General features: G+C 42.2%; 5 protein-coding genes across 17 annotated transcripts; 3 read left to right on the top strand and 2 right to left on the bottom strand.

Moving 5' to 3' along the window:
* Nucleotides 1-662: 662 nt before the first annotated feature.
* Nucleotides 663-9,919, bottom strand: BCL2L15 (BCL2 like 15). Of its 2 annotated transcripts, none has more exons than XM_049710631.1 (4): nucleotides 8,748-9,919; nucleotides 7,957-8,113; nucleotides 7,515-7,636; nucleotides 663-3,360 (listed from the first exon to the last, which is right to left on the bottom strand). In XM_049710631.1, the coding sequence occupies exons 2-4, from the start codon at nucleotides 8,081-8,083 to the stop codon at nucleotides 2,911-2,913; spliced, it is 699 nt and encodes a 232-aa protein (XP_049566588.1). In that variant the 5' UTR covers nucleotides 8,084-8,113; nucleotides 8,748-9,919; the 3' UTR covers nucleotides 663-2,910. The 2 variants fall into 2 exon arrangements, with proteins under 2 accessions (XP_049566588.1, XP_004263252.1); XM_004263204.4 differs by lacking the exon at nucleotides 8,748-9,919 and having other exon boundaries at nucleotides 663-2,496; nucleotides 3,136-3,360; nucleotides 7,957-8,717.
* A 2,982-nt stretch (nucleotides 9,920-12,901) lies between these two features.
* Nucleotides 12,902-24,048, bottom strand: AP4B1 (adaptor related protein complex 4 subunit beta 1). 7 transcript variants are annotated; one of them, XM_033435834.2, is made up of 11 exons: nucleotides 23,511-24,048; nucleotides 22,332-22,521; nucleotides 19,853-20,077; nucleotides 19,066-19,196; nucleotides 18,321-18,468; nucleotides 17,282-17,778; nucleotides 16,172-16,255; nucleotides 15,180-15,283; nucleotides 14,231-14,438; nucleotides 13,601-13,882; nucleotides 12,902-13,339 (listed from the first exon to the last, which is right to left on the bottom strand). In XM_033435834.2, exons 2-11 carry the CDS (start codon nucleotides 22,442-22,444, stop codon nucleotides 12,912-12,914), a joined length of 2,220 nt encoding a protein of 739 aa, XP_033291725.1. In that variant the 5' UTR covers nucleotides 22,445-22,521; nucleotides 23,511-24,048; the 3' UTR covers nucleotides 12,902-12,911. The 7 variants fall into 7 exon arrangements, with proteins under 7 accessions (XP_033291725.1, XP_049566183.1, XP_033291729.1 ...); XM_049710226.1 differs by lacking the exon at nucleotides 23,511-24,048 and adding an exon at nucleotides 22,967-22,989; XM_033435838.2 differs by lacking the exon at nucleotides 23,511-24,048 and adding an exon at nucleotides 22,842-22,970.
* DCLRE1B (DNA cross-link repair 1B) lies at nucleotides 23,024-31,814 on the top strand. The gene is made up of 4 exons (XM_004263207.3): nucleotides 23,024-23,531; nucleotides 24,150-24,315; nucleotides 24,801-24,983; nucleotides 27,336-31,814. Exons 1-4 carry the CDS (start codon nucleotides 23,343-23,345, stop codon nucleotides 28,415-28,417), a joined length of 1,620 nt encoding a protein of 539 aa, XP_004263255.1. The 5' UTR covers nucleotides 23,024-23,342; the 3' UTR covers nucleotides 28,418-31,814.
* Nucleotides 31,815-38,926: 7,112 nt separating this feature from the next.
* Nucleotides 38,927-87,495, top strand: HIPK1 (homeodomain interacting protein kinase 1). 6 transcript variants are annotated; one of them, XM_033435883.2, is made up of 17 exons: nucleotides 39,242-39,540; nucleotides 49,720-50,797; nucleotides 58,261-58,384; nucleotides 64,558-64,677; nucleotides 65,458-65,544; nucleotides 66,275-66,459; nucleotides 66,802-66,964; nucleotides 67,830-68,055; nucleotides 71,866-71,987; nucleotides 72,933-73,067; nucleotides 75,697-75,839; nucleotides 76,248-76,430; nucleotides 76,922-77,128; nucleotides 78,709-78,950; nucleotides 80,675-80,805; nucleotides 81,890-82,381; nucleotides 86,716-87,495. In XM_033435883.2, the coding sequence occupies exons 2-16, from the start codon at nucleotides 49,722-49,724 to the stop codon at nucleotides 82,376-82,378; spliced, it is 3,633 nt and encodes a 1,210-aa protein (XP_033291774.1). In that variant the 5' UTR covers nucleotides 39,242-39,540; nucleotides 49,720-49,721; the 3' UTR covers nucleotides 82,379-82,381; nucleotides 86,716-87,495. The 6 variants fall into 6 exon arrangements, with proteins under 6 accessions (XP_033291764.1, XP_033291783.1, XP_033291792.1 ...); XM_033435873.2 differs by lacking the exons at nucleotides 39,242-39,540; nucleotides 86,716-87,495 and adding an exon at nucleotides 38,927-39,138 and having other exon boundaries at nucleotides 81,890-86,684; XM_033435892.2 differs by lacking the exon at nucleotides 86,716-87,495 and having other exon boundaries at nucleotides 39,241-39,540; nucleotides 75,700-75,839; nucleotides 81,890-86,684.
* Nucleotides 87,496-87,626: 131 nt separating this feature from the next.
* OLFML3 (olfactomedin like 3) lies at nucleotides 87,627-91,421 on the top strand. The gene is made up of 3 exons (XM_004263210.4): nucleotides 87,627-88,831; nucleotides 89,538-89,823; nucleotides 90,136-91,421. Exons 1-3 carry the CDS (start codon nucleotides 88,718-88,720, stop codon nucleotides 90,954-90,956), a joined length of 1,221 nt encoding a protein of 406 aa, XP_004263258.1. The 5' UTR covers nucleotides 87,627-88,717; the 3' UTR covers nucleotides 90,957-91,421.
* Nucleotides 91,422-121,896: the final 30,475 nt, after the last annotated feature.

Genomic DNA, 121,896 nt, shown 5'->3' with positions numbered 1-121,896 from the left:
GGGCACCATATCCTCTATCTCAAGATACTACAGTATAGGGGAGTTCCCTGGTGGTCCAGTGGTTAGACTCTGTGCTTTCACTGCTGTGGCCTGGGTTCAATCCCTGACTGGGGAACTAAGATCCCGCAAGCTGTGTGGCATGGCCAGAAAAAAAAAATACTACAATTTATTTTTTTCCAGTTTTATTGAGCTATAACATTGTGTAAGTTTAAAGTATACAGTGTAATGATTTGATATACATATATAGTAAAATGATCACCATAACAAAGTTAACATATCCATCACCTCACATAGTTACAATTTGTGTGTACGGTGAGAACTTTAAAAATCTACTCTCTAAGCGACTTTTAAATATATATTACAGTATTGTTAACTATAGTCACCATGCTGTACGTTACATCCCCAGAACTTTTCATCTCATAGGAAGTTTGTATCCTTTGACGACCTTCACCTGTTTCCTCTACCCCACCCCGCCCCCACCCCCTGCCCCTGGCAACCACCGATCTGCTCCTTATTTCTATACCATTCAATTTAGATTACACTTGCTGAGAATTAGTTCAAATGCATAGAGAGAAGAATTTTATTTCAGGAACAGAACAGCATTAGTCAAAGTGAAAATAACGATTTCACTTAAGAGGTCAAATACCACAAAACTCACCATGCTGAGTTTACAGTAATGTAAGGGACAAAGGAATACATCAAGTGTCTTAAATTGGTAGCAAAAACAGATAATTTCTACTAAAGAGAAACATGAAATCTCATTTCTGGATTACTAACCTAATTGTGATTTATCGAAGAATAGAGGAAATAGTATAACTTGAAAAAGTCAGAATACATTAACAGCACTACAGCTTTATTTCTGTGTATCTAGGGGAGCCAGATGGCTGGCTGGGTGAAGGGAGGGGATGTGGTTAACTTTGTTAAACTTTAGCCAAAGCCATTAACGCCTCTCTTAGAAAAATAGGTATAGTAATGCTTTAGTAGTGATTTTCTTCTTGATGTTCAGGTAAATCGTCTGGTTTGGGGACTTAGAGATGAAGAAGTCTCTATTTGATGACTGCTTACTAATCTATGAGATTATTAAGAACTGCTATGAGATACACAGACCATAGAAACCATATGTTTTACCTCCAATCACTTGTGGCAGGGCCAGGGAAATGTATACCTTCTATCGAATTCTCAGGAGTCACAGAGCTCCTTTTGCCAAAGGTTCTAAAGAAAGTGTGGACTATGCAAAAACTAACAAACACTCAGACTATATTCTGAAAAAGGAGTTATCCTATCTACAGCTCTGTTTGGAATTACCATGATTGCAACAGAGTTTAAATTACACAAGGAGAAATGTTCATTTAGCTTTAGAGCAGGGGTCTGCAAACTTGAAGGGCCAGATAGTAAATATTTTAAGCTTTACAGGACAGGCTATATGGTGTCTGCTATAACTACTCAACTCTGCTGCTGCGATGCTAAAACAGCCATAAATAATATGTAAACAAGTGAGTGTAGCTGCATTCCAATAAAACTTTCTTTACAAAAAAAAATTTTAAAAGCGGTGGGCTGATTGGGCCTGTGGGCTCTAATTTCCCAACCCTTGCTCTAAAGTGACAGTTCTCAAAATTTATGTGTATATTAGAATCACCAGTGGATCTGATTAAAAAGTTAGGAACCTGGGCCCCAGCCCTCCCCTACAGAATCAGAATCTCTAGCGGATGGGGCCTGGAAATCAGCAACATATAAGGTCACATGCAAGTGGTATGTAAACTGTACTTTGAAAAACACTGTGGTATGTAGCTAGCCTCATCTAAGCTCGGATGGCCCTACTGTCCCAGAAGTGGGCCAGCACTTCCTGCATCCTGTGGCAATAAAAATGCAGCAACTGTTTTATTGCTCTTTGGCCTTCCTAGTAGAAGAGCAGATGAACAAAGTGCTATTTTTTTTGCTTCCAGCCTTGAAAATACATAAAATAAGTTGGCTCAGGTGAAATTAATATGAGATTTAGGTTATGAATTTAAAAGAAAATCCTCAACTTAAAATAACAAGGTTTTCTAACCAAAGATCTCCCTGAAACCCTTTAGACTGCAAAATTAGTAGACAAGATCCTTACCAGAGGACAGGACTAAATCTGAAGGAATGGTTTACTGTGTGTTCCCTTTTCCCCACAGTATCTCCAGCAAATGCCTGCCCTGTTGCCTGGAATTCCACTACTGATGAGTCACTACTTTAAGTCTGGAGGTCTTTGCTTCAACAAAACCTCATTAAAACTCATGTAAAAACAGAAAGTATAAAATCTCTACAGACCTCTGGGAGCTGCTCCTAACTTTAACAATCAGTAGAAAACAGGTTATTCAGCTAAGTTCAGTTCTGTCCAAGAGAAAGAAGGTTTTGATTTGGTTGTTTCTGTTTTAATTGCCAGAGATCTATCACCCGATCAGTCAAAGAAGATCAAAGTTTTTCAGGCTGGAAAACAGCTCCACCTCTTCTTCAGCTCTCCAGATTTTCCTAGGAAGGACAATGAATATCCTACAGTCAAAGGAATGGTCTTCAGGAACTCCCTAAAGAAGCCAGAATGACCCACAGATAACTCCAGGGAAGAGAGCTCTTACTAAGGCTTCTGCTGATCTTGGAAATGAAGGGGAGTGCTCTAAGAGAGCAGATGTTCTAATGATTACTAAGACATGGACTTAGAATGCCTCCTACTGTTACCACTACAGCAGATGTCACTAACTGTTTTTTTGTTAGATAATAGTAAGATGATTCTGAACTTCCTCAACACACACCCAAAAGATGTTAGGGAAAAAAGACCCAGAAATTTACCAGTAGAGCAAAGTCACACTGAGATTAGAACTCCATCACTAATATACTTCATAGATGATTATGTACAGGAAGTGGAAATTAGCTTGACAAAGTAAGCAGTCAACATTTTAGGCAGCCTGGCTCTGGGGTCCAAGACCCACTGGCTGAGCTTCTGACTCCTCCCCTTTTCCATGGCAAAAAAATCCCAGCATTTTCAGCAAAGTTGGAAGGCCAGTTTCCCTGCATGGTTTCCAACTGATGGAAAGAACCACGAATTGGAGTCCCAGAGATTAGTACAAAAACAATGCAAATGTCTAGCAAAGCCAGGGGCCCCAAAATACTTACCCAACCTCCCTGGCCCTGGATATACTCTCGGATGGCAGTGTTCCCAATGATCATATTTGTCATGGGCGTAGCCACCTGTCTTGCCATCTCAGGAGTCATACGGACCACACATTCAAGAAGTTTCACTGACACTGCCAGAAAGGCTCTCTCATAAGCCAAGCTGGAATCCTGGGCACACCAGGCCTTGCTGAGAGAATTAACTGTGTCCTGAAGTATAGCTCCTGCCTGGGGTAAGATATGAGATCTATCAGTGGAGTATCACTGAAAAAGTACAGTAGGCTGCAGGTGTAGGAATCCAATAAAACAAGTGTTTCTCAAAGAGTGGCAAGTGCACATTGGTTGTATCTAAGGTAATCTTAAGAAGTAGATGGATATAATTCAAAAAGAGTCATGTACCACAATGTTCATTGCAGCTCTATTTACAATAGCCAGGACATGGAAGCAACCTAAGCGTCCATCCACAGATGAAAGGATAAAGATGTGGCACATATATACAATGGAATATTACTCAGCCATAAAAAGAAACGAAATTGAGTTATTTGTAGTGAGGTGGACGGACCTAGAGTCTGTCATACAGAGTAAAGTAAGTCAGAAAGAGAAAAACAAATACCATATGGTAACACATATATATGGAATCTAAAGAGAAAAAAATGGTCATGAAGAACCTAGGGGCAGGACAGGAATAAAGACACAGACCTACTAGAGAATGGACTTGAGGACATGGGGAGGGGGAAGGGTAAGCTGGGACAAAGTGAGAGAGTGGCATGGACATATATACACTACCAAATGTAAAACTGATAGCTAGTGGGAAGCAGCCTCATAGCACAGGGAGATCAGCTCGGTGCTTTGTGACCACCTAGAGGGGTGGGAGCGAGACGCAAGAGGGAGGAGATATGGGGATGTATGTATATGTATAGCTGATTCACTTTGTTATAAAGCAGAAACTAACACACCATTGTAAAGCAATTATACTCCAATGAAGATGTTAAAAAAAAAAGAACAGAAGAAAAAAAGAAGTAGATGGATAAACTTTTCCTACTTTAGTATTTTTAATTGATTGTAATGGGTATTAGAAAAAACCTAAGCAGCCAATCAAACCCATGATTTACTCAGGATGAACAAAATGATTAAAGGAAAAACAAAATGATTTGAAAGAAAAATACCAAGTACATCATAGCAGAGTTGGTCAAATTCTAAAGGTATGGCTTGAATGACTGAAGTCTGGGAAACTCTAAAGTAAAAAATAGATTAGCTTTTCCTCTTTCTCTTTCCTTCCCCAAAAGTTCGATCCAAGAGTCATTAGATGGGGCTGAGTAAGGTCTATTGTGGTGTAGTGTAGGGGACCCATGGTGGTCAAAGCAGGGTGTCAGAATCTAAACAAGCCGAGAAGGGCATCCACGGTGAGAGTACCTAGATCCTGGTTTCCAAATAGCATTCTCCATTAAAAGAAACTAGAGCTCCCTGGCGAATGGCTAATTTCAGGCTGGGGCTTGGAAAATACAAGATCTTCTGTCAGAAATTAAAGAAGTGCTCAGAGAATGATAGGGACATGCCAAAAAGACACAGTCCAGGTTGAAAGGTGGAAGCTAGGGCAATTTGAGCATACAGATAAATAATAATAGTAACAGATTACAACCCACTGAATAAAGTAGGAATTCATGGGTCCACGTTGATATAAAAAATAAATAAATGAATAGATTAAAATTTTAGTGAGAAATGGGGCATTTACATGGTTTCAAAGGACTTCCCTACAAGACACTTACTAATTAAAGGTGAAAAGATTAACTTGACAGTGAAGAAGCCTTGCAGACACTATTTTAAGTGATTAAAGTTAACACCAGTACTGGGACAAATTGAAATCTGCACCACTTGATAGGATGCAGTGAAATGAACACAGCAACACTTCTGTGCAATTCCTACCAAAGGTACATATCCTGTATCGATTCAAGAGGAAATATCAAACAAACCCAAGTTAAGGGACATTCTTCAAAATAATTGGCCCATAATCGTCAAGGGTCAAGGTCATGAAAATCAAGGAAAGACTGAGGAACTATTCCAAATTGAAGGAGACGAAAGAGACATGACAACTAAGTGCAATATCTGATTCTGACCTAGATCCTTCTGCTATGCAGGTGACCCTTGAACAACTCAGAGGTTAGGGGAAACAATCCCCTGCATAGTTGAAAACCTACATATAACTTTATGGTTGGCCCTCCGTATCTGCGGTTCCACATCTGCAGATTCAACCAAGTGCAGATCGTGTAGTACTGTGCTATTTATTGAAAAAAAATGCATATAAGTGGACCCATGCAGTTCAAACCTGTGTTGTTCAAGGGCCAGCTGTAAGTGAAAGTCTGAGAAAATCTGAGTGGGATCTGAGGATGAGATGATAATGTATCAATGCTAAATTCCTGGTTTTGATGGTTAGACTGTGGTTATATAAGAGAATGTCCTTGTTTGAAGGGGGTGATGGAACAACATGTTGGCTACTTACTCTCAAACGATTCAACTTTTCTGTGAGTTTGAAGCTGTTTCCAAAATAATTTGTTTGTTTGTTTGGGGTTTTTTTTTTTTGTGTGTGGTACGCGGGCCTCTCACTGTTGTGGCCTCTCCCGTTGCGGAGCACAGGCTCCGGACGCACAGGCCCGGTGGCCACGGCTCATGGGCCCAGCCGCTCCGCGGCATGTGGGACCTTCCCAGACCGGGGCATGAACCCGTGTCCCCTGCATCGGCAGGCGGACTCTCAACCACTGTGCCACCAGGGAAGCCCCAAAATAATTTTTTTTAATTAAAAAGTAAAAGTAGATCCAGCTACCAGCTACCTAGGAAAGCTTCAGTGCAAGCAATTAGGTGTGATAAGTCCAGTTCTGCCTGAGCTGCATTCAGTAGGAAGATAAAGCATAATGGTTAAGGGTGTGGTTCAGCACAGAGATACAGAGAATAGATTGGTGGTGACCAGGAGATAGGGCGAGGTCAAAATGGGTAAAGGGGGGACTTCCCTGGTGGCACAGTGATTAAGAATCCACCTGCCAACGCAGGGGACATGGGTTCGAGCCCTGGTCCAGGAAGGTCCCACATGCCACGGAGCAACAAAGCCTGTGGGCCACAACTACTGAAGCCCGCACGCCTAGAGCCCATGCTCCACACCAAAGAGAAGCCACTGCAATGAGAAGCCTGCGCACCACCACGAAGGGTAGCCCCCACTCACCACAACTAGAGAAAGCCCACGTACAGCAACGAAGAACCCAACGCAACCAAAAATAAAATATTAATTAATTAATTTAGAAAACCAAAAAGAACCAAAATGGGTAAAGGGGGTCAATTTTATGGTGACAGAGAGAAACTAGACTTTTGGTGGCAAGCATGCTGTGGTGTATACAAAAGTGGAATTATAATGTTGTACACATGAAACTTATGTAAAGTTATAAAGCAATGCTACCTCAATTTAAAAAAAAAGTGTGATTCTGGAATCAGTCTGGGTTCAAATCCTAACTTCAACACTTACTAAATAATCTAATTACTTATTTCCCTATTCTTCAGTTTCCTTATCAGCTTAAATGGATACTAAGTCAGAAAATACTTTTTGAGGGCCTATTGTATATCATGTTCTGTTCTAGGTTGTGTGAATATAGCAGTGGACAAAATGGGTTAAATGTTTGCTCTCACAGTGTTACACACAGATGAGAGAGGTTGCACTGTGGATAACAGTTTCTATAATGCCTCATAGAGTGGTGTAAGGATTAAATGAGATAATAAATGTAAAGCATTTAGAATACTGTCTGGCAAATGGTAAGTGATGAGTTAATATTAGCTGTCATTATTGATATTAATCAGCAACCTCTTCTAGAACATTGCCTATGGTATTTATATCCCATACAAAGTCCAGGAATCAGGACACTGATGAAAAGCCAGATACGCCCTAGTGGCTGCTGTACTTATCCTTCGTTGCGTCGGATTTGTCAAATGCCTATCCTTCCTGTATATAATTTTATTGCTGGACCTTGAGGAAAAAAAGATGTCCACTACCAGCAAAATAAATACTAAAACAGGTGCATAAAAGAATAAAATGCTTTACCAAGAATAAAATGCTATATATATGCTCTATGCCATTAAGCACAGCTCTGATGAAAAACAAATAGAAACAATCTGAAGGCTGATCAGCCTATGCCAAAAGCTCTCCACCTCAATACCACCTAGGCTTTGATTAACTGCTAAAGAATCGGCAGTTGAAGAATTCCTGCTGTATCTCCTTGGATGCATTAAGCCCCCAAATCTTTCACAGAACATTTCTGGTCACAGTCATATAGGAGTAGTAAGAGAAGGATATCTGAAATAGAAAAAAAGCAGCAAACAATAGAAGGAAGTAGCAGAAACTTGACCTGTCCCTGAATGGTTTCTGCGATGATGTTTTTGGCAGAAGCTTCCAATTCTCCATTGAACTTGTCACCCAACATCCGAAGGCGACCAGCAATGATGGCCACATCAAAAGAGCAGACCTCTCCTAAAACAGAGGGAACACAGGCACATTCGTCACAATGCTTGAAGGGATGGCAAGTCCCAGGAATCTGGGCGTTGAAAAAAGTTCTCTAGACTTTTTAAACAATTTGGGCATCATTCTCTCCCAAGAAAATCTTCAATATTCTGTCAACACCAATAGAAGACAGAAAATCTCCCTTCACTGAGAATCTCTTTCCCTTCTATAAAGACTTCAGATATTGCTGAAAGCTTAGAGCTTACCTTTTGAAACTTAAGAAGAAATAAGTAAGAATATTCAGATTCTCTTGTTGACCTGCAATTACCACCTCAGGCCAGGAGCCTTACCTGAATCTACTTCGTCTGCACAACGTAGGGTCCGGTTAGCAACCTGACAAGTGGGACCTAAGAAGTCTGTGAGTAGAGAGTCTATAATGCATTCCGTTTGCTCCTCAAAGGTTTGGGGGCTCTTCATTTTAGGTGTTTATGGCCAAGTTTTGCTTTTCTACAAAACAAAGCAGTTTTCAGCTCAGAAGGAAGTCAGAAACACTGGTAAACCAGATGTGTCCCTCTTGTAAAGTTTCTTAATGGGACATGGAGTCCTGGAGCCTTTCCCACCACCTGTCTACAAAACAGCTGCTCAGAAAGATGGGACTTCTCTGAAGAGCTCACCCACACACAGCTAGGGAGGTTTGTTGAAGACTTTCAGTTCCTTATCTCAGAGCCACACCCAAGCCAGTACCTAGGGTTAATGAATAACTTTAATAGTTAGATAGCCAATCTAGAACTGAAAGAGTCAAGGAAGAGCTCTTGGGCAACACTGAGAAACTTCCTGCTGGGTTCTGGGTATGGTGTAATTTAAAGAAAGAAATTTTGAAGTTCTATTACACAAGCATTCAACTCCTGACTATGGCATTCGTTTGCCACTATCACACACCGATTACTTACTGAGTACCAGTGTGTAAGAAACTACACATACTTGGCACTATAAATAACCCAGAAAAACGACACAGATACAGTTCCCATCCTCATGGGGTCATACTTCAGCATGAATGACAGATATTAAATGACTAATCATATAATTTCTTGTGCTTATTAAGATATAGTGTGTTACTACAGTGTATAATAAGGAAACAAACCTCGGGGTAAGGAAGGCTTCCTTGAGTAGTAACATCTGAGATGAGCTCTGAAGGACAAGCAGGGATTCATTAGGCAAAGAGTAGGAATAAGACCATTCCAGATGGAGGGTATAAGATATATAAAAGCTGAAAAGATGAATAAAAATTTGGGCATTTGAGGAATTGTAAATGGGGACAACACAAAGTATTTCACAGGGAAATAACAAGGATTAAATAAGATAATGTTATGTGGAATGACCCAAGAGTATCTGACACACAGCAAGTGTTAAATATCTCCCTTTTAGCCCAAGGTCTAATGACCAGGATTAAAAGGGATCTGGGATATCTCTAATAGAATTAATTGGGATTTTCCTAATAGGGTTGGACTCCATTGTCGTTTTACAGGTTCTCAGGATTGGACACTTCATAGTGGCTGCCTTCTTAATGTAACTACACCTAGATTCTGGGTTTGTATCTCAGAAGCAGCACTCAAACCTATCAGCCCTTCCAGAACTAGTGAACTAGTAAGAGATTCAAGCATAAACAGTAAGTTAGTTGTTCAAAGTGGAATTTCTAGCTTGCAAGATAATCAGAGCCAATCTTCTGCTTTCTATTCCATTCTAAAAAAAAAAACCATAAATTCCTTTCAGACTAGGAACAGGAATTATGTAGCTGAAGGGCCATTTTTATTTGTCATTATCAATCATTAGGGCTGAAACTTCAGTTTCTACTAAATAGCCTTCAGACCTCTAATGTCAGAGATAATTCTAGGTCAACCTCCTTTCACACTAGAGTGAGCCACTGACAAGTTAAGGATTCCAACAAGTACATTTATGACATACTCCCAAAATAATACACAAATATAAAAACAAAAAATTATAAGATACTATCCAACTGGTGTTAAATAGCTTGCCCAAGGTAAGTGGCATCAGTAAGTGGCAGAATAGAAATTTAAAACCAAGTGTGTCTTACCATTAACAATAAACCTTTTCCCACAATAATAAACCACCTTCCTCATTTCACTACTGATATGCTTATGGGCAAATGCCATCTTGGGAATCTAATCTTTGCATAATCTTATCTATCCTTTGCATTATCTGTACAATCAATGTTGTAAGGCTACAGAAACAGAGTATACACTTTATGAGCAATGTGGGGTAAAATTTCCTCCTTTGTTTATTTCTCTCTGGGCCTTCAATGTAGCACCCTCCCAACTACCCCTTCCCCTCCCTACCAGCCCACATACCCTTCACTCTTACAGTTCAAATATTGTACTCTTAATTATTACTGAAAAATGAGGCCAGAATTTTTTCACTAGCACTTGCTTCTCTTGCTGTTCTGGCGATAACAACTAATATCCCTTTCCCAAAGCCTCATCTCATTGTATCATTGGCTCAAAATCCAGGATCTTGTCATCTGCACCAGGTCCGCATGTGAATGAGGATCCTGGGGTACAGCTCCTCTCAACATGAAGACCTATAACTAAGAAAAAAAGTTCTTTGTCTCCCCTCCCCCAAACACCCAATATATGAGAAAGGGACAAAATAATTGTAACAGAACTCCCATTCAAAAAGGAGGAGGGAATGGAGACATTTAACAGTCGCTGGTCCATAGCAGTAAAATGATCATCAGGAACTACGCAAATGATTGCCTCTGTAATATTCCAAAGCACCACTGTCATTGGCGGGCACTCATTGTATGTGTTACTATTTACCAACTAAGACAGACATTAGAAGGCCATTTTTCTAAAAGCAGAGTATCAACTACCCTCATGGATTTTAAAGATAAGCATCCACTTATATCATCAAACCATATATCTGCAGAGGCTAGAGAGCTCCTAGGGAGAAGGAATATTAAATAATTAACTTCATGGTATACTTAAGCTTTAGTCATTTGCTTGTAAATTAGTAAAACCAGACTACAGTTAAGAGAAATCAGTTCTTCATTGAGATCATTTTAAAATTACACTTTTCAAAAGCAACAGTTGCATATTCTGCTATGCCCCTACTTTACAGAAAAGCAACCAGGTAGGGCTTAATCTTCTAAAGGCTCCAATAGTTGGGATCACTTTAGCAACATTCAACTGCTGAGCTGTACCTAATTTTCTTTAGGTCAATATTTCAATTATAGTCTTTAATTTTTTAAAAAGTCAATCAATTTACTCAGTTTCTACCACTTACATTCTGTTCCCTTGTAACACTTAAAACTGGCAGCACTTAGCACTTCGATTTTGTTTTAATACCTAACTAAACATTCACAGTTTAACTGAACAAGTCAAAACATGGAAAGCAGTTCTGAAGCTATTCTGATCCCCCTACTTCCAGTCCCTGGGGATCCATGGTCTAGATCAGACTTTTTCAACTGGGGGTGATTTCGACCCCCACAGTAACTTGGCAATCTCTGAAGACAGTTTTAGTTGTCACAACTAGGGGTTCTACTGGCATCTAATGGTATAGATCAGAGATATGGCTAATGATTATCCTACAGTGCATAGGAAAACCCCCTACAGCAAAGAATTATATGGCCCCAAATGTCAGTAGTACCACTTTTGAGAAACCCTAGTCTAGATGGAATTCCATCTATTGTCCTCTATGTGGTCAACACAATATAATAAAATACACTTCAAACACCAACCCCCAAACACCATCAGAATCTAATTACTTACAGCCATTCGTTCAGTGCTATTTATTGAGTAATCACTATGTGGTCGGCACTGTAGAGATAGAAGGAAAGAAAGATAATCACTGTCCTTAGAAACTGTCTGGTTGAGACAGACAACTCACAAACCCAGGCCCTTGCCAGAAAACTCAGCAATGTTATCTACTCTTATTAAAAGTTTGGTTGAGAGAAATGATGGTGAAGCATTATTTGAAGGATATGCAGTCCATCTATGTATCTAGGTAGAAGAAGTCCTTAAATTAAGCTGGATGATATTTGGGTCAGAGTATCTGTAGTCCTTGAAGAAATGCCCTCACTAAGCTCTATACTAAAGCTATGCTCTCTGTTTGTATTGAAGAACACCATAAGAAAACCATGTGAAACTCTTTACTAACTTCCCATAGGAATCTTCTGCGTATCACTCAGCGCCATCCATGTGAAACTACATGTAAATTTCTCTTCGAAATTAGAATTGAAATGTTTCTTCCTCTCTGGTAACAACTATACAACCGTTTCTCTTTATTCTGACTGCCAAATCACTTACAGAGCTAAATCTGAGGCGCAACGATATCAACTATGTAGGCCCTTTCAGCCTGAACATTTGTATATGTTCCCATCCCTGACCCAGCTGGTTTTCACAGGTATTTTTATTTTTCCTGTGCTGGATTATCTGGTTATTTATACTTTACCATCATTTTATTACATCTGTTTTTGCCATAAGTTGTCTCAGTGATTAAAACGTGGTCAGGTATGAATAAAATTAAACGTGAGAAAGAGTGACAAGAAAACAATTACAACAGTGCTGCTAGAAATGTGCACTGACTGCTTTCACAGCTTGAATGAGACCCCTGATGAAGGCAGGAGGGTCACAGAAAACTTCCTGAAAGAGCTCATGCCTGAGCTGAACACTGAAAGATAGACTAGGTGTTACTTAAAGAAGACATGAGGGTGAGGAAATAGTCTAGGCGAGAAGAAAAAGCAGGTGCCAAGGCACAGAGGTGAGAGAGAGCCGAGCGTATTCAGGGAACTGCAAGTGGTTTGCTTGGCCAGAACAGAGGGTATCCTGGGGAGTGCTGAGACATGGCACTGAAGAGGTACTTGAGACGCCAGGCTAAGGACTCTGAACTCTGGCCTAAAAACCATGATTAGAAATATGAGAACAGTCAGGAATTCACTGCAATAATCCAGGGAAGAAAAGATGACCCCCACAAATGATGACCCAGTCAGTTTCCAGACACATCAGGCATCTTTAATGAGTAAAATAATCCCTTAAACTGATTAGGAAAGAATCCAAATCCTACTCTCACCCCATTCCCACCCCCTTACCAACAACATTAACCTTTACCACATCACCTGGAAAAATGGGGTCATTCACCAATGACCTTTGGACAAGAATGTAAGAATTCTCATTCCCAGATTCCCATTCTCCTTTGCATTTGATATTATCTGGACTTACAAGCAGCTATAATAAGAAAAACTAAGGAACTCTGACAGCTATTCATCTCACTCAGGATAGGCAAGAAGCTGTTATGATTTTATGTCTCCAATTGTTCCAATCACAGTTTCTAATACAGAAATAAAACTGTTCAGTGTCTCTGTCCTCGCCTTGTTTTGTTTTACTGAGATCTGCATTTGCAAGTTCTCGGGCTCCAACAGCAGTTCTGTCAGGAACAGACAGCCAGTGTCGTCCTGAGCGCTGAGGTAGGCTTTCCACGGCTGAGCCCCAGCCCTGTTCATCGCGATGGTCTGGATGTTCACGACTTGCAGGGCCACCTGGAGGGTGTCAGGATGGACTGCTCCCTGCCACGGGAACATCTGCTGATGAGCAACTTTGAGGCTCAGCCAAGTTTTCTCAAAACACTCAGCAGTAAGCTGGTGATTGGGGACTAGCATGAGGGCTCTGCAATCAGGGAGTTCTTGGACCCTCTCCTTGTTCTCTTCAGGAATCAGGGGTCCTACAAGAGTCAGAAAGCTTGTGTAAGAGATGCTCTTAATCTGTAGAACTACATTTTTAAATCTAGATTTCCAGTAGTATACAATGTGACTCTCATCTTCAGAGAAATGGCTTAAATAACCAATGATGAACTTCCTTCTTGCTCACAGAGACAAAATTCGGGCAACAGTCTGAGGTTTAGCTAGGGTACTCTACTCTCTACCAGTCATTGCAAAAGATAACGATTTTTCATGACAAGGTATAAAGTAAGGACTATTTTTACCTGATGTGGCAAAAGATGCAGTGTTAGGAAGCTCTGGGCCATGATGTTCCACACCCTGGCATTTAGAGATGGTTGCCCAGCGGGCTTTGCCATATACTGGCACCAGTGTGTTGAAGTCCGAGGCCCAGCTGTTCACAGGTCTTTCTGCCTGATCCTCCAAAAGTCTGAGAGAAGGGTCAGATTGAGGGCTCCGTAGGATCCGCTTCACTTCATCGATGCCAGCTGAGAGGAGGCGATAGTAGAAGAGACCTCGGTCCCGTACTGCCATATCCTTTTCTTCCTCTGAGGTAAGACAACAGACTAAGTTAATTAAAAACAAAAACGAAAACACTCGTTCTACCCCTGTGCCCACCAGAATAGGAGAACAAAATGAAGGAGGGAGGAAACCCTAGAAAACGTTGACATTTTCTTCTTCGGTCCCAGATGGCTCACCAAACAATGAAAGCTGTGAGAACCTGTATGACTGGTCATGGCAAGTACCATTTCCTTCTTTTTTTTTTTTTAAATTTGATTTTATTTATTTTTTTATACAGCAGGTCCTGTCCTCATTAGTTATCCATTTTATACTTATTAGTGTATACATGTCAATCGCAATCTCCCAATTCAACCGTTTCCTTCTGAAGAGCCTACCTATGCAGTAGTATAATAAACGGCCCAGCGTGTCCTGGCACTCAGCGGGTCGAGAGAGGAAAAGGCGCAGCAGAGCCGTGAGCAGCTCCATCTTGACAGCTGGAAATGTCTCCGACTTCACATTCTCTACGAAGTCTTCCAACACATAAGGAGCATTGGGGATTCTCTTCCCGTGGACACCGAGTAGCCAAATAAGTGCCTGCTTCCCCTAGGTAATAAGGGAGTAAGAACAGGTGCTCAACATTTGGCTGTCCAGAACACAGGCCAGAGCAGGCAGTAGATAGCAGCAGGTTTTGCTTTTCCCCTAGAGTCAGTAGAAAAGGTATAATATTTTATTTACTTCCACTTGCATTTATTAATTCACCCCCTACTAAACTCTCTACAACAAATAGGAATGAAATTCTACCACACAAAAGGAGACTTAAGACTCTCACAGCCTATGTTGCTTAAGCAATAAGGCTTCCTCACCTTTGAGGCTTCTTCCCCAATTTGGGGTTTAATGCTTCAGTGGAAGATATTGGAAGATTCCCCTAAGTTAGGGGAACCTAGTGTGCACATCAGAGTCACCTGCAAAGTTTCTTAAAACTCTGTGTGTCTAGGGCTTCCACTCTTGAATATTTGAGTACATACTGGAAGCCCAAATATTTGTAAAAATTCCACAGACGATTCTGATTTTCATGCCAGCTGAAAACCCTATGGTCTAAATCTCTTGACTCAAAACTGTTCACAAGAACAATGGTATCAAAATATTTGTAAGAAAACCATAGCTAAATCCTAATGTTTTTATAATTTATATCCCACCTACACCCAAAACAGAATCTGAGGTGGCAATCAATTCTAAGAATTCCACTTCAGACACTGGGTGGAAAGAATAATTAGATTCCATTTCACAGAGCAGGGTCCCAAGCACTCCCCCTCTGCCTAGAAGTAAAGGAGAATTACAGCCTACCTCGCTATCTTGAATGCTCTCCTCACAGCCGGGCAGGGCCTGACACACAGCTTCTGTACACTGAGGACACAACCAAACCAGGTCTCGGAAAGTCTGCACAACCACTAGAGCACAGCTCAGGACACAAGAGCACAGGATTAGAGCCTCCGCACGGGAAAGAATCTTAAGAAAAGTCACATATTCAGGCTAGATTACTGGGGCAATTTCTGTAAAATGGGTGTTTGGTGGGGTGGTCAATAATTATCTGAGAAATGTCTGACATGGGCAACAATTTCTTAATAAGTGTTGCTCATCAGATTGCCATGAGGATAAATGAGTTAACGTATGTGAAAGCACTTGGCAAACCAGAAAGCATATACAAATGTGGGGGAGTGCTGCTGTCGAATGATGCTCTGAGGACAGTATAAATGGAGCCACCAGGGCTGGAGCTATGGTGAAGCAAGCAAGGTGCCAGGGTGTAAAATTTAAGAAGACTCACAGAGTTAGCATTTGCACAAACTTGAGAGCGAGTGCCTCTTTATATATATTCTTTTTTTAAAATATATATTCTTTTCCATTCTGGTTTATCACTGGATATTGAATATACCTCCCTGTGCTATGCAGTAGCACACTGTTGTTTATCCATTCTCTATATAAAAGTGAGTGCCTCTTTAAATGTTTGCATCCTAGGCGATTTGCTTGCCTCACCCTAGTCCCAGTCTTGGAAGTCACTGCTTACAGTATGCTGCCATAAAGCAAAAAGAGGGGTAAAGGTGGGGAAATAACAAGCAAGGTCACCCTCGCACCCTTCATGATCTATACAACAGCCTTGTAGACTCATGGCAACCTGAAGACTCCCTACTCTTGTTAGATCTATATGTTTCTCTGATGGCAACAGATGATGATGCAAAGAAGAGTTTAAACCTCTGTTATTGAACAACAAATATGTTTTGAGCAAATACTATAGGTCGGGAAATTGACCAAAAAAAAAATCCTAGAAAGGTAGCCATTACCTGTGGTAATGTGCTCTTGTCGAAGCCCCAGCAGCTCTGTTAGAATCTGCACACACTGATCTGTGTAGGTCCTGGCGATGCTACCTACAGAGGAAGGGAAAGCAGAAAAATGTGTTAAGTAAAATACTAGCACCTCATTCTAAAATAATTTCCCACCAGCCAAAGAAAGACCAAGAGGACCAGAAATATCTAAGAAAAAGAAAAAGAAAATCACCCCTTGCTTGATGAAATAAGAATCTAAGTTTACTATAAAGGGAACTTTGGTAAAATGAATTTCCCATTGAACAAGGTTGAAAACTTTTAGTCACAAAGGTATTTATGTGGCAACCAGTTTGTTGCAGCACACCTGTACAGGAATATTCCTGCTGGGAACACTGTGCAACAGCCTCCAGACTGCAGGCTTTCTACTCCCCTCTTTGTGCCCTCTTCTCTGCCTCTAAAAATAACCATACTTTATTCTACATCCGAGGGTTCCTTCTCCTCCTCTACTTGAAGTCCTCCAAAACTTAGCTCCCCAGCTGCTTGCATTTGACTCACTCTAGCCCTTTAAATTCCAGACAGAGTAGCATGAAAAGGTCTGTAAGTCTTATGTTTTACTCTGTGCCAGTCCACTCATCATAATGCGTAGCCCGGAGCAGAAGCTTGATAAAAGATTGCTAAATTTTCAAAGGACTTTGAGTCAGGAAGGCTGGGTTCCAGTCCCAGTTCAGGAACTATATGACCTTTGGGCAATTTAAGAAACTTTTTGTGCCTGAGTTTCTTCATCTTTTAAACGAAGCTGGTAATAACACTTGTCCACTCTTCTTGACTGCCTCACAAGGCTGTGGGAAGATGATATACAGAAAAGCATTTTGGATAACAGACGACAAAAGGCAATATAAATTGTGTTACAGTTTGCATCACCTACAGTCTATATCCTAGAAGATATGGAAACACCAGTGTTGACCAAAAAAACCTTTCTCCCCACCTTGTTTGTAGTCACTGACCTAACTGTTTGGTGCAAGATACTTTGCCTCTGAAGCAAGATTCACTCCCTTTCCTCTCTGTGGTTCCACAGCTTTCTAGCTGGTTGGTCTAGGCTCTCACAAAGGAAAAGCAACAGATACCTACCTATGGCAAAGATGGCAGCCTGCGCGAAGTCGGCGGACACATCAGTGCAGTACCCGCGAAGCTCCTCCAGCACCTGCTGCACGTTCTCGTCGTTCACCAGCTCACACAGCACCTCCACCTTCTGGAGCTTGATGTAGTGGGGCTCCGAGTAGGAGCAAAAAAACTTTTTGTAGTGGCTGCTAAAGTGACCCGGCAAACTGTGCAGGACCTGGCGCACATGGCAGAGGGCAGCAAAACAGAGCTCGCGGCTCTCTGAAGAACAGGCAGCCAGCAAAGTTCCCTTGACTTGCATGAGCACGTCAGTTTGCACATGGGGGAAGTTTTTTGCCAAGATCAGAAAGAGTTTGGTGGCTCCCATCACCACACCTGGGCTACTGCTCTTGAGAAAACTGTCCAACAGGTTGAGAATGTCAAACAGCTCCTCCTCACTGCGGGGTTGGTAGCGTAGCAGAAAGTTCAACACTTCAGCCTGGCCCCACTGGTCCAGTTTTGACATTCTATCCAAAAAAGAAAACAAAAGTGCTATCCTAGCAACAAAATTAGGACCACCTCCATGCTACTGCCATGTCACCAGTCATCTGTTCATCACAACAAGAGGAGAATTCTTGAAAATAGGTTGTGCCATAATCAAATTATTCTTCTGATGTACGAAAGTTTACACAAAATAAGGCTTTAAATTCCAAGATGAGTTTACGGTACAAATGCACACTCATCGAAGGCCAAAGACATGATCACCATATCCTAGATCCAGATTCTCTACATTTTAAGATAGTATGAATGGCTTAGTTTGGAGGACATAACGACTGCAGAGGACAGAACCCTGAAGGATCCTTCTGCCATCTCTCTATATCACCAAAAGAAACTAAGACAAATTAAAAAAAAATTCTCTCAATGAAACATGAGGAAGTTAATAGTTACAGTTAACTTTCTTTACTACTCTACAGAAGTTGTTCAAGACCTCTCCTTCATTCAATACATCAACAAGATCCCATTAGGATGTAGATTTGATCATGATAAAAGAGCACAGAGGCATCCAAACCGATTTAAGAGATGGTGGGCGATGGGCTTATTGATGACAACACCTCCTTCCTGTTTCAAAATTTCCTCCAGAGACCTCAGGCAGTTCACAACCACAATTGGATCCTGGTCACGCAGCAAACTATATAATTCGTTTACCAGGGCACCATCTATAAAACAGAACAAAGATCTCACATAAAGAAAAGTTTCAGAGTCAAGGTGATAGAGCCAGAATAACAGTTCCAGGCAGACAAAGCTGAACTTCTTTGCCACAAAAATAACAAAGGCAGTAACAAAGTGCAAGGCCAAAACAATGGTCATTTCCAGACTGTTCTAAGCAGCTAAGGCACAGGATCTCACGTGGGCCCCAAAGAAAGGACTTCTCTAATCTCAGAAAATACCAAGCCCTGCGTCCTACTTAAAAGAGACATACAGGGCTTCCCTGGTGGCGCAGTGGTTGAGAGTCTGCCTGCCGATGCAGGGGACACGGGTTCGTGCCCCGGCCCGGGAAGATCTCACATGCCGCGGAGTGGCTGGGCCCGTGAGCCATGGCCGCTGAGCCTGCACGTCCGGAGCTTGTGCTCCGCAACGGGAGAGGCCGCAACAGTGAGAGGCCCGTGTACCGCAAAAGAAAAAAAAAAAAAAAAAGCGACATGCAGAAGTAGGGTCACATTATTATTTTCTACCAAAGCTACATACTCTTCTACAAAGTCATATAATGGAAGTACAAATAAATATTGATCATGGTAGATTACACTGAAACTTACCCACTTCAGAGTCTCCATGAAGAGTATGCATCTTGGCACAGCCAAGGACTGCTACCCTCCTGACATATGAAGCCTTATCATGCAGACCGTTGAGAACTGGCTGTTGGATATATTCCTGCACACCAGGCAACCTAAGCAACACATCCTAGAGTCAGTCAGATCCTAAGGTACTAGTTTTGACATAATTTAGCCCCTATTCACTTAACAGAGGGTTTAGTAGATGTTTGAATACGCATTGGTCAGATTCTTCTCCAACAAAGTGGAGAAAGCTGCTGCCAAACTTAAAAAGCCTCACTTGACTTTTCACGTGGAATAATGCCACATAGGCAGGTTAAAAAACACACATGCACACGCACACGCACACACGCGCACACACACACACACACACACACACACACACACACACATTTAGAAATCTTTAACTATTTCAGGGACTTCCCTGGTGGTCCAGCAGTTAAGACTCCGTGCTCCTAATGCAGGGGGCCCAGGTTCGATCCCTGGTCAGGGAACTAGATCCCGTGTGCCGCAACTAAGACCCAGAGCAGCCAAATAAATGAATAAATAAATATTTAACTATTTCACTGAGAGTAAGGATAGAAAAATTCCTTAATGAAATCACATATATAGTTTTTTAAACCAAAGCAATGGCCGAAAACCTGAGTTCAGGTTACAACAGTGTCTTCCCCATTATTAAGGAGCTCAAATAAATTGTCGTCATTAAAAACCTGCCCCATGACCACATGAACTTATCAGCCACTGAGATACAGGAAGGGAGGAGAGTGCTCACCTGAGGCTACACATGCTCCGTAGTGCCAACCCTCGCACCATCGGGTTGGGGTCCGAACAGTCTTTGCACAGTGTATTGATGGCCAGGAGAGCCAGATCTGGTTTCAGGGGGGCATAGGTACACATGTAGAGATAAACCAACTTCTTCTGAACAATATCTATAGTGGCACTGGCCTTCACCATTTCCATGAAAACACCAGACATGTCCGAGCCCTGAGTCATGTGCCTGAAACCAACACACACAGCAGGAAAAAAGTAAAATACATAATCCCCAACCTACAACAGAAAGCCTTTTACTTATATGCCCTGGATATCCAACTAGATTGTGATCTCTTAGAGCAGAGCAACCAGGTCTACTTTGTCTATCATATCACACAATACTTCACAACGGGCCTGCAATAAACGTTCTTCTATTCATTCAACAAACTAGTACATTCCAGTCACATTCAGATTTTACATTCCAGGGATATGTTCTGGGGAATAATCTTGAAGAAGGCATGGTCTCAGATCTCAAGGAACTCAAAAGTCTACCAAGGAGGCAGACAAGAACACCGCTAATTACAGAATGATAGATTGGTATTATAACAGAAGTAACAGACAAGGTGCAGTGGGGATCAGGAGGTCTAACACTGCCAAAAAGTCATAAAATGTTTCCACAGAGGAAGAAATACTTGAGCGGAATCAGCAGGAGCTCCAGGCAGGTGTAGTAGATAGGTAACAATACACACTGTGATGCATGTGGACATGAGCAAGAATGGTACATTCTTTTCAGAGTATGCCGGTAGTTAACTGGGTGTTCCTTGGGTGCTATGATAAGAAATTTGGACTTTATTCTGTAGATCACTGTTTCTCAAACTGTGATCTCCTATAGCAATTAGAGGGGATGTCTGTTTAAAATGCAGATTCCTGGGTTCCATCCCACCCTACTGAAATCAGAATTACTGGATTGGATGAAAAATTTACATTTTCTAAAAAAGCACCCCAAGGGGGCTTCCCTGGTGGCACAGTGGTTGAGAGTCCGCCTGCTGATGCAGGGGACGCGGGTTTGTGCCCCGGTCCAGGAGGATCCTACATGCTGCGGAGCGGCTGGGCCCGTGAGCCATGGCCGCTGAGCCTGCACGTCCGGAGCCTGTGCTCCGCAACGGGAGAGGCCACAGCAGTGAGAGGCCCGCGTACCACAAAAACAAACAAACAAACAAAAAAAGCACCCCAAGGGACTTTTGTGCATACTGAAGTTTGTGATCCACAGCTATACACAAGAGTTATATTGTCAAATTCATATGCTGGAAAATCAATCTGGCTGAAATGAGGGCCTAAGGTGACCTACTACTAAGCTACTGCAATTGCTTTAAAAAGGGAACCAGAACAGCAGTGCCAATCAAAAAAAAAGAAGATGGACCACAATATTCATTGCAGCTCTATTTACAATAGCCAGGACATGGAAGCAACCTAAGTGTCCATCCACAGATGAATGGATAAAGAAGATGTGGCACATATATACAATGGAATATTACTCAGCCATAAAAAGAAACGAAATTGAGTTATTTGTAGTGAGGTGGATGGACCTAGAGTCTGTCATACAGAGTGAAGTAAGTCAGAAAGAGAAAAACAAATACCGTATGCTAACACATATATATGGAATCTAAAAAAAAAAAAAGGTTCTGAAGAACCTAGGGGTAGGACAGGAATAAAGATGCAGACATAGAAAATGGACTTGAGGACACGGGACGAAGTGAGAGAGTGGCATGGACATATATACACTACCAAATGTAAAATAGATAGCTAGTGGGAAGCAGCTGCATAGCACAGGGAGATCAGCTCAGTGCTTTGTGACCACCTAGAGGGGTGGGATAGGGAGGATGGGAGGGAGACGCAAGAGGGAAGAGATATGGGGATATATGTATAGCTGATTCACTTTGTTATAAAGCAGAAACTAACACACCATTGTAAAGCAATTATACTCCAATAAAGATGCTAAAAAAAGAAAAAGAGGATGGATACTTAGAACCATGAATCCATACCATCTGACTTGAACAGTGACAATCAGGTGTCACCAAGACTGACTCCCACATTTGCTCAGCTGGGTGGTGACGTTCATCAACACAAATACAAGTGGAAGAGCAGGTCTGGGGAGGGCGGAAGGATGTAGGTACTATTTTGCATGTCTTTGAAGAAATATCCAGGTGGAAATGCCAAGCAGGCAGTAGGATCTGTGGGTCTGACGATAAAAAAAAAGGAGGTCTGTGCTAGACATAGATCTGGAAGTCAGCAGTACAAGTTCAAGACATGGATGAAACCACCCAGCTGAGTAAAAGAAGCAAAATATGTCCCACAAGGGAGACTTAGACGGCAGTCCAGAGAAGCAGGAAGACCAAATCATACAACTGCCATGGATGCGAGTTCACTTAATCTTTCTAAGCGGCCAGGGGTAGAGAGCCCTGATGGGGATGCAATGGGGGAGTTAGAGCGTTAGGCGATACCTAATCACTCGCTGGATGACATTCCGATAGCGCAGCCTATCAGCCTGAATGTGAGGGTTACACAGAGCCTTCTTCAGCTCCTTCACCTCGTCCTCGGAGCCCAGGTACGGCATCTTCTCGAACAGTCACGGGGCAGTTCCCAGAGATCCCTAGGTAACTCGTGGGCTCCTTCTAGCCCCGATGTGGGGACCTGGGTAAAGGAAACGTCAGTCAGTGAAGAGACTACAGGCGCGATCTGGCCCAGCCTTGGCTTCCCCCAGGGCCGCCATCCGGGCCCTACCACACTCGAACTTCAACCCTCTCGCTCCCTGGCGAGGCCCACCCTAGGCTCTGCGGATCCTTCCGGGGACCTGCAGGCTGGTTCGCTCCGCCCACAGAGCTCTCCCGCAACCTCTAGGCCCTCGGCCCGACTTCCAGCCCGGCAGCCAACAGTCCGTGGACCCCTCCCTCTCCAGTTCCAGCCTTTCTTGCGCCTCCACGCGGTTGCCGTCACCAAGAGGCCCAATCAACCTTTCTGCGGAAGTCCCGCCTCCTCCAGGGGGACCACGCAGAGCAGCTGCCAATCACCCTCTCGCAGTGAGCGCCGAGCGCAGCCTGGATCCCGACCTTAGCGTGCCCTTCCCCCAACCTCTCACCTCCCGGCGCCGCCGCGCGGCTACCTCAGGCAGAGCGGTGGCGGGCAATCGGAAATCGGCTACTTCCGCCTGTCTCCGCCCAGCAGCGCGCGCTTTGAGACCAGGGCCTCGGGCCCTGGTCCCGCGCGCTTGGGGGAGTGGCGCTCCTTTGGGCGCCTTCTGTGGTTTGCGATTCCACCCCCAGACTCCCACAGCACGGTCACTTCCTTCTTTCTGCCCAGTCTAGTCACTCATTCCCCACTGAGCTGGCTTTCCTTACGGCCCCTGGCCCTGTTCTTGCCCCAGCATGACTTTTTTCAGGGCGCCGTTGTAGGAGCCTCCCGCAGGAGCTCTGTTCCCATGAAGATCCCACTGGTGACTCTCCAACCCCGCCACCATGAACGGGGTCTTGATCCCTCAAACGCCCATCGCTGTGGACTTTTGGAGCCTGCGCCGGGCTGCCTCCGCCCGGCTCTTCTTCTTGTCCCACATGCACTCGGACCACACCGTGGGTCTCTCTAGCACCTGGACCCGGCCCCTCTACTGCTCCCCAATCACCGCTTACCTCTTGCACCGTCACCGACAGGTATGGGCGGCTGGAGTCGGCCTCCGACAGTTGGTCCCGGCAGCTGGGTGGGGACTTCCGATCTGTCACAGCCTTGGAGTCATAGAGTTGGGGCCAGGGAGACTGATTTTTACAAAAGCGAGAACCCAGAATGCATCTTTAGCCCAGAATAGGAGTGTGGTTTCTAACTGGCCGGCTTGGGATGTTTCAGTGATAAATTGGGGAGGACTTTTAGTCCAGCCAAGGAAATTGTTCCTACCTCTTCACATAAGCTAGGCCAGTGTTTCCCAAACTTGCCTCATCATAAGAATCCACCCAATGTGATGAGTAAAATACAGATTCTCCAGCGCCTCCCTTCTCCCCCATCTGATTCAGTAGACATAGCTAGCACAGGTCGTGGAAATCTGGTTGGAATTTTTTTTAACAGGTGCCCCCCAAAGGATTATTATGATTTGGAAAGTTTGAGAATCGCTGACTAGACTTGTTTTCTGCACTCTTAATTTAAACTTGTACGAAGGGTGAGGTAGAGGGTGGGAAGAGGAAGGGAGGATTGTTTGGGAATCCCCATCACAGCTTCTGATCCAGGGAGGTATCAGGGAGGGGAGGCTGTGTTCCCTGGATGACCAACTGTTTCCTCAGGTATCTAAGCAGTGGATCCGAGCCCTGGAGGTTGGTGAGAGCCATGTCCTGCCTCTAGATGAAGTTGGGCGAGAGACCATGACTGTAACCCTCATCGATGCCAATCACTGCCCTGGCTCTGTCATGTTTCTGTTTGAAGGATACTTTGGAACCATTCTCTACACAGGTGGGCTTCCGGAGGGGTCCTTTCCACTTTCCCAGCCTAGACACTACTTTTGTGTGTGTGGGGGGGGCAAGCCCCGCGGTTTGCGGGATCTTAGTTCCCCAACCAGGGTGGAACCTGCCCCCTCAGCAGTGAAAGCGCGGGGTCCTAACCACTGGACCGCCAGGGAATTCCCAACACGACTTTTCTTGAGCATCTTTGACTTATAGTAGAAGTCTGGAGACCTCCTAGCTTCATGCCACATGAGCACAGTGACCCTTTCTCAACTGATTTCCCACTCTTTAAGGGTATGAACTTTGCAGAAAATCATGAAAAAACGGAAGCACAATAGAGACGTTTCCACAAAGAAGCTGTACTACATTCATCATTGCTAGACTCTAGGTTTTTCCAACAGGCCAGTAGGCAAATGCCCATTGTTGGAATTGGGAGAGGCTTGTCTTCTATACTTTTGTCTCTGACTGTCTGCCTCCCATATATTCTTCTTCCAGGGGATTTTCGGTATACACCGTCCATGCTGAAGGAGCCAGCCCTGAGACTGGGGAAACAGATCCATACCTTATACCTAGACAACACCAATTGCAACCCAGCTCTGGTTCTTCCTTCCCAAGAAGAAGCTGCCCGCCAGATTGTTGAGCTCATTCGAAAGCACCCACAACATAACATAAAGATTGGTGAGGGCTTTCCTTTCCTTTTTTTCTCACTCATGGAGCTAGTGAATCTAGGTTCTTTGGAGTGTCTCACATCTTTCAGGTCTTTGTGCAGATGTCCTTTTCTCCATGAAATCTACCCTGACCTTTTTATTTAAAATTACAATCTGCCCACCATCTGCACTCCCACATTCCCAACTCCTGATCTCCTAAACCGATTCAACTTTTTCATAGCACTCATCAACTTCCCATATACTCCATATGTTTTAATATACTGTTGCTTATTGTTGATTGTCTATCTCCACTTTCTCTGACACACACACACACACACACACACATTCCTTGAGGGTGTGGATGGAGGTGGGAAGAAGTCCTATGTGTTTGTGGAACAGAGAAGCAGCAGTATGACAGGTGCACAGTGGTTGAGGAGGCTGGAAAGCCTGGAGGGGCTGAAGTGCCTGTAAGCCATTTTGAACTTGATCCTAAATGCAACCACTGCTCTTAGGACAAAGAGCTATTGAAGGGTTTTAAGTGGAGAGGGACACTATTGCCCTTATCACCTTACAGTGTATTCCATAATTTATGTATTTATTGTATTTAGTTTTTATTATCTGTCTCCCTGTGCTAGAATGTAAATTTCACAATAGACAGGCTCTTTGTTTCACTTATGGATATATCCCAGATGCCTAGGTTAATGTCTGATAGAGGCATCCGGTAAATATTTGTTAGCAAGTGAATGAAGTTTATCAGAATGTAGATATTCAGGTGAGTGTTGTTCTTGCAGTTAGATACATTGAAAACCCAGCTGTCTGCTTGTTCTAGTGACTCCACAACAGTACAAAACATTTTGGGCTTCTTGAAATTGCCTTTTGGGATAGTTGATGAAAATCCATTTTTATTTTTTAAAATGTAATAGATTTAGTTCCAAATGATTTTTTTTTGATTGTTTCCAAAATTGTAGTAAATCCACAAAAGGAAAAAAATTTGCCACCGTGATGAACATTTTAAAAGGATATGCCCCAACTCTGAAAGGAGTTTCAAAATAGGTTTAAACAAAGGCATTGAAAAAAAAAATTATGTACCTTCCAGAGTGACTACCAAGTTGATGGAGAGATTTTTCCCTCTCAGGATTGCTTGACTACTCATGAAGAAATATCAGTGCTAACTATTCTTGGAGTTTTCAATGCAGAGTTTTCCCAGAGAAGCACAGCTGGCGAGTAGGGTACTGTAGTAGGGCTTGATTAATTTTGCAGATATACAATAATCCCCTACTGTGTGCCAAGTATTCTGATAGGCAGTGGGAATAGAAAAAAATGAATAAAATATGAGGGCTTACAGTCTAGTAGTAAAGGGCCTAGAAGAGGTAAAATAAAAGGGGGAAGGATAGGGAGAGAGAAAAGAAAATCAGCTACCTTTGTGCCCAAAGAGTGAGATTTTGAACCATGATGAGGAATAAGGTGGATATAAAGGAAATATAGATTCTTTAAAGGCGTTCACAGTCTGGTTGTAGACTTGAAATACACCTTCAGAAAAGGTCTGAGACAACTACTTAAACAACATCTCCCATATCTGTTACCATAACCATTACCCAAATTCAGGTCTCCATTTCTTTCTCTATACGTACTGTTTGGGCCTTCTAACTGGTACTTCTGCTTTCAGTATATTCTCATGCAGGTCTTTGAATAATACTGCTGCCACTTTTTTTTCTAAAGCCCTGCTCTGATCCTATGAATCCTATAATTAGAATTAGCCATTTTCCTGCTTGCAACTCCTTAATGACACCTTCACTTACAGAATTAAAAACAAGCTCCCTAGCAGTACATACAAAGCCCCCTATTATATGGCCCTTGCTCACCTCTCTAGTGTCATTTCTTACCAGTTTCTTTGTACCTTAGTAACACTGAAACGACCTCTCTTAAAATATTCTCTACCATCCCCTTCCCTTGCCAGATTAACTTGCACCCATCATTTAGGATTTATCTAAGTTGTCATTTTCAGGAAGCTATCCCTAACTCTATCAACTGGTAGATGTTTTTCTGTGCCCTCATAATACTCTGTGCATGTCTGTAGCATGCATTGTTTCTGGGTCCCCAAATGGATTACACTCCTTGAGGACTGAGATTTTTGTTTGTTTTCACGGTGCCTAACACCTGATAGATGCTTTCCTTTGTTGAACTGAATGAATGAGTGGATTCTGTGCTAAACTTCTCCCTACCCCACCCTCCATATACCTCAGCTCAAATGCCACCTCCTTCCCGATAGACAGTCAGGGGGTAGTCCCATTAATTTTGTGTATTTCTATTAAACATTTGGTTGACTTATTAGCTTCATCCTCTTCCTTCTCTTACTTTCCCCAATCCCTTGAACATTATTCAGGACTCTATAGCCTGGGAAAAGAGTCACTGCTGGAGCAGCTGGCCCTGGAGTTTCGGACCTGGGTGGTATTGAGTCCTCGGCGCCTGGAGTTAGTGCAGCTGCTGGGCCTGGCAGATGTGTTCACAGTGGAGGAGAAGGCTGGCCGCATCCATGCCGTGGACCACATGGAGATCTGCCATTCGGCTATGCTGCGTTGGAACCAGACCCACCCTACCATTGCTATCCTCCCCACCAGCCGGAAAATCTACCGTTCCCACCCCGATATCCACATCATCCCTTACTCTGACCATTCCTCCTACCCTGAGCTCCGTGCCTTTGTCGAAGCACTGAGGCCGTGCCAGGTGGTGCCCATTGTCAGGCGACAACCCTGTAGGGACTACTTTCAGGACAGCCTGAGCCCCAGGCTCTCTGTGCCTCTGATTCCAGACTCTGTACAGCAATACATGAGTTCCTCCTCTAGAAATCCAAGTTTTCTCTGGCTATTGTTAGAAAGGAAGCTAAAGAGACTGAGAACCCAGGGTGTCGTGTTTGAATCCCTTGAGGAAAATGCTGATCACTCGCAAGCTGACAGGGACTTGAAGAAGACCAAGAATGAGAACCTTTCTGGGGAGCTTGAGAAGCGGCCCTCCCACCATCCTTTGAAGATCAAGAAGCAGCCGTTCCCGGACGTCCGCAACAAAGAATGGGAGGGTGCAGTCCCTTCCTCCGAGTCCCAGAAGATGGTGACTGTATTGACTGCCCCCTCGGGTTTTTCAGTGCACTTAGGGTCTACAGATAAAGAATTTTCCTCTCCGGAAACTGGGGAGGAAATCAGTGTAGGGCCCTACTTGGTACCCAGGGGAGACAATGCGGGCTCAGCAGCCACAGGGAACCAGAGAGCCTGGATGGGCCAGGATTCTCCCCAGTCTCACAGCAGCAAGGCTGCCCCTCTTCTGGCTCCTGAGTACAGGGGCCTGGCACTCAAATACCTTCTGACTCCAGTGAACTTTCTCCAGGTAGGGTTCTCTTCCAGGGGCTTTGACCAGCAAGCGGAAAAATACCATCAACTCTTGCTCAAGTACAGACAGGAGAGTACAGAATGACAACCTTGTTTGATCCAACACTGCACTTTTTTAAAAAAAATTCATCAAGAGTTGTTTATTTTCAAAGTTAGCACTCTTTGTATTTCTACCACTAACAAATGGGCAGTGCCACATCAACACTGCACTTTTTTTTTTTTTTTTTTTTTGCGGTACACGGGCCTCTCAGTGTTGTGGCCTCTCCCATTGTGGAGCACAGGCTCCGGACGCGCAGGCTCAACGGCCATGGCTCACGGGCCCAACCGTTCCGCGGCATGTGGGATCTTCCCGGACCAGGGCACGAACCCGTGTCCCCTGCATCAGCAGGCAGACTCTCAACCACTGCACCACCAGGGAAGCCCAACACTGCACTTTTGAAGATAGTGGCTGATGGCTTATTTGGGGCCTTACTTTTCTGTGGTACATGCCCACCCTGTAACAAGACTTCTCAAAGCGTGTTCATTGGAATCCTAGTGTCTATGGAATCCTTAGTTCTATAATTGACTTGTGTTTAAGAAACACTTTACATTATAACCCCTTTACAGTATATGTGAGCACATTAAATGTTCTGGGAAGTCCTGCAGTAATTTAATCTGTTTAACTTTGTTTAACCCAGTATTTCTCCAAACTTTTTTTTTTTTGGCTGTGTGGCATGCGGGATCTTAGTTCCCTGATCAGGGATCGAACCCGCGCCCCCTGCAGTGGAAGCAGAGTCCTAACCACTCTGCAGACTTTGTGAACATGCAGTTCTCTTGTGTGGCTGCAGAAAGAGATAGAGTCTGATCAAAAAGGACCAGTTTATTCCCATTGTTTTGTGTGTCATGTGTCATTCCCCATGTCCCCTTCTGTCTCTTCCTAGATAAAAGTCCCTAGGTAGTTCTGTTTTTTAATTTAGGAACTGTGGTGCAGGAGGATAAAGTGACCCAGGCAGCACGTTCCAATCCTGAAGGGCACTGATTTGCTGTGACCCCATCCAAGTCACTTCCTGTCTCTGCCTCTGGGAGGGAACAGGAAGTGATGAAGATCCTTGAAAAACTGGAGAAAATTTCCACCTCTGCCTCCGTGAGAGTTTGCAGTTAGTGTCCCTGAGGACCTACCTGGAAGACAGCCAGCTGGGGGACTGGGCACCCCTCACCAAGGCAGTATCTGGAACCCAGCCAAACATTAGGCTTAGAGTAAGATGGGCCTCCCAGCTGCCTAGAGGCCCTGACTATTTGGCTGAAATAAGGTTACAAAAGATCAAATGTGCTGCCAGATCGTCTTGATTGTTCACACAGCTGGGATATTTGCTGCCCCCCTCCACCCAGTATCCCCCCCTTCCATCCTTGGGTTGAGTAGGGAGCTGGAGGACATAGCCTGTTTGTTTCAGTAACCAGGGCAGAGACGAAGGAGCCAGCTGGTGGAAGGGGTGAGGGTGTGCAGTTCTGCCCTGACCTTCTGCTCACAGCCTGACAAAATGCCAAACCAATATGCAGGACAGCAGATACCACAGTCACAGGGGGCACAGGCATGTGGAGCTGGGCACATGGATAAAAACAATGAAGAAGCCTCTGATTCTTGTCCAGGGGGCTGGAAATTGTCTACTTCTGGAGGAAAATATAAAGAGTTTAGAAAGCAAAATAAGGCCTTTCTCTTGGGCAAGCTGTATACAGCTCTGTTTTGTCAGTGACCTTCACTGTAAGCCTCCCATGGGCCCACTAGGAGCCATAGCAGGTGAGGCATGTGGGGTAGCAGGGGACATGGGCACTGTCCTGGGCTTGAATCCAGGGTACCTGGGCAAATAGAGATATCAGGCTTCCATAGCAGAGCCTCAGTTTCTCATCTGTAAACCAGGGACTCTCCTGATTGCTTTGGAGGTTAGAGAATTGGTAAAATTCCTAGCTCAGTGCCTATCACATGATGGATATTTTAAATATTGGTTCTCTCAGCCTCTGGTTCTTTAAAAAAAAATTATTCTCTATATAAAATAAGAAACTTTGGAAGTCATACAAAATATAAAGAAAAAATCAGAATTCCTCCATGTAGATCAATTATTTTCTTCTAGTCTTTTTCTGTGCATGTAAATATATTAAATATATATATTTTTTTCCAAATTGGGGTAATAATGTATATAGTTTTATATCCTGCATTTTACTCTTAATATTTTAAGCATTTTCTCATATCATTAAATATTATTCAAAATGTCATTTTAATAGTTGTATAATACCCTATCATATGGGTATACCTTAATTAAAACTATTTCTGTTTTATTCAACATTTTGTGTGCTCTTTTTTTCACAATTACACATATTACAATGGACATTCTTATGCATATATCATGGCATTTGTGTTTATTTTCTTGGAGTAAATTACTGGAAGTGGGATAACAGTTTTAAGTTTTTAAAATTTATTTTATTGAAGTATAGTTGATTTCCAGTGTTGTGTTAATCTCTACTGTACAGCAGAGCGATTCTGTTATAAATATATGTACATTCTTTTCCATTAGGTTGAATATAGTTCCCTGTGCTATATAGTAGGACCTTGTTTATCCATTCTCTATATAGTAGTTTGTATCTGCTAATCCCAACAGTCTTAAGTTCTTGATGCAAATTGTGCCCAGTGCCCTCCAGAAAGGTTTCCTTACTATCCTTTCTGCAGAAGAGGATAGCATTAAAATACCTTGAAGACTCATTAAGTTCAAATGGTGTCATTAGAATGGTACGTAGAAAATCATCTTGTGTGCTACATTAATATTTACTAAGCTGTGTGGGCAAGGCTTAGCCTGACTTCATCTGGGAGCCTCTAGCTGTCTCACTTCTGTTCTACTCGAAGGTGGCTGGGAGAGATAAGGTAGGCTTCAGTACAAGGGCCCCCAGATGGGAGTTATCTTCTAGCAACAAGGAAACCTGTCAACTCTTGGCACGTGCTGTGTCACACGTATTCCTATAGAATACCTTCCATATAGAAGCGGGATCTATATGAATTCAAATGGGGGGGTGGGAGGTAGAAGCAAAGGGCTTTGAGGAATTTAGTTGTTGGTGGCATGTTTTTGTATTAATAATGGGAAGGGACTTCCCTGGTGGCGCAGTGGTTAAGAATCCCCCTGCCAATGCAGGGAACATGGGTTCGAGCCCTTGTCCGGGAAGATCCCACATGCCGCGGAGGATCCCACATGCCGCGGAGCAACTAAACCCGTGCGCCACAACTACTGAGCCTGCGCTCTAGAGCCCGCGAACCATAACTACTGAGCCCGCATGCCACAACTACTGAAGCCCGCACTCCTAGAGCCCGTGCTCTGCAACGAGAAGCCACTGCAATGAGAAGCCTGCAAACCACGACGAAGAGTAGCCCCCACTCACTGCAACTAGAGGAAGTCCACGCATAGCAACGAAGACCCAACGCAGCCATAAATAAATAAATAAATAAAATTTAAAAAAAATAATGGGAAGATTTCATACTATTCTAAATTAAATTTGTCTGGTTTATAATAGAGATTGGCAGTTGTCTTATTTGTTTCATTTCTCAACACTTCCTCATATAAACATGCTGCTTTGCTACATCTTTAAGAAGCCAATTTAATTTATTTTTAGAATTTAAGGATGACCCCATAGATCTATGAAGATCTTGCAATGAAGCTTGAAGTTACTAGGAGACAAGAAGTTCCCTAGAGATCAATTAGTTATTTGCTTCATGATCTGTGGGAAAACTTGTACTTTTCCACAAGGAGACTGAAAGTGATTTAAGTCCCTTTAGGGAAGAAAATCTGCCTGACTGGCCTTGGGGAACCATCTCTTACTCCTGATCCAGACTACCCTTTGTGGTAGGAAATAGAAGATAAGTGAATCCACTTGTTCAAGAAAAGGGATTTAGACCTGGGTTCTCTATCTCAAGTCCACCCCCAAAGAGACAGTTCTCTCTGCATTCTTGGAGTGGTTCATAAGCAGGAGAAATTCCATCTGGAGGTCCATTTAAAAGAAAAATTATTTTACTGAACTATAACTGATTTTCAATGTGTGAATTTCTACTGTAGAGCAAAGTGGTTCAGTTATACGTATATATATATACGTATATATACATATATATGTACATATATGTGTGTATATATATACACACATATATATATACACACATATATATATATACATTCTTTTTCATATTCTTTTCCATTATGGTTTATCACAGGATATTGAATATAGTTCCCTGTATGTGCACATATTTCCGATGCTATCACTAGTGAGTAACTGTCAGTCCGTAACCTGTTCCCACCTCTCACCCTCTCTAACCACCACCACCACAAGCTGTTTCATCTTGGGTTCATGGCACTTCTCCCTTTCTCTTCCATAAGATATCCCACCTACATCACTACAGAATGATTCTGCTTGCCCTTATTAGTATCTGTATCTACAGCTGCCCGTGGGGGATTCTCATCCTCAGAATGGTTAAGCTTGTCTTTATTTTGGCCACAATGCTTTTATTTAGATACACCCTTCCACCTTGACTATCTCATTCCTGGGTAACTTTCTCTTCTTTGACCACATCCTGGACCCACCAGATCACAGAAAGCTCCCAGATTCTTGGGCTTGGTTCTTTCCCTAAACGGATAGCTTACTGAATCATCTTTCAATCACACAAAACTTCTGGTTAGCCTTGGGTTAGTGTTTCCCTTGCAGTATCCACATATTTAAAACACTATTGTATTAGGGCTATCTAACCAGTCCTAACTCCTCCCACCAATTTGTAATAACTTTGGAGAGTGGAGGATGAAGTCTGTCTCCAGTGCTACAACCGCATCCTTAATGTGCTCACTGAAAGGTGTGCTTCTAAGAAGCCAAGAAAATTGGGTCAGGCTCACTCACCCTACTAACCAGGCTCTGTAGAAACAAAGCATGAGGGTGAGAGCAGACGCCTGGTGCTTAGGGAGTCGGGAATATAAGGTTTGGAGAAAACCTGCTAAAAGGTCTGAGCACCCAAAATTGCAAGCAGGGGTTCCCCTGCCAGCCAACAATGCTCTAACACCCGTTGGGTGTCCTATAATTCAACTCAGTTCTGACACTATCTACTCGGAGAGGACATCAGATCTCACAGACTAAGCCTTCAGTCTCACAAGCCTGCCCCCGCCACCACTTGAGATGCCCATCACAAGTCCAGGTTATCATCTGTGCTTCTGACTGATCACTATAGATTGGAGGTTTCAATGACCCCCTCTTTGGGTTTGATTAATTTGCTAGAGCAACTCACAGAACTCAGAGAAACATTTTACTCACTAGATCATCAGTTTATTATAAAAGGATGTAACTCAGGAACAGCCAGATGGAAGCGATGCATAGGGCAAAGGATGTGGGAAAGGGCCAGGAGTTTCCACCCTCTCTGAGTGCCACTCTCCCCATATCTCCACCTGTTCACTTCCTCCTTCAGAACTCTGTCTTCATCCTGGATGACTTCAACATTCTGGCCTCTCAGTTTCTTTGACCTCCTCATCTCCAAAGACCTTATTTCCCTCTCTCTACCTTACCACCCTGTCATTATCATAAGTTGTACTACATCTGAAATCTCAAATTTAAACCCTCTTTTCTCCCAGCTTATCTGCTCAAGTACCCTCATTGCCAATGTTTTACTGTTCATAAGCTCTCTCTGAGCTTCACTTCCTACCTTGACTGGACTGTATGCTACAATCCATCAATATAATATCACTCCCTTGCTCTCTTTCACTCAAACTTGCCTCGAAAAACTCCAATTCTGGATAAATCATAATATCTATCTACTCTTTGCCTGCACTAGAGCGGCTAGATGTTGCTGGAGAAATCATTCAACCAGGCTGACTGGTTTCATTTTAAAGTCATGATCTCATACACCAGAATGGCGTTCCATACTCCTGAGTAACCCTATTATGTGTCTCTAGTAAGCTTGGTTTCCTATTCTCCCTTTCCTGTTGCTTTCCCCTCCTACCCACACTATCATCTGTCAGTATATCCTGTTGACTGTACCTTGAAACATATCCTGAATCTTATTTCTTTTCACCATCTTCACCGCTATCACCCTTGTCCAAGCAACCTTTGTCTCTTGTCCGAGTTCTTCAGTAGCCTCTTAAATGTTCTCCCTGCTTCCAACACTGCCCCCCTCCTCTCCAAATACACAAGTAGAGTCCCCACAGCAGCCATGACATAAATCATAGCATGTTACTTCTCTGCTCAAATCCTCCGATGGTTTCCCAGCTCACTCAGAATAAAAACCAAAGTTCTCCTGGTGGTCTGAATGGTGCCCACCATCTGCCGGTTCCTCTCCTCCTCGTCTCCCACACTTCATTGACTCTGCTCCAGGCACACTGACCTCCTTGCAGTTACTGCAATGTGCCCGGTAAGCACTCACCTCACTTCTTCCCTCTCCCTACCATCTTTTCCACCCAGGATACCCACATGGCTCCCTCACCTCCTTCAAGGTTTTGCTCAGTGAGGCTATTCCTGGTCATCGTATTTAAAATTACAACCACCTTGCCTGCCACTCCCTCTTTCCCTGCCTTGCTTTTTCTCCATAGAGCACTTCACATATGATATCATTTACCTATTGAGGTTAGTGTGTTCCTCGCTGTACTAGACTGTAAACTCCAGGACTCTTTTTTTTTTTTGTCTGTTTTGTTCACTATTTCATCCCTACTGTCTAGAACACATAGCACGTTCTTAATGATAAACATTGGGTGAATGAATAAATGAATCAATCTGAAGGAATGGATGGATTGCACATCCTTTAGGCAATCCTTCCTCAATAAATACTATTTCTCTCCAAGAGGGAATAAAGCAGAGTTCATAGCCCTCAAGGGGCTGACAACCACTGAATGCTTAGTTCGGCAGATACTGTATAAATATTATCTCTATAACTGGCAACTACCCTATGTGAAAACTAGTGTCCATAAATCCCTTCATTCATTTGTTCATTCAACAAATATTTATTGAATACCTACTATGTGCCAGGCATGTGTTCCAGACATTGAGGATATAAAACAGTGAACAAGACAGAAAATGTCCTGCCCACATGGAACTTAAATTCTAAAAGAGAGAGACAGGCAGTATACATGAATAAATATCAGATAGTGATACTTGTTAAGAAGAAAATAAGACTGGCTAATGGGGGTAAAGTGCAGTTCAGATAAAGGTCAAGGAAGTGTCCCTGTGGAATAGAATAGAAACAGACTCACAGACATAGAAAACAAACATGTTTAACAAAGGGGAAATAGAGGGGGGGAAGGGATAAATTAGGAGTATGGAATTAACAGATATAAACTACTATACATAAAATAGATAAGAATCAAGGATTTACCGTATATCACAGGGAACTATATTCAATATCTTGTAACAACCTATAATAGAAGATAATCTGAAAAAATATATATATATAACCTAATCACTTTGCTGTACACCTGAAAACTAACACACTATTGTAAATCAACTACACTTCAATTAAAAAAAATATTATCACCCAATGAGGGACAGAGACATTCATCTAACTTTGGGTGTGATACCCTGAGAAGAACGCAGTGTCATTATTCTGGCCGGAAATGGATAACTTGAACCTAGTAATGAAGAAACATGAGATAAACATAAATGACAAACCTAAAATGAGGAGCATTGTGTTATTTTAAAGACGGAATCTGTATTCTTCAAAAATATCAAAGACAAAGAAAGGCTAAGGATCTCTTTCAGATTAACAGAGACTGAAGAGACTGACAATTAAGTGGAATATTTGATTCTAAACTGGATCTTGTGCTGGAAGAGGAAAAGATGGTAAGAAAGATTATTGGATTGACAAATTTGGAATACAGATGGTAGATGAGATAAAAGTATTTTATCAATGTTAAGTTTCCTGGAATTGATAATTGTACATATTGTGTCTGTAAAAGAATGTATTTATTCTCAGGACATTCAAATATTAAGGGATAAAGGGGCATGACGTATGCGATTTACTTGCAAACGGTCAGATAAAAATGTGTGTGTAATCTATTTGGCTGAGAATGCAAATGTTAAAGCAACAGGCTCAAAATGTTAATAAGTAAATCTGAGTAAAGGGTATATGGGTGCTCCTTTTACTATTCTTGCAACTTTTCTATGAGTGTGAAATCTTTTCCAAATAAAAAGTTTCCTGGAGTCTAGATTTGAAAAATCAGTGAGGATTCTCTCTTGTTGATTCAAAGGATTTGCCCACGTTCTGCCTCCTATTCTTTACTTCAGGCCTTCACTCTCATCTGGTTTTCCCAGTTTTAGAACTGTTGGTTTCTACTTGAATTCTCTTTTTCTTCTGGGTCCCTTGGATTTACTACTTGTTTGGATAGTTTGCCTAGCTTTCGGACTCAATTTCTCTCAAGACACAGCCTTTTGGTCAGCTTCTCCTACTTGGCCTTAAACACTGCAGCTCCTCAGTGACTTCTAGTCTACAACGCTGAATCTAGGCCCTAGAGGGATATCACACCCTAGATGACACATCAATGCTTCCAACTGGCAACAGCTCCATCTCCCTCTCCAGCTGCCCGACTTTGGGAGGAAATAGTTCACATATCTTCTCCCTTCTCTCCATGTTCCCTGCTTGATCAAACCCTCATCACAGTTTTCTAATTAGACTCTCTTTGTCCAGTCTTTGCCCACTCCAGCCTGCCATCCTCCTCACTGCTACCAGTTCTCTCTTTAAAGCACAGATTCCTTCATATTACCTGTCTGATTAAACCTCCACTAGCTCCGCATTGCCTTTCAAAATCTGACTCGGCCTACCTTACTGTTTCCATACTCTGCCACTTCTCTGCTGAACTGTATGCTCCTTCAGGGCACAGACCATACCCTTTTCTTCTTTGTTATCTTTAATTCTAACACAGTATCTGGCATACAGAAGATACTCAATAGATACTTGCTGAATTGACAAATGAACTCTAGTTACACTAAACTCTGAAATTTCTTTAAGCGTACCATGTTTAAACATCACCTTCTCTGAAGATCTTCCCTGACTCTGTCATTCAAATCTTAGATATATGTCCCCATGCATTTTTTTTTCCTCACTAGACTGTACTGTAAGCTTTCTGAGGGAAAAGATCATGACTTATTCATCTTGCATCTGACTCAATGTGTAGGAGAGTACCTGGCATCAAGCAGAGAGAGTTTGTTGGATGGATATACGAATACTGGAGAGAGGAAAATAGATTTTAAGATCTATCTATTTTAAAATAGATTTTAAGAAGGTCTCAATGTAGTGAGACAGACTGAGGAAATGACCAAAGAACAATGAAAATAGAGATCAACAAGTAAAATAAATAAGGTACAAGAAGTAAATGAAGTAGTCAAATGATGATGCAGAACTGAATAACCAGAATCAAGTGGGAGTCAAAGAGGAAAGTCTTCCTAAAGGCAAATTTTGAGATGTGTTTGAAAAGAGGAAAGGGACATAATGTGGGAGAGTAGGAGCTTAGAGGCCTGTCATGGAGTTGGGTTGAACCAAGGCATGGTAAGCAATTAATGTTTTGGAAGCCTGCTTTTCAAGCAGGATCTGTTCTACCCCAGAGCTCAAGTTCTGCCTTTTTCCTAGCTCCCCAAGCAGGCATGTTCACCAACTCTCCATGTCTTGAGGTTTCCCAGGTCAGTCCATCGTAGGACTTTATGTTCTCTAAGTTTCTGTGAAAATAAGCAAACAAACCTGCCCTGTGGGATTGAATACTCTTGCTAACCCTGGTCTTCTAGGGAAATAAAGTTCCCTGTTCCCGACAAAACAGAACTGCTCCCAGTGCTGTTAAGCCAGGAGAGAAACCCAAAGGTAGCATAACCACTTTAGCACATCTTCACAAAAATTATCTCTTCCATCCAAAGAGGTCAAGGATGTATAATGAATGACATCTGAGAAATATAACCCGATAGCAGAATCTTGTCTTAGCCACATCTGCCCTCTCCTTAAAGCGTATATGCAAATAAATACCCATGGTGCTGCACAGCCACTTTCTAGGGCACAGATCCTTGTCGCCTCCAGCACTTGCGGGATGGAAAAAAATATACTACCATCTCCCTACAAATGTCCCACTCTTTAGGAATCAGCAAGAGGTATATCTGAAGTTTTCCAGAATTTCTTGGCCCAGGGAGATGGCAACTGTCTTTCTATTAGGATAACCTAGTTTTCACGCAGTGTTTATTTTTCCAGAATGTTGTGTGCCCAACGCATTCCGTTTCCTGAATACCCGGTTTTGCTATCTCCTGGTAGAGGAGAGAAAATTATGTATTAGCTCACTGCGGGTTTTGAGGGGGTTGGGTTCAGAGCACAGCTATTCTTTCTCACCTCCTAATGCAAACCCAGGTTCCCAAGGAGGCAAGGGAAGAGCCCGCTCAGGGGCTCCTAATGCGTGTGGAGGCTTACAGATCCTATACACCGCTGTCAAGCAGCTAGAACGTCCCTAGATTGCAACGATACATCAAAGCCTAAACTGAGGTAATTCCTCACCAGCAGGGGGCTTCCTCGGTAAGCACTGCCTCCCCGCGCGCTGTCCAATCTCTGGGGGTGTCACGCTAGGCGGTGGTGATGTCACACTGGCGGGGATGACATTTTAAAGCTGGACCGCCACACCGCCACCAAGCACCTTTAAATCACCGCGGAGTCGGCCGTGAGGAGGGGGCGGGGAGCCGATCCCCCCACTCGATCCACGCTGGCTCCCCACGGAGGCCCCCCCACTCCCACTCCCACTCCCCTCCCCCTCCCACCAGTACTATGAAGTCATCCTAACCCGCCCGCTCTCCGACACTTCCGCCTCAGTAGGTGTCATGGCGCGGGGCTGGGGACTAGTTCCCGCGAGGAGGGGCCGGCCGGATGGGGGCGGCCGCTCGGCGCTCAGCTCGTCGAGTCTGGCGACAACGGCGGCTGCGGAGTCAGGGGCCCGGCGGTGGCCCCGGACGGCAGCGGGAGGCTGAGGCGGGAGCGCGCGGTGCTGAGGCGGCGGCGGCGGCGGCGAGAGGCCGGGCGGCGGAGCTGGGGGGAGGCTGAGGGGGCTCCCCCCGTGGGACGGGCGCGGGGACGGCTCCGGGGGGCGGGGGCCGGGGCCCGGGCCGGCTCGCGCGGGGGGTATGATGATCCGGCGGCGGGGCCCCGGATCTCGTCTCCTCCGCCGCCTCCTCACTGCAGCCCCAGCTCGCGGCTGAGAACCAGACACACCGGCGGTGAGTCGAGGCGGGGGGGGGGGGAAGTGGCCTTGGCAGGGAGCGACCTCCCATCGGCTTCCCGCGGCGGGGCCGGGCCGGCCACGGGCTCTCCGGGGCGCCCGGCCTGCGGGGGGAGCCTCCCTCAGCGGCCCCCACCCGGGACCAGGCGCCGAGCCCTGCGCCCCGGCCGGTGACGGCCGCGGAGGGGATAGCGTTCCCAGGAAAGTGGAGAGGCTGCGGGCTTGTTTTCGGGGCAACTCCCCCGTGTCCTGCCACTTCTCTCCTGGGCGTGTTGTTGTCCTCAGATGACAGGGGACCGCCTGGCGTTTTCTCACCCGGCCGGTTTTTTCTCGGCTGTCGTGGCCGGTTCCCAGTGTGTGGCTTGTGCGTGTGAATTTCACAGCTCTGCTTAGTGCCGTGTTTGGGGTTATTTGTGCTGTTGGGGACCAGGAAGCGGTGTCTGGAACGGACGGCCGCGGAGATGTGGGTGTGGGAGTCCTCCTATCCTCTCCACTGCTGTTATTTAATCGTTAGGTTGGTAAATTGTAATGATGGTGGAGACTGCGTGGGACCGGCCCACCTAATGTATATCTATGCAAGGCAGATCTAGATGTCTGGCTCAAAGGGAAACTTTTGCTGTTTGACGCCACTTTCCCAAAGCTTTCGTTTAAAAAAAAAAAAAAAAAAGGGAGGGGGGCGGGGAAACAACCAAAACTCTTGGTAAGGCCCCCCGCTGTTCACAGGTCTGTGGGAAAGAGGCCGTTTTTTGTGCCTAGCAACCAAGACTTGGGGCTCGGTCTCCAAGAGCGCTGGTCTAACCTCCAATTTGTTGTGGTGACAAACCGTGAGCTCTGGCCTGTGTTTACGCTCGGCGCGCTTTCTTTTCTGTTTAGGTGGGGGAAGGGAGGAGGGGCTAGAGGAGGGGGAAAAAAAAAACCACCCCAAACTCCAGTGTCTTTACTCCACTTAACCCCCTGACTCAGTTGTAGATACTCTTTGAGGCAGCCCTAGATGCTTTTTCTTAGTGACACTTTGGGAATTTTCAGTCATTGCATCAAAATACTAATTTCAGCTGTAGAATCTTCTGCCCAATCTGTCCTTTATCTTATTTGTTTCCTGGTAACTGATGAAAACAGCAGCATGGCTTCCTTCTTCTGATGAAGTGGGGTTTAAATTAAGTGGCTGATGCCCTCAGTAGAACCTACAGTTTTGCTCTTGTTTGTGTGTAAAGCTATTTTTGATTCCTGGTCAGTAGTGGGTTCTTTTTTTTTTTTTTTAAGATTATAGAGAATGCAAATCTTTACCAGCTCTTTTTCATATGTAGGTCTAAAGCTTTCTGTAAAACATCTAAAAATCTACTAACAAGTCGTATAATAGTTGTTAATTCAGCTGGTGATTTTGGAGATACCTGTAATCATCTCAGGGTTCTGTGTTATAAAACTGGTACGATGGTATGATGAAAGATATCACTGACTTTAAGACACTGTTCCAGGCTTGAAGGATATTTTGGTAAAGTACTTGTGGCTGGAACTGGAGGCAGCCACGCCAGTAAAACATCTTACCAGTAGAATGGTGAATGAGATGTTGTAAACATACTGAGTCTGATTAGTAAGTAGGACTTTTGCTGGCGATATCTTCATGAATAGTTTATCCTGTCTTTGGACATTGTAGTTTTATGGATTGCAGAGCAAGTTGATTGGTAACTTGAGATTGAAAACCAAGCCAGAACTCTCTCCTAAAAGAAAAAAAGATAATCTCAACATTCACAATTCTCTGGAAAATAGACTTCTTTTATTCTTTGGTTTTGTTTTCATAAACACAGCTTAGTCAGTGGTTGTGTTGGTAGAAATCAGTGAGCCAAAACTGCCTTATAAACTTCTTACAGTTGGAACTTGTGCAGCTTGTTGTTAGTTATATATCGTAACTGGTTCTTTTGTAATTTGAAGTAATTTTGCAAACATGAACTTCCTGATTGGCCCTTTATTTTCATTTTCATGACTATATAAAGCAATCCATTTTTAAAAAAGTTACAGTTATTAATTCTTCCCCAGTTTCTTCCCTTAAATGTTATGCCATTCTGAACACAAGTCATCAAAATAATTTTTCTCTCAAGTACCACTTCAACAATCACTGATTTGCTTTTCTCTTCCTTTTTTGTTTTTTAGTTTTTGTTCCTAATCTCCTATCTCCCTAAATGCCTTATGTATTTTTGTAGAGCATAATTTGGCACTTAAAAATTTTTACATCCTGTTTTTATATATATATTTTTTGTGTCATATCACCTAAGCAACATTTTAAGTTCTTTGAAGATAGGGAAACTTAGGTGTATTTCTTTTGGATTCTTTAAGAGCGCCTTGTACAGTGCTTTCCCACCATACTTAATGAAAAAGAATCAGAAAACCTGAATTCTTTGCCAGCATTACTACTCATTAGCTCTGTGTAAAACTTGTTTGGCTTTCTTGGGTCTACTTTTTCTCATCTTGGAATTACAGGGTTTTAGAAAGTCTTTTAAGGTCCATTTTAGCCGTTAGAATCCCTGTACTTTTTTTGCCAGTGTCTTCTGCTCCAATCAAATGCATTACTCTAAATGGTTTTTCATTTTTCCATATCCCCTGGCATACTGGCAAAAGTTATCTCATTCATCTAAGACCTTCTACCTTCCATCTGCCAAACTGTCGTTACCTTAGTTGAGTCCTGTTTTCCTTAGGCCTTTTCTGGCTGATCCAAACAGGGTTCTATCTTAGTGTTTATGTTTCATATTGATTTGCTAATTTGTCATTTTTGTTAATTTGTCATTTTTCTTATGATTGAAACTCCGAGGTATAGTTTTCTTTATTCTAAACTTTATAGACCTTATAGACTGTCCTGTGCACATACTAAGATAGTGCCATTTTACCAAATACAAAAAACACTTTTCTTTTGTTCTGTTGCTATAGATTCTTCATTCCAAATAAATCTAAGAGAGCAATTGAAATTTAGGAAAAAATATCCTGCCTAGAAGGAAAACGCCACTCAGCCAGTTTACCAAAATATTACAGAATTGGTTTAAATGGCTGTAAATTACATAGAATTGTAGAGTTCCTTCTTTGTCAGCTACCACCACCTATTCCACACCCTATTTTTGCATACTAGTTGAGGAACTGGCTCTTTCACATGGTTCCATGTGAAGGAAGTGCTACAGGAAAGGGGGTGGGGAACTTTGATTCAAATGCCGTCATCAGGGTTTCAAGCTTATTTTTTCCTTCTGTATCACTATACTTAGAATAAGTATTCTCTTGTAGACAACAGACTATAATTTCTATCTCATGTGAGTATTTCTCTAATTTAGCCAGAATGACTTCTGAGATCCCCTTACATTTATATATGGAGCAGTAATGTGATCTCTTTATAGTCATTCATTCTAGCAAACATTTGACACACGCTGTGTGCCAGCCATTGTGATTGATGCCGATGATACAAAAGAAGAAGATACCTATTCTGCTGTTGGGAATTGCCATCATGGAACTTGCAGTTTAGAAGAGAAGTCAACTTCTAAATAAGTATTTATTTATTTATTCTAAGTATGACTACAAATAGTCATACTTAGAATAAAAATCCAGAGCGACCGCAAGTCAGTATGTATTCTGGCCCTTGTCTGCCTTTTTGTGTTCTGCTTCTACTATTTTTTCCCTTGTTCCGTTCCATCCATTCTGGTCTCTTCTTCAGGTAGACCAAGAATGTATCTTGGCACTAACTGTTCTCTCACTGGGATGGCTTCTTCTTGTCAATTAGGTCTCAGCTTTAAGTGCCACCATCCTACAGTGCCTTCCCTGACCACCAAAGAGTATCTCTCCCCCTCCCACCATCTCGATCATGTCATTGTGTTTGTTTTCATCATAACATTTATCACTAGCTGCCATTTTCTTGGAGAAGAGGTGTTTATCTCCCCAGTAGAAAGTAAACTCCAGGAGATAAGGGATCTTGTCCATCTGGAACCACTGTTATCCCTGGGATCTAGAACAGTGCCAGCAGACATACTAGATGCTCAAAATATGTTTGTTCAATGAATAAATGAAATAAATAAGTACAAGTGTGGTAAGTGCTACTACTTCTGTAGTAGAGGATCCTGTGGGAGCCTTTATCAGGAAATCTAACCTAGTGGTCTGGAGAAGGCTTTCCTGAATGTATTTGTCAGCGTAGGGCTGGCTAAACAGTCTTGCTGAAGGAAAGTTGTTTTTCTCTCATGTAACAGCCTAAAGTAAATGTTCCAGGTTGAAGTGAGCATTCCTGCTGGGCAGGTTACTCTGCTCTACAGATCATTCAGGTACCCATGTTCTTTCCATCTTGCTGCTCTGCCAACCCTTGAGTGTTGTCTCAGGGCAGAAACTGGATCTCCATGGGTTCCTCCTGGTGGAAAGGGAGTGGAACACTAAAGGCTCATACGTCACTTTTTATTGGAGGGAGGGACTGGTAAAATGTTGTCTAGCCTTGTGCCTGGGATGAAGGAGAAAGTAGATTGTGGTCCAGACCAACAGCCTGTGCCACATTGAAAAAGTGAGCTTTAAGTAAAGGCTCAAAGGATAAGTAGTAGTTAAAAGAAGAGAAGACAGGGTAAAATGAAGTTCAGAGAGAAAATGTTATGTATGAAGGAACTGGGGCAGGAGAAACATTTCGAATTACTAGAAAAGAGAGTGCCTGGGGGAAAGAGTCAGTGAAACGAGGCTACAAAAATAATTAGGGTCCAGATCTTATAAAGCTTGACAATCCAAATTAGAGATTTTGGACTTTATCTTAAAGTTTTTATTTTATTTTGCTATTTTATTTATTTATTTTTGGCTGTGTCGCGTCTTCGTTGCTGCATGCGGGCTTTCTCTAGTTGCTGCGAGCGAGGGCTACTCTTTGTTGTGGTGCACAGGCTTCTCATCACGGTGGCTTCTTGTTGTGGAGCACGGGCTCTAGGTGTGCGGGCTTCAGTAGTTGGGGCGTGTGGGCTCAGTAGTTGTGGCTCGTGGGCTCTAGAGCGCAGGCTCAGTAGTTGTGGTGCAGGGGCTTAGTTGCTCTGTGGAATGTGGGATCTTTCTGGACCAGGGCTCGAACCCGTGTCCCCTGCATTGGCAGGCGGATTCTTAACCACTGGGCCACCAGGGAAGTCCCTATCCTAAAGTTTTAAATGAGGGATAGATAATGCATTTTTAAAAGCTTCAGTTGTAAGGTGAAGAATGAATTGAGAAGGGACCTTTAAAAAAACCCTTCAATTGTAAGGTGAAGAATGAATTGAGAAGGGCTAGAGAGTACCATTTGGGGAAAGTTAGGCTGTTGAACTAAGTAGTGCAGGATTGTGCGGTAGGTGGGAGATATTTGGTGTTCCAGTGAGAGTTTTCTTCCCAATCTTATCTTTTTCCAGAATGTGTATTCTTATTTACCCACTTTAATGATATGAATACTCTTTATATATCAGTGTGCTGGAGAATACGTACATCTGTGTACATGTCAGCTGAGGACAAGTGCTAGAGGAAGAAATCAATATGCAGTACTGATGGTAGGTTATTTAGATCATCAATTGTTAAATTGTATCAAAAAGTCAAAGATGACTCCAAGCAAAAGCATTAGGAATTTATTATTGGTATGTCCAGGAAAAGATGGAAGTGAGTCAAGACTAAGGGCAAAACACTGATAAATGATTACCTCCATTGTCATACTCAGCTATTTCATTCATAGTTATAATATTTGAATTCTTTATGGTAAGATTATCTAACTGTAGTGCCCAGAGGATGGGGCACCCAGTAAATGTTGTTAAATAGATGTGCCCATGGCAGGGAGTGGAGAAGCTGTTAGTTTGACTGTTTTTGAAAGCCTTGGAGTCTAGCAAGACTCAATTCTCTTTTTAGCAATACGTACAAGTACCAGTAGCCTTTTGCCTTTTGTTCTAGTTTGGGATTAATGCAGTGGGAAAGTTTGTCATTATATTTAGACGGTTAAATCCTTGGAAAGTCAGGTTTGAAATGAAAAGACTAGTTTATTGCTAGAGTCAAGAGGGGAAACATTTTCAGGAAGTTAGCTTTTAATTTATTGGGAGCTGTTCTCATGTGAATTGAAAATAGTGTAATGTGCTTAACGGAGTGTGATACATTGTAAATTTCCCACAGATGTTAATTCTATTCCATGGTTTTGTTTGGGAAGTCTCAGCCTAGGGAGAAAACTGTCTCTCACCCCCCCACCCCACCCCCTGCAAATAAAAAAAAAAAAAAGAAAAAATTTTTGGGGGACATAGTATCTTTATTTCGTGTTTAGAAATGGCTGTTTTTAGTGGAATTTCAGAGTGTTATATAAATAAGAGTATAGATTTTTCTGGGCAATTTTGATTCTGTATTTGCTTCTCACCTAGTGCTTGTTGAGGTCAGGCTGAGTCTCAGCCACACTGTAAGAGTCCTGGTGGCATGACATTGACTTCAGTACCATACACCCTTGCTGGGGGGAAGGCCAGTGAAATTCTGGGTTGTTATTTCCCTATGGGTGGACTTAAGTTTGTCTTACTGAGTAAGAATTATTATATTTATTTATATACTTAAACTTTTGGAGCAGTTTCCTAGAACTTGTGCTTTTTGCAGTACTCAGTGTGAATTTGAAGCCATCAGTATCTGTTATTTTGTTCACTGGGTGAAAGGTTGTCATTAACATTCCTCTGGTAAACAGAATACTTTTGAAAAGTGTCCAGTTATGATCATCATACTTTTAAAAACTTGGAGCTACATTTCATGAATTCTTTTCAGTATAAGCCCCCATATTCCTATACATAGCTACAAACTGCAAATTTTGTATAGTCAAATTTTTTACTAAATACTTTTAGGTACATGAAGGTTGTCCTTATGTATTTTGATAGATTGTTAAAAGTAGTAACTCAACAAATATACGATGGAAAACAAATTTCAAACATTTGCTTCCTTTTCGTTGTTCAGAAATTGGTTTGATATTATGACAAGAAATATTTTTGCATATATTAATAGGTAAATTTTGTAAAGGCACTACTTGATTTCAGTTTTTCTCTCATTATGGTATTATGGTATTTCTCTCATTATGGTATCTCTCAGTTTGGTATTATGTCAGTGATATAGGTAGAATAAGATGATTTGTAAATCTGTAACCTAGGAGTTAAATTGCAATAACATTTTTAAAAAATATTTATTTATTTTGGTTGCTCCAGGTCTTAGTTGTGGCTCCAGAGCTCCTTAGTTGCGACACGTGGGCTCCTTACTTGTGGCATGTGAACTCTTAGTTGTGACATGCATGTAGGATCTAGTTCCCTGACCAGGGATCGAACCTGGGTCCCCTGCATTGGGAGCGCTTAGTCTTATCCACTGCGCCACCAGGGAAGTCCCGCAATAACATTCTTTTAATTTATACTTTTTTTCTCTTCAAGGTTCATATAAATTATAGAAACTCTTGTTTAAAGTAAATCCAGACAGCATTTTAGAAATTGAAGGTTGAGGGTTTGTTCTTTCTTCTAGCTATCTGGTCCAGTGCAGATGGTTTTTAGTTGCATTCAAGCACAAAGAAACGTACACTTTGTTTTTTTATGTTCTGTAACATCCCTTGTCATGTTTCCTTCCTTTCTAGTTGTGTGTGTTTATTCTCTTATGACTAATAAAATTACACTGTGTGTACTAGAGTGGAGGCTTCCCCCATATCTCAAGGACTGCACAGATAAAAGAGAGGGACGTCAAAAAACCAAAACAAAAGAAGCATTTGAGAATCCTGCAGTTTAACATGAGTAGTAGGGAGTAGAAATGAAGTTGGTAGGCAGGGGTCAAATCACCCAGCAAATACTGAGTGTCTGTATATTGTCAGAGTCTGTGGTAGGTTCTGGTGATAAAAGCAAAAGAACAAGACAGATATGGTACCTGCTCTCATGGAACCTTTACAGTATCTGGGGATGTAACATTAAATAAATAATGTTGTAAGATAGGTACAGGGTGTTGTGGGAATGCAGTGGTGGTGATGATTGTGGGGAGAGTGTGTGTGTGTGTGTGTGTGTGTGTGTGTGTGTGTGTGTGTGTGTGCGTGTGTGTGTGTGTGAGAGAGAGAGAGAGAGAGAGAGAGAGAGAGAGAGAGAGGGAGGGAGGGAGGGAGGGAAGAAACAGTTTTCCTAGCAGAGAGTCTCCAACATAGAGGGCCTCCCAAGAACTGAAAGAAGGGGCAGTATGACTGGAGTGGTGGAAGAATCGAGGTGGGGAGATTTTGGAAGACAGCAACTAGATTTGTGGGGAGCTTATTAAAGCAAGTTGAGGATTTTGGATTTTATCCCTAAAGCAATGAAAGACCCTGGAGGCAGAAGGAGGGAGATGGTTAACAAAGAGCAGTCCTCAATATATAATACATAGTTTAAAAGCAAAGGTCCCCTGAGTGCATTCAGGATGAGTTTGGAGGCTCCTGGCAGTTTGAACTAGAAAGGTTCCAATAAGGGTAGAGAAAAAATGGCTGATTTGAAATATGCTTAGGAAGTAGATAAGATTTGTTATAGGTTAGATATGGGGATTAAGAGAGGGAAACAAGGGAGGGGAATGAGTCAGGATAATAATATTAAGTGAATTTTTGGCACTAAGCATGTCATGTGTATTAAATCATTTAATTCACCATTTTATAGATGAGGAAACTGAGACTCATTGCCTCCCTGATTTTTTAGCTTGAGGTGTTAGATGCATGATGGTGTCTCATAATTGAGGTAAAAAACTGGGCGTGGGGTGGAGGCTCAGAAGTTTAATTCTGGACATCTTGAATTTGAGATGTCTCTGAGATATCCAAGTTGAAGTGTGGAGTGGTTATTTGAAAATAAGGATTTGGAGTTCAAGAGAGAAGTCTGGGTTAGAGAGGGAAATTTGTTACTTTTTCGCAGATGACTAATGCTGGGAAGTAGTGAAAAGAGGGAACATGTGGAGCAAGAGAAGAGGGATTAGTGTGGAGGCCCGAGGCACCTGAGGGTTATGTGATTCAGAAGGAAGAAGATAAATATGAAATGGCTTGTATGCTAGGTCAGATGTTTGGACTTTATTCTGAAAATATTAGCTTTGGGATTAGTCTTTGGGCTTATTGAGCTTGAGGTGTCTGTGGGACATTCAGGGACAGAAAGGTGGGCAGTTCTTATTACTTTTCCCCATATTTTTCTAAGGATGGCTTCCCTAGGTTCTTCAGAAGATCCCGTCTGGGCTTTGCCTCATCCTGATTACTTTCTTCTGGTCAGTTTATCAATGGTCCTTTTACAACATAGTGGGCAGAGCTAGACACTGTTTTATTTGTGATCTGAGCAGAGTGGGTTGCCTTCACTTTGCTACATTCTGGACACTGCTTTTTCTGTGAATATAGTTTAAGATTGAATTAGCTTTTGAGGGGAGGGGAACATTATTACATAATGTTTCTCTTGCTAACAAAGTGTTTTTCATATATGATCCTGTGAAACCTTGTATCTCTTATCCTTGTGCTTTGTGCTAGCCAGATTTTGGACCTAAGTAGGAAGTCAATATTTGTGTTAAATGTCATCAGCTAGATTTACCTTATGGTTTCTGCTCTTTGTGATCTTTTTGGACCTGTTACTTAGCAATATTGAGTATCCTGCCCAAATTTGGTTCATCTATGAATTTTATAAGCATGTCATCTATGTCTACTTTTAAATAATTGATTTAAGAGCTAATCAGGGCAGGAATGAAGACAGCTGTGGAATGAACTCTGGGGCCAAAGAGCTTGGGTTTGAATTCTAGTGCTGCCACTTAAGAACTGTGTTATTTTGGGCAAATTCTTTTAACCAGTCTGTGTCTTAGTTTCCTCATCTGTAGAATGGAAATAATGATAGTATGTTTTTCAAAAGGTTGTGGTGAGAATTAAATGAGTTATGTGTATGAAGTGCTTAGACTACCACTTGACACATACTAAGTGATCAATCATCTAAGCTATTGTTGTTGTTTTTATCTTATAAACCATCTTAGATGTTCATACTCTTTTAACAGTATGTCCTATTATTGCTGAGTCTCAAAAAAGTGATTCAGGATGTGTAATTAGACCAAAAAGTTTATCCTTCTATAATAGGAAACATGTTTTGGAAAATGTATAAAATAAAACCTCAGCCAGATATACGTTTACTTGTTTTTTTCTAAACTGAAAGTTTTCTGATATACTAATTGAGGGGTTGTATAAAATTGAGGGCCTAATTCTTCCTCTTTCTTGATGTAGGTATGGCATCACAGCTGCAGGTGTTTTCCCCCCCATCAGTGTCGTCGAGTGCCTTCTGCAGTGCAAAGAAACTGAAAATAGAGCCTTCTGGTTGGGATGTTTCTGGACAGAGCAGCAACGACAAATACTATACCCACAGCAAAACCCTCCCAGCCACACAAGGGCAAGCCAACTCTTCTCACCAGGTAGCAAATTTCAACATCCCTGCTTACGACCAGGGCCTCCTCCTCCCAGCTCCCGCAGTGGAGCATATTGTTGTAACAGCTGCTGATAGCTCTGCCAGTGCTGCTACATCAACCTTCCAAAGCAGCCAGACCCTGACTCACAGAAGCAACGTTTCTTTGCTTGAGCCATATCAAAAATGTGGATTGAAAAGAAAAAGTGAGGAAGTTGACAGCAACGGTAGCGTGCAAATCATAGAAGAACATCCCCCTCTCATGCTGCAAAACAGGACTGTGGTGGGTGCCGCTGCCACGACCACCACTGTGACCACAAAGAGTAGCAGTTCCAGTGGAGAAGGGGATTACCAGCTGGTCCAGCATGAGATCCTTTGCTCTATGACAAACAGCTATGAAGTCTTGGAGTTCTTAGGCCGGGGAACATTTGGACAGGTGGCTAAGTGCTGGAAGCGGAGCACCAAGGAAATTGTGGCTATTAAAATCTTGAAGAACCACCCCTCCTATGCCAGACAAGGACAGATTGAAGTGAGCATCCTTTCCCGCCTAAGCAGTGAAAATGCCGATGAGTATAATTTTGTCCGTTCTTATGAGTGCTTTCAGCATAAGAATCATACCTGCCTTGTGTTTGAGATGCTGGAGCAGAACTTATATGATTTTCTAAAGCAGAACAAGTTTAGCCCACTGCCACTCAAGTACATCAGACCAATCTTGCAGCAGGTGGCCACAGCCCTGATGAAGCTCAAGAGCCTTGGTCTAATTCACGCTGACCTTAAGCCTGAAAACATAATGCTGGTCGATCCAGTGCGCCAACCCTACCGAGTGAAGGTCATTGACTTTGGTTCTGCTAGTCACGTTTCCAAAGCTGTGTGCTCAACCTACTTACAGTCACGTTACTACAGGCAAGTGGCAAATGCTAAAGAGCATGTCTTCAACTAGAGATCTGTCTTTATATTTAACATATATTACAAAGGGCTACGTATAACAATGAATTTATTTACAGATTTCAACACAGAATAGGATAATATACTTTAGTATTATCCTAAATATATTTAGTATTTAATATTCCATGTGTGTGGCATTCCTATATGTAACATTATTTTATTTCTGAAATTTTAACTCTAGAAAAATTAATGCAGTCTGATTCTGAAGGTTGTTCCTAGTTGAATTATAGTAGCATCTGGTTCCTTCTTTACTACCGTTATACCTAATTTTCCCATTTTAAAGTATCTTTAAATATATAAGATGTTTACTTATATGTGATGAATTTGGGCATATGCTGCTATTTTTCCCAGGTTCCTCTCTTGGCAGGTAAGATGCCTTGGGAATAATTCCAAGTTTAACTCTAGCAACGTTTTATTATTTTACATTTTCTTTCTTGCATAATAGAGAGAATTGGATTAGATGATTGCTAAGGTCTCTTCTCGTTTTAATATTCTCCATAGTCCTTTGAACTTATTTGCATATGAACTTATTTGGTTCCATAGTCCTTTGAACTTATTTGCATATGAACTTATTTGGTTATCCTAAAATGGCCTTGACCCAAACACCTTATACTTTAGTGATTTATATTTCCATATTGATACTTCTAATAAAGCTACCTTTTCAATATATAATATTTATTGGGACAGAACTTAAATGCTGGTATGTAGAATTTTGTCTGTACTGTAATCAAGGAGTATTACTGAAAGAGAAGACGGGAAAGTCTTTAAATGAGCTTTTATTTCTCAGTACGTCATTTATCTGTCTAGTTATTAATTTTAAAGAATCTGATATTTATTTTAATGGTCATGCATTAAACACAGATTGTACACTCACCCAATCACGAAGTGAAACAATAAAAAAAGATAACCCACAAAATAAGTTTTATCAAGAGATATGTCCAACATGCCAAATGCCTATAATAAATTTTGAGGAAATAGAAATTCTGAACTAAGAATTTTATATTATGTGTGAAAATAATGTAAGGACATTTTAACCTGTATAGGGACTCAGAAAATATGCCATCTACATATTTTTGTTTTTCTAATTGTGATAAAACCTACCTAACATGAAGTTTACCATTAACATGTACCATTCAGTGTTGTGAAGTATCTTCATAGTGTTGTATAGCCTTCACCACTATTTCCAAATGTTTTTTATCACCCAAAACAGAAACTCTGTAACCATTAAGCAGTAACTACTCCACCCTCCTACCCCCTACCCCTGTTACCTCTATTTGACTTTCTGTCTCTATGAAATTGCCTATTCTAGATATTGCATATAAGTGGAATCATACAATATTTCTCCTTTTGGGTCTGACTTACTTCACTTAGCCTAATGTTTTCAAGGTTAATCTCTGAAATTCTGTAGCATGTATCAGAATTTCATTCCTTTTCAGGACTGAATAATATTCTATTGCATGTATATACCACATTTTATTTATCTATTCATCTGTTGATGGACACTTGGGTTGTTTCCACATTTTTGGCTATTGTGAATAATGATGTAATATGAACATTGGCATTCAAGTGTTTGAGTCCCTGTTTTCAATTCTTTTGGGTATAAAACTAGAAGTAGAGTTGCTGGGTCATATGGTAATTCTTTAACTTTTTGAGGAACCACCAAACTGTTTTTTCTCAGCCATTGCGTGATCTTATATTCCCACCAGCAATGCATGAGGATTCCAATTTCTCCATATCCTCACCAGTACACCAACACTTGTTATTTTCTTTCTCTCTCTTTTTTTTTCTGTTTTTTTTTTTGGATAATAGCCATCCTTATGTATGTGAAATGATATCTCATATAGTTTTGATTTGCATTTCCCTAATGTTTAGTGATGGTGAGCATCATTTCATGTGCTTATTGGCCATCTGTATGTCTTCTCTGGAGCAGTGTCTTAAGTCCTTTGTCCATCTTTGAATTGGATTGTTTTTTGTTGTTGCTGAGTTGTAGGAGTTCTTTATATATTCTGAGTATTAATCCCTGGTCAGATATATGATTTGCAGATATTTTCTCCCATTCCATGGGGTTGCCTTTTCACTATATTGATAGTGTTGTTAGCACAAAAGTTTTAAATTTTGATGAAGTCCTATTTGTCTTTTTTGTTGTTGCTTATACTTTTGGTATATTCAAGAAATCGTTGTCAGGGCTCCCCTGGTGGCGCAGTGGTTGAGAGTCCGCCTGCCGATGCAGGGGACATGGGTTCGTGCCCCGGTCCGGGAAGATCCCACATGCCACGGAGCAGCTGGGCCCGTGAGCCATGGCCGCTGAGCCTGCGCGTCCGGAGCCTGTGCTCCGCAACGGGAGAGGCCACAACAGTGAGAGGCCCGCATACTGCAAAAAAAAAAAAAAAGAAATCGTTGTCAAACAAATGTCATGAAGCTTTTCCCCATGTTTTCTTCAAATAGCTTTAGCTCTTATATTTAGGTTTTTGATCCATTTTGAATTAATTTTTGTATGGTATAAAGTATGGGTCCAATTTCATTCTTTTGCATGTGGATATTCAGTTTTCCCAGCACCATTTGCTGAAAAGACTGTCCTTTCTCCATTGAATGGTCTTGACACTCTTGTCAGAATCCTTTGGCCATATATATGAGGGTTCATTTCTGGGGTCTCCCTTCTGTTCCATTGTTCTAAATGTCTGTCTTTATGCCAGTACCATGCTTTTTTGATTACTGTAGCTTTGTAATAAGTTTTGAAATCAGGAAGTGTGAGACCTCTAGTTTTATTTTCTTTCAAGATTGTTTTGGCTGTTTTGGAGTCTCCTGAAATTCTATATGAGTTTTAGGATGGACTTTTCTATTTCTGAAAAAAACATCATTGGTGTTTATAGCGATTTCACTGAGTCAGCACATCACTTTGCACAGTGTTGACGTCTTAACAACATTGTCTTCCAATCCACCCTAATCTGTTTTTATCTATTCTTTTTATAGTTTTCTAAAGCTCTATCACAGTAATACTTGATGAGCCTAAGGCAAGTGGAATAGCAGCTCAGGCATTCCTTCTTTATATAAATTTTATCCACAGTGGTCCTGTGCATGTTGCATTGTTGCTTTATTAGAGTCCATTAAATCCTCACCCTCTTGTCTTTCAGAAAACCTCTCTGAAATCCTTTTGACCATTGAAGCATTCTGGCTCCAGAGCCAGCCTTCCTCTTACCCTCCTTTTTACATTGCATTGTTTACATTGCTTCATCTTGCTGATAACATGCCAAAGTACTATCAGTTGATGTAAATTTTTGCCACCATGCTGTCTCTGTTGGCCATGGGCACAGCTAAATGATTCAAGCAGTTAAAATAAAGTACTTTATTTCCTAGCCCACTGTAAATGTAAATGTAGACTAATTCCAAGAAAAGTTGCTGTCTTTGGGGCTTGAGTTTTAGGCACAAAGGTTTGTCATGCTTACAAGCTCAATGCTTTTCCATTCTGAACAGGCTAGCTGGCCTTAAAGCTGAGGTCACTTTGTTATGTACGGAAGGACAAGATCTAGATAAGGAAAACATATTTTCAGTTTATCCTAGACAAACAAACAATCCAGTTTCATCTGACACTGAAACCACAGTTAACACCTAAGCCACAGATGTAGGAAGTTAGACTTTATGTAACATCTCTTATTTGGTTTGATGCCTCTGAGATGGGTGGGAAGAAACAAGAGTGTTCATGAAGATGAGCAGAGAATGATTTGTGCTGTTAAGTGATTCCAACCTTAGCTTGCTCTGGGTTCCAGTGAAATAGAGCTTTATGACTTAGGTGGAAGTTTTCAATTTAAAGGAGTTTGAAGTTGGGAAATCAAAATGCAAGGATTGCTATTTCTACCTCCTGGTTATAGCAGTGAGAGCCTGTTTAGTATTTGTTCTCAAAGGATGGGATGTATCTTCAAAGAGGAGAGTCACCATGTCCAAAGTACAATTAATGCCATTTTCCTACTAAAGGGAAGACTGCTAGTTTTGTTTTCCTTTTTCCTGTGCTTTAATAGGTAATCTTTTTTACTGCCCAGTTGTTAGGATGTCAGAGCTGGAAAGGGACCTAGAAGAGTAATTAACTTATTATATAGATGAAGTAGAACCAGAATTTCAGTGTATAGTTTATATTGAGGGATTGAGAAATATTGGAGGCGAAGGGGAAAGATGATATAGTAATGAAAATATTATCAAGAATCTTGATTTGAATTCAGAGGTTAAAACATTCAGTCTTTAGAGGTGAACCTGCTCTAAATGATGTTCAGTAAAAGAAGATAACTTAAGTCTTTTTGCTTCCTGGAGTTTACATCAGTCTAACATTTTTAGGCTCTAATGAAAGTGAAAAGTCCTCAATAGACTGAGCAGCCTTATTTTATTTTACTTTATTTTTACTGCTTTCCTTGTTTTTCTTTTGATACTTACCTTTTTGCATGGTAGATGTGGTAGAGTTAACTGTTTTGGGTGAGCTTTTACTTGAAATACTTAGCTGCTTTTGTTACTCCAGAAGCAGAGCAAGACCAAATGGAAAAACTGATTCCAGTCAGTCTTCAGGGTTTTTTTGTTTAGTGGGCTTGGGAGATGGAATTAGTGTTTTTCTTAATTTCCCTTAAACTTTAAGCCTTAGAAGCCTAACAGTTATCACATCTTATGGCTACCTTTTTAAAGAAGTACGTTATTGGGTGGCCTGGCCCCTCCCTGTGAACTGCCTTTTGGATTTTAAAATGTCTTCCTGGTATAGTAGGAATGGCAAAATCAATCTGCTGCTCTTCAGTTGATGTTTAGGAATGTTCTAAGCCCAGTTTTTATTTTGGCACAAAGCCATTTGCATTCTCCCTGCCAGCTATTTTTGGCACTGTCATGAACTTAGAAATTAATGAGTCTGCTCAGTGAAAGTAAAAATTGTGTTCCTTTTCAATTTTAGAAAGGCTTTTATGTTTCTGGGTACTCTTACCCTCTAGTTTATTAATGCTATCAAACATGCCACAGTGGTTGTATTTAATTGAACTCTGAAATTCCATCAGTAATATGGGGCTCTAGCCACCTGCAATAGGAATATCACTTTTTTGTTTTCTTTGGCTGACAGAACCACAGTTCACATCAAATAGCCCCAAAACTGATGGTATTAGTGGTTCCACCCTTAGCTGTCAAATAGTGTAAGTCCCAGTAGGCCTGGATCTTCTGCTGTTTCTGTGCAAGGATCAGGAAAGTTTTTAGACCCTTTGGAGTCCTCTAATTTACCATTTTCTAGGGGCTACTTAGAAAATTACTCTGGGAGGATATTCTTATTTAGGGAAATATCTTTATACCCTCCCCACTCAGTCTTTGTCTGCCCCCCCTCCCCCATACACACAACACAACAATAAGCACATACTACTTAAGAATAAAATTTGGGAAACCTAGGCACTTCATGAGTAGCCATGGCCAATGGTTCCTAATGGAGAGATCTGCTTTTCCATTTAGCTCCTGATTAATGAGGGATCTGGATCTGGAGTGTCCTTACAGATTCAAATTCTGTGACTTGTTAGAAGGAAAGGAAATTATTTGGAGATGATAAAGTGTTTCAGAGCTCAGACCTTGGATCCAGACTGCCTGGGCTCCAGCCTTGGGCAAGTTACTTAACCTGCCAGTGCCCAGTTTCTACATCTGTAAAATGGAAATAATACTTTCTTACATAGAATCTAAGGTGCCATTGATTGTAAGATGAAATATAATATTATTTATGTACCAATAAGAAAGTAAAGGCACTGCCATTAAACTAAAATATATCATCATTTGCAGGAATCTTCTTAATTTCAGAGATGTTAAAATGTGAAAAATGTGTACCTTATAATTGATGACTTAACAGTGATAAGATATACTTTCATAGGATTGTTGTAAGAATTAAGTGAACCCCACATTTTAAAGAACTTAGTGCGTGGCACATACTAAGTACTATATAAATGTCATCTATTATTATTAATATAACCTATTATTATCATCCCCCTTTTGAATCCATTTATCTCTTAATTTTAGTTACAATTTGCAAAATACCATGTATACCACCATGCCAAATAGATAAATATGTATTTAACTTTTACTTATTTAGAGACAGCATAATGTACTCAACTTCAGAGCTAGGCTACCAGGATTCAAATTCTAGCTCTGCCACTTATTAACTGTGTGATTTTGGGCAAATTACTTAATCTATTTGCCTCTGTTTCCTCCTCTATAAGTATAACATAGAGGGGATAATAATTTTGCTTTGGATATATTCATATAGAGAGAGCTCTTTGTTTATGGTATTACCATAGTTTTCTCTTTAAGGTTTCGTAGGGTTGGGTTTCTCACATGGAGCGTTAGTGGAAATGAATATTTCTGAAGGCACACAGAGAGTTCAAAGTTTTAAAAGAATGATGGTATAATAATAATAGTCATTGTTTTATCTAACACTTACATAACACGCCATGTGCCAGGCGCTGGTCAAGAGCTTTAATATTTGAACGACATCATTATCATCATTATTTTTTACTTATTTATTTTAACCTTACCACAACCTTATGTAGTAAGAGGTACTCATCTCCATTTTATGAATGAGGAACCTGAGGCTCATAGTGGGAATCAGCCGCATAGCACAGGGAGATCAGATCAGTGCTTTGTGACCACCTAGAGGGGTGGGATAGGGAGGGCGGGAGGGAGATGCAAGAGGGAGGAGATATGGGGATATATGTATATGTATAGCTGATTCACTTTGTTATACAGCAGAAACTAGCACACCATTGTAAAGCAATTATACGCCAATAAAGTTGTTAAAAAAAAAAAAAAGAACCTGAGGCTCAGAAAGATTAATTGCCTACAGCTGTTAAATAATGGAATTAGGATTTGAACCACTGTGTCTCTACAGAAGGCATTTCTGTCATAAAGGGGTATTTATTGATCAGGCCATTTAATTGATTTTTCTGTAATTAAAAAGTTTCTGAGAATAAAAAGAATAAGTCCATAATCCCTTATCTGTAATTTCTAAATTCAGAAAGCTTTCAAAGCTAAAAATCTTTTTCTAAGTTTGGTATAAACTTATTTATTGGCAAGACCTGGCTTGAATCAATGTAAGGCTGTTTAAAGTATTTGTCTGGCTTAGTGTGATTGCTCATATGTTTTGTTGCAGAAGTATTAATGTGTTTGATTACGGGATGCTTCCCTAAACTCCATTGGGATTATTATAAAGTATGTAGTTTATGCATGGGTAGTACCTTTCTGAAATTCAAAAAGCTCTGAATTTCAAAACACATCTGGGGCCAAGAGTTTCGAATTATGGATTTTATACCAAAGATTGTTTTCATTTTCATTAAATCAATGTACCTTTACCTGATACTAAAACAAGACTTAATCAACATAGTTTCCCAAAATAATGTGTAATTTTTTTAATTTGCTATTTTTGTTTTTGCTAGAGCCCCTGAAATTATTCTTGGATTACCATTTTGTGAAGCTATTGATATGTGGTCATTGGGCTGTGTGATAGCTGAGCTGTTCCTGGGGTGGCCTCTTTATCCTGGTGCTTCAGAATATGATCAGGTAAGAGTGTTTATTTGGATGGCAATAGAAAGCAAGTAGTTACTGATGAAAGGTTCTAGAGGAATAGAAGTACTAGTGAAGTATTTAGATTGTAGGGAAAGAATAGTCCAATTAAAAATAATTTTTTAAAGAATAGAATTTTCTCTACCTGCTTCTTAGTCTGAAGTTATATTTGCAATTCTAAACTTTAAAAAGGATTTTATTTTATATTACTTTAGGTTGCTACTTTTCCAGGTCTGTAATGATTTATTAGAGACTTAACTTGTCAGCCAGTATGTCTTGTGAATTAGGATATGAAAGTAGAGTAAGGATGTGAAGTTGGAATTTTAAGAGCAAACTTTGGCTCATTTAGTGCTATTTATTCCTTTTTATACATGACACACACTGAAGTAATTACTATCTGCATACTGAAACACATTGGACCCTAGAAGTTGTGATGTGTAGTAGGTCTCTGTAACATAGGATTTAGGAGGGAAATCTTATGAGTTGAAAAGTATTGTAACAAATTATCTGTTTCAAAACAGACAAGCTTTAGAAGATATGCTACAACTTCCTAAGAAACTGGTCCTAAGGAAAAAAGTTTTGCCATGGAAGTAAATTGTGAATTCTCATTTTTTGTTCTTAAAAAAAAATGGTTCTATGGTTATTTTAAACCATTAAAAGAGAAAAGAGCAAAACAGTGTTTTTCCCTATTCAACATGGCATTTTGACTCCTCAGTCCATTTTACAGTAGATGTAACATTTACCAACTTCCAAAAATTTGACTCTTTGGATTTGTCTCTGAGTGAGACATAAAAAATGAGTTGTTCATATGATAAGTAACCAGTTACATTGAGGTTTGTAATTTTTCAGTCTTTCATCCACCTTGTGAGACGTGAACCACCTTCCTTATTTTAACAACAACAAAGAAGTGTGAGGGAGATTAAATGATGCAAAACCACAGTTACTTGAACCAGTCCATTGATTCTCCTCTTTCGGTTTTAGACTCTTGAGAATCTGATGAAGCTATGGATCTTCTCAGAAAAATATGCTCACAATGTTTTATATACAAAGTTAGGGAATTCATGGACCCCCCGATTAAGAAAACTTGCTCCGAGCAATTATAGCCTCTAAAGTGCCATTCCTAGGCCAAATGTTTTGTGGCATCTCTTCAACCTTAGTAAACAGATTGCATTGTAAATATTCCTAGGAAGTGGAACCAAATAAAATTAGATTTAGAAGCTAAGGTACAATGGGGGGTTACCTTGTAAAGAAATGATATAGTAGTTTTGAGAATTTTTGCCTGGTGCACAGATGTGAAAATGGGTTGTAGGAGAAAGTTGTTTTTTTCCCATGCTTAATAATGAATAAATAGAGTGTTGCTGTTGTAGAGCAGGATTGGGAATACTTTATCTTGATGCATCTTTGCTTATACAGAAAGATTCCTGTGGCAGGATCCTTGTTCTTACAGCTGAGTTTTTTTAAAAACAACTTTATTGAGATATAATTCACATACCGTATAATTCAGCCATTTAAAGTGTGCAACTCAGTGGTCTTTAGTATGTTCACAGGGTTGTGAACCATAGCCATAATCAGTTTAGAACATTTTCATGACTCTAAAACGAAACCCAGTACTTACTAGCAGTCAGTACCCATTCTTCCCTAACCACCCCACCACCACGCTGGGAGCCAGTAATCTACTTTCTGTCTGTATAGATTTGCCTATGCTAGCATAGCATATTCATCACATACAATATGTAGTCTTTTGTGCTGGGCTTCTTTTACTTAGCATGATGTTTTTCATCCATGCTGTTGCCTGTATCAGAACTTCATTACTTTTTATGGCTGATCAGTGTTTCATTGTGTGTATGTCTATATGTATATGTGTGTGTGTGTGTGTGTGTGTGTGTGTGTGTGTGTATGTGTGTATGTATATGTATATATGCCACGTTTTTTTATGTGCTCATCTGTTGATGGACACTTGGGGTGTTACCACCTTTTGGCTGTTGTGAATAATGGTGCTATGAATATTGGTGTACCAGGGTTTAAGTCCCTGTTTTCCGTTTCTTTGGGTATAAAGCTAGAAGTAGAATCGCTGAGTGTCTTGCTAATTCTATGAGTGTCTGAGAAAGTATATGAATAGATTATAGTTGAAAACTTCCCTAACATGGGAAAGGAAATAGTCAAGCAGGTGCAGGAAGCACAGAGAGTCCCATACAGGATAAATCCAAGGAGAAACACGCCAAGACACATATTAATCAAACTGTCAAAAATTAAACACAAAGAAAAAACATTAAAAGCAGCAAGGGAGGGCTTCCCTGGTGGCACGGTGGTTGAGAGCCCGCCTGCCAATGCAGGGGACATGGGTTCGTGCCCCGGTCCGGGAAGATCCCACATGCCGTGGAGCGGCTAGGCCCGTGAGCCGTGGCCGCTGAGCCTGCATGTCCGGAGCCTGTGCTCCGCAACAGGAGAGGCCACAACAGTGAGAGGCCCGTGTACCGCAAAAAAAACCCCAAAAAACAAACAAACAAACAAATAAACAATGACAATAATACTTTCTGTTTGCATAAAGGTAAGGTGGGGCCTTTGTTGTTGCATTATTTTAAGCTATGTGAAAAGCAGTATCTGTATGATAGTTCCCATTCTACTTTCACAGTTTAACTCTTTTCATTCTATAATATTAAACATTTTTAATGTTTTAATATTGTAAGTGCATTATTGTAGAGAAATTAGAAAAGATGCAGTAAGCCAAGAGACAAAAATTTCAACCTTTAGTGGTTCTGCCCCTCAAAGGTAACCTGTTACGTTTTGGTATATTTTGTATTTATTTATATATTTTAATTTATTAATTTTCTTTATGTATTTATTGACTACTGTCATAGGTACTCTGGTTACTGGGGATACAGTGCTGAATAAAACATTGTCCTTGCCCTCATGGAGGCTATAGTTTGGTGGTGGGAAATAGACATGAAGTAAATAATCACACAAATAATAATATAGTACAATTGAGATAAATTCTATGAAGGGAAATGTAGTTTTGCAGTTTGTGTGTGTGTGTGTGTGAGAGAGAGAGAGTGTGTGTGAGAGAGAGAGAGTGGACATGCATGCACACGCGTGCACATGCATGTATGGACATGCATGTATCTCCTGACCATGTATGTCCTAATGCCTCTTGATTATACTCATTTTTTCCTATTGCTATTACCCTCGTCCAGGCTGTCTTCATCACTTACATGGGCTACTAGACAACCTCCCTTTTACCTACTCTTGCCTCCCTCTAGTCTTTTTTCCAGAGTGTTTTTTTTTTCAGAACACAAATTTGATCATGCCACTCCCCTGCTCTTTAGTGGTTTCCCATGATTTAGAATTAAGGGCTAAATCCTTAATATGGCCTCTGAGCCTCTACCTGGGTTGTTCTCCTCTTCCTCTCTTCCTTTCAAGATTTGATCTTATACCATTTCTTCTTGCTTTTCTTGCACTAGCCCCACTGGCATCATTTCAGCACTGGTTAAGAATGTTTCCTTCTAGCACAGGCCCTCACACATACTGTTCTCTTAGTCTGGAATGCTTCTCCACCACCCATTCATTTCGTTTAGTCAGTCCCTACTCATTTATTAGCTAACGTGTCACTTCTTCAAGGATGTTTTCCTCACCAGTCCCCAGTCTAGGTCAGGTTCCTTTGTTATGTATTTTTATAGAAGCCTGTTTATTTTCTTCAGGATGCCAATTCAGTTTGAATTATGCATTCAGTGTCTGTTTCCCTCACTTGACTGCAAAGTCTGTGAGAGCAAGAACCATGTCTATTTTAACAATCACCACTGCCTGGCTTAATAAGTACTTACTGAAAGAATGAATATGTGCTACATATAGTTATGTTTCATATATAAACTTATGGACATAGAGGAATACATATACTGTGTTTCATCAAATCTAAGACACTGTTGATTGAGAGATGAACTACTTTTCTGTACCTCTAAGAAAGAATGCTTCCAATTAAACCATGATTTATCATGGCTATCAGTTTTAAGACATATCCTAATTTCAGAGATGTTAATGTGAAAAAATGTGCCTCTTAGAATCAGTGAAGTGTAATTTTTTTAAGTGAGGTCATATTTAATTTGTAATCTGCTTTTTCAATTAGTATGTTATGAAATATCTTTCTTTACAATGTCGATAAATATACTTTTACCCTATCATTTAAAATGTCTGCAGAGTATTTCATTGTACAGATTTTATCCTGGATTTTAAATTCCCTTTTTGTATGGAAAAGAAGTTCACATTTAAAATGTTCTCATCCACATCAATTTTTTTTTTTTTTCTATTTTGTCAATGCTGTATTTTGGCTTCCAGTTAGGTACCTCTCACAGATTCAGAGTAATATCCTGCTGTTTTCTAAAATTGTCTTGTGACGGCCGGCCAGATTTGGCCTGTAGGCCATAGTTTTCTGACCTCTGCTTTACACTCTTAAAAAATTGTTGAGGACCCCAAAGAGCCCTGTTTATGTAGCTTATATCTATTAATATATATTGCATTAGAAATTAAAACTGAAATTTTTGGGGAGGAGAGGTGAGAAGTAAGATTTCCTTGCTTAAAAGTTTCTTTCTAATTTTGTCATTAAATATAGCCATTCTTATATGGAGGGGGGGACGGTTAAAAAAATTACCTCTTGTTTTACTTTCAGTAGGTCAGGAAAGAAGCAGATTGCTTTTTTGGATAGGGAGAATTGTGAAAGCAAACAGAAATGTGAACAATAAAACTGGGAAACTTTTATTTTTATTTTTTAAAATATTTATTTGGTTGTACTGGGTCTTAGCTGTGGCAGGTGGGCTCCTTAGTTGTGGCACGTGGGCTCCTTAGTTGCAGCAGGTGGTCTTCTTAGTTGTGGCACACAGGCTCCTTAGTTGCGGGAGGTGGGCTCCTTAGTTGTGGTATGCAAACTCTGAGTTGTGGCATGCATGTTGGATCTAGTTCCCTGACCAGGGGTCAAACCTGGGCCCCCTGCATTGGGAGCGCAGAGTATTATCCACTGTGCCACCAGGGAAGTCCCAAAACTGGGAAACTTTTAAAACACAAGAATATACAGGCACATGTCTCATTAGCCATCAGAGCAGTGACATCATCACACATCACCTCTGGAAATCTCTATACCCATGAGAAAGAAATGAAAAAGGCAAATAACTTCTTAGTATTATTATGAAAATAGTTTATATTTCATAGACTCCCTAAAAGGATCTTGGGGACCCCTCAGTGTTCCCCAGACCACACTTTGAGAACTGCTGGTCTAGTTCAAAGTAGGTGTTCAATAAATATTGAATGGGGACTTCCCTGGTGGCACAGTGGTTAAGAATCGCTTGCCAATACAGGGGACACGGGTTCGATCCCTGGTCCGGGAAGGTCCCACATTTCTCTAGGCCACGGAGAAAGTAAGCCTGCGAGCCACAACTACTGAGCCTGCGTGCTACAGCTAGTGAAGTCTGTGCGCCTAGAGCCTGTGCTCCACAACAAGAGAAACCACCGCAATGAGAAGCCCGTGCACCATAGCAAAGAGTAGCCCCTGCTCTCCACAACTAGAGAAAGCCCATGCACAGCAATGAAGACCTAATGCAAATAAAAATAAAAATAAAAATTGAATGAATGAACATAGTACCTGCCTTTTATTGATGTGGGGATAGAGAAACTAAATTGTTTAATTTTATGGTATGAGCAATTTAGAGTGGGGACAATTGACAAGAGCTAGAGTAGCCAAGGAAGGAAGAGGTTTATGGAAATTTTTTCCTAATCTCTTAAATTGGATAATGTATGAACAAACAAACAAAACCTTGGTAATCCATGAAATAGTTTGTTGGAAACTATTCTGTTCTGTCCTAGAAATTTCTTATAGTTTTTTGAACTCTGTATCAGAAATCTACCAAAAAAAAGGGTCACACAGAAAATTTTCAAAACTGAGTTTTCCTTGTAAATAATAGGTATAGTAACAAGGAAGTTACTGAATAAATATTTGGGAATTATCTGTGAGTGGGTTAGCATATATATCTACAGATAAATTTCATTTGTATTGATCAAATAGTTAATTTCTTTGCAGTACCTTTCTTTTTTTTTGACTAGAGCTAATATTTATAATATTTTAGTGTAAAAGTTTTTAATAATTTACCTTTTCACTCCAAATCAATGTTTTGATGGTTTTGACATTTCAGATTCGTTACATTTCACAAACACAAGGCCTGCCAGCTGAATATCTTCTCAGTGCCGGAACAAAAACAACCAGGTTTTTCAACAGAGATCCTAATTTGGGGTACCCACTGTGGAGGCTTAAGGTCTGACTCCCTTGCTATACTATACTATTCATTCCTGTACTCCTTAATTCTAATTTGAATTCAAAGTTTAGTTATTAAATTCTTGCGGTGGAGGGGGGCAAAAGGGGGGACAGTGGGAATTTTCGTTTGCAGGAGCAAATACTTTGAGAAATTATATCATTGTACCCGTATGGCCTTATCCTTAGTTAAAAAAACAAAACATTAAATGCCAGTTCAATTGGCTGAGGTTATTTTATATATTTGAATCAGCAGCTAAGAAGGGGGTATGGAGAGTAGTGCTTATCATTAAGTGATAGGAAGAACTAGAGTAATTTAGTAGTGGCTGTTTTTTAGAGAATTCTCAATAAATATGACAAAACAACACAATTTTATAACTGCCCATATTAAGACCTTACTTATTTTCTTAAAACAAATAGATGTCTGAGTAATTTGATTAACCCAGTGACTCTGTCTCTGAGCCTATTGAATAGTTAGTATTTGAAATATTGTTTCATTTGAAAGTAACTTTTAGAGAAAAATGGTAATGTCTCTTCTTAACTGACATTCTTCAGGAACTGTGCTACATCATTGCTTGCACATTTATTTTATCATTGTTGAAAGGGTGGCCAGGTATCAAGGTCCCATCTCTCTACCGGAAGATTTTCTTGTTGTAAATTACTTTCACGTTTGTGATCTCTGGTTGGCAAGGTGACAACACTTGTATCTCTGTATTCTGACTTTAATTTAGAATAAGAGGTGAAAACATACAGATGGAATTTTTTAAAAATCTGTATTTTGTAGACACCTGAAGAACATGAATTGGAGACTGGGATAAAATCAAAAGAAGCTCGAAAGTACATTTTTAATTGTTTAGATGATATGGCTCAGGTAAGCATGGAAAGTTTCAGAAAGCCAGACATTTATGTATCTCTTTAATCAGAGATACACTTCCATTGGTTATATTAAAGATAGATTCAATTTGTTATCGTCTAATATATGTTTTCATTTTTTACATAAATACATTAATATTCTTCCACATATTAAAAGAATGTTTGAATCCTAGCAAAGGATATTTTTAGAATTTATATATTTCTCCTTTGCTTTTGCTTAACTAGTCTTTTGCATGTCAGTATTTTGAAATATTATTTACGAAGGTTCCTTTCTTGTCCATTTTTTCTACTAAATAAATACTTACATAAGAGCTAACATTTATTTAGTGCTTTTGTTCCAAACTCTGTCTAAACACATACTATGTCATTTAATCTTTTCAGCAATAGAAACTATATTTAAGTAATAACAATCATTTTTACTTAACTTCTTTGATCTGTATTTTGAATGAAAAGAGCTTATTCAGCTTTATTCTACCAACAAACTGTACCAAATTGAAGATTTTAATTAGACAGTATAAGAAGAGCTTCCATTTGTGAAAAAATTTCCTCAGGTTTTTCTCTTGAGCTATACACACACACACACACACACACACACACACACACACACACACACACATATTATACATATGAATATTATATATATAAATATGTATACATAGTGCACATGTTAAATGTCAGCATTAAAGGTTGAGTGATGAAGTATAATATTTCTAAATTTTCCTTGTAAGGTGAACATGTCCACAGACTTAGAGGGAACAGATATGTTGGCAGAGAAGGCGGATCGAAGAGAATACATAGATCTGTTAAAAAAAATGCTAACAATTGATGCAGATAAGAGAATTACTCCTCTGAAAACTCTTAACCATCAGTTTGTGACAATGACTCACCTTCTGGATTTTCCACATAGCAATCAGTGAGTATAGTATGGTCTGGGGCATTTTGCCATGATGTGGTTTTCTGTTGAGTTACCATCTTACAGCTAAGTGGAAGTATCACAAGAGTAGTGGCTTTGATACTTGCATATTTGGCTTACTGATGCTTTTCCTTCTCATTGAAAAATCATGAAATTAAAAATTAGATGTGTAAAAAAAATTAGATGTGTATTTTTCCTTTTTATGGTTATAAAAACTCTTGGTTCATTTTCTCTGAAAGTACTCAGGGGTAAAAAACCATTAATCTGTATTTATCTTGAGTTATTTGCTATCTGTTTAAATCTCGGCATTTATTTCATTGAATTTTTAATCTCTTTTTTCAGTGTTAAGTCTTGTTTTCAGAACATGGAGATCTGCAAACGGAGGGTTCACATGTATGATACAGTGAGTCAGATCAAGAGTCCCTTCACCACGCATGTTGCCCCAAATACAAGCACAAATCTAACCATGAGCTTCAGCAACCAACTCAATACAGTGCACAATCAGGTATTCAGTAAATGATTTGGGGAACTCAGACCTAAGTGGGATAAAAACTAGTAAGAGTACAGGGTGAGGTAGAGAAACCAGTCTTTGCTTTGGTGGTCTTGTAGCTTCGTAAGAATTTTCAGACTGATAATACCTACACATCATGTGCTGACAAAAATTAAAAACAAAGGCCTAATCCATGCCCTCATAGTCTTAGCATAGCCAAATAAGTGGAACCTGCCTTCTATACTACTTACTGCTGTTGATTGTACTGACTTCAGCCAAATGACTCTCTTTTTGTTAGATAGCTCTCATTACATGTATCGAAAGGTGTTCCCAATCATTTTTTTCTATGCTGTATATTAGGTCCTCAGAATTTACTCATCTGATAACTGGAAGTTTGTACTCTTTGACCACCTCTCCAGCCATCTCCTACCCTGCCCCACCAACTACTGATCTACTCTTTGTTTCTGTGAATTCCAATGATTAACTTTAAGAGTGGTTTTGCATTTGTTTGCCAAACAGTGATATTTACATTTAAGTTTGTTTCTGAAGATGGAAGTTTTCTAATTTCTTAGCTAGGTCTACTTTCTAAATGGAAGATCATATGAGATTTGGTGGGATCTCACATCCAGTAACTTTTTGCAAAGAAAGAAGAAGTAGGGGTTTATTTATATAGCCTCAACCAGAGCAGGACTTTTTTTTTATTCTTTGTTTTCTTTTTCAGCTTTATAATCTACCTTAAATTTAACAGATAGGAAGAATTTCTTAAGCAGAGAGTTATTTCAAAGACAGTTAACATTACATTTTAAAACTTCATTGTTAGTTTTTCTGGATAGAATCTATGTATGTAAAAATGTTTATACCAGTATCCTTTTGTTTTTAGGCCAGTGTTCTAGCTTCCAGTTCTACTGCAGCAGCTGCTACTCTTTCTCTGGCTAATTCAGATGTCTCACTGCTAAACTACCAGTCGGCTTTGTACCCATCATCTGCAGCACCAGTTCCTGGAGTTGCCCAGCAGGGTGTTTCCTTGCAGCCTGGAACCACCCAGATTTGCACTCAGACAGATCCATTCCAACAAACATTTATAGTATGTCCACCTGCTTTTCAAAGTAAGTGGGGAAACTCCTATATCATATGGTATATATCAGACCTACCTGCTTTAGGCAGATCCTAAGTAAGTATCTAGTTGTTTAGTTTTGATCTTTGACAAGTTTAAACTCAGTCTTTGATTATGAAGATAACTGAAGTAGGTTGATCTTTTTTACGTTGGTTATTTGTCTAATTATGATGCTATCTGACACATAGGCATTCAATTAATGTTTCCTTATTTGAACTGCCTGATAACCAGTTTTCTTGCCCATTGAGACCTTGTACTGATGTCCTATATCTAGCATAAACACGTATCTCTCAATGTGCAGAGTATATACATCTTGAAAAAACTTGTTGGAAATAGAACTGCTATATATTGAATCTTATTCCCTGTATCATTCCATTATAAAATAAAATTAGTATTCCAAATAAAAGGTAATTCTATTAAAAAATGTAAAAATCATGTTTAAGAATGTAGAAACCTCTTAAGTTACATTCAGAAGTAAAGATCATTATTGAACTGAAAAATTCTACAAGCTGAGGTATTTGTGTGGGTAAGGCATTAAGATTATCTGCTTCAGCTTATGAATTATATTGTTCCTGCAAACTCCTATCAGTAGAGGAAGAGAATAGCTGAAGAAGGGGGCTCTCACCTGATGTGTTGCAATAAGATTTTAATTTTTACATTTCCATCCTTCCTCATTTTCTCGTTGTTCTGTGTTTATTGATCTGGTGAGCTATTTAAAAGGTTAAATAAATTATTTTAAGGATATATTCTGATGACATCTTGACTTTCCCAATAGAAAGTCAATGTCATGCCCTCTGGGAATAAACCAGGATTCAGGCTTCTCATAGCAGTTCACACAGAAGCAGTTAGCATTTTTATCTTTTTACTTCAGCTACTTATTGACTGTGACTCTTATTTGTTTGGTTTCTGACAGAGTCAGAGCAAACAGAAGGAAAAGAGGGGCTAGGGGAGATTGAGAGATTACTGGGAGTACAGGAGAGCGATAGCAATGTAAATCAGGGAGAAACCACAGGGAGAGAGGAGGAGCAGATTCAAAACCTGTAAATGCAAATTTAGCCTAATTTACCCAATTATTTTTTTCGTATGCTTCATAATAGTAAATTCTATACTTTGGGTTGTCATATGTTGAGTGATTCTTCTACTGAACTTAGCAAATAGCCACCCCTCTCCCCTTCACCTTTCCCAAAGTGAGTTTCATTGGAACAGTTTTCAGATGTGCAACTGAAGTTTTCTGCTTCTTCTCAGATGATATTTAAGAGATGAGGCAGAAGAACTTTTAGTTCCTTTAACAAAACAAAATGTAAGGAGAAGAGGTAGAGGGGAAAAGTGGTTTAACCCCTTTTGGTATAATTAGGGAAGTATAAGCTTTGGAAATTTTTTTCCTATTTAGGAAGTCTAAATAACCTGAGGAGCTAGATAGGGCAAATTTTAAAATTTACAAATGAAAGGGAGTTTTAAAATGAAAGTGATGACAGTAATGAAAACTGATATGTATTAGTTACTACATGCCAGATAATGTTCTAAGTGCTTTTTCATGTATGTATTCATACTCACAAATAACCCTGGGAAGTGGATAATGTCATTATGCCCAATTTATAGGTGAGAAAACTGATCGTGATTCCCTCATTTGCTCAGTTTTTATGTCCAGTCAGCGGTAGGGCCATGATTTTGAACCCAGGCAGTGGGCCCATAGCTTATACATCTTGAAGTGTTATACTCTGTACTGCCTTTCAGTGTCTAAACTCAAAGAGCTGTAGGGAGTTGTCAGTTCATTTGCCAACCACAGCCATATGCTGGTTTCTGCCCAGCAGGCCTCTGTACCAGGTTGCCTACTTTTCTTTCACCATCTGCTCTTTCACAAGATGCCTACACTTAGAGGAGAATAGACCCTCATCCATTTGACAGCTTTACTCTTCTTGCCATACTTTCATGTTTTTTTTTAATTTAAAGGGCTATGTTCAACAAAAACAAAAAACAAAACAAATAATAAAAACAAAACTTTAATCCAAGTTCAGGGTTCAGGGAGAACCTTCCCAGAGGGTTGCCTTTTGTTAATTCTTTGTTTCCACTTGGGGTTCCCTGCAAAAGCTAGTTTTAAACTAGCTTGACTGCTGTGGCTTAGCCTAAATTACTATAGCAATCTAATACTTATTTAGAGTCACATTTGTGGGTCAGTATATAAATACTACTTTCTATAGTATTCCAGTTGACCAAAATAGACATTTTGCTCAGTGGAAACTATAATTCTGTAATTTTGTCCTCTTTTATTTCATCATCCTGGGACACAAAGATGAGCTTCTATAGTGAACATTTCTTCCTAAATTTTGCCATAGGAGGCTATTGCAATAATGTTGTCTTGTAGTTAGCCATGGAAATATAGACAAGAATCCTTGATGTTACTTAGCTTTCTGATTAGATAGCATTGCCTTAGGAAGAATGGCTGGCAATTTTTTTTTTTTTAATCTGGATACCTGGATTTGTTTCCTTTTCTTTTTATGTAAGTAGCACTTTTAAAAAAGTTATTATTAGAGTGTTGTGATTCTGATTTTACTAGTCTCTTTTACTTTGTATATTTCTGGATTATGTTTTCCTATGTGACAATTAGTTACTAAATTAACTTACTGAAATGCAAAATTGGAAGACTTAGCTTGCTGAAAACAACAATATTAGAGTTTATGAGTTATGCTCATTTGATACCTCCATAGTAATATTCAGAGAAATTAGTTGGTGATAGCCTAGAAGGTGTCACTGAAGGAATATTCTAATTAAAATGGCTGTATCCTCACTTAACAAAATGCAAGCATCAGTGAATCAAGAGGCATTATAGAAACTTAAATTCTTTACGTTGAAAGCCTTGATAGGGTAGGTTTAAAAGAAAGTTTTGAAGGTTCTCTTCTCAAGTCTTGGCAAAAGGGAGAACTATCTTGAGCCCTTCTTTTCCCCAGAATGAGATACTCCTGATTGCAGGAAACATTTATTCAACATTTGTGCCCAGAGGATAATGAATAAAATGATAAAGAGACATGGTCACTGTTCTAAAGGCAGCAAAAAGTTCTTAATTTTCCTAGCTTTCCATTAGCTAGAGAAGAGCTTTAGAAAGCTGTCAGTGACGAGAGCAGATTTCTAAAATAAGTACAAAAATGTGTTTCTGTAAACCACAATGTCTGCTTTTAAAATATTTTTATCCTAGGCATAATTCCTTCAGTTCACATACTGGTTAAAGATAAAATATATGACTAAATTGTGAACTAGGTTATATATTTTTGAGCAGTTGGGTAAAAACATCCCCTTAAAATAGTCTAAATAAAAGGGTAACCAAGATAATAAATTATTGAGCTTTTCATAATGTTTCTTATCTAATTAACCAGAAGTTATAAAGTCTTTGCCTTTAATAGATTACACTTTTTAAATGCTTAAGTGTTTTTTTTCCCTCTAGGATTAAAAGCTGAACATAACTTACTAAGTGAAGGTTTTTTGTTTGTTTTTGCCTCTGCTGTTAATGGGAGTGGGATGAGTGTTGTGTTTTAAGCTTTGTTGGATAAAAAAAAAAAGTTTTGAATTTCCTGAAGCCAGCCCTCCCTCTGTCAGGCATCTTTCCATTAATCCAACCTGAAGGGAATCAAGTCTCCCTTTTCTTAACTTCCCAGACTTTGGTGAAATGCCTTTGTCTTAAGTGTCTAGAACTAAAACCTGGGTGGTAGGTTTTTCGAACCAAAAAGCTAAAAACAAACCCAAAAACCCCCAAACAAGCAGTATCCCCAGACCTAGCAAAGCAATATAACTGTGATGTTACTTTTTACAGCTGGACTACAAGCAACAACAAAGCATTCTGGATTCCCTGTGAGGATGGATAATGCTGTGCCAATTGTACCCCAGGCACCAGCTGCTCAGCCACTACAGATACAGTCGGGAGTTCTTACACAGGTAAAAGACAGAGCAGCTTGGATACTCAATAGTGCTGAAGTTCTCTGAAGCACTGTTGAGAATCAGATATTTTGTCCTAGAAAATGGTGTTTGCTTTGACTGTAAGATCTTTCTTGGTCACGATTCAGTGGACTTAAAATGAAACATCTATAATGGAATGACATACTCATTCCTAACACTATTGCAACTCTGCCAGTGACTTCCTTAGACTTGGAGACATAAATATCCAGACTTTGAGAAATTGTCTACTGAGGAAATTTAATTTTGTGGGATGAAGTTAATTTTTTATCTTGATGCTCTTAAAGGTATAGGACACATGTAACAACACTTTGATTCTAAAAGTAAAAGGTTCCCCTTTTGCTCTCTTAGTGTCCCCATTACTCACTCTTTGAGAATTTCATCACAGTTGAGAGGCTGGATTATATCAGGATGCCTCTTCGAGTATTACATTCCTTCATTCCTTGTGTTTAACTAGGCTGTAGAAAGGTTTAAAACTTTATCCCTGCCATGCAAAACGCAGCTAAGATGGTCAAGAAACTCATGAAATATTCATATAAGCAACAAATACTATATTTTTAATTCTGTGTATAAATGTTTGTGGCCTGTGACACATAGCAAATCTGAAATCCAAAACCCTGATTTTGTGAGTAGGAAGAGGAAGAATTCTTAATACATGCCTTTGTTAACTGAGTTTTTTAGAACTGATCCTCTGAATCCAGCCCAAGAAGGATTCCCATACTTTTTTGCTTTAGGCCATTGACATTTGACCTAGTGGTCCAATGCTGTGCGGAGTTGAAGGGGAAAGTTGTGTTTGGTACATGCATTTTAAGTGATATGAAACTCCTGCTTATTGTTGGTAATAACTTGGGGGGAATGAAAACCCTTCTGAATCCAGATAACCTGCCTCCGTGTTTGTTTCACTCACCTGCCTAATCTACATTTCAGGGAAGCTGTACACCACTAATGGTAGCAACTCTCCACCCTCAAGTAGCCACCATCACACCGCAGTATGCGGTGCCCTTTACTCTGAGCTGCGCAGCCGGCCGGCCGGCGCTGGTTGAACAGACTGCCGCTGTACTGGTAATTCCCCTCACTTGATTGTGTTACTAACGGAGTTTCTTTGGTTTCTTTCTTTTTTTTTACTTTTTCCTGTTTGTTTTTGTTCTGTTTTCTTCTGGTTTTCTCATTTTTCCAAAAAAATTTTTTTAACTTAGTCTTTGCAGAGGGCATGGAAGCATGTGCCATCTTGTGGCTGTGTTCTTGCTACATCTTTAATGTCTCATTGTTTTCCTCCCCAACATTTGCTGAAGCACTGTTTGACTCTGATGTTCAGTGTGGCTCTGAAAGGGGTCAGACCCCTTGATTCTTCTTTGCCAGCCTAGTGTGATAAAAGCTCTTGGTGTAGCCTCAGAAGAGCTTCAACACTGTTATCTGTTTCTCTGCCCTATCTTTTACCCTGTGAACCTTGAGAATGAAGGAAATGGCCTTTAGTTTGGCTCTGCTACAGGTACCGGATGGCCAAAATTGGAACTCCTTGGCAAGTTAGCTTCCTTCTTTATTGACTGTTTTAAGCTTCTAAAACTTTTGTGTATGTAGAAATGTTTAAGATGCTCTTACTTTATTTCCTTATTAGTTGACATTAACTTTCCGTCTCTGAACACATGAAGATAACTCTTTGCCACTTATGATCAGTGACAGCTAATATCTTCCATTTAAACATCTTCCCTTTAGAGCCTTTTTAGATCATATTTCATTTGTTGGTTGAAATCAAAGGTGAACTCGTTTATAGGGGTTTTGGAGAAATTAATTATTTTACAAATAGGTCTTTATACAAAAGACCTATTTATACTGAAAAACTTTATGTAAGAATATCTTTGTTATCAAAAGTCATGGGGAAAATTTATTAAATATAGCAGCAAATGTAGTGTGGGTTTTAGAGATAGGAAAACAAACAAATAGGACTTTGAGGTATATTTCAGCATTTGTAACCTTAATAGTGATTTTTGGATGTGTTTGGTTTATTTGGGGGAGTTAGAATTATTTATTTGACATCTGGCATTTTATCATTTAAAATTTAAAATTAGATAAGCATTCGAAAACCTAATTGATACTGTTGACCCCTGATATTTGTTCATCTTTCAGAGTGGCTTTAAATTTCTTTTGTTGTTTCTCAAGGACTCGTGTGAGTGAAAAACACTTTCAGAATACATACTTTAGTTGCTGGAATTTCTTTGGTTTTCAATTTAAGAGTCTTTGTCACTGCCAAATTAATTACATCATAAGCATAAGCCCTGAGTGTGAGGGAGTCAGATATATTTCCAACTTGATTGATCCAAGCCATTGGTTTTAACTTGCACACCTGTAGTTTTGAGGTTGGGAATGTTAGTTGACACTTCTCCTTTGCTGCTTCTCTTAAGTTTGCACTAGCCATTTGCTAAGCTTTGCATATTTTTGTTCTTCCTCTGTCAAAACAGTTCGTCGCTTGGAACGCCAGATTTCTGCCTCACGTTGAAATGTTATTTCTTGCTTTGTATTAAACTACATGCTTTGTCTTGTGCAGGTGTTGGCTTATGGAAAGACGCATGGTGTGACTTAACATACTTCTCTTATTTTTTGTTTTGTTTTGTTTTGTTTTGAATTCTGCTTATGGTAGCAGACATGTTTGCAGTTTCTCTGATTTGAAGGCTTCTTGTTTGGAACCGGTATTTGTAACAAGTGGATCTGTTACTTGCAGAAATATTTTTAAAACAGTGTGTTGATGGCCTTGCAGTTTGGAATTCCAGAAACAGAACCATATGTACCCAAGCATTGTAGGTGATTGTACTGTGGAATTCAGGTTTAAAAAGCAGACTTTCAAATCTGTTCCCATTTTTCTAGGAAATGCCACAATTTCCGTAAGAAGTACAGAAAACATATTTGTTGCTATTTATTGCAAGTGGCATGGCTTGTTAAGAACTACAAACAATGTATTTTCTTTTAGTGATTAGTTTTTATGTCGAGTTATGTTTCTACAAATGATGCATATTTAGGAAACTACTAAAAACAAAATATGGTACTCTCCGCATCTATTTCTTAAATATTTTTCTTATTGCATTTTTTAAAAATGCTATCACATGGCTATAAATGATGAAGTTAGCTTTCTCTTGCTGGCATTAAGCTTGTTTGCCAAAGGATTTTGGCCTTTGGTCATCCACATCTGGCTCCATTTTCCAAGGAGTACCCTTTTAAAAAGGAACAATTCTCCTCTTTGTTTTATGGGTTGAATTGACCTGATGTCTTTTATCTGATTGGCACTCAAATTTTTAAATTCCTATTTTTAATCTCAAGGGAGTTGTCTTAACTCTTTCTTGGGATGTTTTTAGACTCTTTGCAAAAATGTTACTCCAGCATTTAACTAGAGCTTACTTCTGAACTTTCAGATTCCTTTACTCTGCAGTATAATAGAAACTCTTAACCACAGGGATCTTCTTTTCTTTAATACCCTGGTGGTCAGGTTATGGAGGTGGCCAAGAGAAGGCAGCGTGTTCTTTTTCCCTGTTCATAAGACTTGTAACCTTGAGCCCCTCTGACCTTCCTTTTTTAAATCTCTGCAAGTTAACAATCTACAAGAAACTTCTTTTAAGCTATTAATTTTTCTTTCATCTAAAAAACAGAAGAAAAAGCCAAGAGTGAGTCAAGTCTGGATCTTTTTGTGTTTGTTTCCTTACAGCAGGCTTGGCCTGGAGGAACCCAACAAATTCTCCTGCCTTCAACTTGGCAACAGTTGCCTGGGGTAGCTCTACACAACTCAGTCCAGCCCACTGCAGTGATTCCAGAGGCCATGGGCAGTGGCCAGCAGCTCACAGACTGGAGGCAAGTGCCCTGTGTTCCTCTCTGGGAGAATTTGCAAGGGCAGGTCCCTTAGGGAAGGACCACTTGAGGATTTGGTGAGACAGGAAGAAGGTAAAGGAAAGGAGAGATTTATCTCTGTGTGAAATCCTTGAAGAAAAGAATCCATATCAGGCTAGGAGACAGAGTTACAAGAAAACTTTGAATGCAGGAAAACAGTAGGTTCTAAGTTCAGAAATTATTTACTTCAGATTTAAAGAAAGTGTTATGCAATAAACCATACAGTGAAAACCCCTAAAGCCTTATAATCCAGGTGCCGAACTATAAAAATAAAACACAGCTTTATTTGGTTGTTTTAATTGCTTTTAGTACCTATTTGGTCCTGACTTCCCAGTGTTTTCAGCATTCATACTTCTCTTTCTGATGATACAGGAATGCCCACTCTCATGGCAACCAGTACAGCACTATTATGCAGCAGCCATCCTTGCTGACTAACCATGTGACATTGGCCACTGCTCAGCCCCTTAATGTTGGCGTTGCCCATGTTGTCAGACAACAACAATCCAGTTCCCTCCCTTCAAAGAAGAATAAGCAGTCTGCTCCAGTCTCTTCTAAGTAAGTCTCTGTTAGGGCTGATAGTTAAAATTGCCAGTTTGAAAGATATGTCGCCTGGCATCTGGAGTGTTGGAGTATAGACACTTTTGGTATGAAGCAGCGAGAAGCTGCCAAATTGAAAAGAGCTAACCTTCGGGCGTGCACGCAGAGGTGTTCTGGTTATGCTGATCCTTTCTCTCTGCTGCCACTTTGAATCCAGCCTTCTTTTGGCTGATGTTTTTAGTTTTCTGCCCACTTTACAGAGTGAAATTTAACCACGGGGTAAAGGGCATACAAAAATAAAATCTATATTCTAATTTTGGTGTTCTTGTCCTGGAAACCCTGGCTAGAGTCGTTAGTTTATTTTTATTGGGACTTTTATAGTTAAGTGTATTGGCTTAATGATTTGGTAAGGAGGAATCAAAGAGTAAATTGGAAAGAGTTCTGGGGAAAAGATATCTAGTTTTGGGGACCAAGCTCTGAATGATCTTTCTTGTGACCTTTTCCTACAGGTCCTCTCTGGATGTTCTGCCTTCTCAAGTCTATTCTCTGGTTGGGAGCAGCCCCCTCCGTACCACATCTTCTTATAATTCCCTAGTCCCTGTACAAGATCAGCATCAGCCAATCATCATTCCAGATACTCCCAGCCCTCCTGTGAGTGTCATCACTATCCGCAGTGACACTGATGAGGAAGAGGACAACAAATATAAGCCCAATAGGTAAGACAGGTGAATGGTTCCCTAGCTCTGTGGCTCCTGCCCTTGGTCTTAGTCTGTTGGCTTCACACAAGTGGCTCAATTTTGGCTATGAAAGGAAGGACTAAAAAGGGGTATTTAGGAAGCATGGACGTGGATGAGTGAGCCAGAACACTCAAGTTTCCATAACTGAGCATTGTCAAGTTTTCTGTAATATTATACATGTTCATCAGTTAAATCAGTCGTTCAGATACATTAGATGGAAGGTATAGATTACGTTGTCAGGCTGTTCTGGCTTGGAATGCACATTATGTACTACAGACATGATCCCCTGCCTTTAAGGAACTTTAGAGTCTGAAAACAGATACTGTAACAGAAGCATGTAAAAAACAATTAATTGGAACAAGTTGGTAGATATGAGATTATATGAAATTCGTGTAATTTTTTAATCTGAACAGACCTCTTTGGAAGAGGTAGAACTTTAAGTAGGGCTACCTTCTTTTCCCCCCTCTGCTATATGGTCATTCAGTTTAAGAATTTAAGTACCAGATTATTTCCTCTTATCCCAGCACCTTAATCCAAGTCCTTAATTGGGCAGTTAACTAAGAGAGATAGGATACATTTAAGAACTGTGATACACACCTCTCTTGGTGTGAACATAGTCAGTTGCCTTGATTGTTCTGTGTTCTTCTTCATTGTGTTTTTGGTGTTAGGCATATAGAAGAAGCAATAACTCTACTTTTACCTGAGGAGGAAGGATTCACGCATGAAAGTAACTTAGGAGACTTAACAGAGTCACGTGTAGATGAAGTTTAAATGAACTTGAAAGAGTAAATTTAGAATGAAATACTTCAAAAGGGCTATTTACAAATGGTATTTACAAATGGCTATTTACAAATGGTAAACAGACTTGAAACTAAGTTTTGAAAGTGGTTATTGAACTGATTTGGGGAAGAAAAAAGTTAACTTTCCAGTGAAGAAAAGGGGCCTAGTACTGGCAAAAATTATATAACCAGCAGGATTGCTTAGACTGGAGGCAAGCCTATTAAAAATTAAGGAAAAGGTAAAGTTAGTAAGGTAGGGATCATTTTGTGAAGAAACTTTTTTTAAAAACACCTATAGTGAGAAGTTTGATTAGATACAGTAAAGAACCATTTATAGTCTAGCAGGGTGATATGAAAATAAAGTGGTGTTTGAAGAATGCTGTTGAAATAACTGCGAATGGGAATGGCTAAGAGGCAACATAGAATAGTTGCTAGAGGTGTGTACTTTGGAGTCATTCTGTCCTGGATCTGAATCCTGTCTTCACAACTTATCACTTGTGTGACCTTGGTCAAGTTTCTTAATCTCCATCTCCCTCTGCCTCAGTTGCCTTATCTGCAAAACAGGGATAAAGTACCTACTTCATGGAAGTGTTGTGAGATATGTGTAGAGTGTAAGAATAGTGCCTGATGCATAATAAGCACTCAGAAATTTGTTGCTGCTACTGTTGTTATTATTACTATCATCATGATTATCATCATTTTTATTATGGGAAGACCAGAGACCAGCAAAGAAACATTGCTAAAAGGGGGTTGAATTTTCATGTATTTTCTTCTCCTCAGCTCTGGCCTGAAGGCAAGGTCTAATGTCATCAGTTATGTCACTGTCAATGATTCTCCAGACTCTGACTCTTCCTTGAGCAGCCCATATTCCACTGATACCCTGAGTGCTCTCCGGGGCAATAGTGGACCCCTTCCGGAGGGTCCCGGCAGAGTCGTGGGGGATGGCGCTGGCACCCGCACCATCATTGTACCTCCACTGAAAACTCAGCTTGGTGACTGCACTGTAGCAACCCAGGCCTCAGGTGAGTTTGTTCACAGCTGGAGTTGAATGCTCCTTTGATGTGTGTATCTTTAGTATTTTGCTATAATCTGCTTTTGCCAATGGTACAGACCAGTGGTGTAGATTTTCCTAAAAATTCCCTAGTTCAGAAATCAGTTCCTTGTGATATGAAATTGTTTTTGGCCATCAGTTTATCTTCCTGTGTTTATTTTGCTTGGATCAATATAAAAGTGAGTTTGTAGACTCAGTAATACACTCACTGTTGATGGGAGAAGGTAGATACGACTTTTGTTAGATGGCAGGGAGAATTAACAGGCAGGTTTTTTTGCCACAGGTGGTTCAGATTTGACAATCCAGAAATGAATGGGAACTGATAATATTAAAAGTGATTGCAAAAGTTTTTTTGGAAAACAATATGTACTTTAGATCTTTTCTCGCCCAGTGGCATAGCAGTGATGCTTTTGTGGGTTGTATTATCAACCAAATTACCTCCATCTGTTTTGCTCTGTGAGATGCTGGGTTTAGGTTCCCGGGTATTAGGTATCCCAGTTATTGGGTAGGTTCCCGGGTATTAGGTATCCCAGTTATTGGGTAATGAAATGCTAACTGCAGTAACAAGCCCCAGTTTTCGTGGCTTAACATAATAGAAATTTATTTCTTAGTCACGTGAGTTCCCAGTGCAAGTGCTCCTGGTTGGTAGGCCTGGCAGCGAGTTAAGGATCAGAGCCTTGGAATCCTCAGCATCCAATCAGAAGGAGAAGGAAAGTATGGAGGAGGCACACACAGTTTTTAACCTCTTTAGCCCCAGAAATAGTGAAAACTCATCACATGGCCCCACCTAGAGGCAAGGGGGCCCAGAAAAATGTAGTCCTTGTCTAGGCAGCTCTTTTCCAGTGGCAACTCTATACACCAAAGGCGAGGACTGTGAAATTTTGGCATCGATATAGCCATCTCTTCGTACTTTTATGAATTAGTGTTTTACCATGAATTATAATACTGCCGAAGACATAAACAGTGTTCTAGTTTGAGGGTGACGTGTGGTTCTCCTCCTGAGAAGTAGACAACTGTCCATTGCAGACAGGGCAAAACTTCCTGATGCCAGGCTACTGAGAAACATTATTAGGAGCTCTGTCCACTATTGGGTCCAAAGAAAATAGGTTGCTCCACAAGTCACTGAATAAATGCTCCAGTTTTCCTAGTGGGACCACAGAAGGAAGCAAAATTTTGAAAATTGATTGTGCTTATATTCAGCTGCACTTTCTGCAGTTTCTTAGAATTTGAAGACAGTGAATGCCCAACAAGATATAATCTTGTCTTCCTTTAAACCCCTTTGACACCTAAATGTTCCTAAATATTACCAATATCTTACTCAGCTTCACATTGTCATTTCTGTACTTGTTTAATCCCTTCCTACATAAACTCTAGGCTCCTTGAGAGCAGGGACCATGTCTTACTTGTGTTTATATTTCTAATAGTACCTTGCACATTACTGGAGATTAGATAATATTTACTGAAGTGAACCTTTTGAAGATCTTTATGGAGCTTTGTAGAAAGACAGAAAAGAAATGGATAATACAGTTTTTGTTCTTCTAGTGTAAATGTAATTGAGGAAATAAGATACACATGAAACCTTAACTCTTGCAAACCTCATACAAACATGGACTGATTAATATGATGCCATCTGAGGTTTAGCTCAGTGATACTGAGTCCACGTCTGCTCATAACTAAAGCCTGACCCTTTCTTAGGTCTCCTGAGCAGTAAGACCAAGCCAGTGGCTTCAGTGAGCGGGCAGTCATCTGGATGCTGTATCACCCCCACAGGATATCGAGCTCAGCGCGGGGGGACCAGCGCAGCACAGCCACTCAACCTTAGCCAGGTAAGCACTAGGGGCTGCTGCCTTCTGTTTGGGGCCCCCGCTATTGTTACTCTCTGGAGAACCCTGCTTCTGGCTGGACTGCTGAATAAAGCCAAATGAAGTCCCTTTTGTGTCAAACAATTTGGTGTTCCATGGCCTGTGTCATATCTGTATGTGTTGTGTCTCTTCATTCCCTCTGTAAATGTGTTCAGAATGTACGTTCCAGGTTTTCCATCAGACCTCCCTAGTCTATCCTGGAAGATGAGAGAAATGTGTGGAATTTAGAAAGTGCCTAGGATGCTTTAGTTCTTGCCTCGTTCTGCACCACCACATGCATTGAGACTAGATTCTCTTTCTTTATCTTCTGGGTCATAAATAACCTGAGCCTTACTCTGTTTACTTGAGGCAAGAGACAGTGAAAAAGCTTTCTGGATACTTAATCAACTGGTTCTAGTCTTACATGGTGCTTGAGTCTGGGATTTGGGGCTTTTTTCTCCCCATCTGATCCTCTGATGGGGTGGGGAGGGTCACTATTCTATTTGTGTTCACTTTTTCCTCAGCTGAAATTCTGGTGCTTGTATGATGTCTACTAGTAGTGAGAAAGTGTAAATATGAGGGTGTAACTGTGTGGTTGTGTGTGTGTGAGAGAGAGAGAGCACATGCAGGTGCAAATGTAAGTTTGAGTTAGTGCATGTGTCTTGGGCTCCACAGTTCAAGAGGGATATGAAAAACTTAGAGGAGAGCAAGAGAAAACAATGGCAAGGAAGAAAGGTTAGGAAAAATTCAGTCACTGATGCCAGAATAGGGTGAGTTGAGTCGACAGTTATTTACTTTCAGGAGTGAGTAACCCTATGAACTCTTGATTTCCCCCTTTCCTCTGTCATACTTGAGAGCAAACTGCTGCTGTCTGGGCTGGGTTATGATCTATTCTGCCAGGAGGCAGAGGGATGGATGGCTGACTTCTGACAGCATTGCCAGTCTGGGAGATTCTGTGCTATGGCAGCCCAGAAGCAGTATGAGTTAGAACCTCAACTCTCAAATTGGCCTTTGGTGCCCTGAGCCAGGGTGACCTCAAGATTCCTCACTTCCTTCTTCCTCCTTCCAGAACCAGCAATCATCATCAGCTCCAACCTCGCAAGAGAGAAGCAGCAACCCTGCCCCCCGCAGGCAGCAGGCGTTTGTGGCCCCGCTCTCCCAAGCCCCTTACGCCTTCCAGCATGGCAGCCCACTACATTCGACTGGGCACCCACACCTGGCCCCAGCCCCTGCTCACCTGCCAAGCCAGCCTCACCTGTATACGTATGCTGCCCCCACTTCTGCTGCTGCATTGGGCTCCACCAGCTCCATTGCTCATCTCTTCTCCCCGCAGGGCTCCTCAAGGCATGCTGCAGCGTATACCACCCACCCTAGCACTCTGGTGCACCAGGTCCCTGTCAGTGTTGGGCCCAGTCTCCTCACTTCTGCCAGCGTGGCCCCTGCTCAGTACCAACACCAATTTGCCACCCAGTCTTACATTGGGTCTTCCCGAGGCTCAACCATTTACACTGGATACCCACTGAGCCCTACCAAGATCAGCCAGTATTCTTACTTGTAGTTGGTGAGTATGAGGGAGGAGGGGTCAGAGTTCTTAATGGGCTGTGATGAGCTCCTCCCTCACCCTCTCCTGAAACTCCTTAGCCAGCAACTTGCTCTGCAGGGGCCCACTGAAGCAGAAGGCTTTTCTCTGGGGAACCTGTCTCAGTGTTGACTGCATTGTTGTAGTCTCCCAAAGTCTGCCCTATTTTTTAATTCTTTATTTTTGTGACAGCATTTTTGGTATTTGGAAGAGTTCAGATGCCCATCATCTGCAGTTACCAAGGAAGAGAGATCATTCTGAAGTTAACCTTTGAAAAATATTTTCTCTCTCTGACTTGATTTCTATAAATGCTTTTAAAAACAAGTGAAGTTCCTCTTTATTTAACTTTATTTTATTGTAATTGCTGGTCAGAGGAAAAATGCTGATAGAAGGACTTGAAATCTGATAACAAGAAAAGAAAAATCATTACTTTCTGCTTGTTTAAAAACCAAGACTTAATTGCTTATCTTAAGAGCAGCTTGCACAAGTCTGTATTTTACTATCTTGCATTTCTCCTCAAAATTTTACCTTTGCTAATGGGACATTTAAGCTTACAGTGTTTCAATTTTGTTTTCATGTCATGTTATATTTAGTGGGAAATTGTTATTTTTGCAAAACTGGTTACATACTACTCTCTGTTACTGTTGGGATTCTCTCAGTTGCTCCTGTGTTTATTATTAAAGTAGTGTTAAAAAGGCAGCTCACCATTTGCTGGTAACTTAGTGTGAGAGAATCCATACCTACCGTGAAAGCACCAGGTATTCTTTCTAAATGAACCCTGTGCATTCTTTTTAAATTATTTTTAAAAAGTCCTTCTCTCTCTGATTTAGCTTAAATTTTATTATTGGAAAAGCCATTAAGGTGGTTATTATTGTATGGTGGTAGTTGTTTTATTATATGCAAAATCTCTTTGTATTATGCGATACTGGCATTGATGAGCTTTGCCTAAAGGTTGTTGGCATCGATGAGCTTTGCCTGAATATTAGTATGAATTTTCAATAATACACCTCTTTCTCTCTTTGCCTCAGCTCTCCCTTCATTCTATGTGATTTATTTGGGGAGAAAGCTAAAGGATCTGAAACCGGATAAGAAACGTTGTGTATAGCTTTTATACTTTAAAGTAGCTTTCTTTGTATGCCAGCAGCAAATTGAATGCTCTCTTATTAAGACTTATATAATAAGTGCATGTAGGAATTGCAAAAAATATTTTAAAAATTTATTACTGAATTTAAAAATATTTTAGAAGTTTTGTAATGGTGGTGTTTTAATATTTTGCATAATTAAATATGTACATATTGATTAGAAGAATATAACAAGCAATTTTTCCTGCTAACCCAAAATGTTATTTGTAATCAGATGTGTAGTGATTACACTTGAATTGTGTATTTAGTGTGTTTCTGATCCTCCAGTGTTACCCCGGAGATGGAATTGATGTCTCCATTGTATTTAAACCAAAATGAACTGATACTTGTTGGAATGTATGTGAACTAATTGCAATTATATTAGAGCATATTACTGTAGTGCTGAGTGAGCAGGGGCATTGCCTGCAAGGAGAGGAGACCCTTGGAATTGTTTTGCACAGGTGTGTCTGGTGAGGAGTTGTTCAGTGTGTGTCTCTTCCTTCCCTTTCTCCTCCTTCCCTTATTGTAGTGCCTTATATGATAATGTAGTGGTTAATAGAGTTTACAGTGAGCTTGCCTTAGGACGGACCAGCAAGCCCCCGTGGACCCTAAGCTGTTCACTGGGATTTATCAGAACAGGATTAATAGCTGTGTTGTGTATATGCATTGTTCTCAGTTTCCCTGCCGACACTGAAAAATAAAAACAGCAGCTTCTCTTTTTTACTGCCACCTCTACCCCTTTCCATTTTGGATTCTCAGCCGAGTTCTCACAGAAGCATTTTCCCCATGTGGCTCTCTCACTGTGCATTGCTACCTTGCTTCTGTGAGAATTCGGGAAGCAGGTGAGAGGAGTCAAGCCAATATTAAATATGCATTTTTTTTCTTTCTTTTTTTTTTAAGTATGTGCAATCACTTTTAGATGAGATTTATTTTTTCCTTTTCCCATGTGGCAGTCCTTCCTGCAAATAGTTGATATTCCTAGTAAAATATTTGCTTGTTGAAAAAAACATGTAACAGATGTGTTTATACCAAAGAGCCTGTTGTATTGCTTCCCCCATCCCCAATACTATGAGGAGGAGTTTTGTGAAGCCGCTGGTGACAGGGAACTCAAAGAAAGGTTTCTTAGCCGGTGAAGAATATTTAGAAGGAACCAAAGCCTGTTGAGCCATCGGGCTTTTGAGGTTTCTTTTTAACAACTTGTGTATTCTTGGGGCCCTTCAAACTGTGAAAGTGTCCTTGTACTCTCAGCTCCTACACGGATCTGGGTCAAGTAGAGAGTACTGGGGATGGCAAAGTTCCTGCCCATTAAAGATTTGGGGGAAGAAGGTTAACCCTAAGATGTAGACATGTTCCATCTGAACTGAAAATTATGTATTTGAGGGATAAGTCTAGGACTGGTTCTTTGTAGAGATGGTGTCAAGGAGGTGCAGGATGGAGATGGGAGATTTCATGGAGCCTGGTCGGCAAGCTCTGTACCAGGTTGAACACCGAGGAGCTGTCAAGGTATTTGGAATTTCCTCATTGTAAGGAGGAAGGGCTTTCAAGGTGGGGCAGATAGTCAGTATAGCCTACCAGGAACATGTTGGTGTTTTCCACTTTTTTTTTTTTTATCATTATTTTGTGTTTTCAGCATTATATTGATCAAGATACCCAAGCAGTTTGTATAGTTTCTGTCACTAGTGTTATACAGTTTTCTGGTCAGTGTGTGCAATCTTTGTGTCTCTTTTTGCCAAGCACATTCTCATTTTCATGCTCAAAGGCAGATCTAGTTTCTAATGGAAATATTTTTTGTTCCTTATCTTTACAAGGGATAAGATTTGTTGTTTTTGTAAGAAATGAGATGCAGGAAAAAAACACTCCACTCCTGCTCACCCTACCCCCCACCCTCAGTCCAGTAAGTGGATACCACTTAAGATAGGAGTCTTCACGGGGAGAAGACAATACCAAGAGCTTATATTGTTACCATAATCACCTTACTAGCAGTGTGTGGCTTTAAGAATTTTAGAGATCTTCAGTATTAGTTTTGCAAATTGGCATTTCAGATTTACCAAGATAAAAATCCATCTGTGTCTGCTGAATGTGTATGTGCTCAGTGTGGCTTTAGATTCTGTCTCTGGGGCTTAACATTGCTGGCCCTGACAGGATGGGGGAAGCTCCAAGAATAAAGTGAGCAGCTGGCCCAGGTCACAGTGGCCTGACCTCAGACCAGCTTAAGGCTTTAAGTCCTGTCAGAACTTGTATTTCCAGCTTCTCCCCTTCAGGGTGAGAGAGAAAATGGGAAGGGTTAGGTACAGCCACTCTAGGCTCATCTGGACACTTGATCACTCTGGAGTTTTTAGTAGCTTCCAGGAAGTGATACTATGGTCAGTGCTCAGCTAAAATCCCAGCCCCAGGAATGAGAACTTCACTTAAACAGTTCTGACCATCCATCGTCCTCCACTAGAGGGGCTAAACTTGACTGCCCTTAGCCAGGCAAGCGCAGTAGTGTGTGTTTTATTCAGCATTATTATGCAAAAACCCACTGGTTAGGATGGTTTGTTTTAGGATAGGAAATGAAATTGCCTCTCAGTGACAGGAATGACCCAAGCCTGCTTCCTGTTTCAATTTTTTTTTTTTAACTGATGGATGGTGCAGCATGTCTACATGGTTGTTCGTTGCTAAACTTTATATAATACGTGGTTTTGATTCAGCTTGAAAAATAATCTCACTACATGTAGCAGTACATTTTATGTACATTATATGTAACGTTAGTATTTCTGCTTTGAATCCTTGATATTGCAATGGAATTCCAAGTTTATTAAATGTATTTGATATGCTAGTTATTGTGTGCGATTTAAACTTTTTTTGCTTTCTCCCTTTTCTGGTTGTGCGCTTCCTTTTATGACAAGCCTCTAGAAACAGTTTCTGAGAATTACTGAGCTATGTTTGTAATGCAGATGTACTTAGGGAGTATGTAAAATAATCATTTTAACAAAAAGAAATAGATATTTAAAATTTAATACTAACTACGGGAAAAGGGTCCATTGTGTAAAAACATAGTTTATCTTTGGATTCAATGTTTGTCTTTGGTTTTACAAAGTAGCTTGTATTTTCAGTATTTTCTACATAATATGGTAAAATGTAGAGCAATTGCAATGCATCAATAAAATGGGTAAATTTTCTGATTCATGTGGCTGTTTTTGACTTCTCTTATAGGGGTACAAAGGGGATCAACAATTGGCATCTTTAGAGTGACTAAATACATTGCATCTGAACGCCAGTAGAGTGTTAGAGACAACTTCATTCTTCATACAAATCTCCGCCCCAGAAATAAATAGGGGTCGGTAGGGAATACTTCCCAAGAATGGAGTGTCCAGGGCCCTAACTTAAGATCATCTGGATCTGGCCCTTTGAAAGATGGAGAAACTTCTGACACAGGCTAATTAAACTTTGCTTCCTAGCATGTTCCACCAAACATCTAAAGTACCAGAATGCAAATAAGAATAACCACAAGACGATGCTATTTTCCCCTCCTTTCAGAAAGCTGCACTGTTAGAAGAATCGTTTTTTTTTTCTTTTTATAACATCTTTATTGGAGTATAATTGCTTTACAATGGTGTGTTAGTTTTTGCTGTATAACAAAGTGAATCAGCTATACATATACATATATCCCCATATCTCCTCCCTATCCCACCCCTCTAGATGGTCGCATCTCCCTGTGCTATGCGGCTGCTTTCCACTAGCTGGCTGTTTTACATTTGGTAGTGTGTATATGTCCATGCCACTCTCTCACTTCATCCCAGCTTACCCTTCCCCCTCCCTATGTCCTCAAGTCCAAGGAGTAGTTTTTTTTTTTCTTTAGAGGAGGACTTTGGCTCAGATTTCTCTTAAGTGAGTGATTAAAGTAAAATTTCTCCTGATAAAGAATTAGAGATTTGTCTAGATTCATCACTGCGGGGCTCTGAATAAATGCTATGCTCATTTGACTTCTTTTGACGCATGTGTTTCAGGACAAGTCTGTCTTACAGTGGCCATTAATTTTTTGGGCTCCTGTAGTCATAGTTGGGATATGGAAATGAGAAACATTTAGAAACACCCTTTTGGGCCATAACCAAGAGAAGTTATCAATAGTCTGTTCTCTCCCATTAGTAGGGAAGTCAGAGTACGTTTATTTTGATTTAGACTGCAACATATATATTTTTCATTTTTTTTTTCCTAAATAAATGAATGTAAAATTAGTGTGAACTCACTGAACACTCCCCAGTTTGGGTAAGAGAATATGCCTAGAAACTTTCAGGCAAAGGAAAACTGTATATAGAAAGACTGCAGTCAGTCTCACTTCCAGATAATCAAGAATTAATTTACTAATTTCTCAATGACCTGTTTTGGGTTTTTTGGTTTTTGTTTTTTAGTTTTAATCTCAGATACATTCTCTTTCTTAGGCTAAATCAGAGAGAGATTGGGATAGCCCCATAAGTAATTGGATAGTCCGTGGGGAAAGCTGCATTTTAATCATGAAAACCCCTGTAAATTCAATCTACTTGGCTTGCTTTGTGGGAAATTTTCCACTGGAGGTGAACTTGGTTTCCCTATTAATTCTGAGATGACACCAGGTGCTTAGCACAAGATGGCGCCAGTGAGCTGTAGAAGAAGGTACTACAGACTTGACCACTGTGGCCTTTCTTCCCACCCCTTCCCCTCAAACCTCATCTCCCCTGCTTCCAGCTTCCACTAAAGGCAGAAAACAATCCATGCTGTTATTGCTGGGAAAGGAAAGGATTAACGAAGGATGGTTCTTAAGTCAGCATTGGAAGCATTCTAAAGCAGGAATAGAGTTTGTTAAATTTCCTCCGGGGCCTCTGCCTCCCCCTGCTAGCTCCTTTTCCTGGGTGACTGCCCAGAAGGCCTTTGCCCTAGGGTTTCCAATCTCCTTCTCCTCTCCTGGGGAGCCCACGGCCTAGGCGGGAGGCGGTTAAGCCTTCTGGCTGCTCTGCAATAGGGCCATCTGTGTTTGATCAATCCAAGCGGAAAGGAGGGGGTGGGGGCCGTAAAGAGACTGTGAAAGCATTCCAGAGTAGTGAGAGAGCCCCGAGATCCTGCAAGAGAGAAGGCACCGCCCCCAGCCCGGCCTCCGAAGCTAACCCGCCGGCTTGAGTGGAAGAGGCCGTGTGCACACGACTACACACTTGGTCTACCCTGGCCCTACTCTCCCGCAGCCATGGGGCCCCGCACCCCGCTCCTTATCTTGTTCCTTTTGTCTTGGTCGGGACCCCTTCGAGGACAGCAGCACCACCTTGTGGAGTACATGGAACGCCGACTAGCTGCCTTAGAGGTAGGTGTCTCCTTTCTCTTCTGGCCCAGCCTGGAAGGATTCCACATCTCCTGTTGATTCAACCAGTTTGTCAGGGATATGGGGATGACAAATTAGGGCTCTTGTAAGAACCTACAGAAAACGCCATCTTTTAATAAGAGGATCCTCAAAATTGCAAGTCCTCCTCTTTCCCCACATACAGAAAGCAATTCCAAAGCAAATAGACCTTTGTGTTTCACCCCTGGGATTAGATGGGATAAGGGAAGAGAGTGGAAATTGAGAGCTAGAATTATGGGAATGCATCTCAGGATGAGCTGATGATTCTTTTAAAAGCTGGAAGTTCTCAGAGAATCTGTAACTTTCTGCCTTTTTAACAGCTTGGAGTCTGTAGCATCCTAATTCCCAAGAAGAGGATCGTATAATGGAGCAGAGGTCCCTTCTCACCCTCATGCACTTAGACCGCCCTAGAGGCTCAGAGAAGTCAGTAGCACTGCTCACAGCATGGCCAGAGGATGCAAAGTCGGGATGGGGGCCTAGATGGATCTTAGCTGAGCTCTTTGCGCATTTTAGCATCTTGAACATTTGGTTTTCTCTCTGTGGAGGTTGAAGGGGATGCTGATGCCTGGCTGAGTTTTGCTTTTTCCCATTCCTGACTCCCTGGTTGGGCCTCTCCCTGCCTGAGAGTTGTAACCCTTCGGCCTTCCTTCCTGCTGCCCCATCCCTTTAGGAACGGCTGGCCCAGTGCCAGGACCAGAGTAGTCGGCATGCTGCTGAGCTGCGGGATTTCAAGAACAAGATGCTGCCGCTGTTGGAGGTGGCCGAGAAGGAGCGGGAGGCACTCAGAACTGAGGCTGACACCATCTCTGGGAGAGTGGACCGTCTGGAGCGGGAGGTGGACTATCTGGAGACCCAGAACCCAGCCCTACCCTGTGTAGAGGTTGATGAGAAGGTGACCGGAGGCCCTGGGGCCAAAGGCAAGGGCAGAAGAAACGAGAAGTACGATATGGTGACAGGTAAGCAATCTGAAACAGACCTCTGTATTCTTCCTTGGTTCTTCCCCTTTTTTCTCCTTATCCCAGTCCATTTGGCTCTGTCTTCTAGAATCTGTTTTAGGGAAATCTCTGTACTATCAGGTTCATTAAGGAGAGTTTCTGGGGACCCAGGCCTCTGTGGTGCTCTTTGCCCCAATCCTCCATGAGAGTGGAGGCGTCCACTGGGCAAAGGCCCAACTGTTCTCCAAATAGCCCACCCTGGGGGGTTCCTGCAGTGAGCATCTAACTCTTGCCTGTTTTTCCTTGTCCTGTGCTTTTCTCCTTTCCCACCAGACTGTGGCTACACAATCTCTCAGGTGAGATCAATGAAGATCCTGAAGCGGTTTGGTGGCCCAGCTGGTCTGTGGACCAAGGATCCACTGGGGCCAGCAGAGAAGATCTACGTGTTAGATGGGACCCAGAATGACACAGCCTTTGTCTTCCCAAGGCTGCGTGACTTCACCCTTGCCATGGCTGCCCGGAAAGCTTCCCGAGTCCGGGTGCCCTTCCCCTGGGTAGGCACGGGCCAGCTGGTATACGGTGGCTTTCTTTACTATGCCCGGAGACCCCCTGGAGGACCTGGAGGGGGCGGTGAGTTGGAGAACACTTTGCAGCTCATCAAATTCCACCTGGCAAACCGAACAGTGGTGGACAGTTCAGTATTCCCAGCAGAGGGTTTGATCCCCCCGTACGGGCTGACGGCAGACACGTACATAGACCTGGCGGCTGATGAGGAGGGCCTTTGGGCTGTCTATGCCACCCGGGAGGACGACAGGCACTTGTGTCTGGCCAAGTTAGACCCGCAGACACTGGACACAGAGCAGCAGTGGGATACACCATGTCCCAGAGAGAATGCTGAGGCTGCCTTTGTCATCTGTGGGACCCTATACGTTGTTTATAATACCCGCCCTGCCAGTCGGGCCCGCATCCAGTGCTCCTTTGATGCCAGTGGCACCCTGACCCCTGAAAGAGCAGCACTCCCTTATTTCCCCCGCCGATATGGTGCCCACGCCAGCCTCCGCTATAACCCCCGAGAGCGCCAGCTTTACGCCTGGGATGATGGCTACCAGATTGTCTATAAGCTGGAGATGAGGAAGAAAGAGGAAGAAGTTTGAGGGAGCTAGTCTTGTGTTTTGAATCTCTTTCACCTCCATACATTTATATCCCGACTAAATTTCCTGCTCGTCATTCCGGGCAAGTTGTGATTCACATCTCATATTTTCACCCAATGGAAGCCAAATTCTCATTGCCCCTTCATTTCACATGGGACTCCAGATCTCGAGGAATCCTTTTAGAGCTAAGAGAGAAAGCCCTAAATGTTCACTCCTCTCTTGCCCCATGTCAGCAGATTTCAGGCCGGTGAAAGATGAGCCAGTTCCAGAGCTCTGACCCTTATACATATGGAGGCGACCCCAGTGAACAGGCAACAGAATATTTCTTGCCTCAGTGCGCGTCAGGGGAGAGAGAGGGCTAGGAGGAGATGTTAGACTCTGCCCTCTCTCCCTTCTCCCTTCAGTGCCCTAGAGGATGGGACTCGTTCTGTACTGCAACGTTTTGCATTAAAAGGAAAATCCACTGCTCCTTGCCTGTGTTTGTTTGGGGTAGCCCTCAGATCAGATTTCTCCCCGTGATCGTCCATCTTCTCCTCTGCCACATCCCCGCTCCTTAAGCCGCATTAGGGACTTGGCTGGGCTCCCTTGCCTAGCGAGAGGGGCTTCTCCAGTTTCAGACTTCACTGGGAGGTGCCTGGGGAGGCGGCAGAATCCCAGCACTTCCAGAGGCTGGGGCAAAAGCCCCCGGTGCCCACTGTCCTCCACAGCAGCCCTCCCAGAACCACCAGTGGCACCACGCCTCCGGCTGCGAGACTGGGGCCCAGGGGCACAGCTTCCAATTCCAATTCTCCAAGGTTTTGATGCAGACAATGGGGTTTAGTCGAATGTGGAAACCAGAGCCCTGAATGCGTGTGGGTTCTGTAAGAACTTTAAGCCTCACCTCTGAAGTGGACTCTGCCCCCAGGACCGGAACCCCCCTCCCATCTCCAGCATCAAGCTCATCACCAGGGCCAGGTTGCACAATCGCGCTTGGTCTGAACCGCTCTGATTTTCCTGCTGCCACGGCGTCTGCGGTTTGGGCGAGGAGGAGGGGCAGTGACCACGTCCCAGATGTTAGTCTTACCAGTTTCCCAACACATCCCTCCCGCCACCCTCCTCACCCCCACTTACCTACCCCAGTCCTGGAACCTGGCTGAAGTCTGTCCAGAAGTCCCGGAAACTTAACCCTTTCCTGCCGAGCACTCTGGCCTCTGGGCTGCAATTGCAGAAGGCCATCTGGGGAAGGGAGAAGGGAGAAAGGACAGGAGGAGACCCCGGTTTCGGACTCCAGTCTCTAGGCATCTGCTGAGCTCTGTACCAGGCCCCGCTCCAGCCTCATCCTCATGTCCAACTCTCCGGAGCAAGGCCATCTGATGGACAAGATCCACTGCTTAGACTGTGAAGTTGACCTCAAGCAGCCCTGGGAGTCCTCCTGGTTATTTATCCCTTGTGGGGGGGAGGAGAAAGGGACCCGGTCTTCTCCCCCCACCCCTCCCCCACCCCCGGGGTAGGGTGGATCAGTCAGGACCCTGTGATCCTCCTTTTGTCTTCTTCCCTCCCCAGGCAGAGCTGCTCCTGACGTAGGTTGGCGAGGCAGGGGAAATGAAAGGCAGTGAAGCACCTCACAAAGACGCTATTGTGGGGAGCCTGGGCGGGCGGAGGCTCGCTCCCATTCAGTTCTCTCTAATATGGGGCTGGCAGCAGTAATCACCGCCTGTCAGCCCACAGAGGGGTCTGCCCACGGAACATCTGGCTCTAGCAGCGCGCGGTTCGCTGAGGAGGGCGTGGAGGAGGGAGGGAGTTCTCGGTGGGGGCCGGGCCCCGAGGAGGGGGTGTGTGGGCACGTGCACACATGGGGGGAGCTCGTCTCCTTAGTGTGACACCACTGTGTGAGAGGGTGAGGCCCCGTCTGTAGAGGCATCTTGATCCAGAAATGGCTTTTTGACGACCCTGGGGAGGGAATAGCTCGGAGACTCTGTGTGTAGATGACATCAGTGTGAGGAGTGAGTACCAACACCGGGTCCTTCCACCTCACAACGTGTGTGCCTGTCTTTGTGACATCTTTTTTTCCCTGGTTCCTCAATGAGGGAAGACGCAGCTTTTTTTTTTTTTTTCTTGCTTAAAGTTTCTTTGGAAAAGTTCACTCAGACTTTTCTGAAAGGGCAGAAATCTCTGGGGCCTTGTCACTTACTACTTTTTCCTTTTTGTTTTTCTTTTTTGGCTTGTGTACAATAGCTAGTGCTATTTTGGAAGCGTTTTAGACGGTGAGTGGAACTGTGTGGGCAGATCCAGTGAACTGTCCAAATTCATTAAGCTTAATTATCTGCTGCTCAAGGACAGAGCCTCCGTGGCTGAATCCTATCATCAAAAAGCAGCCTCACTGCTCCTTCTCAGACCCTCCATAACATGTCACTTGACAGAAACGGGTTATGACCTCTGGTTTGAGTTGACAGTGGGAAGACAGTGGGAAGCAGAGGCCCTATGGGGTAAAAAGGCGCTAAGAGTCCAAAGAGAAGTTCCACGTGTGTCCCCAACACCCGGCCCTAAGACAGTAAAAGCCAGGGATGGGGTTGTGGGAATAGCATCAAGAAGCAGGAAGGGCCGCTGCTGTGGGGACAGCTGTCTGCCAGATCTCTGGTCCAGGCACTGCCTCTCTATCACAAGGCAGGGTTGAGAGGGTTCCCTTTACCCCTATTCTGCCCTCAGAACTCCCCACCCTAACTTCCCGGCTCTCCTCTTTGTTCTCAATATCCTTTCCTCCCTGGTGCTGGTCTTGGTGTCTGCCCATGAGAGAAACGAACGTGTTCACCTTGTCATTTTCATCAGGGAACCTGAGCCAGTGTTGTCAGAGCCCCAGATGGTGGCAGAGGGAGAGGGCAGAGATATATAAGGAATGAAGTTGTTGATTCAGCTGACAGTGCTTCCTCTGGAATCGGGCTCTGAGCTAAACAGGAAGCAGAGGCCTTTCCCTCTTCCTCCTCCTCCAGTCTCAGATTTTCTGGATTCCTTCTCATCCCTCTCCTTGTACAGGCGCCCTTCCCCGAGACGCCTGGAAGCATCCCCTTCTACTGCTCCACATTTCTCTACCTGCTTTAGGTCAAAACATGCCCATTTTGAGAGCTCTTGAAACTGTTCTGGTATTTCTCCCAGCCTGCAGGATTGGTCTCTTGAGCCTCTCTGTGGCTGCCTCGGCAATGCGGTCTCTGCTCCAGGAGGGCTGTTTTTGACCTTCAGCCAGAGGGCAGGGGCTGTCCTTCCGCCCTTCGCCCCGCTCTGCAGCTGCAGCCTCTCCTGATCCTCTGCCCCAGCAGCCTGAACGCATCTTCCTTTGCTACCCCCGGCCACCAAGGCTGGTAAGCTTTCCTCTGCCTGCTTTTTAACTTCTGCTCTCACAATGCAGAGCTTAAAAGATTAAATCTTTATTTATGGATTTAATAACTCCACAGAAGAATTATAAATGTGGCAGACAGTGTATTACTTTAGAGGGCAGAATGAGAAGGTAAAAACGAAGACCTCTCAGCACCCTCTCTCCAGAACATGGGTCTGACGATATCTGGAGTTGGACACATCTCCCCAGAACACTCCAGCCTGACCTCTGGGGTCATGACCTCCAGCCTCCCCAGCTCCACCTTCTCTGAGAACGGACACCCTTCCTTCCCATCCATAGCCATGTGGCCCAATGGGAACAAATCAGATTCTCTCTCCCGGGGATTTAGAATTGCAGATCAGAGATGTTAGGTCTGAGAGAGTGTCTGGAAGCATCTTTTGCCCTGCTACGGAGAGACAGAGCCAGACTGCAGAGGGAAAAGGATAAGGAGACACCAGACAGAAGCAGAGACAGGAGAGGAGTGAGGGGTGACTGATCAGGGCCAGTGTGCATGTCTGATCTCAAACCAGCTCTCCTGTGGTCCCAGTACATTGCTAGCCCTTGGGTTCTACAAAATGCCTGAATCCTTAAACTAAATACTCCCTTTTCTTGTTTGTTCGTGTTTATTTTTTTGCTCAAGTTAATATGAGTAGGTTTCTTTTTCCTACAACCCAAATCCAACTCCTCATCTACACCTTACCTTCCCACCAAAAAATCACCCCATCCGCTGGACGGCCGGGCACATGGCCTTCAGCCTTTAGAGTGTTTCTCCCTGCCCATGACCTAGAGGACTCACTAGAGTGATGAAGAATCTGTGCAGGCCTGTCCTGAATCATTGTACCACGGCTCGCCACGCCACTCATCCTCCGCGACACCGCACAGACCGCAGCTCACTTACCCTCTCCTGTTCTGGCGTCTCATGGTGTGGCGTTTCTTTCTCCATTGTAGCTTGTAGCACAGTGTTCTCTGAGGCAACCTGACATAACTTTAGGGTCCGGCAAGCTTGGAGTCAGAGCTCCTGGGGTGAGAGTCTGCCTCTGCTACTTACTGCTCTGATACCTTGAGCAAGTTACTTAATACCTTATCTATAAGGTAATAATATCTGCCCAACAGGATTGTTGCTGTGAGGATCAGAGATGGTATATGCCAGCTCTTTGGCAGTGCAGACAATCAGAATGTAGTTCTCAAGCCCCACTTCCTTTGGGACGCTTTTCTGGCTGTTCTCAATCCCACCTGGCAGGGTCAGGGGCCTTTCCTCTGGGCCCTGACTTACCCTGTGTGCATCCCAGTTGGAGCCGGTACCACAGTGTGTTGTGTCTTGCTCATCTTTGTGTCCCCAGAGCCTAACCCAGAGCCTGGCTCAGAGACGGGACTCAATAAATACTTGTATCGTGCTCCCCCAGGAGACTGTGAACCCTTGGAACTCTGGGCAGATTTGTCTCCTAACTCAGGGCCTAACTCAGACCAGCAAGCAGTAAATGTTCTTGGTGGCATTTTTCAATTCAGCTGGACAAAGACAAGCTACAGATAAAAAGAGAAAGCAGGGCTACCCTGGTGGCACAGTGGTTGAGAGTCTGCCTGCCGATGCAGGGGACACGGGTTCGAGCCCTGGTCTGGGAGGATCCCACATGCCGCGGAGCAACTGGGCTCGTGAGCCACAACTACTGAGCCTGCACGTCTGGAGTCTGTGCTCCGCAACAAGAGAGGCCGCAACAGTGAGAGCTCCGCACACTGCAATGAAGAGTGGCCCCCGCTTGCCACTTCTAGAGAAAGCCCTCGCACAGAAACGAAGACCCAACACAGCCAAAAAAATTAATGAATTAATTAAAAAAATAATAAAATAATAAAAACAGAAAGCAGTCTCTCTTCAACTGCAGAACGTGTTGGCCTTCCCACAGTGGCGATTTCTAGCTCCTACATCTAAGGGGAACGTCTCAAAGTAGGCCAGCACAGCTAAGCCCTGTGGCCACGGGGGAGGAAGGCAATAAAACTACGGAAGGAAGGCAGTGGGAAGACCTTTGTTGTTCAGCATCTGGTTCACAGCAGGGGTTGTGGAATAGTTAAGTCTGTTCCCACCCTGGCCCTGCCACTTGCTACCAAGTTACTTCTCTGTGACCCTCGGTTTCTTCATCTATGTATGATGTAGAGAATACCAATTCCACAGATTGCTGTGAGAATTAAGCGAGGTAATCCCTGTAAAGCAGTAAACCGGTGTCTGGCACATAGTAGGTGCTCAGTAAGTATTGTCTTGTTATCAATATCATCTTGATTGCAGGAGTCTTTTCAGATTAAGAAATGCTCATGCTTTTTATCTCCTCGGATCCTTTCAACAATTCTGTGAGACAGGGAATTCTCAGGAACCCGAGGATTATAAGAGATTTAATGATTCGTCTAAGGTTGCAGAGCTAATAAAGGTAGTAGGGCCAGAACCTAGTCTTGGAGGCTGTGTGGAGGAGCGGGGAGAACTGGACCTCTGAACACAAGCTGAGTTCAAATGGTTGCTCAGCCGCTCGCTGGCCAGGTAATCCTGGGCAAACAAATTCTCTGAGAGTCTGAGCGTCAAACACTTGTTGTGAGGGATGGGTGGACTAGTGTGTGTAAAATACCTAGCAGAGCATCCAGAACAATAAAGTTGCTCACGACATGCTCATTCCCAGGACTGTGACTTGCTGTCTCATATTGGACAGTACGCTGCTGATTATCTGTTTGGTGATCAACCCTCTGTCTTGATCCAGTGGCTCTCTGGCAGCCTTCTCTCTCCACTTGTACATTGTCTACAAGAAGGCAGGACACATGTTTCCCACCGTAATCTGTACATGATCAGTAACAGCGGGGTTGACAGGTGTCCTGTGCCAGGGGTGAGGGAAGAAAGCAGGCTGTGTGGGAACATCCCCACCTCTTCTCTGTGCCTGTACCAACTCCACCAGCAGTGCTGTGTGTGTTTGGTGTTTGGTTTTCTTTCTTTTCTTTTCTTTTAAATATAGTGCTCCCAAGCTGCCTTTTTCCTTCTACCACGTTTTCTCTCTCAGAGATATTCTAGTTGTTCAGTGTGTGTCCCTAGTAGCCATTACTATTGACTTTTCGGATTTATCTTGCTGTTGATCTTGCTGTTGACTTTGCCAGATCCTTCGATGCCGTTTTGGTTGCACTTTGTCTTACAGATATTTATTAGTGTCCAGTTGCACATGATTTTTGTTTTGTGGCTGCTGAATATTGTATTCCAGGCCTGTAAATTCAGGCAGCTGTCAAAGGCATGAGCTGTTCTCCGTCTACTCTGCTTGCCCTTTTGGAGGAAGGAAGACAGTGTGGAGAGAGCACAGGGGTGGGCGGAAGAAGACCTTTCTATTTCAGTGTGACTGGTTCATGTGGCTGTGAGTGTCCTGGCTTTGCTCCTCATTAACTGTGTGACCTTGAGTCAGATGCTAACATCTCTGAGTCTCAGTGCTCACTTGCAAAATAGGATTATGTTACCTGGATTACCATCTCGTAGGACTGTGGAAGTTCAAGTCGTAATGCATAAAGCTTTTAGGACCTCCAGGAAGGAATCTTAGGAATCACTGAGTTTAGCTCCCTTATTGTACAATTGAAGAAATTGAAGTCCAGAGAGCCTTTTGAGGGCAGGGACCATGCCTTATTCATCTTTCTATCCTGGGGATACAGACAGAGTTAGGCGCAACCTGGGTGTCCAACAAATATTTTGTAAATGAGCTGAGCAATCAGCTCGCAGGGACATGTCTATGATTTAACCTCTCGATGACTCAGGGTTATCAACATCAATTACTGTGCTGTGCCTCTGTGCCCTGACGCCTTCAGAACCAATTATGCTGTGCAGGATGTGGCTATGATGCTTTTCTTCTTTGTGTGTCTCGTCTCTCCTCCCGCACTGTCACCTGTCAGTTTACCTTGTAGCCTTTGGATCCATTCTGAGAAATCTCCCTCACTGTTTCTAATTGACTGTCCACTCAGGCTGGGACAGAACAAGAGTTAAAGGGCTTTGAAAGACGTAAAGTTGGCACACAGGTCAGGTACCTTTACTGGCATCACGAAGAGTGTGGCAGAGTATTCCGCAGACTAGAAGCATAGCCTATTTTAATCTGGAAGAGGCCTTAATGTCCTCTGGTCTAGGACCCTCAAGTCATGCAAGTGTTTTCTAACTCACCATACACTTCCAGAGCCTTCTAGCATGGTGTGATCAGTTTACTCAGTGACTTGTGAAGCAGGTGCATGTTTTATGCTGGCAGTGACTGAGGATTCAATGGTTTCTACCCCCTGGAATCTCTACCCAATGACCTGGATTCTTGAGCATTTTTCCCTCCCAGCAGAGGGGAGGTAAACACACAGATGTGGATTTCTCCTCTCATGCCTGATTATGACCTAGAAATTCCCTTCTCTTCCTCTCTCTGTCCTTTCCAGCCCTCCTTAGTCCTGATGGAGGTGAAATACTTTTTACTGTTGTATACTGTTTAGATATCTAGGGGAATCTTTAAAGACGTAAACTAGAAACACTAGCTTAATAATTAAGTAAATAAGGGGAGACATAGGGGAAATGTTTCTTTTATCAGTGGATTTTTTTTTTTTTGGCCGCACCTCGTGGCTTGCAGAATCCTAGTTCCCGATCAGCGATTGAACTTGGGCCCACAGCAGTGAAAGCGCAGAGTCCTAACCCCTGGACCGCCAGGAAAGTCCCTATCACTGGATTTTAAGTTGAGGTAGGAGTAATCTTATTTAAACAGACTTCAGTATTCATCTGAAAGCCTGTAAATTACAGACAAATTATCAGCCACAAAGTGGGATTTTATGTTCTGTGAGTTTTTAATGAGGGCAAGGGAGGCAGCTCAACACTTACTGATTCATGGTCTGGGAAAGATCAGCCTGGCTTACCCTCTCCCTGAGGACAGGGCAGTGGCAGGGCACAGAGCAGACATCTGAGGTTCAAGATGTAGTTCAGCTCTTTTCTGCCTGTGTGATCTCAGTTTCCTCATCTGTAAGAGAACACCAATATTCATATCTTCCTCACAGGGGCAGTGTGATGACTGAAATGAGATAATGCATGTGAAAGTTTTTGTAAATCATACAGCCACACAAGTGCTCACTGCTCAGATTACTCAGTTAAGAGTCAACGTAGAGTGTCTTGTGTATGTGCTGGGTTTCGGGCAGCCAAGGAATGGGACAGGCTGAGGAGCCCGTCCAGCAAGAAGGAGCAAAGGGTTGCTGCACAAATGAAAAGTCATCATTAGGAAAATTGATTATTACAAACAAAAGGAACTTGTAGGTGTATCAGACTCAAAAAGGGGGATATGACGCCTATGGGACCTGGACCCTGTTATGGGATTGAATCGCTGTAAGTGGTCATCAGCAGGCAGAAAATGCAAAGTCAGAGACGGTGTTCAGACTGCAAAGTCAGAACACCATGACTGTGTAGAATGAGAACCAATGCCTAGTTATAGAGCAGGAAGCAAATCTGGGGGTGAGATGCACATCCGCGTCTGGGAAGGTCACTGAGGGATGTTGAAGTCTGAATGGAGCCCGTGTGAGAGGCAGCATCAGTGGGGACCCTTCCATATCAAAGCCACTTGGACAGACAATTGATTAATGAAAAATGTAATGGATATTGGTGAAGTATTTACTATGTGCTAAGTGCTTCCTCACAACAGTGAATAAGACAGTCATGGACATATCTTCACAGCTCCTGGACTGGTGGTTAAAAAGATGAATCAATAGGAACCACACTGCAGTGCGGTAGGGCTTGTGCTATAGGAGGACCTTCTACCCAAGCCTTTCCTGCAGTGGGGGATGGTCAACTTCTGGAGAGTCCTCAGCCTGGCTGGAGGGACACCCATCAGGACTGCTCTGCACACCATTGCCACCACTGTCATCATCACTCAGCTGGACCACTGCAGGAGTCTCCCAACTGACCTCCTTGCCCCAGGGTCTCTCCCGGCTCCAGCACCCATGTCATTATGTCTCGCTCTATGTCATTGTTTGTTAATTGGACCCATCTCCCCAGACTAGACTGTGAAACTCTCCCTTTCCGGGGGGATTCAGAGAACAGAGAACGGAGACAGTGACTTCCTCTTTATAGCTTTGGTACCTACTTCTTGGGTTCAGTGGATGTTTGAGGAGAACAGGGAGAGGAAAAGGCAAGAAGGCACAAAGGGAGGAAGGAGGGTCCAGGACTGTCCTCTCCTTCCAAGCTCGTTCTCCATGAGCTTGAGAGGTGAGTGCCCCGGACACTGGGAGTTTGCACAGGTGTAAGCTCTCCCTGAAGCAGCAGCTTCACTTGTGGGATGGCCAGCAGCCAGAACCCAGGCCAGTTCTCCTTTTTTTTGCAGTTTTCTTTGCAAGTCTCCTGGGAACAGGACCTTGTTGCCAGCTTTGCGTGCCCTGGAGCAAGTCTCACTGGATTCTCCCTCGAATTCACCTTTGCCTTGGGCTGCAGCCTCTGCAGGGCACTCACCTCCGGGCCCTGCCACCTACAGAAATAATAAACGGCAGCACTGTTTACGGAGCCTTTGGCACTCACCCTACACGGCACAAATGCAGTGGTTTCGGCCTTCAAAACAATGATTCCAACGCATTTAACGAGAGCCAGGCTTTGTGCTGGGGGCTGAGAAGACATGGTAATGACTTCTGTGCCTCAGAAACTGACTACTTAGTTGGGGTGGGGCAGTGGGAGGCGGCCAAGTTTAGGGTGATAAGACAGGCATACGTTTCTCTCTGCTACCCACTGCCTGAGGAGTTTAGGATAAGTGCCTTAAGAGAGGGGTGCCTCATGAGAATTCCACGGAGGAAGCGGTCATACTCCAAGGAGGGGGCTTTGAAGAGACGCCATCAAGTGGTAGCGTTTGAGGTGGCCTCAGAGGAGGGGCTGGACGGAGAGGGCGCTCCAGGAGGGGGACTGGCAGGACCCCAGGGGTGGAGATGGTCAGGTACAAGTGCATTCAGGAAAGAGCTACTAGGTTAGTTTCATGAGAATATAAATTGCCTCCAAGGGTGCACAGGGAAGTAAAAGTTAAAAGACCCCGATCAAGCCATATTGCTGAGGGAGCTCTTTTGAGTCGAGGTAAACTTGTTGAAGCTGTGCAAGTAATGGCTAACATTTATTGAGCTAACAGTACAACAACCCTGCAGATTAGGACCAATGTCTCCATTTTACAGATGAGGAAACTGAGGTTGAAATACACAATTTGTCCAAGGTCACACACCTAGAAAGCGGTAGAGCCAGAACTTGTACCAAAGTCTGTCTGGCTCTTGTACCGAAGGTCATGCCCTCGACCTTTGCCACTGAGGTGATGGCATGAAAGTGGATGAGCCTGACGAGGGAGACAGCACGGATGGAAAATGTCTGAGGTTCAAGGCGGCATCACCGCATACTCAGGGGCTGGGAGAATGAAGAGAAGCCAGTGTAGGAGAGAGACTGAGTAGAACTAGGAAAAGTCCTCATCTCTAAATCTGAGAGAGGAGGATGGACCAAGAAGGAGGGGGCAGGCAGGACCCTCAAACATGCAGAGAGGTCGGGAAGACGAGGGAAAGAGCTGGAGTGGGGCTGGGAGGCTTTCGCCGTGGAGCACAAGTCAGCGAGGGGAGGGGAGGTCATGAAACAAGGCTGCTCGCTGAAGAATCTGCGTGCTCAACAGGCAGCCGGGGTGGGCAGGAGGCAGGAGGGAGAAAGAGAAGCAGGGTGAAGGGAAGGCTTTTCTTTTTTCAGTGTATTTTTAATTATGAAATATTTTGAATGTACAGAAAATAATATAATTGGCAACCATGAACCACCGCTCAGACTTAAAACGTTAACATTTTTGATGCTTGCTGTAGATCTTTCTTTCTTTCTTTAAAAAAAAAAAAAGGACATATAAGCTTACAGATTTGGCTAACCCTCCCCTTTCCCATCCTCACTGGCCCCTTTCCCTCCTCACAGGTAATTACCATCTTTCAGTTAGTATCATCCCCTTGTGTTTAAAACAACATGTTTATTGCACATATCTGTACCAATGCAGCTTGTAGAATTCTTTTGTATGTTTTAAAATTCACCTAAAAGGTATCTCCTATAAATACATGTATGCAATCTTTTTAAACCCCAGCATTATTTTGGAGACTGCCCAGGATGATCATAGAGCTCTGGTTCCTTCATTTTAACTACCGCTGTATTCATAAGTCATGACCCTCCCCTCCTGAGGGTTGTTTCCACTTCTCACTCTTACACACAGCGTGGGGCATCCTTGCTCAGGCCTCCCTGTGCCCACGCGGGAGGGTCCTCGACAGACCCCGGAAGTGGGGCAAGCTGTGCATCACGGTACGTCTGTCTTCAGTTTCACCGGGCGCTAGGACTCCTCAAAGCAAGGAGTGTGTGTGGTGTGGCTGCTCTATTCCTGATTATCCTCAGTGTTTGTTTCCAGAAGGGGAAAGACAGGTGTCTGGGCAGAGGCTGACGGTGTGATGGAGAGAGAGAACCAGCCTATTTAGGATGAGGACAGACGTGTGGGGAGGAGAAGGGACAGGGCTTCTCGGAGAGGAGCAAGGAGACGAGATACCAAGTGACATGGAGAGCATTGGCTTTAGAAAGGATCCCCGTCTTGTTGGGAAGGTGAGGGTGATGGGCTGGGAAGTAGCTCCGACTTTGAGAAGGAAGAAGAGGGGAATAGCCAGCGCTAAAGGGAATTTGGCATGAAGGCAGTGAGAGATGGTGGAGATATATGGCTGGGAAGTGAGGGCCAGCTGAAACTGCCGGGGTCCACAGCGAGTCACCTCACGGCCAGCATCCCCTATCCTCCTCCTTCTGGACGATGTTTGTCCACTGCTAACAGCTAATAGCTCCTCACTTTTTTGATCCCTTACCATGCTTTAAGTCTATCATGCAATTAATTAATAGGAAGACAGGCATCTTCCTATTTCACAACCATCTTTAATTGCATGATAGGCTTAAAGCAAAAAGACTTTGGGGTTTTGGTTGATATAAGGTTTATGTTAGTAGGTGCTGTGTGTGTGGTATGGCTGCCCCCAAAGATGATATTCCTTAGGCCGAATGAATAGAAGCACAGCGTTAGCAGGAGAGGAGGGGAAACAGTCTGGCCGCTCTGCTGTGGTCAGGTCTGAGAAGCAATGTTCTTTTCTGTCCTAGGTGAAGAGGATAGTTAGAGCTGCTTCTATTGGTTAGGCACCTACTGTGTGCTAGCCTCCTGTGAGATGCTTTGCATGCATTCTTTTTTAATCCCAACCACAATCCTGAAAAGTTGATGTTATTATCTCCATTTTACAAGCAAAAAAATTGAGCCTCCTGTCACAGGCCAAGATCACTGGGAACTGGTGTAGTTAACACCCACTGAAAAGAAGACCTATGGGAAGTAAGAACACTCTCTTCAAATATCAGAAAGGTCATCATAATAGTTGTTTTATCTGGCCCAAAAATGTAGAACAAGGCTCTCAACAGAGGTGAGGTAAGTTACACAAAGAGAGGGAGTTCCACTTAACAAAGGGAAGAACAGTCAGCCCTGTGCCAGAATGTTTTGCGTTACCTGTGGTGGTAGTGAGCTCCCTGTTTCTGGAGGTGTTCAAGCAAAGTCTGGATGAATGTTGGGTGGGGTTTTATGGAGGATGCAAGTGTTAGAGGAGTGGAATAGATGCTCCTCATAATATTTTCCAACATTCAGATTTTGTTCCAGTTTTCAGCAAGATAAAAAGAAGAAAAGTTATGAGGGAAGAGGTTCAAAGGCCTTGGAATGGCTGGCCATGGGTCAAAGCTCCACGTGCCATATTTTAGAAAATGAGAGGGGTTCTTCTGGCCACTGGGGCAAGGGGTAGAACTGGAGCCCTGCCCCACCCACCTCTGACCTGGTGAAGTCTCCTGGAGAAGTTAGAGGAAGAAGTTAGTGTGTGCTTTTCTGCCTGAGCAGCTCCCCATCCATTTTTCACAAGCTCTGTCTCAGGCAGGTGTCTGGCTATGGTTTGAATCTGATTTGTTTGCATTTCTGCAGCAGGCGGCTGCTGCAACTGACTGCAGAGGGAGAGATTTGCTTTGCACGTAATTTAATTCAATGAGTTTGCCTGCCGCCCCGCCCCCTCCACCCCGCCCCAGAAGGGGAATCAACACGCTTTCTTCCAACCTTGCCTTCGCTTGGTCATTAGCAGGGATGCGGCTCTGTGCACCTCATTAGATTCATAGGATCACAACTCAGGGGTGATTTACTGTAACTCCTGATATTAAAAATCGCTGAGTGAGACATGTGGAATGAATAATGCTCTGTAGTGAATCTGTTAATGAATTTCCTCTCTGCTCTCAAAATAAAGGGATTGGGGAAAAAAAGGGGGGGGGCGGACTGGGACCAGAAAAAGACCATGAAACTGTGCAAATAGGGGTTCTTGATGATTCTGGAGAGAAAACAATCAGAAATTGCTGTTTTAAAAATTTCCACTTTCTATTCTCAGTAGGGACTGTCATTAATTTCAGGGTAGAAGACGGCTTGGCATCTTTCTGGTATGCTTTTTTTTTATGAATTTATTTATTTATGTTTTATTTTTGACTGCGTTGGGTCTTCGTTGCTGTGCGGGTCTTTCTCTAGTTGAGGCGAGCGGGGGCTGCTCTCCGTTGCGGTGCACAGGCTTCTCGTTGCGGTGGCTTCTCATTGTGTTGGCTTCTCTTGTTGCGGAGCACAGGCACTAGGTGCGCTGGCTTCCATAGTTGTGCATGTGGGCTCAGTAGTTGTGGTACACAGGCTCAGTAGTTGTGGCTCACGGACTTTAGAGCGCAGGCTCAGTAGTTGTGGTGCATGCTCTTAGTTGCTCTGTGGCATGTGGAATCTTCCCAGACCAGGGCTTGAACCTGTGTCCCCTGCATTGGCAGGCAGATTCTTAACCACTGCACCACCAGGGAAGTCCCTCTGGTATCCTTAAAATGGAATAAATAAGCAGTTACCTGCAAAAAAAAGAAAAAAAAGAGATTATGATCCAGGGTTCAAGTCATCTTTGCTGGCTTCTGATTTGCATGTATGTGATGAAGTATGCCACTGTTCCAGAGGTTGATTGCTGAGAAGCTGGACTCATGAAGAATGAAATCTGTTTAGCAACAGGTGAGGAAGTAGTGGGACCTCCTGGCAACTCATCCTGGCTTGCTGCCCACCTGCAAGCCCTCACCAGCTGGGCCATTGTGTCCTGCTCCAGGCTAGTGACCGGGGCCAGTTTCCTGGGCGTGTGACCCCTGAAGTCACACAGGACCCCATGTTTGGTTTATTGCTCTGCTATTGCTGTCTTGAAATTCTTAATTTTGAAAAAGGAGCCCTCTCGCTTTCATTTTGTACAGGGCCTTACAAATTATGTAGACAGACCAACCGACCGGTAATTCTTTCATTGATCCATCACCTGCCCTGTGTCTTCTGCCCTTTCCAACTCTGGCTTTTCTCAGAGGAAAAAATGATAAGCTGTTTGCTCTACAAATATGTGTATTAGGTAAAACTATGTGTCTGTGTTTTAGAAAGATGGACAATTTATTGCTTTTTACACCTGATTAAAATATAATACATGTTAATTGTGGAGAAATTGAGAAGTACAAAGAAGAAAAAGAAATTATCCATATACCTACCACACGACAACATAGCTTTCCAGTCCTCTCTTGTACATATTTTTGTTTTCCTGTATCTTTATATCATTGACAATATGTGGAACTAATGTTTTGGAAAATGCTTTTAAAAAATTCCCAACATAGCAGGGGTTTTCCCCATATTTTTTCCCCCAGATTTTATGGTACTCTAGTATACAAGGATACTGTCATTTACTCAGTCCCTTACTGTTGGGTCATTTCATGTTTATTATAAATAACACTCCAAAGAGAACACACAGATATAAACAAAACAAAACAGATCATTTTCTTGGGACAGTTCCTAGAAATCAGACTTAGACCTCTGGCACACATCACAAACAGGCCTCCGGAAAACTGTTCCAATTTCCAGTGGGGAAGGGAGGAGGGAGGGGGTTAAAGGAGGGGTAGAAGAAAATAGAAGACAAGGGAGCTCTGCTTGGGCCTTTGGGCTCTGGGCCAACAGTGGAGTTTCTCTTTCAGGTTCAGATCGTGGTCTACACTACAGTGATTTGGAACAGAGCTAGTTTTCCACTAATCCAGAACATTTCCAGCGTTCTGATCCTGGTATTTCCTGCCTCTGCCAGTGCTGTCACCGGTGATCTGACAGCTGGCGGAAGGAGGGCTCCCAGGAGCTGTGTCACATTCAGTTGCTGTAGGACAAGGGCACTGTCTGCCCCTGCAGAGTTGCTACTGGGGACGTTTTGGGGAGCTAGGCTTGGCTTCTCATCTGTACTCCTTCCAAAGTCTCCTGAGCGGAGGAAAAAAGCATTCCAAACTTGATAGCCTCTTCTGATTGAGAAATAGGAGCCTGGAGAGGCCGCTGCCCTCTGCAGATTCATTCCGAACGTAAAATGATCTCTGTTTGCATTTGCAGAATGAGTCTGCCAGTCGCTGTCTTGATCATTTAGACTTTTATTTAGGTTTGGGGGAGGGGGAATGGTGCGTGGTTGGTCTGTTTACTACAGAGGCCGAAGCCTGTCTGACTGTGTGGGAGAAGCTGCCATATGTTGCTGGTGGGGAGGGAGCTCTCGAGATCTCTTTGAAATGCAAGTTGCGAATCTCTGGATGTTTCCACGCTGGGTCTGTGGCCAGGGTAAGTCTCAGAAATTGGCTTCTGCTAGGGGAGAGGGGAGGTGAGGAGTGTGTTCTGGGCAGCATGGGGTTGAGAAGTGCCTGTAGAGACCAGCAGTGCAGCAGACCCCAAAGGCTCCTCGGCCCCTGCCCAGTCTGGGGCCGGGAAGGAGTGGGGACGGGGGTCTGGCTTTCTATTTAGTTGCCATGGTTCTTCTTGGCTGGGATGACCCTCTCTTGACTAGGTGATTTTTCCCATCTGCTGCAGATAAAAGATTTCTGAGTTAAATCATTTTCCCTGGACTTCTTTCTGCCTCTGTCCACAGTTCATCTCCACTCAGTCTTCTGCAAGGTGCTGCTGGCTCCAGGGCTCTGGTGGGAGGTCACTCACTCCCACTGGCCAGCTCCACAGCCGGCTAGAGTCGCCAAGGACAAACCACTGGCCTTCTGGCTCCTCCTCCCTAGTCTCCCCACTCCCCCCACGGGAAGAACAAAGGGCTCCCAGCTCTGCAGACCAACACGATGAACGCCTTCTGGAGGGAAACTGCTCCGCAGGCCTCTGCCTTTGGTTCTGCCCCAAGGCCACTTAGTAAACAAAGGCTCCTCCATTTGAGTCTGTGGACACAGTCTGAGCTTCTGCAAGTTCTCCAATTGCTTGAATTTTGACTTTTCAATCGTATGGTAAGCTTTACAAAAGTCCTGACACCATTTATAAAAATACAACTTATTTTTAAGTCGATGTCTTTGCACATGTGTTCTAAGGGATCTTAGGAAACTTTTTCTCCTTTAAAAGGGCTATAATTCAAAAAGAGTCATGTACCAAAATGTTCATTGCAGCTCTATTTACAATAGCCAGGACATGGAAGCAACCTAAGTGTCCATCAACAGATGAATGGATAAAGAAGATGTGGCACATATATACAATGGAATATTACTCAGCCATAAAAAGAAACGAAATTGAGCTATTTGTAATGAGGTGGATAGACCTAGAGTCTGTCATACAGAGTGAAGTAAGTCAGAAAGAGAAAGACAAATACCATACGCTAACAAATATATATGGAATTTAAGGGGAAAAAAATGTCATGAAGAACCTAGGGGTAAGACAGGAATAAAGACACAGACCTACTAGAGAATGGACTTGAGGATATGGGGAGGGGGAAGGGTGAGCTGTGACAAAGCGAGAGAGAGGCATGGACATATATACACTACCAAACGTAAGGTAGATTGCTAGTGGGAAGCAGCCGCATAGCACAGGGAGATCAGCTCGGTGCTTTGTGACCGCCTGGAGGGGTGGGATAGGGAGGGTGGGAGGGAGGGAGACGCAAGAGGGAAGAGATATGGGAACATATGTATATGTATAACTGATTCACTTTGTTATAAAGCAGAAACTAACACACCATTGTAAAGCAATTATAGCCCAATAAAGATGTTAAAAAAATAAAGGACAGAACTTCACACGAACTTGAGAAATTCTGCACAGGGCCTCTAATGATCACAGCTGCCTTTGTTGAGCCCTTGATCAGGGGCAAGCCCTGTGCTCATTTAACTCCTTCAATAACGCTACAAAACAGGCATACCCATCCTCATCCCCATTTCCCAAAAAAGGAGAAAAAAGCTTAGAGGTAAAATGGCTGGACAAGGCCACACAGGCCTGGAAGCCAAGAATCAAATGCCAGTCGGATCCCAAAGCCTGTGCTCTTAATTCTATTAGAATCTCCCTGTGAGAGGCATCATTCTAGGTAGTGTGGGGATGAGGGTGGAAAGTTTAATTAATTAAACAAAAATTAATTCCAATGTTCCTGAACAGTTAGTTTATATCCCCGGAGGGGCTATAACAGCTGTACACACATAACTAATGAAGGTTGGATTGTGATAACAGCTAAAAATTAAATGCAAGAAACTGCTGAAGAGCAGAGGAAAGATTAATTCTAGCTTAATGGGTTGGGATTGAAGAGGGTAGGAAAGAGATCACTCATTTTAAAACTAAAATTTAATTGAGCCGCTACTACATGCAAGGAATTGTACCAAGAACTAGAGACACTGAGTTGAAAAAGACACTGTCTAGTCTTCAGAGCATCTCTAGGGCAGACAGATGAATGAACAATGAGAAAGCAATGGAGCAGCATTATTGTAGAGATACACACAAGAGGGGAACCTCCTGGCGCCTCCCAACCCCGAGGCTGGTTAGGGAAGCACTTGGTGGGTAGAGAGGGAAGGGAAAGGGGTTGAACACTTCAAGCAGAGGGAGCAGCTGGAAAAAATACAGGGTGAGAGGCTGGGTCCACACAGGGAATTCGAATAGGTTTCACATTGTTGAGGGCAGAGCATTCTCCTTGGGCAGCGGTGAGTCACAAAGTTTTAAATTTCCTCAATGAGGAAATTGACATTTTCTGGCAACAAGGGGGACCTGTTGAAGGTGTTAAGAATGGGAGTGATGAGAGACCTTCAAGATGGCAGAGGAGTAAGACGTGGAGGTCGGATCCCAGGGAGAGGACTGAGATTGGCTGCATGAACACAGCCTGAAGGGGGCTAGTGCACCACAGGTAGCCGGGAGGGAGTCCGGGAAAAAGTCTCGACCTGCCTAAGAGGCAAGAGACCATTGTTTCGGGGTCGTGAGGAGAGGGGATTCCTTCCCTGTCTGCCACAGAAGGCAGAGCACCGCCTAAATGAGCTCCAGAGACGGGCGTGAGCTGCGGCTATCAGCTCGGACCCCAGAGACGGGCATGAAACGCTAAGGCTGCTGCTGCCGCCACCAAGAAGCCTGTGTGCGAGCACAGGTCACTATCCACACACCCCCTCCCAGGAGCCTGTGCAGCCCGCCACTGCCAGGGTCCCGTGATCCAGGGACAACTTCCCCGGGAGAACGCACGGCGCCCCTCAGGCTGTTGCAACATCACACCGGCCTCTGCTGCCACAGGCTCACCCTGCATTCCAATTATAACTACCGTATCCTTCCCACCCCCCCCCCCCCGCCACCCCCCCTGCCTGAGTGAGCCAGAGCCTCCTAATCAGCTGCTGCTTTAAGCCCATCCTGTCTGGGCGGGAAGAGATGCCTGAGGGTGACATACACCCAGAGGCGGGGCCAAATCCAAAGCTGAACCCCAGGAGCTGTGTGAACAAAGAAGAGAAAGGGAAATCTCTCCCAGCAGCTTCAGAAGCAGCGGATTAAATCTCCACAATCAACTTGATGTACCCTGCATCTGTGGAATACCTTAATAGACAACGAATCATCCCAAATTGAGGCGGTGGACTTCGGGAGCAACTGTAGACTTGGGGTTTTTACCGCTTGTTATCATTGGTGGACTTGTTTATTGGTTTGGTTGCTCTCTCCGTTTATTATTATTTCATTTTATTTTAATAATTTAATTTACTTTTTATTATTATTTTTTTTCTTTCTTTTTTTTCTCCCTTTTCTTCTGAGCCGTGTGGCTGACAGGGTCTTGGTGCTCTGGCCTGGTGTCAGGCCTGAGCCTCTGAGGTGGGAGAGCTGAGTTCAGGACATTGGACCACCAGAGACTTCCTGGCCCCATGTAATATCAATTGGCAAGAGCTCTCCCAGAGATCTCCATCTCAATGATAAGACCCAGCTCCACCCAACGGCCAGCAAGCTCCAGTGCTGGACGGCCCATGCCAAACAACTAGTAAGACAAGAACACAACCCCACCCATTAGCAGAGAGGCTGCCTAAAATCATAATAAGGTCACAGAAACCCCAAAACACACCACCAGATGCGGCCCTGCCCACCAGAAAGACAAGATCCAGTCCCACCCAACAGAACACAGGCACCAGTCCCATCCACCAGGAAGCCTACAAAAGCCACTGAACCAACCTCACCCACTGGGGGCAGACACCAAAAACAACGGGAACTACAAACCTGCAGCCTGTGAAAAGGAGACCTCAAACACAGTAAGTTAAACAAAATGACAAGACAGAGAAATACGCAACAGATGAAGGAGCAAGGTAAAAATCCACCAGTCCAAACAAATGAAGAGGAAATAGGCAGTGTACCTGAAAAAGAATTCAGAATAATGATAGTAAAGATGATCCAAAATCTTGGACATATAATGGAGAAATTACAAGAAATGTTTAACAAGGGCCTAGAAGAACTAAAGAGCAAACAAACAATGATGTACAACACGATAAATGAAATTAAAAATTCACTTGAAGGAATCAATAGCAGAATAACTGAAGACCTGGAAGATAAAAGAGTAGAAATAACTACCACAGAGCAGAATAAAGAAAAAAAATGAAAAGAATTGAAGACAATCTCAGAGACCCCTAGGACAACATTAAACGCAAGAACATTCGAATTATAGGGGTCCCGGAAGAGAAAGAGTGTCTGAGAAAATATATGAATAGATTATAGTTGAAAACTTCCCTAACATGGGAAAGGAAACAGTCAATCAGGTCCAGGAAGCACAGAGAGTCCCATATAGGATAAATCCAAGGAGAAACACGCCAAGACACATATTAATCAAACTGTGAAAAATTAAACACAAAGAAAAAATGTTAAAAGCAGCAAGGGAGGGCTTCCCTGGTGGCACAGTGGTTGAGAGTCCGCCTGCTGATGCAGGGGACACGGGTTCGTGCCCTGGTCCGGAAAGATCCCACATGCCACTGAGTGGTTGGGCCTGTGAGCCATGGCCGCTGAGCCTGCACGTCCGGAGCCTGTGCTCCGCAACGGGAGGGGTCACAACAGTGAGAGGTCCACGTACTGCCAAAAAAAAAAAAAGCAGCAAGGGAAAAGCAACAACTAACATACAAAATATTAGCAAGCAGAATCCAACAGCACATTAAAAGGATAATACACCATGATCAAGTGGGGTTTATCCCAGGAATGCAAGGATTCTTCAATATACACAAATCAATCAATGTGATACACCATATTAACAAACTGAAGGATAGAAACCATATGATAATCTCAATAGATGCAGAAAAAGCTTTTGACAAAATAAAACATCCATTTATGATAAAAACTCTCCAGAAAGTAGGCATAGAGGGAACCTACCTAAACATAATAAAGGCCATATATGACAAGCCCACAGCCAACATTGTTCTCAATGGTGAAAAACTGAAACCATTTCCACTAAGATTAGGAAGAAGACAAGGTTGCCCACTCTCATCACTATTATTCAACATAGTTTTGGACATTTGTTTTAGCCACAGCAATCAGAGAAGAGAAAGAAATAAAAGGAATCTAAATCGGAAATGAAGTAAAATTGTCACTGTTTGCAGATGACATGATACTATATATAGAGAATCCTAAAAATGCTACCAGAAAACCTCAAGAGCTAACCAATGAATCTGGTAAATTAGCAGGATACAAAATTAATGCACAGAAATCTCTTGCATCCCTATACACTAATGATGAAAAATCTGAATGAGAAAGTAAGGTAACACTCCCATTTACCACTGCAACAAAAAGAATAAAATACCTAGGAATAAACCTACCTAAGGAGACAAAAGACCTGTATGCAGAAAACTATAAGACACTGATGAAAGAAATTAAAGATGGTACAAACAGATGGAGAGATATACCATGTTCTTGGATTGGAAGAATCAACATTGTGAAAATGACTATACTACCCAAAGCAATCTACAGATTCAATGCAATCCCTATCAAACTACCAATGGCATTTTTCACAGAACTAGATCAAAAAATTTCACAATTAGTATGGAAACACAAAAGACTCTGAATAGCCCAAGCAATTTGGAGAAAGAAAAATGGAGCTGGAGGAATCAGGCTCCCTGACTTCAGACTACACTACAAAGCTACAGTAATCAAGACAGTATAGTACTGGCACAAAAACAGAAATATAGATCAATGGAACAGGATAGAAGCCCAGAGATAAACCTATGCACATATGGTCACCTTATTTTTGATAAAGGAGGCAAGAATATACAGTGGAGAAAAGACAGCCTCTTCAATAAGTGGTGCTGGGAAAACTGGACAGCTACATGTAAAAGAATGAAATTAGAGCACTTCCTAACACCATACACAAAAATAAAATCAAAATAAATTAAAGACCTAAACGTAAGGCCAGACACTGTGAAACTCTTAGAGGAAAACATAGGCAGAACACTCTATGACAGTGTTAAATCACAGCAAGATCCTTTTTGACCCACCTCCTAGAGAAATGGAAAAAATAATAAACAAATGGGACCTAATGAAACTTAAAAGATTTTGCACAGCAAAGGAAACCATAAACCAGATGAAAACACAACACTCAGAATGGGAAAAAATATTTGCAAACAAAGCAACTGATAAAGGATTTATCTCCAAAATATACAAGCAGCCCATGCAGCTCAATATCAGAAAAACAAACAACCCAATCCAAAAATGGGCAGAAGACCAAAATAGACATTTCTCCAAAGAAGGTATACAGATTGCCAACAAACTCATGAAAGGATGCTCAACATCACTAATCATTAGAGAAATGCAAATCAAAAGTACAATGAGGTATCACCTCACACCAGTCAGAATGGCCATCATCAAAGAATCTACAAACAATAAATGCTGGAGAGGGTGTGGAGAAAAGCGGAACCCTCTTTCACTGTTGGTGGGATTGTAAAGTGATACAGCCACTATAGAGAACAGTATGGAAGTTCCTTAAAAAACTAAAAATAGAACTACCATATAACCCAGAAATCCCACTTCTGGCCATATACCCCGAGAAATCCATTATTCAAAAAGAGTCATATACTACAATGTTCATTGCAGCTCTATTTACAATAGCCAGGACATAGAAGCAACCTAAGTGTCCATTGACAGATGAATAGATAAAGAAGATGTGGGACATACATACAATGGAATATTATTCAGCCATAAAAAGAAAGGAAATTGAGTTATTTGTGGTGAGGTGGATGGACCTAGAGTCTTTCATACATAATGAAGTAAGTCAGAAAGAGTAAAACAAATACCATATGCTAACACATATATATGGAATCTAAAAAAAAAAAAAAGGTTCTGAAGAACCTAGGGGCAGGACAGGAATAAAGACACAGATGTGGAGAATGGACTTGAGGACACGGGGAGGGGGAAGGGTAAGCTGAGATGAAGTGAGAGAGTGCTATGGACATATATACACTACCAAATGTAAAATAGATAGCTAGTGAGAAGCAGCCACATAGCACAGCGAGATCAGCTCGGTGCTTTGTGACCACCTAGAGGGGTGGATAGGGATGGTGGGAGGGAGACGCAAGATGGAGGAGATATGGGGATATATGTATACGCATAGCTGATTCACTTTGTTATACAGCAGAAGCTAACACACCATTGTAAAATAATTATACTCCAATAAAGATGTTTAAAAAAACATGAATGGGAATGATGAGTCTTAGAATGCTGACTCTGGCAGCACTGACCAGTGGGGCAGACAAGGTGAAGACTGGAGTCAGGGAGGCCAGACAGGAAGCCATTGCAGTAATGCAGGTGGAAAATGGGGAGTCTCAGTTAAGGCTTCCCATTGCACTCTGAGGAAAGACCAAAACCATTACAATGAAGCACCGGTCCCCCCAGACTGACTTGTTATCTCTGTGACCTCATCTCCCACTCAGTCTTTCCTTGCTCAGCCACACCGACCACTCAGGCTGATCCTTGAACATGCCCATCACACTGACCTCAGGGCATTGCCACCTTCTCTTTCCTCTCTCTGGAATGGTCTTCCTCCAGATGTTCACATGGTTCACTCCCTTATGTCCTTCAAGCCTTTGCTTAAAGTCTCCTTTTCAATGAAACCTTCCTAGTCAGTTTACTTAAGGTAGTACTCCCACCCTCAACTCCATGTCCCACTTCCATGGTTGTTTGTTTCTTTCCATCCACCACACTATATCTTTTACTTACCGGCTTATGTTTTGTCTTCTTCCAGGAGAATGGAAGTACCTTGAGGGCAGGGATGTGCCTGTTTTGATCACGGCTATATCCATAGTATTTACTGCAGTGTCTAGCATAGAGTAGGTATCAATAAGTATTTGCTAGAACTTCCCTGGTGGCACAGTGGTAAAGAATCCACCTGCCAATGCATGGGACATGGGTTTGAGCCCTGGTCCGGGAAGATCCCACATGCTGCAGAGCAACTAAGCCTGTGTGCCACAACTACTGAGCCTGTGTGCCTAGAGCCCGTGCTCCGCAACAGGAGAAGCCACCACAATGAGAAGCCTGCGCACCACAACAAAGAGTAGTCCCCACTCACCGCAACTACAGAAAGCCCATGTGTAGCCAAAAATAAATAAATTTATTAAAAAGAAAAAAGTATTTGCTAAATGAGTGAATTACTGAGTTCATGGATGAAAGAAAATTCATGAAGACAGGAGTAGTAGCAGTGGGGTTGAGAAAAGGAGAGAGGTGGGGAGAAATTTAGGAGGGATTGCCAACAGGACCTGACATTGCTGAATGTGGGGAGTAGAGGAGAGAGGAATCTAGGGCAACTTTCAGGTGTCTGACTCCAGTGCTATGTTGGTGGAGGGCATTCAAGAAGCTGGAAAATCTTTTTTTTTTTAAGGGCTTTGCAAAAAAAAATTTTTTTTTTGCTCTAAGTACATTTTTTTTTATTGAAGTATAGTTGATTTACAATGTTGCGCTAACTTCTGCTGTATAGCAAAATGACTCAGTTATACATATATATATATATATATATATATATACATTCTTTTTCATATTGTTTTCCATTATGGTTTATCCAGGACATTGAATATAGTTCCTTGTGCTATATAGTACGACCTTGTTGTCCATCCATTATATATGTAATAGTTTGCACCTACTAACCCCGAATTTCTCTTTCTGATTTTTCATCATTAGTGTATAGAAATGCAAGAGATTTCTGTGCATTAATTTTGTATCCTGCTACTTTACCAAATTCATTGGTTAGCACTTGTGGTTTTCTGGTAGCATTTTTAGGATTCTTTATGTATAGTATCATGTCATCTGCAAATAGTGACAGTTTTACTTCTTCTTTTCCAATTTGTATTCCTTTTATTTCTTTTTCTTCTCTGATTGCCATGGCTAGGACTTCCAAAACTATGTTGAGTAATAGTGGTGAGAGTGGACATCCTTGTCTTGTTCCTGATCTTAGAGGAAATGTTTTCAGTTTTTCACCATTGAGAATGATGTTTGCTGTGGGTTTGTCGTATATGACCTTTATTATGTTCAGGTAGGTTCCCTCTACGCCCACTTTCTGGAGAGTTTTTATCATAAATCGGTGTTGAATTTTTTCAAAAGCTTTTTCTGCATCTATTGAGATGATCATATGGTTTTTATTCTTCAATTTGTTAATATGGTGTATCACATTGATTGATTTGCGTATATTGAAGAATCCTTGCATCCCTGAGATAAATCCCACTTGATCATGGTGTATAATCCTTTTAATGTGTTGTTGGATTCTGTTTGCTAGTATTGAGATTTTTTCCATCTATATTCATGAGTGATATTGGTCTGTAATTTTCTTTTTTTGTAGTATCTTTGTCTGGTTTTGGTATCAAGGTGATGGTGGCCTCATAGAATGAGTTTGGGAGTGTTCCTTCCTCTGTAATTTTTTGGAAGAGTTTGAGAAGGATGGGTGTTAGCTCTTCTCTAAATATCTGTTAGAATACACCTGTGAAGCCATGTGGTCCTGGACTTTAGTTTCTTGGAAGATTTTTATCACAGTTTCAATATCATTACTTGTGATTGGTCTGTTCATATTTTCTATTTCTTCCTGGTTCAGTCTTGGAAGGTTACACCTTTCTAAGAATTTGTCCATTTCTTCCAGGTTGTCCATTTTAGTGGCATAGAGCTGCTTGTAGTAGTCTCTTAGGATGCTTTGTATTTCTGTGGTGTCTGTTGTAACTTCTCTTTTTTCATTTCTACTTTTATGGATTTGAGTCCTCTCCCTCTTTTTCTTGATGAGGCTGGCTAGTGGTTTGTCAATTTTGTTTATCTTCTCAAAGAACCAGCTTTTAGTTTTATTGATCTTTGCTATTGTTTTCTTTGTTTCTGTTTCATTTATTTCTGCTGTGATCTTTATGATTTCTTTCCTTTTGCTAACTTTGGGTTTTGTTTGTTCTTCTTTCTCTAGTTCCTTTAGGTGTATGGTTGATTGTTTATTTGAGATTTTTCTTGTTTCTTGAGGTAGGTTTGTATAGCTATAAACTTCCCTTTTAGAACTGCTTTTGCTACAACTCATAGGTTTTGGATCATCGTGTTTTCATTGTCATTTGTCTCTAGGTATTTTTTGGTTTCCTCTTTGATTCCTTCAGTGATATCTTGGTTATTTAGTGATGGATTGTTTAGCCTCCATGTGTTTGACGTTTTTTTCCCTGTAATTCATTTCTAATCTCATAGCGTTGTGGTCAGAAAATATGCTTGATATGATTTCAATTTTCTTAAATTTACTGAGGCTTGATTTGTGACCCAAGACATGATCTATCCTGGAGAATGTTCCATGCGCACTTGAGAAGAAAGTGTAATCTCATGTTTTTGCATGGAATATCCTATAAATATCAATTAAATCTATCTGGTCTGTTGTGTCATTTAAAGCTTCTGTTTCCTTATTAATTTTCTGTTTAGATGATCTGTCCATTGGTGTAAGTGAGGTGTTAAAGTCCCCCACTATTTTGGTGTTACTGTTGATTTCCTCTTTTAGAGCTGTTATCAGTTGCCTTATGTATTGAGGTGCTCCTATGTTGGGTGCATATATATTTATAATTGTTATATCTTCTTCTTGGATTGATCCCTTGATCATTATGTGGTGTCCTTCCTTGTCTCTTGTAACATTCTTTATTTTAAAGTCTATTTTATCTGATAGGAGTATTGCTACTCCAGCTTTCTTTTGGTTTCCATTTGCATGGAATATCTTTTTCCATCCTCTCACTTTCAGTCTGTATGTGTCCCTAGGTCTGAAATGGGTCTCTTGTAGACAGCATATATATGGGTCTTGTTTTTGTATCCATTCAGCAGGCCTGTGTCTTTTGGCTGGATCATTTAATCCATTCACGTTTAAGGTAATTATTGATATGTATGTTCCTATGATCATTTTCTTAATTGTTTTGGGTTTGTTTTTGTAGGTCATTTTCTTCTCTGTACTTCCCACTTACAGAAGTTCCTTTAGCATTTTTTGTAGCACTGGTTTGGTGGTGCTGAATTCCCTTAGCTTTTGCTTGTCTCTAAAGCTTTTTATTTTTCCATCGAATCTGAACGAGATCCTTGCCGGGTACAGTAATCTTGGTTGTAGGTTCTTCCCTTTCATCACTTTAAGTATATCATGTCACTCCCTTCTGGCTTGTAGAGTTTCTGCTGGGAAATCAGCTGTTAACCTTGTGGGAATTCCCTTCTATGTTATTTGTCATTTTTCTCTTGCTGCTTTCAATAATTTTCCTTTGTCTTTAATTTTTGCCAATTTGATTACTATATGTCTCGGCATGTTTCTCCTTTGGTTTATACTGTATGGGACTTGCTGCACTTCCTGGACTTGGGTGGCTATTTCCTTTCCCATGTTAGGGAAGTTTTCGACTATAATCTCTTCAAATATTTTCTTGGGTCGTTTCTCTCTCTCTTCTCCTTCTGGGACCCCTATAATGTGAATGTTGTTGCCTTTAATGTTGTCCCAGAGGTCTCTTTGTAGACTTTTTAATGATGGCCATTATGACTATTTTGAGGTGATACCTCATTGTAGTTTTGATTTGCATTTCTCTACTAATTAGCTATGTTGAGCATTTTTCATGTGCCTATTGGCCATCTGTATGTCTTCTTTGGAGAAATGTCTGCTTAGATTTTCTGCCCATTTTTTGATTGGGTTGTTTGTTTTTTTGTTGTTGAGTGAGCTATTTGTATATTTTGGAAATGAAGACCTTTTCGGTCGTAAATATTTTCTCCCATTCCATAGGTTGTCCTTTTGTTTTGTTTATGGTTTGCTTTGCTGTGCAAAAGCTTGTAAGTTTGATTAGGTCCCATCTGTTTATTTTTGTTTTTATTTCTATTGCCTTAGGAGACTGACCTAAGAAAACATCAGTATAATTTACTTCAGAGAATGCTTTGCCTATTTTCTCTTCTAGGAGTTTTATGGTGTCTTGCCTTAAAGTCTTTAAGCCATTTTGAGTTTATTATTGTGTATTGTGTAAAGGTGTGTTCTGACTTCATTGATTTACATGTGGCTGTCCAAATTTCCCAGCACCACTAGCTGAAAAGGCTGTCATTTTTTTTTATATTTTTACGTCCTTTGTTGAGGATTAATTGACTGTAGGTATATGGGTTTATATCTGGGCTCTCTATTCTTTTTTTTAATTAATTAATTAATTAATTAATTTTTGGCTGCGTTGCTACACGTGGGCTTTCTTTAGTTGCGGTGAGCGGGGGCTACTCTTTGTTGTGGTTCATGGGCTTCTCATTGCGGTAGCTTCTCTTGTTGAGAAGCATGGGCTCTAGGCACATGGGCTTCAGTAGTTGCAGCACATGGGCTCAGTGGTTGTGGCTCTTGGGCTCTAGAGCACAGACGCAGTAGTTGTGGTGCATGGAATTAGTTGCTCTGTGACATGTGGGATCTTCCTGGACCAGGGTTCGAACCCATTTTCCCTGCATTGGCAGGTGGATTCTTAAACACTGTGCCACCAGGGAAGCCCGAATGATTTTAATTTTAAAACAAGTGATGGCAGGTGCTAATGGTACAGTACGAAAGTATACTCCACTTTTAGAGTCTTGGGCTGTTCCAGAAACATAATCACACTCCTCTTTTCTGCAGAGTCCACCATTCTCAGAGCTTCTATTCCTACATCTCCCTTCCAAAGTGAGGAATAAGCACAGGTGTGGTCCTTCTTCAAGAAGGTGACAGCTGGCCTACAGGTAGCCTGGACTGCCACTGCCACAGTCGCAGGCACTCCAGTCTTCCTCTCTCTTCCCTCCTCCTCCTCTGCCTCCTCCTTGCAGACTCCTCTTGCTGGATCCCTCCAAGTCCATGCGGGAGTGCAGGGTCCCTGCCTACCCCGTGCTGCCACCCCAGCGCCCCACCACCCAGCCTGAGGTGGCAAGCTGCGTGTGATCCCCCGCAGCAGCTGCAGGCAGGTGCCCAATGCCAGACAGTGGCATGCCCTCTGAGCTCTCTATTCTGTTCCATTGATCTGTATGTCTGTTTTTGTGCCCATACCACACTGTTTTGATTACTGTAGCTTTGTAGTACAGTCAGAAGAAGAAAAGTGTTTTGTTTTTTTTTGCGGTACGTGGGTCTCTCACTGTTGTGGCCTCTCCCATTGTGGAGCACAGACTCCGGACACTCAGGTTCAGCGGCCATGGCTCACGGGCCTAGCTGCTCCGCGGCATGTGGGATCTTCCTGGACTGGGGCACGAACCTGTGTCCCCTGCATTGGCAGGTGGACTCTCAACCACTGCGCCACCAGGGAAGCCTGAAAAGTGGTTTTAAACTAATTTTGGAGGACCCCTGGGGGTGAATTCCTTGGGATTTCCTGGAATCACTTCAGAGGTCATTGAAGGGAGGAAGGGGAGTGCTCCAACCAGAGAAAATCTGCATTTCTCTATTTTGCTTTTGGTTTTCTTGTTTTTGTTTGGTTTAATTTTTAAGTCATGAGATCAGAAATTATAATAGACTACAGTTACTGAGTTCTTACTATATTTTGAATATTAGGCTAAGTAGGCATTAAAACCTGGATTATCTCATGTAGTCTTCACAACACCTAAATGAGGGTGACACTAGTCTTATCCTCTTTCTACAGAGCAGGAAACTGAGGGAGAAGAGAGATTAAGTGATTTGCCCAAGGTCACAGAGCTAGTAAGTATAGAGCAGTGTGATTCCTGAATCCATGGTTTAAAGAGAAAATAGACAACTGTGTAGACTGATGGAGAACAAAGTATCACCTTTATTAACGATTAAAGCTCTCATATCTAGAGCAAAATGGGGTTGTTAACATTCTTCCTTCCGACACACGTCCACAAGTCCTGAAGACACCCAAGCAAACCCTCGCTTGGTGGGTGGGAGGTTTGGGCCTGAGGAGAAGGAGGAAGGACCGCATCGCCAGGTTTCTCCCAGCCCACCCTCCAATCAGGAATGGGGGGTGGAGTCAGGCAGGAGTGTCCACTCAGGTAGGTCCCTTCCTGGGTAAGGAAATGTCAGCAATGGGAAGAAGAGCATGCATGAGGGTGAGCTCCCTTGTGAGAGGAGCTGCCGGGTGGAGAGAGTTCCTAAAATGGCAAGCAGAGGTCTGAAACCAGTAAAACCAACTGCTGGCAGAGAAACATTCACCAGTTTTTGAAGATCTAAAACAAAGAACCTAAACCAGGGTCAAGAAGGCAGAATCATCTAAAAGAAATTGGTCTTGTGGGGACTGTGGGGAGCCTGTGCTCCATCTGAAGGGCAGCTGCTGCCCTAATCAAGCCAATTCTTGCCGCCAGGGAGTGTGGGCTTGGGGTTGCCTCATTTTTCTTTTTTTTGTTTGTTTTAAAGCTAGAAATCTTTATTTTTGTATAAAATGCTCTGACCTTTAAATATTGCAACCCCTCCCTCCCCCAAACTCTGTGTGGTCCAAACCAATAACCTTAGAAGGCTGCGTCTGGCCTGCATGCCCTGAACCTCTTGGGGACTTGAGAATCTGATGAAAACTAGTCTTTTCCTTAGGGGGAAAAAAATGTCTGAACAAACACACAAAATCGTGGATGTCCTTTGTGGGCATCCCTGTGGCCCTGGAATCATCCTGTTCTAAAGGCACACTTTGTAGATGCAAAAGTGACAAGGGCTTCTTGTGAACAGACCTGAGGTCTTAGGAAGGTACAAGCCTGGATGTAGTGTGTCATGTACCTGAATGAGACAGTGGAGTTTGTTGGGGTCACTACGTCCACCCTGTTAACCATACTTTGTACAGGGAAAGGTCCAAGAGGCCTGGACACTGGTCTGGAGGAAGTAGAGGAGCAGGTATGGAGGCAGTGAAGGAGCCTTGATGGGCAGGGAGATTTTGAGCTGGACTTTGAGGGTCGACAGAAC

This window comes from Orcinus orca, chromosome 1, assembly GCF_937001465.1.
Source record: "Orcinus orca chromosome 1, mOrcOrc1.1, whole genome shotgun sequence".
Lineage (NCBI taxonomy): Eukaryota > Metazoa > Chordata > Mammalia > Artiodactyla > Delphinidae > Orcinus > Orcinus orca.
The sequence above is the reverse complement of the archived record's forward strand: the minus strand, read 5'-3'. Positions and strand labels throughout refer to the sequence as shown.

What these genes read in the sequence shown, in the direction of transcription:
- BCL2L15 (XM_049710631.1), bottom strand. Translation starts at nt 8,083, where the DNA reads ATGAAGAGCCCCCAAACCTTTGAGGAGCAAACGGAATGCATTATAGAC. An exon ending in TGCAGACGAAGTAGATTCAG is followed by an intron (nt 7,637 to 7,956) that starts GTAAGGCTCCTG and finishes CCTCTGTTTTAG; the next exon opens with GAGAGGTCTGCTCTTTTGAT. An exon ending in CAGAAACCATTCAGGGACAG is followed by an intron (nt 3,361 to 7,514) that starts GTCAAGTTTCTG and finishes ATCTTACCCCAG; the next exon opens with GCAGGAGCTATACTTCAGGA.
- AP4B1 (XM_033435834.2), bottom strand. Translation starts at nt 22,444, where the DNA reads ATGCCGTACCTGGGCTCCGAGGACGAGGTGAAGGAGCTGAAGAAGGCT. An exon ending in GTCATCCAGCGAGTGATTAG is followed by an intron (nt 20,078 to 22,331) that starts GTATCGCCTAAC and finishes TGTTGGTTTCAG; the next exon opens with GCACATGACTCAGGGCTCGG. An exon ending in GGCTGCCATCTTTGCCATAG is followed by an intron (nt 16,256 to 17,281) that starts GTAGGTATCTGT and finishes CTTCCTCTGTAG; the next exon opens with GTAGCATCGCCAGGACCTAC.
- DCLRE1B (XM_004263207.3), top strand. Translation starts at nt 23,343, where the DNA reads ATGAACGGGGTCTTGATCCCTCAAACGCCCATCGCTGTGGACTTTTGG. An exon ending in TCTTGCACCGTCACCGACAG is followed by an intron (nt 23,532 to 24,149) that starts GTATGGGCGGCT and finishes CTGTTTCCTCAG; the next exon opens with GTATCTAAGCAGTGGATCCG. An exon ending in TGGAACCATTCTCTACACAG is followed by an intron (nt 24,316 to 24,800) that starts GTGGGCTTCCGG and finishes TTCTTCTTCCAG; the next exon opens with GGGATTTTCGGTATACACCG.
- HIPK1 (XM_033435883.2), top strand. Translation starts at nt 49,722, where the DNA reads ATGGCATCACAGCTGCAGGTGTTTTCCCCCCCATCAGTGTCGTCGAGT. An exon ending in TCAATACAGTGCACAATCAG is followed by an intron (nt 66,965 to 67,829) that starts GTATTCAGTAAA and finishes TTTTGTTTTTAG; the next exon opens with GCCAGTGTTCTAGCTTCCAG. An exon ending in CAGCAGCTCACAGACTGGAG is followed by an intron (nt 75,840 to 76,247) that starts GCAAGTGCCCTG and finishes CTGATGATACAG; the next exon opens with GAATGCCCACTCTCATGGCA.
- OLFML3 (XM_004263210.4), top strand. Translation starts at nt 88,718, where the DNA reads ATGGGGCCCCGCACCCCGCTCCTTATCTTGTTCCTTTTGTCTTGGTCG. An exon ending in GCCGACTAGCTGCCTTAGAG is followed by an intron (nt 88,832 to 89,537) that starts GTAGGTGTCTCC and finishes CCATCCCTTTAG; the next exon opens with GAACGGCTGGCCCAGTGCCA. An exon ending in GAAGTACGATATGGTGACAG is followed by an intron (nt 89,824 to 90,135) that starts GTAAGCAATCTG and finishes CTTTCCCACCAG; the next exon opens with ACTGTGGCTACACAATCTCT.